The sequence below is a fragment of the Ictalurus furcatus genome, chromosome 6, assembly GCF_023375685.1.
Source record: "Ictalurus furcatus strain D&B chromosome 6, Billie_1.0, whole genome shotgun sequence".
In the NCBI taxonomy this organism is placed as follows: Eukaryota; Metazoa; Chordata; class Actinopteri; order Siluriformes; family Ictaluridae; genus Ictalurus; species Ictalurus furcatus.
This window is the reverse complement of record NC_071260.1, coordinates 17,405,661-17,546,149: the sequence shown is the minus strand read 5'-3', so window position 1 is coordinate 17,546,149 and position 140,489 is coordinate 17,405,661. Positions and strand designations below refer to the sequence as shown.

The following is a 140,489-nucleotide window of genomic DNA, read 5'->3' as shown; positions in this document are numbered from 1 at the left end:
GCAAGCACACATATTTCAAGCATTACAGTAACAGAAAATGCTTAAACCCATAAATGCGTCCCTAAATATGTATAAACAACGCAAGATGAAAATTGTGTTTTTAAGAAAAGAAAATCTGGAGAACTCAACTTCAGAATTTCATTATAAACTTGGTTTTAATTTCAGAGTGATTGATAATTATTGTTGAAAATTGCTAACTACTGACATGGAACATTTTTAAAATGGTTTTAATTAGAAAATTTATATTTAAAAAAAGGTGGAAATAATGAATGAAAATTAGATGTTATTCAGACTCCTTTTCCTACATTAAGTGATACATTTCTGTATACACTATATGGCCAGATGTTTGTGGATAACTGACCATCACACCCACATGTGGATCTTCAACAAACTGTTACAGTACCACAAAGTTGTATAGAATGTTTTTTTTTGTTTGTTTTTTTTTGGTGGAAGAATTGGAGTGGGCTGCACAGAGCCCTGACCTCAACCCCATTGAACACCTTTAGGATGAACTGGAACAACAGGCCTCCTCAGCGAACATCAGTGCCTGACCTTGTCAATGCCCTTGTGGCTAAATGAGCACAAATCCCCACAGCCACACTCCAAACTCTACTGAAGACCTCCCACAGAGGGGTGCAATAGGGGACTGAATCTGTAGTGTGAAGTTTAATGAGCACACATGGGTGTGATTGGTCAGTTGTCCACATAGTATTGGCCATATAGTGTACTTGTGCTTGTGACTAGGTGATCAATGAGAAGCCCTCACTGCAATGTAGAAATCTTGGTTCTTGACTCATGTTTTGCATTAGATACTCTTGTAACAGGATTTAGACAGTACAGCTTAAAGGACTTAATTATCAGTGTGATAATATAAGTCAAAAATTTAGCCTGGGTTGATTTTCTAATGTGAAAGTCTTGTGTTTGTCGTCTTTACTGAACATATCCATAAGCTAACGTTTTTAAAGCAATGTATTTTAGGCACTATGTTTATAGATATAAAATATACGTTTATATTTGAGTGTGTGGGAATATCGAATTAAGCTTTGTGGCGATTGTGTAATAAATACAAGATCATCTCTGTTCTTAGGTGCATTATAATGTGTATTGATCACATGACCAGTTTCTGTTGGTCATTGTGTAGGTTTATTTCACGTTAATGCTACTGTACACCGCACGTCAACCACACATTCTGTCTTTTTCCCTCCTCTTGCTTTGCTTAAACAGTTGCTCACATATGCAGGTGAGGCTTTGGCAGATAAAGTGGGGCAGTGCTCCTGGGGACAGCAGAAGGACAACAGGGGGTGTGTGTGTGTGTGTGTGTGTGTGTGTGTGTGTGTGAGCTGTCGGGGGATAAGAGTTATTGTTCAGATATTGGACGCCCGCCTTCAGTTCAGCTCCTGTTCTCATCTTTTATAGCCAGCCCTGTTTATCACTCTGAAAAATGGCTGCAGCTCATTCACCTCAGACTACAGCTTTTCACTACAGGGTGTGTGGTGTGGTTGGCAATGTCCAGCTTGATGCTCCTGAAAAGGCTTCTGTGGAGAAACTGACCAAATAGTGTTTAGCGTCTGTGTTAACAGAGCATGGCTCTATTTGAGAGGATTTCACCCTACGAAGCTTGAGTGTGCTCTCGTGTTCTCACCAAGTCCTGTCCGAAACGAGCGCTATCTTCACTGTGATTCTGCTCTGGACCTGTACCAGACACACACTCTCCCTATCGCCAGCAGGATATCTACACTGAGTCCACAAGCGCGATTAGCACTTTCAACACCCGGTCTGACACACAGAGATGCTCTCACCAGGAGACAGCAGTACACACACAATAAAGGCTGTGCCATTTTCCTTGGCACACAATATGCTCCATATTAGATAAGAACTATTGTTGTATCAAACTATTCTTCCCTTTCAGTTACAGCAGAGTGCTGCCAGCAGCGGATTTACACTTCAGCGAGGTAGTGTTTGTGTACCAGGTGTTTGTCACATTCACACACCACTTATATCCAAAGGTTTTACACCTCGCTTGCATGTAACCCACATGATACACGTTGTAGCCACTGCACGGAGCTACACATGTCAAAAACAGCAGCTCATAAAGGGTTTATTGTATCCATAGGAATTCGATTATTATAAAGTTCTCTATAGGCTAACGTACTCCATTACATCAAGCCTGAAGTGAATGACTGATGAACCTTAAATAGTAGCGAGAGGAGAGGATGAGACATTTATCACTCGAGCCAGTATCTCGTGTTATGGCTTATCAATACCCAAGTCAGCAGGCCAGTCCAATGATGCTTGCTCTGTAGTCTTTTATAACTCCTCTCTTTTCACAACGGCTGAGGCGGAGACCATGGAGACAGCAGGCCCTGTGTTTTAAATAAACATTTTATATATATATATATATATATATATATATATATATATATATATATATATATATATATATATATATATATGTGATTCAGGATGTTTTATAAAACTGTTTTATACTCTTCATAGGTGATTTATTATCGTGGTGGCTTAGTGGTCATCACGTTTGCCTTGCACCTCCAATGTTGGGGGTTTGCATCCCACCTCTGTCCTGTGTGCGTGGAGTTCATGCGTGTATGTTTTCTCCGTGCTTTGCGGGGTTTCTTCTGGGTACTCCGGTTTCCTCCCCCAGTCCAAAGAAACGTGCTGCAGGCTGATTGGCATCTCTGAATTGTCCATAGTGTGTGTGTGAATGCGTGTGAGTGTGTGTGCAATTGTGCTCTGTAATAGGTTGGTACCTCATCCAGGGTGTCACCCTGCCTTGTGCCCCACAGTCCCCTGGGATAGGTTCCAGGTTCCCTGTGTAGGATAAACGGTATAGAGGATGGATGGATGGATAGATTATATCTTCATTTTCCTTATTTTCGTGTTTTACAAAGCAAGTTCCATTAATTATTTTGACATTAATGACAATAAAATTCTTACTTCTGTAAAGACTGTTCTCCATAAGGGGTATGTCTCTGTTAGGGCCACATGTCAGCAAAAGGATGGGATTATCTGACAGTTTGGACTTTTTTTTTAACAAAGACTGCAGGTTTTAAAAATAATAATAATAATAATAATAATAATGTAAAAATAACCTGCCAAAAATAAGTGCCAAAACTGTTCTTTTTTGGTACTGATGTTAAGGTTACGTTTAGGTTTAGGCATTGGTGTGGGCATTACATGTGCGTGTGTAGGTGCACGTGTGGTTGTAGACCTGCATGTGGGATTTTTGCGCTTTTCTCATTGTTTTGTTGCCCTGTTCAGCTGGCAGTACGATGAGTCAGAGTTGAGTCAGTCTGTATTATTTAACTCTGCCTCTTAAGAAGTCATTAGCACAATATTGTGTTCTTATTGTACAGAGCTGCTACTGAGAGCTGCTATAAACTGAAAACTGAAAGCAAATGGGATACATGTGCAATTTAAAGTTATGACACCTCAAATGACACTTCCTTCTGATTTTGTTATTCATTTTTTCTCAGATTATACACAATGGGTTACTTGTTAGAGTATGTGTACGTGGGGGGAATGCCGATGCGTAGCATCAACATTCTATAACTTGACCTCAGTTTAGTATTGGTAAAGAGTTGGTTTCGAAACTTGTGAAAGTAGAGTGTGTGGTACTTTTCAACTCTAAACAAGATCAGTATTTACCTACTCTCACAGTAAGAGACCATTTGTCTGACATTACAAATGACTAACCACAGGCATTTTCTGGAACGTGTCAGCAAATGTGCAAGCATATCTCATTTACCTGGCCCCACCATTTCAAACATAACTCTTGAATAACGTTTGGGACTGAATTCTTTGATTTATTTTTGTTCCCCCTTGTTTTTCTTGCTTGCAAATGCTCATTTTGTTTTCCCAGTGAAAGAAGTGCATGTACACAAAAGTATTTATACACAAGTGTAGAGAGCCAATCAAATTGCAACCTTAGGATCCTGAATCTTGTAGCCAGAAAAGTGTGCAAAAGATGTCTGATGCCCTGTAGCTCATGAGCAGTGCATCTGCTGCTGAAAGGAGAAAAGATTAAAATCCCCAGGGAGCCAAAATCCATGATTGCTTCAAACTAGTTTGATGATGTGCTTGTTGCCTGCAATATGCACGTAAAAATCATGAATAATAATCCAAGCTGTCCTAAAGTACTTTGGTAGAATTTCTCCCCGTTTGATGTAAATCAGGCGGTCGTGATCTTGGGTAAAGCTTGATGGAAGTTCTCACAGAGTGAAGGAAAATGAGTGAGTGAATGCTAACCTGCCACCACTTGTGAACATAAGTCATCTAGTGGCAGAGCAAATATCTGCTTAATGAAATTTTGCGTAGTTCTACTCGAGTAAAGTTCCAATCCACCATGTACAAACGCCATCATTGAGCACCTACTCTAAAGCCGGTTTTACTCTGTGCAATTCCAGCGGTCTTTTACAGTTATTACTCGTCACACTGTACAAAATGATCGCAATAAGAATTCTGTAACAGACCGTGTGGTCACATGTTCGCTATTATCTGCAGCACAGGTTTGTAGCTGTTCAACAGGAAAGCTTAAAAATAGTTTCACTTTGTCATCATAGTAAATAAACTCTATGAACAGAGCATTTGTGTGCTAATTAGCCAGCTAATTATGTGCTGTCCCTTGTTGCCCTGGCGTAATATAACTGTGATAAGTCATTATAGACACATTGTGTCTGCTGTTGCAATTCAGCAAACTGCTCTTCCTTTAAATTCCAGTTGTTTTGTTTACATTTTTGCCATGGCTCCTACTGTGCTTGTAGCTGTCCCATGAGTTTTGTGTAATCGTATACTGTCCTCCTATCGGTAGAATTTAGACGAGCGTCATAGCAGCGGTCACATTTTTTACAGATTTTACAGCACAATTTGTCGTCAACTGTCTTTGGTCTCAGCTGCACTGAATCAGCCACCAGGGAGCGTGTCGCGTTGTGTGTTCTAAGACCACCAACCTCAACTCCCAGGCAAAGGCTATCCTCTGATGTGTCTGCGTCGGCAAAATGTGGCCGAATATCACCGGGTGTAAAGCCGGCTTAAGCCGTGTAAGTCTTCATCTCTGATGTGTCTGTAGTGGTTCTGAAGCTCTCCTTCATAGTTTGGGGAGTGGGGGTGGGGGCAGGGGGTCGGGTGTTTAATGAGAGAAAGCACAGAGCCACTGCACTGATGCACAGGGTGTGGGGAGGATGGAGAGAGACAATGGGGGCTGAGTATTATGAGGATAAGCTGGGAAGTGATTCCAAAGGATGTGGCTCAAATTTAAATTTTTGTTTGCATAGTGCCAAATGAAATGCTCTGCCAGGTCCGTTGCATGTTCTTTACTCTGCTCCACAGCTCCACCAAGTGTTTAATAATATTAATGACGTTGCAGTGGTGTGCAGTTTGGTCAGCAAGTAATGGATATGTTATGCTGAAGAATCCGAGATCAGAAAGAAATGACCTGATGTAGTACTAAAGAGTGTGAATCCAGGTCAAATCCTGCTTGAGGTCTGTACGAGAGTGTGCATTAGGCCTGGGATCCTGGGAAGTTTTACTCTCATGAAGGTAGGAGCGGGCGCTCAGATACAAAACTCGCAGTACAAATAATGGCTGTGTGTAATTAACATGGGAGCATATAGCACAATGTACAGTGTACTGGTGGTGCTGTGTGGTAGGTTAACTACATTATTCATTCATCTTCACTTTACAGCTAGTATGGTCAGGGTCACTGTGGTTTAAATTATTCATTTGTGTTTTGGGAAATGGAATGAACTATGTTCATATCGCAGATGGCTACAAACAAAAAGAACAGCTGGAGCTGGTGGGAGAGAGGTTTTAAAAAAAGTCCTACCCACCTCTGTGTCTGTTCGACAGAAGTGTGTGTGTCTTCCGTGTAGTTTTGTCACCATTTTTCCATAATTGCCTAATCATTTGTGCTGATTTGGAGTATTGGATGGGCTCAGGATTAATCATTAGGTTTAACACTCATATATATCCATGTAACATTTTGATCCTCAAAAGGTGATGCACTCTATCAAATGGCATAAAATTGGCATTTTGTAGTAATTTTCACAATTTAAAAAAGCAAAAAACAGGTCAATCACATGGAAAAAGTAAGTACACCCCTACATTTATCACACCTTCAAATCCATAAAATTTGAATCAGGTGTTCAAGATTGGGTGACGGTGATTAGAACCTGCTTAGGAAGTGCAGGTGGAACCTGTCTTGTTTAAGTCTCATATCTAGTGTCTGGTGTTCCCTTTGTTATTGAGGTGTTTGGTGTCATCATCCAAGATCTAGAGAGTTCTGTAAGACCTTTAGAAAAAAGGATGTGGATGCCTGTGTGTCTGGCAAGGGATTTAAAAAGATCTCCAAATTATTTGAAATACACCATTCCATCTACAAATGACAGCCCAAGAGCAGACCCTCTGATGCAAAAAGAAGTCTACAAGAACCCCAAAATTTCATCACAGGATCTGCTAGTAAATCTTGAAACTGTTGATGTCAAAGTGCATGCTTCTACAATCGGAAAGAGATTGCACAAATTTGACCTGCATGGGAGACGTGTCAGGAAAAAGCCTTTGCAAGACTACAGTTTGCCAATGAGCATATAGGCAAAGACCACGCCTTTTGGAATAATGTGCTCTGGACAGATGAATTAAACAGAGAGTTGTTTGGCCACAGTAACAGCAGACATGTTTGGCGCAGACCAAAGACAGCTTTTCAGGCGAAGCACCTCATACCAACTGTGAAGCATGGTGGTGGAAATGTTATGGTTTAGGGTTGCTTCACTGCTTCAGGGACTGGACAGCTTGCATTCATTGATTCAACTATGAATTCTGCATCATATCAAAGAGTTCTTGAAGAGCACGTGAGGCCATCTGTCTGAAAGTTGAAGTTGAACTGAAAGTTGACCATTCAACAGGATAATGATCCTAAGCACACTAGCAAAAAGAAGAAATGGAAGGTTATGGAATGGCCTAGTCAAAGGCCGGCTTTGAATCCCATTGAAAAGTTGTGGGGGATTTGAAACAGGCAGTACATGTAAGAAAACCCTCAAACATCTTGCAGCTGAAAGAATATTGCATGGAAGAGTGGTCAAAAGTTATTTCTGCTAAAGGCAGCAATACTAGCTTCTTAGGCCAAGGTTGTACTTACTTTTTCCACAGAAGAATGACATCTGTTGATATTTCTGTTGAATAAATGGTTGAAAAAGCTCATTTTCCTTGTGGTTTTGTTCAAGTATACAGTATCAACTTTATTAATACTGTAGGCACTGTTTCAAAGATGATCAAATGTTTGTTTTTCCAAATATGTCAAAAAAGCCAACAATTTCCATGGGGTGTACTAATTTTTCACATGACCGTGTGTGTATATTGTCACGTTTCAAGGATGGGTTCGGAAGCAATCGCAGATTACAACGTTTATTTAAACAATCAAACAACAAAACAAAGACACTAAGACAACTAGGCAAGATACTGTGGTATGAAACAAAACATGGGAACACGAAAGTCTAAGACAACAAAAGACCGAGAAACAGTGCAAACCATGGCTATATATACACAAGTGTGCTCATTACCAAAACGTGAATCAGGTGCAAGTGGTCATGTGACATGTAGTGCACTGGCTGATGGTAACTGGAGTCCTGAGTTTCCTGATATATGACACACACACACACACACACACACACACACATATATATATATATATATATATATATATTTCTGCAGTAGCATATTTTAATCTGGGTCAAATAACTGTAGTATGTATCTGTCTGAATTAACTTTCCAGTTTGCCAGAAACCCTAATTAAATTGTTAATCCTGATTATGTCTAAGACCCTACTGCCATATCAAATTTCTGTTATTTTTAAAAAATAGACTAGCTTCCAGCAACTCTGCTTTTATATCTCTGATGTGTGTGTGTTCATTTATCTGTTTATCTTTGCGGTGTAGAATCTTGTCTTTCACATTCGCAGCACTTTAACAGCTCATCTGGTGCTGTTCCACACCTCTGACTGTTCTCTCCCACTTTGGAATTATGGGAGATTTTTTTTCTTAATGCGTTTACCTAACACAGAACCAGGATGAAATGACAAAATATTTACTTTTTATTATCATTGTGACCATAGAGGGTTTTGTGTGTGTGTGTGTTTGAGAGGGTCCTTTTCCTTCACTGCAGCTTCTAGCTCATATCCAAGATTCAGTAATGAAATGTTCAATTTAAAAAAAAATAAATAAAAAAAAGAAATGTATGAAAAATACAAGCAAACAGAACATATGCATTTAAAGCAAACATTGTATGCAGGAACATTAGTGTTTTAGCTCTTTATCTTTTACTCGCTCTTTCTTCTGATTCTTGATTCTTCTGCTTTCTCGTGCTTGCTTTCCAGACCTGAAGAGGGAGGCCAGTATCTGTCACATGCTTAAACACCCCCACATTGTGGAGTTGCTGGAAACCTACAGCTCAGATGGAATGCTCTACATGGTCTTTGAGTTGTAAGTAACCTGCATTTAAAATATTGGATTTTTCTTTTGCCTTTAAAATGTGTGCTGTGTTCATCTAATCTAATCTAATCTAAAGCAGATGCCCTTTAGGTGACTGTGCTGGTGCTCTCCAATTTCAGCCATAAAATCTCTTCTCATTACAATAGACATGGGAAGGAATCTTTTTTTTTGGGGGGGGGGTGTTCCTTATGTCTACAGATGGTGCGAGGGAAAACACAAGGAAATGACTGACATGTCTGATGGACAGTCCAATTATTCTATGTACCAAAACACAACCACAGACCTAAATATAGTCTTTACACAGTTTGCTAGTTGGTTGAGATAGCTGTGATAAGTGATATGATAATTTTCTACCCATCTGCCATTGATAGCATGCTCTAACATTTAGCTCTTTTATGAGCATCTTAGTATATTGAATAAACGTAATAAAATCAGGCTTCTTCTGTGTAACTTTCAGCCGTGTTTATTTTTGCACTGAGAATGCTTGGTACATACCTCTGCTTGATTTTTTTCATAACTTGTCAGTGTTGTAATTTGTATAGCATGTGTACGAACATTATAATAAGCATCTGGAAAGACAGAGAGAGCGGATACTAACTGTAGGTAACATAGCTTCCACTCTGTCTCCTTGCAAATCATATTTTTCTCTTTATTTATCATGCATACATACCTACATATTCAAAATATAGGGGGGAGAGAGAAGGAGGGAGAGGGGGCTAAAGAAGGAGAGAGGGGGAGGGATTGGAGAGAATTAGGGAGGGAGGGGGAGAGAGAAGGAGGGAGGGGAGAGAATTAGGGAGGGGTGAGAATTAGGTAGGGGGGGAGAGAGAGAGGGAGGGGGAGAGAGAAGGAGGGAGGGGAGAGAATTAGGGAGGGGTGAGAATTAGGGAGGGGGAGAGAGAAGGAGGGAGGTGAGAGAATTAGGGAGGGAGGTGAGAGAAGGAGGGAGGGGAGAGAGAAGGAGGGAGAGGGGGCTAAAGAAGGAGAGAGGGGGAGGGATTGGAGAGAATTAGGGAGGGAGGGGGAGAGAGAAGAGGGAGGGGAGAGAATTAGGGAGGGGTGAGAATTAGGTAGGGAGGGGGAGAGAGAAGGAGGGAGGGGGGAGAGAATTAGGGAGGGAGGGAGGGGGAGAGAGAAGGAGGGAGGTGAGAGAATTAGGGAGGGAGGTGAGAGAAGGAGGGAGGGGAGAGAGAAGGAGGGAGAGGGGGCTAAAGAAGGAGAGAGGGGGAGGGATTGGAGAGAATTAGGGAGGGAGGGGGAGAGAGAAGGAGGGAGGGGTGAGAATTAGGTAGGGAGGGGGAGAGAATTAGGGAGGGATGGAGGGGGAGAGAGAAGGAGGGAGGTGAGAGAATTAGGGAGGGAGGGGGAGAGAGGGAGGGGTGAGAGAAGGAGAGAGAGAGTGAGTGAGTGAGAATAATCGGGTGTGAATAATAACCCACCATTATCAGAGTTATTATATTTATTATTGAGATCTTATAGTTATTAGACTCATTAACTGGTCACTTGAACTGAATGGGTTTTAATCTAAACCTCAATAACTCAAAATCAAGTCAATCTATAAATAATGTCAGATTGGATGTGATGTGATATGGTGATGTGATATGATGGTGATAGTGATGATGTGATGGTGATAGTAATGTGGTGATGTGATATGGTGATAGTGATGTGGTGATGGTGATAGTGATGTGGTAATTGTGATGTGATATGGTGATGATGTGATATGGTGATGTGATGATGGTGATAGTGATGTGGTGATGTGATGATGGTGATGTGATATGGTGATGTGATGATGGTGTCGTGTCAGTGGAAAGTTAAAACTGTGCCTCTGAGAAATAGCCAGAATTTGGTTGTACACATTTGAATAATGAGCCTAATATTTGAACACTTCATAAAAGGATTATGTTCATGAATCAAATCTGTACTGAGGGGGTCAGTGGAATTGATTTATACATTTAAACTGGTCCCTGTTGTAGCAGGTTGAGAACCCCTGCTCAGAGGAATTCTCCGTGTTAGTCTGGTCTAGCTCCTACAACCAGAGTTCCACGTGAACATGTTCCATAAGCAGCCATGGCTAAACTCACGTTAAAGTAACTGTTCAGAGATCTTCTACATAGCAGCCTGCTGTAGCCTGCTGTAGCTTAAACACACTATTTTCCAGACAGTTAGCTGAAAGTAATACACAGTCATTTTATGGCTATTTTCAGTAAGAGCCTAATAACACATTTAGATGATTAAGATTTCAGCTGTGGTACGATGGACTGCATGGATCAAAAGAGCGGAGTGAGACAGACGCCACTTTACCATAGTCTTACAGATAAACGTCTGTCTCTTGTGTCAGCTACCGCTCTGCTGCCGGCAGGACTTTTCTAAAAAGTTTAGGCTGTGTATAGCAGTCTCTCAGGTCAAGAATGAAGTGGGAGATATTTACTGATGTGTTGGATGCAACAGACTAAAAGATGATGGTGCCTGAGAGATTTTTGTGGCTTTCACAGTTATGCATTCTACAATATCCCATTACTGGTCACATCAACTGAAACTAAGGTTAGCAGCTCAGCATGTGTGATTGACTCTTTGATCACTTCATATTGTTCCAAGTCATAAATACTGTACTAGTAGAATTCCTGTTTGGTGAAATCTTATGTGCAGAATATTTCTTTACGCCGTGGTGCAACAGAGATATAAGCAGAGCTTATATACAGACCGAGTTCTTATCTGCTGAAGTGCAGCTGCTGGTCCTTGGCTTTTTCACGTCTCTGGAAAGCAGAGCTGCCAGATTGGTTGTTACATACCGAGTTCGCGAAACCGATTTCTATGTGAGAGCTGCAAAACCCACAGTGCAAAATAGAAGCTTTTTATAGCTGTTATAACAACACGGTTTAACTTGTTTTGCGGGTGTTCCACACAGGGCCGTAACCAGCATAGACAATAATCAGATATGCCAAATCATCATCCCCCCACCAATATTTGATATTTTTGTTGTTGCTCTGCTGCACTCAGTTATGCACCGCTTCGTATGTTGTTAGGATGACAAAAAGTAAAAAAACAAAAAGAAAATTTAGGCTGGTCTGCCTCGGCGGTCTAGTAACGCTCGTCAATGTCAAAATGTTTGAAATGGCCAATCAAATCAAAGAGGATGGGGCTTTACTGTTCACAGAAGCCGTGCGACGCTTCAGTTTTAAAGGTGATGGTGCGAGGTAAAATTTAAGCTTAGTGTCCACACTCTTTTCCACTCTATTACAGCTCTATTATATAAAATGGCTGAAGATAGTGATCATGAGCTTTAAAGGTACACTATAAAGGCGCTATAAAAACTATACTCCAAGTGGCCATATGAGAGCTTGGTGTCATATGGACTGCTTTTCTATATAACATTCTTCAAAATTCTCCTTTTGTGTTACACTGAGAACAGCATACAGGTTTGGAACAGCTTGAGGGTGAGTAAATAATTTTGTGTAAGTCATTTTGTCTGGCTAGCTGACAGTCATGTCATTTTACACAGACATTATGACAATAATGAAAAGACAGTCAAATGATATAATTTTTTTCTTTGGAACAGCAGAAAGAAAGGATAAGCTGACAGAAACAGGAAAAAAAGTTAGCTATATATATATATATTCATTCCACCGTGGAAGTTTTGTCATTCATATTTGGTCTGCTCTACTGTTTGGAACATATTCACTATATCTGTGCACATGAAGATGAAAGACCTGCCTTTGGGGTAGAGAAAGAGTAAATCTGAAATATAATAAACCATCTGATCTAACTTGTTTTTGTATTGTAATGCACACTGACCTTACTGTAGTTATTTTGGTCATAAATATATGCTCAGGATGTGGTTACATGCGTGTGAGGTGGCGATGCTACCCGTTGCAACACCATTTGTACCATAACCTTCTAATCTGTTTTATTTATCAGAAATTGGTGTCATCTACTTATTTCGCACAGAGGTTACTGCATGAGTTGTTTTGGGGGTTTTTTCATCTCCATACGTCGGTTGTGTCTTCATCAGTGGATATTCGTGGACGTCTCAGTTGGTTTGCAACACTCTTTGAATTGAATAAGTTTGGCAGCAGTATCGTGTGTGTGTGTGTGATGTTCTTGCCATGTTTCCTGTTGAAGTCCATCGCGACCTTGCGACAGCTTCCCAATCCAGCCATGGGAATGATTTCACTACGTTCTTCTTTTGTGAAAGACGTTCTTAAAGGCTATCTGAAAAATATATCATGTAAACTAAGTATGAAAAAGTTTGGAAGACATTTCGCTAAAAATTGGGACATCATGTAGATGCTTGGTGAAAGTAGAAAAATGTAAAGCTTGTGCTGTTAATATTCTCAACCCAAACGCAAAGCTGTAGAATCAGACGCAAGATTTAACATTGAAAAAAATGATGTTTTTGGAGTTCAGGGGTGTTTTAAGAGTTTTCTGGCATTGAGTCAGCGTTACAGAGTCCTAAAGGCTAAATTTCCACCGCTCCTCTGTTTTTCTCTTTGGATAATGATTGATGGGTAATTAATATGTACTGTTTTTTTTAACTCTGAGACATTTTAGTTATGACATGATAAATAAATCCTTCTCTGTCTCCTCTTGTCTTTCAGTATGGATGGCGCAGACCTCTGTTTTGAGATTGTGAAAAGGGCAGATGCTGGGTTTGTCTACAGTGAGGCTGTAGCCAGGTAAGCACGTCTGTGCCATTCAGCTAAGCTGATAAAAACCTTCACTGTTTGTTGTGAGTAGTCAGGGAACACTGGTTTCTGTTTTAATCAGTCCTGTGATAGAATAGTGTGACTCGGAGACCACAGGTGCACTTTACCACATTAAAGTGCAGAGTAATTATGCAGCTCAAGCACCTTTCTGCCAGACGGATTTCCCACCAAGCATTGCACATTTATAGTGATAAATTGAGCAGCATGCATTCAAACCACAAAGGCTAAAGTATTTTGATTTTCTTCTGAATTCTCCTCAGCCTCTGTAGTACCCATGTTGGGCTGCTTCTCTTAAGCCAGTTTGGATTATTGCCTCCTTTGACTATTTATCACTTAAATCAGAAAACACAGCACAGATAGTGTAGAAGGATATGGGTTTATACAAGCTCTTACTGTGATCTAACTAAAAATTCTTTCTAAAGCACGGTAAATTCTTCTAAAGCTTTTTCATTCTTGTACAGACATGTGGCTTATATCTGAAAGCCATTATAAACCCACAGTGAGAATGATGCTCTCGACCTTCAGAGATGTTTTTCTTGCAGATTACCCCAAACATTAAGGCCAGAGCATAAAATAAGGCCACTGAGTTCTCTTCCAGCACAAGCCTATATCATTTTAAATATGGTTTACCATCAGGAGAAGCTATTGTATACAGTTGCATTCAGTGCCCTGTTTCACTTCTTTTTCTCTCACTTTTTGTAGTCACTACATGAGACAGATCCTTGAAGCACTGCGGTACTGCCATGACAACAACATCATTCATCGCGATGTAAAGGTAGGCTCAATGTTGGTTTTCTGAAAAGTTATGCTCTGCCAGGGTTCATAAAGCGCCAGTATACAAATTTGTGTGTTCTTTTTCTCTGGGTTTCATTTCTTACAATAGAAAAGCCACTTGTAAAACCACACCCTTCACACTGCATTTTCACCCCAGCTACCAGTATACCTCCCAAAATAGGAGGTATCACACAAGAAATCACACATTTATTTCCTATAGATGATGTGTTGCCTTTCTGTTCTGAACAAAAACAGAAGTACATATCACTGTTACTGCTTACAGTGAGGCCAAATAAGTATTTGGACACTTTTTTGTTTTAGTTATTTAATATAATTCCAGTGCATATATCCACTTCACATTTACACACAGCATGTCTTACAACTTTGTACTTATAAATATGAAGAAAAAAGTATGTATTTGCCAAAATTTAATTGATAAATATACATCAAAATTAATTTGATTGAAAAAAGTATTTGGTATATTAAAACAGATATGTTTGTGTAAAGGTTACATAAAAATAAGTCGACTTCTAGATATAAACGCTGTATATATCTGTATACAAGATATAAATGTGCTTGTGCAACTTGTGTCTGGTGTCATTATAAAAAAAAACATTCCCAGTGGATGGGAAGATCTCACACAACAAGTGGCAATCATGGTAAAGGAGAACGAGCTTCGTAAAGTTCTCAGGGTACAAAATTGTTAAACAACAATCAAATTGAAAAAGCCATAGAAAAAAAACTTTAACTAACCTGCCAATTGATTGGATAATGTGCAGATGGAACGTGCTTTCAGACTAAGACAGCGAACAATAAGTAATGAACTCCATCACAATAATCTCTAATCCTACACCCTACGCAAATCTCCTCTATTTAAAAAAAAAAAAAAAAAAAAAAAGAAACAGAAATATGCGTCCAAAAGCATTTCAACAAATGTAGTTAAATGAGCTAAAGGTAATGTGTTATAATATGATAGTGACCCTACATGGAGTGACACTTCAGAGATAATCAATGCTAATAGTCAAAGCATCTCTATTCCAGGATCTTAGAGCCTGAAGACTTGCAGGAACAAGTCCATAACCCTGTCGGGGCCAGTGACCTTACCACAGCACTGCACACATGGACTTCTTGATTTTTCTGAACAAAACTAAGTGTATAGACATGAAATCTCCTGCACAAATTAGAGATGTGGGCTGTATGTGGAGGGCCCTGTAATTTACACCTAATCTACTTATTTGCTCGGAATGATTTAATCTGTGTAAACTAATTTAAAAAATTGGCCAAGACTGTGTGTGTGTGTGTGTGTGTGTGTGTGTGTGTGTGCGCGTGTGTGTAAAAGTAAAAAATAAATAAATAAAAAAGCTAGCAGAAATGATCCGATCAGTGTGTAGGCTTGGAGCTTGGAACAATAGGTTATTGAAGTATTACATTAACAGCATGTGGTAGCTCCTCTTCTCTGTATAGGTGCTTTTTACATGGTAAAATATTAACATTATTCCTTAGAGAAAACCACTCAGAGAAGCAGTTTATAATCGGAAGAGTGGGAGTCGCAGACATGTCAGCATAGATAAAGAGCATCGTTTTAATCAGGTTTGTAATATGAACTTCAGGATATAATATGCCAGAACACTTTCCTTATTAAAAAAAAAAAATGACACAAGCAGAGAAACGGACATAAATTTAATTGGAAGCTCTAACATAGTCATTTAAATAGAATATTATAGTCCACACTGCAGATGAGCTTTTGTAGACTTGATGAAATAAGGAACAGTAACATGTCACGCATTCACGCATGCTATTAAAGTTAACAGCACACACTGATAGCTGTCCATTGAGAGAAAAGTTTTGGATAAACTTTATGACTTAAGCATCCTCAATTATTATTAAAGCACTGGGCATCACGTGCCTCTGGGCTGATCTTTATGATGGCTGAAAAACTGAGGAACACTGACAAATGACCAGCAAATTCACACACAATGTGTGGGTTACACATTTTTCACAACAACTTGTTGATGAATTGAACACTTCAAACTCACACAAATAATATCTTAGGGAAATGACATTTCTCATTATATGACATATTTATTATATAACAAATACAAAGTCTATTAACCCTTGTGCGTCAATTTAAAAAAAAGTTACACATCGGTCCATAGAGGACAAAAATGTCACAAAAATATTATATATTCATATTTTTTTCCACTTTCACTGACTTTGATTTTGTTTTTGTTTTTTTTGTTTTTTAACCAGCGTCAGTTCTGATCATAATTACCAAACATTCATTCATTTTCTGAATTTGAATCCTTTAAACGCCGGTTTCTTTACATAATGCAAAAATCTTCAAAGCTCAGTAACCCTTCTTTGACTCATATACATGGGGTGGGATTTGTGATTTCCAGTACAATATCATTTCTTTCATTTAAACTGTTCATACACACAAATTTTTCAGTACACACACAAACCACAACTCTGATATCCATACACACCCACACAATTATAGCTGCATCATTTATTCAGTTGGTCTGCAGCGCTCTATAATACAGCAGAATCAGAAAAAAGGAAAAGCATGGATTTTCCCCATAGACTAAACCTGAGACAATACTAAACATTTCAGAAATGTTTTAAAAAATTCAATGTTTTGAAAACTGATCAACAAAATAAAAGCCTATTAACACAGAATGCATGATTTTATGCTTAAACAGCACAGGGATTAAATATTGCAGTTTGAATGGGTTTCAGTGGGGACATTTTTGTCCTTAAGGTCCTGTAACTATTTTGTGTACCTAGTTTAAAATAGATTTATGAAAGCAAATGAGGGCGAAATATTAAAATTCCAGTAAAAATACACACCTGTTGCACAATTTATGCTGTTTGAATTAACACAGACAAAATGATTTAAAAAAAAAAAAAAAACATTTTAAATGAAAAGACAGTACAAAAAACATTTTAGATTCCCAAACATTACTTTTCTAGCACAAAATTAAATGTTACAGACATTTTATTACAGATCACATATCATTCTCATCTTCCAGCTGTCCATTTCTTCTATATATAAATGTTGTTGTTTTTTTTTGTGGTGGTGGTGGGTTTTTTTGGGGGGTTTTTTTTGTTTTGCTTTGCTTTAGTCTATACATTGTAGTTAAAGCTCTTTTGAAAGGGTTCAGCCTGAGAGTCTTTTTATTTGTATGATATGAATGCAGCCTCCTTAAGGTAAGTTTTCCTTTGCAGCACAATGTGATGTATATCCATTATACATCTCCAACACGATAGTTGTTTTAGAATCATCTCACTCCACCTCATGATTAAACTGATGAGAAGTTTGTTCAGTCTTTGAGTCTTTTGATTGTGAAGGTGCCTTGTGTTTCATTGTACCACTGTCATACTGATTAAGCTGTCCAAATTCATTCATAGTCCTGGATGATTGGCTCTCTTTTGTGTTAAAGCTTTCTCGAAACAAACCACATGCATACCTTTTAAACGTCTTGTCCAGCAGGAAGTAAATGATGGGGTCTGTGTTGCAGCGTAGTACTGCCAGACAGAGGAGAACATTCTTAATTTCTATGTGCATGGAAAAGGGATGGCATTCTGTGAGAAGGTCTCCAGACTGAGAGTCATTTTGTGCCATGGCAATGAAAATAGCTTTATAGATGTGGTATGGGAGGAGACAAATGACGAGCACAATCTGGATGACCAAAATGTTGCGGCACACTCTTGAACAGACCCTCTGTCTGTCAGAGATGACCCTGTTTATTTTTGTCCTGTTGATGTGCCTGATCACAGCCATGTAGGCACTCAACACCAAAACCAGGCAGAGGAAGAACATGGTGATTCCTACAATGGCAAATGCTTGAGAGCCAGAGCCACCAACCTCCACTGGAACACTGTAACATGCCTGCTCGCTGTTATTGTCCACTCTGTTGGTCTCCATTGTAGCGTAAACCACCACTGTGGGAACGATCGCCAACGCCACAAAGGCCCATGTTCCTGCACATATGGCCAGCGCAAATGGAGTTTTCTGCAGTCTGCTTAAGACGATAACTGGCAGGACTTTGGTGCACCTGCTTGGGCGATGGCCATAGTTCTGCTGGATAAGTGTGGCAAAACGACTTAGTGCCAGCCATGTGAGAATGAACATGCCTCCTGCAATGTTGTTGTGGAGAACTGGGGTCAGGACATAAATGGCTAACTGACACATCAGACCGGATGCAGGCCAGCTGGTGCTGAGAGCGTAGTAGGCTGCATTGAAAGGCATAGTGAGGCACAATATCAGATTTGAGATCCCCAGGTTGATGAGGTAGATGTGGGTGGCGGTTTTAGTGGAAATCTTTGCCATGAATACCCAAAGAGACAGGAGATTTCCAGACAGGCCTATGGGGAGCATGGCACTGTAGAGAATAGGCAAGACCAGATATGTTGTGAAGGTCTGACACAAGCAAGAGGATGCATTAAACTGAGCAACCTGGAAACAGACTGCCATTTAGACCACCAGAGAGACGGGGCACCAGTATTCTAGATAAAAATCAAGAAAATGTTTGTCAAGCTGCTGTGTAAAAAATGTTTTATACACACACACACACACACACACACACACACACACACACAGTGGTACTTAAATATCTGTATGTGAACCTCTAGGATCAGCAGTTAATTGAAGGTAACATTAGAGTCAAGTGTTTTCAATCAGTGGGATGAAAATCAGGTGTGAGTGAACGCCCTGTTTTATTTAAAAAACAGGGATCAATCAAAGTCTGATCTTCACAACACATGTTTGTGGAAGTGTATCATGGCATGAAAAAAGAGATTTCTGAGGACCTCAGAGAAGGGGTTGTTGATGGTCAACAGGCTGGAAAAGGTTACATAACCATCTCTAAAGTGTTTGGACTCCACCGTCCGACAGATTGTGTACAAATGGAGGAAATTCAAGACCATTGTTACCCTCTCCAGGAATGGTGTACCAACAAAGATCACTCTAAGAACAAGATGTGTAATTGTCTGCGAGGTCACAAAGGAACCCATGGTAACTTCTAAGCAAATTAAGGCCTCTCTCACATTGGCTAATGTTAATGTCCATGAGTTGCAAGGAAAAAACCACTGCTCTCCAATAAGAACACTGCTGCCCACCTGCAGATTGCTAAAGGTCACATGGACAAGCCAGAAGGCTACTGGAAAAATGTTTTGTGGATGGATGAGACCAAAATATAATTTTTGGTTTAAAAGAGAAGTGTTATGTTCATATGCTGCATTCCAGCATATGAACCTTCTCATCTGTGAAACATGATGGTGGTAGTATCATAATTTGGGCCTGTTTTGCTGCATCTGGGTGAGGACGACTTGCCATCATTGATGGATCAATGAATTCTGAAGTATACTACTGACATCTGTTCATAATCTGAATCTCTAGAGAAAGTGGGTCCTGCAGCTAGACAGCAATCCTAAGCACAAAAGTCATTCTACCAAAGAATGGTTAAAGAAGAATAAAGTTTATGTTTTGGAATGACCAAAGTCAAAGTCCTGACCTTAATCCAATAAAAATATTGTGGAAGGAATTGAAACAAGCAGTTCATGTGAGGAAACCCACCAACATCCCAGAGTTGAAGCTGTTCTGTACTGAGGAATGGGTTAAAATTCCTCCAAGCCGATGTGCAGGACTGATCAACAGTAACTGGAAATGTGTTGCAGAAACTTGTTTAGTTGCAGTTTTTGCTGCACAACGGGGTCACACCAGTTACTGAAAGCAAAGGTTCACATACTTTTGCCACTCACACATATGTAATATTGAATCATTTTCCTCAATAATGACCAAGTATATAATTTTTGTCTCATTTGTTTAATTGGGTTCACTTTATCTACTTTTAGGACTTGGGTGAAAATCTGATGGTTTTAGGTCATATTTATGCAGATATATAGAACATTCCAGAGGGTTCACAAACTTTCAAGCACCACCGTGTGCATGTATATATTCTAGACAATCTGTATTCTAGATAAAAATCAAGAATACGTGTAAATATATGAATGATATTAATTTCAAAAATATCAGATCAAACATCCACTTTGAAGCCTTAGGCGCTTTCCACTCCAACAGTATCCTTCTCCTAAAACGAAATAACACTTTTAATATTGTTCGTCAGTGATACTGTCACGATTTCCCTCCAAAGCGCTGGAACATGCAGCGCGCTCCGGAGCTCGAAGCGTGAGGGTGCGCTTCCGGGTTTACACATGACATTGACTTTGTTTTCTTTCTACATGTGTGTTTGCTTTGGTTGATGTCATATCTCCGCCCCTGTCATGTCATTGGTTGTCTCCTAATGTTTCTCAGGTGTTTGTTTTCCCTTTTGATTTTGTTTGGTCTTTATGCGTGTGTGTACGTTCGGGGCGAAGTATTGTTAGTGTCTCTACATACCAAGGCATTGTCTTCTTCATTTAGCATTCATGGTTTTGATCTTATTCTCGTCCTCGTTATCTGATTCCAGTCATAGCTTAGTTTATCTTGTTTGCCGTTCGCCTGACCATCTTCCTGTTTAGACCACTTTTTTTGTCTCACGTTTTGAATTAATCTGCCTGTTTTGTAATAAAGCTCTTTCCTGCAAAAGTACTCATCGTCTCCTCCTCGTCGTCCGTGGCCGATACTCTTTTCTCCGAAAATAGCGATTTCGACGCTAGGTTGTACATCTAAGCTAAAAGCTTCATGTAGTGTTTTAAATATGAACATCCAGTAGTCGCTCAACTTTTGACAGGACCAAAACATATGAGCAAAATCTGCCTTATCAAACTTGCATCAGTTACACACATCCCTGATATTTGAAAGTCTAGATTTTGTATAATAGGCACTGTATAAGACTATAAAATTGTATAAGACTGAGGCGGGCAGAAGAGCTTGATCCATTTACTAATTAAGCGCTTCCTCCCATAATTCATCGGATATTTTAATTCCCGTGTCCTTTACCCACTCCCCTCTAATTCTGTCAATTATCACATTATTTAAAGACATCATTATATTGTATATTACTGAAATCTGACCTTTAAGGACCAAAGGAATCGAAAAGAAAGAGACCTTTATCCAGTAACAAAGTAGATGGTAAGAAAGGGAAAGTTAAACTCTGATTTTGAATAAAATGTCAGACTTGAAAGTAACAAAATAGGTTGCACTGTGACAACTGAAATATCTCAAAGATCCCTAAAACTGGTGAAAGTGTTACCAATATTTAAAAAATTATTACATTAGCCCAAGCCAACCCTCTGGCACTGTACAAAAAGGCTATATTTTGCCAGCAGGAAATAGATTATTATTACAGATAGGACTTAACATAGAAAAGTCATTAAGCTTGTTCATTTGCCTAAACTGAGACCATATCCTGAGTGTAATGTAGTGTGTGTGTGTGTATACAGTGTAATATTACAAATAGAAATAGTTAATAACAAATAGTTACAAATAAGTTTTTATATTTAGAGTCTTTTGTTCAAAGAAGAAGAAATACAGTAATAGCTTCTGACAGTTTGAACATAACCTTTTTTTATTTACTATAACATCAGCAAGTTTAGTGAATAAGACAAAACAGAAATGCAACTACTTTTAGATTTAAGAGCTAATGCAATGCAAACAACACAAATCGATGTGTTTGCATATTCCTTAACCAGTGTGGGTTTTTATTTTGTGGGGTTATTTTTTACACGGCACACCACATTTTCAAATAATGTGTGCAAAACCTGTCCCAGAAATTATTCCAATATTTCCTGGTAATGTCAATAAATATTTACTTATTTTTTGACAAGAATGCCAACAATTACAGATTGTATATAAAATACAACAAGTACAGGTTGCATGTATTGTATTGAATCGCATGAGTGGAAAATAGAAAGCTGCAAAGAGAGAAGCAAATGCTTGTGAAGTTAAACTAAAGAGGTATTAAATGGTTATATGTAACAATTGTCATCTTGTTCTTTGTCTTATCTATTTTCTTAAAAAAGTATCCACTTACTGTGTCAGGAACATCTGCCAACGAGCAGTGTGTGTACACTCCAGTCACTGCAGGAAGTTATTTTGTGGCGGCAGTGTGTTATAGACTCACTTCTCTTTTACTGTAAAGAAGGCTAGCTTTTATTAAAGTAATCGACCCAGAGTGCACTGCACATGTAACGTAATGGTGGCCTCCGAAAAATGTGTATTAAACATTAAGGATTTTTAAAGTAATGAAAATATTTCATGTAGAGATGCACCGATGTAAAGATATGTATATAATATATACACACACACACACCCCTATTATCGGCCGATAAAGGCTATTTTTCCCGCTATCGGCCGATTAGTTTAAAAACATCTGATGATCAGGGCCGATTATATCCTGACAATCAAAAGCGGGCGGGAAAACACATCGATTTCGTGCTGTGTGTAAAGATGTCTCTTGTGTGGATTGATGGCAAAACTGCAGTTTGTAATCTCTGTAATCTCTGCAAAAAAAAAAAAAAATTAAAAATTACACCGGAAGTGAGCAGCAGCGAAATCAAGTCTTCCGCTTTAACGCCCCACCGCCCCCGCCTCGATTTGCGTGATGCTCCTGTACTGTTCGCACTGAATTTAAGCACCAGTACACCGTTGAAAGATTTAAATGATGATGAGTTAACAAAAAAAGGTATATATTGCACAGAAAAATATTTGTAGAGTAGTATATTTCATATCCAGTTAATGTTACTATGAGTTAATATCAGCAAAACAACAAAAGGTTTATATTATATATTACCAGTTTGATGTTCAGTGATGAAGTAGAAATGCTTTTGTTTGTGGTGAGTGAATGTGAGACTAACAGGAGGTTTTTTTAGAATTTAGTTAATGTGTTGATGTTAATTAGAGTAATGTGTTTTGTTTATGAGACCAGTTACTGTGAAACAACTTGTTGAAATGAGAATAATGTTTTTATTTGCATTTCGTTCAGAATTGTGGAATTAATTATTTCAGGCAGAACTATCGGTATCGGCCGATAATCGGTTATCGGTATCGGCTGTGAAATTTAGTATCGGTGCATCTCTAATTTTATGTGTTTCTAACAATGTATTTTAGTAGGAGAGGGCAATTAATGCGTGTTAAGGCCTACAAGTCTTCATAGTCGGGGTTCCTTTTAAGAAAACATACATACACTCACCAGTCAATTTATTAGGAACAACAGTCCTGGTGTAATGGTGTGGGAAATGTTTACTCATCAATTGTCGCTTGAATGCCACAGCCTATTTGAGTATTGTTGCTGACCTTGTGCAACCCTTCATGGCCACAGTTTACCATCTTCTATTGGCTACTTCCAGCATGATAACGCCCCATGTCGCAAAGCAAAAGACGCTTCAAACTGGTTTCTTGAAGTTGACAATGAGTTCAATGTTCTTCAGTGGCCTTTCCAGTAGAGATCGGCAGATATTGATTTGACTGATTATTAGCATGTTTATGTCCAATAACCGATATGCAGAAGCGATATTTATTTATTGTTTTACTTCTGTTTTTGATACAATGATAACAAAATTAACATTAACACCACTGAACTAAACAAACCATTTTATTCATAGCAATTTTGTCAATTTCACTTCCTCCTTGCGAACAAAAAAAACCCATCTTATTTATACACCAATAATTAGAGGGGTCTTGAAGAGTGCAAAAATGTGCTCTGCTACTAATGTGTCTTTTTGTTTTTTTAATAAAAGCTTTGATGAGGTAAACAGATTACATGACTCCATGAGTTTGTCTCTATTTCTTGGTGCCAAGCTGCTTAAACTGCATAGCAAGCATTTATGTAACACGTCTAATTTGTGCATTAATGGCCATGTTAAATAAAGCGCAATTCTCAAAATGCCCACAAGATGGCATTTATCAGTGGAGCCGATATTACAAAATCAATGTCCGATTATGGAAAAATGCTTAACGTGCACCTATGATTCTTTTTCAGACATTACTTTTCATGTAGTGTGTTATATAGCTGTTTGTGTATGTGAAAAGTCTGCAAAGTTTCAGAAATAAAAGCGCACTACAAACAGAGTTATTGACTCCCAAAAGAAGGAACCGATTCTGAACAGCTGAAACGAGTCATTAGTAATTCCAGACTTACTTCCTGCACAAACCTATATAGGTTTGTAACAAAAAGCCCCGCCTCTGGTCTTCATCAGCTGCTCGCTGACAGTGGTTGACCAATCACAACAGATTTGGACATCTGACCAATCAGAAAAGAGTATGCTTTCTGAAAGGAGCAGTTTAGAATGAATCCTTTAGAGCGAATCATTGAACGAGTCATTTGTGACACTGGGGGGAAAAAAGGTAATGCTTCAGGTTAAATTATGAGCACATTAAAGTGTTTTTTTGACCTTGGATGCATGCAAATCTGTTGTATGAGACCTTTAAAACAAAATTTGGCACGTTTCAAAACCATAATAGGTGCTCTTTAAATATCTGGAAAACCGATTATCTCTACTTTCCCCTCACCCAATCTGAATCCAATAGAACACGTTTGAGATTTGATAAAACAGGAGATTTTCAACATGAAAGTGCACAGGAAAAATCTGCAGGAATTGCGTGATGCAACCAAAAGGAATTTTTCCAACATCTTGTGGAATCCATGCCACAAAGAATTGAGGCTGTTTTGAGAACAAATGGAGGCCCTACCCAGTATTACTATAGTGTTCCTAATAAAGTGGTCCATGAAATGTGTGTGTGTGTGTGTATATATATATATATATATATATATATATATATATATATATATATATATATATATATATATATTTTTTTTTTTTTTTTTTTTTTTTTTTTTTAAGGTTACTTCCTTGTCTGCCTGCAAAGTTCATGCCACGTAAAGAGATCAGGATTTGGTCATGTTTTTGGATAGTTACACACCATAATGAAATGGACATAAGCCTAATCAATTCCATTTGTAATCAGGTACTCGCTGTCAGTGTCCATGGTACTCCTGTGCCATCACATCTTCATTAAACCAGAGAAGAGCACTTACACACACTGTACAGGTGACAGCAGACAAAGTTTTAAAACGTTTAAATGAACTAATAAAAATAACAAGAAATTTAGCCAACAGAACTTATTAAATTGAACTTATTACCGAATTAAAAAGCCATTCTTTCAGCACTGTTGTTAGTGTGAACAGTGCAGTGAATAGCAACAATGAGACTTATGTTAAATTCTACAGCTGACATTTAACTCAGAACATGTGAGATAAATGCTGTTAAAAAGGTAAATAATACTGCCACCATCATGCTTTACTCTGGGTATTCAATTAAATTCTGTTTTATTTGTGTATTGTTTTTAACTATGGACATTGTTACAAAGCAGCTTTACAGAAATATATCAATTTTGAATCTAAATTTTAAATTTAGAAACTTAAAGGTTTATCCCTAATGAGCAAGCCAGAGGTGACAGTTGCAAGTAAAAACTACCCGAGACGATATGAAGAAGAAACCATGAGAGGAACCAGACTCAAACGGGAACCCATCGTCATTTGGGTGACAACAAATCGTGCAATTATAAAGTAATCCCTTGTATAAATGTGTACTACATGGTCAAAAAATGCAGTTGTGTAAACCGGAGATGCATTATAGTTTTCACATGAAGTCTGCTTTGTTGATATCAACTGTTCACTGATGGAGATTTGACTACAAAACTGTTCATGGCAATTGCAGTCCTAAAGCTATCATAGCAATTGTAGTACTAACCAATCATAGCAAAACTGTTCATACCAGTTGCAGTCCAAAGCCATTTTCATGGTTCCTAAGTGGTACTATCTTCAGTAATCTCATTGATCTTTAGGCTGTCCATGTGGGGCCATCCTCAGCAACAGTTAGTGATTTCCCAGTGATGAGAACTCAACCAGTAGAGCATCAGGATGGATCTGACCGGTCTGGAGAGCAGAATGGGTCAGGATCCAAACATCCCAGAATTGTCTGGTTTTAAATTTATAGTCTGAATTTTTTGCCTGATATTTTAAATTTTTGTCATCACGGGTACATATTGGTGTGCACGTTTCTCTGGGTGTCTCAATCCTAGTTAATTTTGTTACAGTATTAAATAAGCATCTAGGATTATTTTTGTTATATTCTATTAGGGTGGAGAGATGCATTAATCCAGCAGCATAAGAAATGTTCTATAGTTCAGGAGGCTGTCCTTCCATGCTGTTTGACATACTACCAGTTCAGTTTGAAGCCATTTATCTTCTAATTTTCCAGCGGTCTGTTTTAAGCTGCGTGTGTGATCATTATACCAGGGTGCTAGCTTTTTCTCTCTAATTATTTTTCTTTTAAGTGGAGCTACATTATCTAGCATGTAGCAGTAGGTTGACTATAAGCATTCAGTAGCCTGTTCAAGTTCTGTGGGATCAGGCAGTGAGCCAATAATAGTTTATTGGATGTAAGAGATTTAATATTTAACAGTCCTAACTTCAGATTAAAGTTGTTGCCAACAGTGTTGGCCGTGCATTCAGTATGATTTCATTTTATGTTAATTAGGCTCATGTTAATTTACTAAAACTTTGAGTATTTCCCCATTTTTGTTTAGCTCTGGAAACAGACACAGTCTCAATATAGTGGAACCTAAGTGCAACTAGCAGAAGATTGGAGGTTGGTTAAGCCTGCTTGTCTGCTCCCTGGCCTTGGCTCTGGTTTGTCACCGGTTAATTTGGCCTGTTCTGAGACTATGTGCTATGCTAAAAGAAATGAGAGCAGCACCTTCCCACCCTAATTGGCCAGCTTTGCCCTCAGAACTATGCCAATTATCTATAAAGCCCACGTTGTTTTCGGCGCACCACCTCGACATCCAGCAGTTCAGCGACCATAACCTGCTGTAAGCTACATCGCCATACCGCATTGGAATGGGGCCAGAGCATACTACACAGAAAGTTAAATATTTAATAAAGAGTATAAAACAGAAATGTCGACCTGAGAAGAGCTCTAATCAGCTAATTAACTTAAAACATTCTTCCATCTGCTGACAAGCTTTATGGAGATGCGGACTTCCTTTTCCAGCAGGACTTGGCACCTGGCCACAGTGCCAAAACTACTTGTAACTGGTTTGCTGACTGTGGTATTACTGTGCTTGATTGGCCATTAACTCGCCTGACCTGAACCCCATAGAGAATCTATGAGAGACACCAGACCCAACAATGCAGACGAGCTGAATGCCGCTATCAAACCAACCTGGGCTTCCATAACACCTCAGAAGTGCCACAGGCTGATTGCCTCCATGCCACGCCACATTGATGCAGTAATTCGTGCAAAAGGAGCCCCGACCAAGTATTGAGTGCATAAATTAACATACTTTTCAGAAGGTACACATTTCTGTATTATGAATTCTTTATTCTAATATTTTGAGATACTGGATTTTTGATTTCCATGAGCTATAAGCCGTAATCATCGAGATTAAAACAAAAAAAGGCTTGAAATATTTCACTTTGTGTGTAATGAATCTAGAATATATGAAAGTTACACTTTTTGACTAAAATTACGGAAAAAAAGAACTTTTCCATGATATTCTCATTTCTTGAGATGCACCTATACTTTTGAACATGAGATTGAATGTGATACATACCACATACCCAATTATAAAAAGGTGTGTACACTTATGCAACCAGGTTATTGTAACTTTTTTTTCTCCCTAAAATATTTGTGTTTTTCACTTAATTTTTATATGTTGTAGTTTCACATTGAGGGTGGAAAATGTTCTGAAATGATTTATCTGATTTAATGATTTAGTTTCTTTTTTTTCATTCCAAAGACCTGCCGTTTTAACAGGGGTGTGTAGACTTCTTATTTTTTGTATATACCATTGTAAACTTTATTGGTAAATTCTTTTTATTTGTCAGTAATGTATTTTTTTCCCACTTGCTAGATTAGTAGATATAAATGTAGATGTAGGCGAGGCATCTTTCAGTGGAATTGGAGTGGAGTCTTTATATGCAGTTGTCTGCATATATTTCCAATGCTTGTTTTCAGCATGGACATATAGATACATTTATTTACATCTCTGTCGTTTTCGGAACGGAAGTAACACAATGAGTAAACATGCCCCATCCCATGCACAGGTCAACTTATCAGTAATGAGATTCGTTGACAAGTTTCATAATGGGTTAGTTGTTGCAGCTCTTCACTACACATTAGTGCCAACCGCTCATACAGGTTAGCTATTTACAAATTTTATTTGTTTGTACAGTAATATGTATCAGGCACCTCAATTTCATTCTCATCACACCATTCAGGCTCTAAAGCTCATCCAGGCCAATCTCCTTTAATTTCATAAATGAATAGTTATAAGCAGTTAACTGAAATCGATTCTGTATATATTCTCAATAAAATGTACACTCCTTCTTTGGTGCCATATTATGCACTTTGTTGCTGAAGAAAGTAGGAGCCATGCTAAATATCCCCAGTACTGTGCAATAGTCTTAGGCACATGCAAAGACATGCTGTGCAGATGCCTTCAAACATAATGAAATTAAATGTTTCTACATTTAAAAAAAAAATACTATAAAGAGTAGTAAATGGAAATAAATGAAAGTCGATATTTAGTGTGTCGACCATTTGCTTTAAAAAAAAATGTATTAGTAGTCTCGGGTACAATTTGTACAGTTTTATAAGGAAATGAGCTGTAAGTTTTATTGAGTATCTTGCTGAACCAGCCACGGTTCTTCTGGAGACTTTAACTGTCGCACTTGCTTCTTATTTTTGCAGCAAAACCCAGCAACCTTCATTGTGTTTTTGGTCTGAAACGTGGTCTCTTAGGTAATATATAAACGAGACTCCTTTCTAAGATTTTACATGGAGTTGTTGGTCTGGTTATTCAGTTCTTGTTCTGTGGATTTCAGGCCTGCTCTATGTGCCATAGAGCCAATGACAAAGGTGATTCCCACTATCCAGGTGCCAAGGCAGGGGAGCCAACAGAGACGTGGACACTTGAAGACTAGGAACAGCCTGCAGTGTAGCCATACTTCTGTAACACAGCTGTTGATGCTGGTCCACAGCAAAGAAACTCATGTTGATGTAGAAACATGAGACCATAAAAAACTGAGCAGACCACAGTGCCAGCCTTCCACCGGGAACTATGTATATAGGAGGAAGCCATATTCTAAAGGGAAAGCTGCAGCAAAGCATCAGGTCTGAGACCACTATGTCTGAAGTGAAGATGACTGTGGGTGTCTTCTTAGTCCTCCAGTGGTCCAGTGCAGCCAATCTATTGGTCAGGAAGCCCAGGATAGCCAGAAGGAGATAACGCCAAGGCAGAACAGTGAAGTGGTAGTCTTCAGGCACCAGGAAACTGCTTTTACAGAGTAGAGGGGAGGAAGTGAAAAAAGAGGTGACATGGTGAATTTCCTGTCCCACATTTCTATTCATGCAAATTAGCTTCATAGATACTCTATGTAAAAGAGCAATGTCAGTGACTCCAGTATATATTTATACATCATTTCAAGCTTGAAGTATAATATTATCAATCATATCCATGTTTAGGTTCCTGTGGCCTTAATGGTCTAATTCTATAGATTTCACTCATTTTTAAATAAAATAGTTAGCCATGGCTTAAGTACTTTGTGGCCACAATCTTGAGAAATACCATTAATGACCTTGATGTATGAATTCTTGGCTACAATTCCCAACCTCAATCCCGACAGCAGAATCTGTCACTATCTTCAAAAAACAGCTAAAGACCCACCTCTTCCATGAACGCTTAACTAACCCCTAACTTGCCGACCCCCCCCCCCCCACAATATATTTAAAAAATAATAATAAAAAAATATTCTGCTCTACTCTGCGCGCTTTGCTTCTCTAGAACTCAATAAAAAAAATCTTGTATTGTAGCACTACTTGTATTGTTCTCCACGTGATATATCGCTTTTCTTGTATTTCCTCATTTGTAAGTCGCTTTGGATAAAAGCGCCTGTTAAATGAATAAATGTGAAATAAATATAAATAACCACCATGACATTTCACTTGCTCAATGATTGACTCTATTGACTTTAGACATATTTGTAAATTATGAAGCTCCATGCAGTAGACGTTTGCGATTCCTATGTTCTAACACACTCTGCTTGTAAAGCCCTGATAATTACCTGATGATTTGAATCGGGTGTATTAGAATACAGCAAGTACGTAAAAACGTAGATGCTTAGGGTTTTAGAATTGCAGGGTTACAGCAGTGTGGCAGTGTTATAATAATAAAACACAGATCTAATAAAATACCAATTTAGACAGGTTAGTAAATAAATTAGTGCTAGTCGGAACCTATATACAACCTGAATAGAAGTGTGTTTCATCACACATCGTAATCACATAAAGATTAAGATCATTACAGTAGTGTTTCTAAAGATTTGTTTAGTTTGTTGCTTCGTCTTATAATTATATACAGTAAACAATAGTGATGAATAGTATCATACCTTTTATTGCAGACTATCCGGTTGATTCTAGTGCAGTTTGTTGCTTAACAAAGTGCTGATCTACAGTACTGGCTTTGTTCTCCTGCTGGTTTCCTCTTGCCTTCTGATGCAGCATTTGCGTTCAGTTTATTGGCTTATGCACGGATATTTTATGAGAAGAACAAGGCTGATACATCTCTGAGCTCATCCTCTGATTAGTTCACATGTTGCTTTTATAACACTAAACTCTGTAGTGTTTATGTCCTCCACAATGGTATTATTCTGTCAGTGTATGGTGCCCTATTTGTAACCCTTATTTATGTTCTATTTTCAGCTGCTGTGTTTGGTCATAATGAATTGTACTGGGGCGGGGGAGCAATTTTCTTCAAAGATGTTGTTTGAATGTTTCAGTTCAAAATAGTAAAGTTAGTTGGTTGGCTGTTTTTTTCTTCTAACTTCAGTCAGAGAGAAACACAGGGTTGTAAAATCAGGGACGATCCACGAAACCAATTAAAACAAATATTGGAAATATTGTTTGTGTGGTCAGTCGTACACATTCTTCTTTTGCAATTTTTCATGTACTTTGAAAGATAATGCTCATTTAGTATAACAATAACACATTTCAGAGCTACTGGTTAATAAAAGAACTAGAGTGGAATAGCCATTGTCCAGGTCAGTCATGTGTTTGGATGATTGATATGAATGTCAGTCTTTCTTTACAGCGTGCTGGTGTCGCTTTGTATAGGCGGTTCCCTTTGGTTTCTTCCCTTTTCATAGCTGGAGCTGCTGTAGCCACCAGAAGTCTTCAGGCAGGAGTTTTTGCACAGCACTCGCAGTACCGCTTTGCGCACTGAGCCACACAGCACAAAGTACATGACTGGATCCAGGCAGCTGTTAAATGCAGACAGTAGCAGAGATAACTCGTTGATCTTGTCCACTAACTGAATCCACTCACAAGAAACGTCTGTGATCTGTGAGTAGATGTAGAAGATCCTCACCAAGTGATAGGGTACAAAGCACAAGGTGAAGAGAAAGAGGACAAAGAAGGACTTCCGAGCGGTTCTGCCATACTTCGCCGCATTTGGAAAGTCTGGCCTCTCCTCAGAGACCTGAAGCAGCCCCATTGCTATCTTCCCATAAGAGGTTACCAGAATGCCATAGACCACCCAGAAAAGAATCACAACAACGATATTTATGTAGGCCTTCCATTTGGCATTGAGCAGGTGTTTGTACTGGAAACACATATTAGATGTTGTGCGATCTCCACCCGTGGCAATCATAGGTATTATGCTGACAGTAGCCACTACCCAGAGGAGACAACATGTGAGAACGCTTTGCTTACTGCTGAGGAACCTCCGCCTGCCATAGACCCCCTGCAGCTTCACATAGCGATCTATACTAATAAACCCCAGCAGAAAAATGCTTAAATACATGTTCATGTAGAAAACATTGCCCACTACCCTGCAGAGCACAGGATGTAAGCTCCAGGAGTCATGGTTGGCATGGTAAGCCACACGGAAGGGCAGGCAGATCATGAGGACCAAATCCGCCAAAGCCAGGTTAATGAGGAAAACGCGTACTGAATTCTTCTTGGAGTATAGTCGCAGGAACACCCAGAGGGCTAGCAGGTTGCCAACTAAGCCAAACAGGAAGATGAGCAAGTAGAAGACTGCCAACGGGACCCGGAGACTGCCATCATTCAAACTGAAATTGCCACACTTTCTAGTTAGATGGTCTTGTTTTTGTATTTCAGCATTAGTGTAGATAATACGGGAGATATTGTTGAAATTGTGCTCTGCCATTACGTCCGTAATCAGTTTAGGCCTTTAAAAGAAAAGCAGAGTGTTAGTGCTTATATGATGTTGCTCAGTGTAACAAAATTACTATTTGTTTCATTCTTAACAAGCAGTTTCACTCAGCATTAACTCCAGAGAAAAATAGACACGTGTGCTTGAGAACAACACCAAGTACACTTTATAACAAATAATCAATATCGATATGCAAAACCAGGAAAAAAACAATTCATAAATATTTGGAAGTTCTAAATCCAATACAAACACCAGTCAGAGTAGATGAATTAAGACTCTATTACTGTCATGAGTCCAAATTATTTTAGTTTCATGCCAAGTTACTTACTGTTAGATTGTTTTTCTTTCTGGAAACCATCAGATTTGCTGTTCCACAATCTCAGGAATGTTCTGTTCTATAGGGTTAATTGCAAAATTATAAATTGTTTTCTCTGCTTCCCTTTACAATTTGCACAAAATTATATTCATTCTCCTCCGGAGCCACTGGTTATATCATGCAGACCAACACTTGTGTGATAAACTGCAGATGCTGCTTTCTTTTTTTAAGACTAGAAAGGGGAAGCCTCAACCACAGTTTTTTGAAGACCACAGCAGTAGAACATTGTGTCGTCAGTTTGGTTATCTGGTTGTTCTATACCTCCATAGCAAAAATGTTTATACCCATTAGGCATATTATGCGTAATTTGAATCTTGGATGATAATGGCTTGGGGGGGATTGTTAATAAACTTACAAAAAGCTGTATAAGATAATTTTGCTTTTGAAAAAAGCCTTTTTTTTTTTACCCCAAATAATCAAAAAAATAATTTAACTGCTCACAAAATTGGATTTTGGATGTGAACGTGCAAAACTTGAGTTGCAGTAGGCATTATTAGGGTTCCTTTAGTCTGTGTGGAAAAGTAATGCGGTTTGTGTGGTTTTTTTTTTCTCCTTCCTGCAGCCTCACTGTGTATTGCTGGCATCAAAGGAGAACTCTGCTCCCGTGAAGCTGGGTGGCTTTGGAGTTGCTATACAACTCGGAGAGTCAGGATTAGTGGCTGGAGGTAAGCAATGTCCTCATGTGTACTGCTCTGTACATGCAATAGGTATCAGGAGGCGCGATTTATTTATGTTGCAAGTTAATCTTGCAAAAGTCTTCCTGTTCTGCAACATAGGAAATAAGTCTTCCTGTTGTGCTGTATACCAGTGTGTGGGTGTGGGTGTGTGTGTGTGTGGGGGAGGGGTGTGTGTGTGTGTGTGTGAGACATCCTAGTCTGAGCACTTCTACTTTTTCTGTAGCTTAACCACTATAACGAGTTCTAGGAACACAGCCGGTCCTCTATTATCATGCAGATAACCTCACAGGGGTTTCTCTGCTATTAGCAAGACATCTGTTGTCATTTTCTCAGAAGCAAGAACTGTAACTCAGGCAGATGTGTTGCCAGTAGTATAAAGGTTCCTGAGGTTGCTTTGAATCATCCTCTCTGTGTTGCCAGTAGAATAAAGGTTCATGAGGTTGCTTTGAATCCTCCTCCCACATCTAATATATAAAACAGTTCAAACCTGATAATATCCATACACTTACCCTCATCTACATATACATATCTATACATATTACAACATCCAGCATTTTGAAAAAAGAGCTTTCTGTCGATTTAACAGGCATTATCAGTTTCATCCATAAACCCAAAATCCATCCGTGTCTCTGTGTCTGATATTTGCATACTTTGCGTACATACGTTCACTGACCACTTCATTAGGAACAGTTGAAGATTGAAAAAAGACCAGGCGATGTTACCCAGTCAGCCATAGTGGAAGCAGTACAGTGTATAAAATCATGCATATATAAAATCAAGTTAAGAGCTTGAGTTAATGTTCACATCAACCATCAGAATGGGGGAAAATAAGCTCTCAGTGATATCCAAAACTAGATGGTTGAAGATTTGAAAAACATTGCATGGTCTTTTTCTAATTCTCAGCTGCCCAGTTTCCTCTCCTTGGCTGAGAGAATTGGAACCCAGTGTGGTCTTCTGCTGTTGTAGCCCATTGGTCTCAAAAGTTCAATGTGTTGTGCAAGCTGATATGCTCTTCCGCACACCATGGTTTTAAAGTGTGTTCAGCTTGAGGCAGTCTGGCCATTCTGCTCTGACTTCTCTCATCAACAAGGTGTCTTTGCCTTCAGAATTGCTGATCACTGGATATTAGACAATACATACGATAATGCCAGGAGATGAGCATTTTCTGAAATACTCAAAGCAGTCTGATGCCTCAGTCAAAGTCATTGACATCATATTTTTTCCCCATCTTGATGTTTGATGTGATGCGCTCTTGAACTGTATCTATATGATTTTCTGTATTGCTGCCACATGATTAGCTGATTAGATCATTGCATAGATGAACAGGTATACCAGTGTTCCTATTAAAGTGGTCAGTGAGTGTATAATGATGTGTGTTCCGCAGGCCGAGTAGGCACCCCTCATTTCATGGCTCCTGAGGTGGTGAAGAGAGAGCCGTATGGGAAGCCAGTGGATGTGTGGGGCTGTGGAGTCATCCTCTTCATCCTGCTCAGTGGCTGCCTGCCCTTCTATGGCACTAAAGAGCGCCTGTTTGAGGCCATTATCAAAGGCAAATACAAGGTATTAGTTTAATTAGGTGATGCTCTTCAAAGTAAAACCAAGGCTATGCATAAGCACTATTGAATTATCAGTGGCAGAGACTTGAGTTTAAACTCTTGAAGACGTCATATCGGCTAGCTCATGTGTAAGTCTAGCTCAGAAAGTCAAGGAGTTTGAAAATCTATGTGTTTTGCGCACTAGAGCAGGAATGAAAGAATTGGCAATAAGGAAAATCAGTGTGCAATCAATGGGAAATGCAGTCCTGTGCTTTTGGTTGTCAGTAGTATCACTCAAGCATGTTTGAAGAAAAATGAAAATTCAATGACTGTCAAAATTAATAGGTTTCTCTGAGAAGATGCATGAAAAAATATCAGTATGAAATGTAGTTTTGTGCTTTGGGTCAATTGAAATGGAAAATGGATGGCTCTAGCTGGAATATTTATGGAAAATCAAAACGGTTGGCTCATGCTTATGGCTGCAGATCCGTGGCAAAAATCCAAGCGCTTTATTGATGCTCTCACACTCTTCATGTGTTGTTTTGTTTAATCTGATAGTTTTCGATTAATACCCTTGCAACATATTAACATTATATGCCATCAAATATGGAAATACAGGTATATTTAACCGTGTTCTACCAGTTTACTAGCTAGCCTTTTAATTCTTGGGATGTGTTCTCTTCACGAGTGTTCATGAAGAACGTGTAACTTCGCTAACGCTTCGTCACAGTGGCAGACAGCCAATCAGAACTGATTTCTGACTGACTCGTGGGTCAGTGATGGAGTGAGAGACGCTTTACCGAATGAAAAGTGTAAAAAATATTTATGGTTCATTATGAAAATGTGGTGAGATCAATTGTGATGGGCTACCACAGTCTAGGTAATTAATGAGAAACACTGCGGCTACGTAATTGAGTACACACATAAGAAACGCAGTTTGGAAATATGCCCTATTTAAGTGTACACTGGAAAAAGGCTACCTGTCAAAAGGGTTTTTTTTTTTTTCTTTAATAGTTTAACTATTGTTAAAAAGATACATTCACTGTGTGCATATGTGTAAAGATTATAAATGAAAAACAGTACAACACAGAGTGTTCATTCACTTCTTAGACATCATTCTCATCATTCTTTTTGTGTGCTGCATTGTGTGCTGCAACCCCCTCTTCAGATGAACCCACGACAGTGGACTCACATCTCAGAGAGTGCTAAAGACTTGGTGCGACGCATGCTGATGCTGGATCCTGCTGAGAGGATCACTGTGTACGAGGCCCTCAATCACCCGTGGCTCAAGGTACCCGACACTTGACCCTCACTAGTAGCTTCCTTGTGGTGAGAGGCTTTGTGGTTAGTTAGTTACAGTTACATTTATATTTTTAGAAGCATGGTCATTTTAAGGAAATCAGCACAGCACTGTTCTGTCATCTCCTCATCTTCTGTAAAGAAATGGAATGCCCTGTGTGTGTGTGTGTGTGTGTGTGTGGTTTGTTTTTTTTTTCAGGAGAGAGACCGCTACGCCTACAAAATCCACCTGCCTGAGACGGTGGAACAGCTGAGGAAGTTCAATGCACGGAGAAAGCTCAAAGTAAAGCTCACCCTTAGCACTAGCACTATATAAGTACAGCCTGACATTGGCACTGCAAAGTCTACATTTTAATGTAAGACAGAGTTCATATTCTCATGTTCTCGTGTTCAGGGTGCTGTGTTAGCAGCAGTGTCCAGCCACAAGTTCAGCTCGTTCTATGGTGACCCACCTGAGGAGCTGCCAGACTTCTCTGAAGATCCCACGTCATCTGGTACTCATCTACCAAGACACTGTGTACTGTGCTTTGTTTCAGCAAGACTGATAAACCCCATTATGCACTGGAAGCAGTTTAGCAACAGCACTGATATTCTTTTGCGTCTTCAAGATGGCAGTATTTATTTACAGGTTCATTACAGAGCAGAGCGCATCAACGTGTAAACGTTATTTATTGAAAGATTTCAGTAGCACTGGAGTAACATTGAGAGACAAACAAACTACATAAAAGCTCCAGTTTAATGTGTGTTCAAGCTTGTTATTTGGCGTCATGTGCTTGAAACGCATCTCTCTTTCTTTCTTTTTTTTCCTCCTGAATGTCTTCTACTGAGCATCCTCCAAACTTTGTTGTAAATGTAATGTTTGTGTTTGTCCAATGCTGGCCTTCCTCAAGGACTGCTAGCAGCAGAAAGTAGGTATTTTTATCTGACCTGTCCTGTCATTTGTAATGTGTGTGCAATTTGTAGAATGTAATCAAGTTCCTAAGTTACTTTTCCTCCTTCGTCAGAGCTATAATTCTGTATGTGTTTGTGATGTCTATGAGAAATAATGTCAAAGCATGTTATCGAGTGTTGAATCTGATTTACCGTAATTATGTTTCTGAGATTATGATTTTCTCATTGTACATCTAACAAGTATACATTGTTGGGAAAATCACACTTTTGCTTGTGTGTGTGTCTGTGAGTAGGGGCTGTATCACAGGTACTGGATAGCTTGGAGGAGATCCATGCACTAACAGATTGCAGTGAGAAAGACTTGGACTTTCTACACAGTGTCTTCCAGGACCAGCATCTCCACACGCTACTTGATGTGAGTCATGTCCTACAGATTCCTAGACAAATACACACACACACACACAAACACATGACTCATGCTGATTGTAGCAGGTCAAATAGTAGCTCAGATGTCATAGTCTTTTGATTTGATAGGGTTCCAGCCATAGCTGCTTTGCGTTTGGTGTAGACAGTCTACACAGTTTTTGATCTTTCTCACCTCAACCCTCAGTGGGTTGTTGTAATTGCATGGCTCACTTCACACATTAGTGTGAAGAAAAGTCCCACTTAGTCTCACTTATTTCCTGTGTCACAGTGCCTCTTCAAAGAAATTAATAAATTGACTTTATTTCTTTCATGCTTGTGAGCCTAAGTCTAGCAGCAGGGGGTATTTAAAGTAGTTTCCACTCTGAAAATATTCTAATCTGCACAAGATTATTATATAATATATATTATATCGAGACATAATGAGAACCTCTCTCTCCTTCATTATTTCGTCTGCTGTCTCTATGTTTATAAAAATCACACTCACACACACACACATGCGTGCATGTGGTTATCTTGTGTGTCTGTACACAGTCAGTAGTGTTGAAGGGTGTGTTTCTCTGTGTATGAATAGCTCCAGCTGTGGACCCAGAGCTGTGTTTTGTGTGTGGTAGGATTCTCACACATCAGCTCAAAGGTCTCAGTGTACGCTAACTAAAGGGTAGCGCCTTGTCTTGTGCGAGTAAGGACAGTAGGAATGTCACTTGGTTCTGTGAGTGCACATGTACTATTGAAAACCTGACTGCAGCTCCAGGAACAATGGCACCTATTGTCAGACTGCTCCCTTCAGTACCATGGCTGCAGCAGGGTCTGTTTGTCTGATGGCCTGCACCACACTTCAAGACATTGCCAGCTCTTTCAAAATCATGCACATAGAGCTCAGTTTGTCTGAAACTTGAGCTCCATGATCCACAGGAAGAAACAAGGGTCGCCCAGGCTGCTGCAGTATTGTCTGTAGTGTGCGTCTGGTTAGTCTGGATGATAGCTGATGAGCTTCTGGTCTTTTTTTTTGTTTTGTTTTTTTCTTTTTTAATAATGTTTGGTGAGTAAATGTGGCCATTTTCTGTCCTAGTGTTATTTTGTTGTTCTAGTTACAAAGGCTTATTTGAACACTATGTTGGTTTGGAAAGTTTAGAAAGCTGAACTTGGTTGTCTGCAAATGTCTCAAGATTCTACATGAATAAATTAGACTCCTGCTCCTCTGCTGTTTTTTTAAGGGGTTTGTTTTGAAAGGTACACATGAAATTGTAGATCGTTCTTGTTACTTTCTATAATACTAAGTAGATGAATCCATTAGGCTTTAAATAATATCATGATTCGTGATTCAGTTACATAATGTTACTTTTTTCAGCCTTTTGGTGTAATTTGTCTTTCACTCATTGGAATGGTTTATGTTGTTTTTAACAACATACTCTGTATATCTGTCTTTCCTTATTCATATCTTTTTAGGTTCTTGACCTGGGGGTCTCGACCCTCCGGTGTCGTTCTTAAAAGTGTGTTGCACTCGCAAATAGGTTAAGGGCTGCTTTAGGGCTGCTTCAGGAATTAGTCAGAGGTGGGTTTTGCAGGTTGCTTCCCCTCAAGATGTTTTTCCTAGAGAATGTCTCTGTTCTTAAGCAGGGTTTTCACCTGCTTTTATATCTATCTATCTATATATCTATATATCTATCTATATATATATATATATATATATATATATATATATATATATATATATATATATATATCTATATATCTATATATAGATATATATATATATAGATATATATATATATATATATATATATATATATATATATATATATATATATATATATTTTCTGGCAGTGTCTTGCTAGGTTGTTCTATTATTTGTGTGGCGGCGTGTAAGCGGTATAATTGTTCAGTATCTGCAGGGTGATCTGACCACAGCTCAGGAAACTACAGTGTGTGTTTATGAAAACTAAAAGTGTATTTCTGCAGAAACATTCATGGTATAACATTTATTCTCTGCCATATTTTTTCAAATTGGTGATTTCTTGAAGCATGCTCATCAAAGTTAAACTGAAAATTAATGACACCCTTTGTTCAGAGCAAACTTCAGCTGATGACCTGGAGAAAGCAGAAACCACAGAGAATACTTTGTTCACTTTTTTTACTGCTTCTCTCTTTCTCTCTTTCTCTCTCTGGGTGAGATGTCATTGTCTATGACCATAAAGTACATGAGCTGAAGACACGCTAGTGTTATTTATTTATTTATTTATTTATTTATTTTAAATAGTTAGTAAATGATTACATTGGGTGTGTTAAAGCTGCTTGTCTTGTTTGGAAGATGTCAGTTTTAAATAGTTCACCCACCCCCTTCCCCCCACAAATCAAATAGATGATTTGACTGATGTTTTGAATTGAAATTTTGAAAACTTGAATATTTTTCTTCTTTTAAAATGAAGTGTTGTGCTGTTTGACTAACTGCCAACACATTTTGTTTAAAGTTGTTCTGATGCCTGATTATCATTATGAATATTTCCTGTGGTGCATGCTGTCAGTGCACACTGCTCACGCAGGACTGTAATAAGCACAATACATTATGCAGAATAACAAATCCTAAATGACTTGACTTTATTTCAGATAATAAAGTACTTGAAGACTACCGGAGATACTTGGTGGAAAACATATTCAGAAATATTGTATTATCTGTGATTTGGTCAAAAATACAACTATTGTAATGGCTAAAAATAAACTTCTGTTTCTGAGACACGTTTATACTTCACAATCCTGGTTAATTACTGATAATGCATACTGTTTAACCACATATATCATATAAGCAGTCTACGTATGTGAAATATCTTTAACAGAACTGTTCAATTTTGCTACAGTATGGAGTTACTCCATATTGTGTTTTATTCACATGAAGCAGTATTGTGTTGACATTGCTAAAATCACTTCTACTGTTATATTTTTCCAGCTGTATGACAAGATAAACACCAAGTCCTCCCCACAGATCAGGAATGCTCCAAGTGATGCTGTTCAGAGAGCCAAAGAGGTCAGTGCCTCATCCTGTGGCATTACGACTCAAGCCTACAGTAACTTCAGACAGCCAAGCATCATTAAATGGGCAAGCTTATATGAGCGTACCAGAAGTAGCACATAACACACACACACACACACACACACACACACACATATATATATATATATATATATATATATATATATATATATATATATATATGTATGTGACAACACTGAAGAAATGGCACTTTGCTACAATGTAAAGTAGTGAGTGTACAGCTTGTGTAACAGTGTAAATTTGCTGTCCCCTCAAAATAACTCAACACACAGCCATTAATGTCTAAACCGCTGGCAACAAAAGTGAGTACACCCCTAAGTGAAAATGTCCAAATTGGGCCCAAAGTGTCAATATTTTGTGTGGCCACCATTATTTTCCAGCACTGCCTTAACCCTCTTGGGCATGGAGTTCACCAGAGCTTCACAGGTTGCCACTGGAGTCCTCTTCCACTCCTCCATGACGACATCACGGAGCTGGTGGATGTTGGCGACCTTGTGCTCCTCCACCTTCCGTTTGAGGATGCCCCACAGATGCTCAATAGGTTTTATTCCATCACCTTCACCCTCAGCTTCTTTAGCAAGGCAGTGGTCGTCTTGGAGGTGTGTTTGGGGTCGTTATCATGCTGGAATACTGCCCTGCGGCCAGTCTCCGTAGGGAGGGGATCATGCTCTACTTCAGTATGTCACAGTACATGTAGGCATTCATGGTTCCCTCAATGAACTGCAGCTCCCCAGTACCAGCAGCACTCATGCAGCCCCAGACCATGACACTCCCACCACCATGCTTGACTGTAGGCAAGACACACTTGTCTTTGTACTCCTCACCTGGTTGCCACCACACACGCTTGACACCATCTGAACCAAATAAGTTTATCTTGGTCTCATCAGACCACAGGACATGGTTCCAGTAATCCATGTCCTTAGTCTGCTTGTCTTCAGCAAACTGTTTGTGGGCTTTCTTGTGCATCATCTTTAGAAGAGGCGTCCTTCTGGAACGACAGCCATGCAGACCAGTTTGATGCAGTGTGCGGCGTATGATCTGAGCACTGACGGGCTGACCCCCCCACCCCTTCAACCTCTGCAGCAATGTTGGCAGCACTCATACGTCTGTTTCCCCAAACACAACCTCTGGATATGACGCTGAGCACGTGCACTCAACTTCTTTGGTCGACCATGGCGGGGCCTGTTCTGAGTGGAACCTGTCCTGTTAAACCGCTGTATGGTCTTGGCCACCGTGCTGCAGCTCAGTGTCAGGGTCTTGCCAATCTTCTTATAGCCTAGGGCATCTTTATGTAGAGCAACAATTCTTTTTTTCAGATCCTCAGAGAGTTCTTTGCCATGAGGTGCCATGTTGAACTTCCAGTGACCAGTATGAAGTAGTGTGAGAGTGATGACACCAAATTTAACACACATGCTCCCCATTCACACCGAGACCTTGTAACACTAACAAGTCACATGACACCGGGGAGGGAAAATGGATAATTGGGCCCAATTTGGACATTTTCATTTAGGGGTGTACTCACTTTTGTTGCCAGCGGTTTAGACATTAATGGCTGTGTGCTGAGTTATTTTGAGGGGAGAGCAAATTTACACTGTTATACAAGCTGTACACTCACTACTTTACATTGTAGCAAAGTGTCATTTCTTCAGTGTTGTCACATGAAAATATATAATCAAATATTTACAAAAATGTGAGGGGTGTACTCACTTTTGTGAGATACTATATATAGATATTCATTGAAATTAATTTTCAGTGAATACCAAAAGAAGAAGTGCTGACGATAATGAAATAAGTTATGAGAAATAAAAAATGTCGTCTTTGGGGGGAAAAAAAAAAAAGCAGTTCAAGCAGAAGTTTGTTGTGTAGGGGAAGTTTGTGGTTCAAGCTTTGCTGATTGCCTTTGATTCATGACCATTGTGAGCAGTCATACTAGTCTGCTTTCTCAGCATAGTTCAGTCATACCTTAATAATAACCTGTTCTTATCACGTTAGCTTTTTTTTAAAAAAAAATTATTGCATTTTCTGTGGGAGGCAGGGTCTGAATGAGCTAAGACTAACTCTCCACGAATAACTGATATTGAAAGTTCACCAGTGTTCACTGATAACATAACCCTTTATACAAGACTTCTACTATAAACACTGTAACTTTTACTGTTGTAAAAGGGCAAATGAATCGTACGTGAATGATGAGAAACGTTATATTAGACTGAAGGTTATATTACTTAACTGAAAAGAATTAACAGAACCAAACTGAAAATTAGCTTATCCTTTTAACATGAGAATGTGAGGAACTCTCATATACATGTATGTTACGTTATGAATGATGCCGTTCATCACCTCATTCACACTTGTAGTGTTCATCACTTGAGCATTTGAAATGTTCTCATAGCCATGGGTTCTCTATACAGTTTTGAGACGTTTCCAAATTAAATGATCAAATAAAAGATGTTTCCAGCTTTCTAAATCATTAGCCATGGATATTAGGTAGCGTATTTTAGGCAACCATATTTCCCATTTGCTTAACAGCATTTTTCTCATGACTTTTTCTCATGTGTGTGTGGTGTGTTCACTTTAGCATTTTGAAAGCACAAATTCACAAGTTCTGTTTGAATGCCACATGAGGATACTGATTATGTTAATCTTAGCTGCTCTAGACTACTCAACACACACACACACACACACGCATTCAGCAGAGAGGTCTGCAATGTCTGTGTGTGCAGTATTACTGTCTGGCCCACAGTTGCTCAGCTATGTATATGTTATTGTCCTTCTGCAGGTACTAGAAGAGATTTCCTGCTATCCAGATAATACAGATTTTAAAGAGCTGAGGCGAATCCTAACCCAGCCCCATTTTATGGTAAGTTAAGCTGTTAATATGTTAAGCCAGCTAAACTGCTTTATTAACCTGCTCTTGTGCACAGTATTTCCACCAAGAGAAGATAGAGGCTTAAAAAAAGCGTCCTGTCATCTTAGGCAAGTTAACTAAATTGACTAAACTGTCACAGCATCTCCAGGACTAGCTCTGTTACACGAGCACATACAAAAGCAGTGCAGTTAAAGGCTTGATTCTGATCAGATGATGATTCATTTTCTATAGCAGCTCCAACAGTAGTTCCAGCTGCAAGGTTAATGTTAATGCACTCGATCTAATATTATATTATTGTTTCTATAGTAACAACTTTTCCAGGGATTTGTATGGTGGATGCTGCACATAAACAGATTAAAAGTGTTTATAGTTGTTGAAAGGGAGTTTATCTAGCATTTTTGGAAGAACTCTCAAGTAACCATCAGAGGTAAAGCTGTAACTTTAGGTTTTCGGATATGGGATAGCCTTCAGAACAGAGGGCTTTGCACTTTCTCTGTAACATGACAAGCTGTATTTTATTTTGTCTTATTAACTTCAAGAGAAAATAAAATGGAGGCTGGTGAGAGAATGATTTTTTTTTTCATAGTTTATAGCTGGTATAACGCAAGTGATTATAGGGAGTAACGTGTTTCTTGGGCCTTACACAACCTTAAATGTAACTATAAATGGATAAAATGTACAATATGTTAAACTTTAACGAATAAAAAATTAATTGTTAGTAAATTGCTGTGGTTTAAGAGAAATAAAACACTTCAGAATGTGTTGTTATTGGAAAATAAGGACTAAAAACGACAGCACTACCTGTATTTTATTCCAAATGTATACTGCTGTTTGAAAATTGGAAATGGTTCAGAAAATATTTTCTTGCAAACCTTAAGGATAATATATATTTCTGGTGGAATCTTACATATTTTACAGTTTGCTTTTTCAAATGCATAATAGTCATTGAACTAAACACGTATGCAAACCACCACCACCATGTGAAGACTTAGATCAGTGTTTGCTTGTTCCCGTTTTGTCCAAACCCATAGCTTCTAGCACGCTGTCTTCAACTCAGCCTCATTCTTGCATTTTCTGCAGAATTCTGTACTTCAACTTTTACAGAAGTGCAAGATAATATGACGTACATAAACATGTATAAAAACCATACAGCTGTGACATTTGGATTTCAAGTAAAGTCATTTATTTATTCAGCACATACAGTGTGCAGAGATAGCTTAAAGTCGAAACATTAAAAGTATAAAGATCGGTCCAGGATTTCGCTGAGGTTTTTTTTTTGTGACTGTTGCGTCCAGAAATGCTTGATTTTGCTGTGGCTTATTTAAAAATTTGTGATACAACTTGTGGAGTTTTCCATGCTTTTATTTTTGCGGAAAACTACTTGAATTGCCAAAAAAGACCTTTTAGCTGTACTTATGTTTGACATGCATGAATCAAAGAGGGCTTTGGCCGAGTGTGCGTTTTGATGGTGTCACATGACGCATCTTGGCTCAAATCTGCGGTCATTTTGAAACTTTGCAGAGTTTGCATGATTTTGCGTTCATTTCTGCGATCACGAAATCCTGGATGGACTGAAAGATTTCATTCCACAAAGTAAACTCGGACACATTTTCCCAGGTTGACATGCAAAACTGTTGGAAATCAATTTAAACAAACAGTCTGGACTTTGCAATCAGTGATTCTGAGCAATTACATCATCTCAGGGTTGAACTTTTGTAATCGATAAGTGAGAGAGAAGCCTTGTGCTCTTATCAGTGGGACAAATGGCGTATCAGAGTTTCAGCAGTGGACAGATTAAAAAGGTGAATGTGTGTCCTGTACACTGCTGTCCCTCCTGGTCAAGAAAGCTCAGATAATGAGGAGACTGAAGACATGAGTAATGTGTTAGAGGAGAAACTAACGGAGCTTAAAAGGAATACACACTTGTCAGCTTTCTGTAGATCAGTGGTTCATAAACTGGGGGCCATCAGATAGCGCCAGGGGGGCCGCATAGAAATTCAAGAACATTATTCTTTTTAAAATAAATTTTACTTGTATGTAAGTCGGGATTGTCAACCTTTGAACTATGATGTACATAACAATGAGAAATATTAATGAATGCAATCAGTTGTACACAGCACACTAAGACACACACCAAACCGAGACATCTGTTCGTATCCTAGTGTACAGTACTGTTAGCCACACGCTGATAAAACCTAAGACTATTTAAAATGGATGCATTTGTAGATAGAGGACGTAGTGTCTTAGCTGAGAAAGTTAATACAGAAGTGCCTAGCATGGGGGGAAAAAAAACAAAATTGCGAAAATCAGCTGATTCTAGGGGGCCGCAAAGGGAGGCACCCTACACAACGAGGCCCTCACGCTGAAAAAAGTTTGAGAACCACTGCTGTAGATATCAGGTGAAGAATGAAGGTGTCTAAGCAAAGAGGGAAGACTTATAGAGCAGAAAAATGTGGAAGAGATTGAAAGCCTAATAAAGGAAAAGCTGATTATTCAGCTTTGAGAGAGGATGTGAGATAAGAGAGCAGGGGTATGTGGATTGGAACTGAGCGAGGGCAAGAGACAGAGATTAGGAGCCAAGAAGGAATTGCGTGAGCTGTACAAGAGTAGCTGTGGAACAGATTTCAATTGTCAAAAGAAAAGGAAACATTTTGTCGTGAGTTGTCTGGAGAACGCTGAAGTCTGGAACGGAGAGAGGGAGAAGCAGAGGCTGGGAAGGTGGGGGGAAAAACAGCAGCAGTGTGATGTCACCCTTTCCAACTTTGAGTGCCAGGTAAATTGAGAGGGGCCCAGGCCTGGTGCTGAAGGGGAGAGGGGGAGGACAGAGAGAGAGAAAGTGGGGAGGAGAGAGGCACAGTCAGGTACAGACAACTGAATTCCGGCCTGCTGTTGACCTTGACTCCACATTTCCCCGTTCCAAGGACGCCTAAAAGCACTCCAAAGTGCTATTCCAGACTCCCACAGGACAGCAGTGTGTCAGTGAAGAGGGTGAGGATTAATAGGGTACTCAGCTCTTGTGAGTTGTATGAGCTTTCCTGTCTTTTTTTTTTTTTTTTTTCTACATTTGTGAGCTGAAAGCTCTTCTCCATTTTATGATTCTGTGGTGTTATGTTGTTTTAATCCTACAAGACTGTTTATTCTTTACGGAGGCTAAAGTGTGAGGAGTTTAAAAAGAAAGATGAAAGGTCTGGTGTAAATGTAATAAGACTTGGATTGTGAGCTTCATTGTGGATACATTTGGTCAGATGTTTATCTTGGAGTGTTGGCACTAAGGGATCCGTTAAGGTTTACCACTGACACAAAAACAAAATTGTAAATGGCTGATTTTGTGAAATCACTCTGCGTGAACTGTTCTAGTGTGGAGGTAGTACAGTACAAGGCTTTAGGATTGAAGCAGAGTGGAAACTTTAACTAGAAGTGTTATCGATTACGTTTTGAGTCTCGTGATTCCAGTCCCAGGTGTTTCACAAGTATTATTATGTATATGAATCTTTCTGCTTGAGGAACACAGAAACAAGTTGCTCACTATAATGCACATGGTGTCTTATTTTAAATATGATAATAGGGGTGTGGAAGGATATAACATGATGTAACAAAAATGTAAGTCATTAGTTGCAGTACTAAACATTTGCTGGAATTTTTCTTCACTATGTGTTGTCACAGAGCATTTTGATTGTAATGTTAGGAGAGTCTCTGTCTCTAATTTAGGAATGAGTGCAGTGTGTCCCAAACATCTCCGTACATAGGGGAAATTAACATTTTTTAGCAAAATGTAACTTTATTTACAAAACATCCTCTACGGGATGTCATTTCTTTGTAAACACATACGGAGTCCATTGCAACCTTGCTACAGCTTCCTGGTGCAGCCATGAGAATGATTTCAATACGTTGTTCTTTTATCAAAGGCTTTCTTAAAGGCTATCTGGAAAATATATAATATATTACTAAGTATGAAATATTTTGGAAGGCTTTTTGCTAAAAAATTTGTGTTCATTTACCCTATGTATGGATTTACACCCTGTATAAGTGTCGAGCACTAGTGTGTAATTATACTGTGTGTGTGCACATGCCACTCTCCACCCACTAGGCCTTACTGCAGACTCATGATGTGGTAGCTCATGAAGTATACAGTGATGAGGCACTGAGGGTCACACCCCCTCCTACCTCACCGTATTTGAACGGAGACTCACCTGAGAGCACCAACGGGGACATGGACTTGGAGAACGTCACTCGAGTACGCCTGGTGCAGTTCCAGAAGAACACAGATGAGCCCATGGTTTGTATGCTCGAAAGACTCATTCACACACGTTCACATGTCCTCTATTTATTCTCTTATAATTCTTTTACTCTGGTGTGTTTGTGGGTTTTTTTATTTTTTTTTATCAATGTTCAGATATTGTGATCTGTGGCACAGTCACTCTGAGCTCAGTTCTCTCCTGTGTTGCAGGGTATCACGCTGAAGATGAATGACCTGAACCACTGCATCGTGGCCAGAATAATGCATGGTGGCATGATTCATAGGCAAGGTATACTGTCCAGGACCATACATGTTCACGTTTTAGCACCCGGTCATCTTTTCACTACTTTTCACTCCCTCAGTGCAGATGTCTTTAAACAGAGAGGACTTGAAGTGTAGGGACTTGGGCTCGACTCATCAATCGACTTGGACTTAAAACTGAAGACTCGGGGAGCCTCAGTCTGGATAAACACGAACAAAAATCTGATCAATTATGGCGATGGAAATAACACAGTAAATAAATCACTAAATCCAGTCTTTTCAGATCTCAATGGCTAAGTGATTCAGCATAAGATCTTGATCTACAGTGAAGCCATGACCGATAGAAGACCTTCCACTACATAAATGTTTGGGTCTGTTCGAGACTTTTATATGCTGTGTTGTTTTCTGTCAGTTTTTGTTTAAGCTATTGTTTAGTAATGCGGTAAGACTAGAGGTTAGGCGTTAACAATAAACTTGGTCTATTTTGAACCGTAGAAAATAACCGTCGTGTAGTTTCATTAGTCAGACTCTTATTATTTTAATGGTTGTCACGCTGTCACGGGGTAAACTATCTACCTGGGTTTGGGAGGGGGTCCAGTCCAGAGGGTTCACTGATGTGAAATAAATGCAATAAATTGCATCCGCAAAATACTTCTTTAAGAGACATTAAAACACTTCCAGAAATGTTGGTTAGTTTGTGCTGCCCATCTAGCCAACATTTATGCTTTCAGTAAATCTGTGCAAATAAGCGTTTTGTTACATATATTGAGTTTAGTTTCTGACATTAAACACTAGTAAAGCTTTACCCTGTACAGTGTTCATTCCCATGTTTTTCCTAGAAATAATATACTAGTGTCTTACAACATCTGTACAAGAAAACACCTACATCTGAAAATGTGTGTGTTAACTAATCAGACGTGGGCAAAGATGTGCAAAAATGGACTTGTGAATATGTCTGTTTTTTAACCCATGACACAGACAGTAATACAGATATTATAGATACATTATATGGCCAAAAGTTTGTGGACATCTGACCATCACACCCCAATTTGTGCTTTAACATCCCATTCTAAAACCATAGGCATTAATAGGAACTTGGTCCCCCTTTTCTGCTATAACAGACTCCACTCTTAGGACAGTGTTCTACTAGACTTTGTAATGTGGCCATGGGGATGTGCCCATTCAGCAACAAGTGCATTACTGAGGGAAGGCTCTGATGTCTGGTGAAGAGGCCTGGCGCGCAGTCAGCGTTTCAGTTCATCCCGAAGGTGTTCAGTGGGGTTGAGGTCAGGGCTCTGTGCAGGCCTCTCATGTTCAATTCTGACCTTGGTAAACCATGTCTTTATGGAACTTGGTTTGTGCACAGAGGTATTGTCATGCTGGAACAAGATTGGGCCCCGTAGTAGCAGTGAAGAATAATCTTAATACTACAGCATATAAAAACATTCTTGAAAATTGTGTGATTTCACCTCTGTCAGTTTGTGTAACCGGTTGGAGAAGGCCCACATATGGGTATGACGGTCAGGTGTCCACATATTTTTGGACATATAGTGTATATACAGAGAATTACATACATCTGATGACCTGAGTTGGTTTGCTTGACTCATTTTGCACATGCATCTGCACTTTGCACCGTTTTACACAGTCTGTGGCCACAAAGCCCACCCTGCACTTTTTAATCCGTGCATCTCCACGTTCCATCAATTAGGAACTTTGCATATTGGAGATGAGATCCGGGAGATCAACGGCATTGGTGTAGCTAATCAGACAGTGGAGCAGCTCCAGAAAATGCTTGTGAGTGCAGATCACATCATTGTTCTTGTAAAAGCGTTTATTTCGTACCCAGTACTGTGTAAATTCTTCATGACATGTTTTGAAAGTAAGTAAAAAGTCTGGAAAAAAAACTCAAATTGAAGCCGTTTATTGTGACAGATGGCAATGGAAAAAATGTAACCTGTCATTATTATTTATACTGTGCATTTCTCTGCACAGAGGGAGATGAGAGGGAGCATCACCTTCAAGATTGTACCAAGCTACCGGATACAGCAGTCATCTTGTGAGGTAAAGAACCCAGTGACCCTCTCTCACTCTTTCCCCCCCCCCCTTTTTTTTCTCTTTCTCAGTCTGTTTGTTATCCTTTTGAGTGCTCTGGGTTGGGCTGGGACTGCTGTGGACTTTCTGTGTGTGACTAACTGCCTGCTTTGTGGCTGTGTGTTAACGCATTTTCCCTGAGACGCTGCATCATACAGCGCACACAGAGCCCAGGTCCTGGCTCTCACGCTATTGCACACCAATTTCACAACCAAGATAGCGGAATAATGACACCTGCACAGTCATGGCACATTGTTCAGCCAGGAAATAAGATGTACGTTGTATTTTAGAGTATAAAGACAGCAATTTATTAGGACTGAATTTTTCCAGCTTTTCTCCCTCCACCCACATGTGCTCCAGTTATTGGTGTGTGCCGTCTCAGTCAGTTAAATACACATATTTCAAGAGTGGAAAAACTTGCAGTGTGGTATTGCCCAACATGATGCCCCCCAACCCCCTTTCTTGCTGTAGCAGAGGCAACTGTCCAGGTTTCTCTGCTGTCTCTCTGCTGTATCACTGACCTGTGTATCTTATTACAGAAAGAGTCCCCTACCACCTCCAGACAGTCCCCTGCTAATGGCCATTCCAGCGTTAACAGTTCTATCTTGGTAAGGACCCCACAGTCATCTCAAATGACCGACCTCCCCCTACCCCCAACCCCTACCTTCCAGGAGATCTCCCTTAATGTTGTCCTTGATTATCTTTTTCTTTTCCTCTTTTTTTAAAAAAAAACTTTATTCCCTCAGGAATGTTTTATCATGACAGTACTTAATTTCACATTGTCACTTTTTTATATTTAATAATAGTTTTAAGAAAATGTTTAATGCCTATTTAAAAGCCTTCCCTGTCAGAAAATATTATTACACACAATGATTAAAGGATGATCACAGTGTTTAGTTTCCGTTATCTCAGTTCACAAATTGGTGTGCTGTGTGCTGCTGTAATTTGTACACCTGACCGTCTGTGTACACAGTGTGTGTGTGTGTGGAGTTTTAATCTCTCACCAACAAACTTGTGAAACTTAAAGGCTTTTCCACTGCACAGTGCAGAAACAGATCCATAGTCCCACACTGTGTCATTATATACATTATCCAAATGACCCATGCTATAACTAGGTAACCCTTCTTGGTTGGATACTACATGTACCCAACAGGGCCGTATGCTTGGAGCTAGAAATAGTGCAGACCGCTGATTGGTCAAATACAATTGACACAGAATGGGCGAGAGTCAGACTGTATCCTAAATCCCATCTAATAAATAGTATGTTTAAATAGTACACCACTGTTTATTACTTTATATAATGGCATACTTTCAGTTCAGTTAAATTTGACATAGCACCTTTAACAATAGACATCGTCACAAAGCAGCAGAAATCCTCTTCTGGGTGACACTAGTTAATTAGTCCTTCACAGCTGTATATTATATGGTCAAACAGTACTAAATATGCTGCAAGTATGAGCATCATAGTCTTTCAGCAGCAGTTCTTCACTACAAGCCTACAGTATCCGGATGAGATAATCCACTAACTAAAGGGTGAGTCTTTATTTATAAAGGTATACTGTTTTGAGAAGAGTATTCTTTACAGTATCCTTGTGGGACCAATCCACATAGTGTCCATCTGACAACTTTCCTTAAGCTCCTACTATTTTCGCAGGTACCGTTATACCGTGATAGGGAACAGATCAGACACAGATACTCAACCAGGCTCCAGGTAGCTCTGGATTCAGATAATTAAATTTACCACCCTCTCCAGTGGAAAAGTGACTTTACAGACTTGGGAACACCAGGTATTTTCCACAATAGCCAGACATCTTCAACGAACCTATGATATATGTCAGTGAGAGCAGTAATGCAGTGTAATACAGTAATTTAGCATGTCTGTCAAAGAGCCCCTAACCCCTTATAAACACTGAGCGAGCATGTGTGCCCTTGGATCAATCCCGTGGGAAGTGACTTGGTTTGGGAATCCATCACTCCTGTAGAGATCCTGCCATTGGTGGCTCGGGGAATGAAAGACTCATCTCTGGTAAACAGATGCTTGGACAGAGTGTGATGCTTGCCTGCTCTCTGCTTCCGTTTGCTTTGCTGTTCTGAGACTTACCCTCAACATCAAACCATGTTCTTTAAATACATTAAGAAAAGGATGTTAGAGGTATACACTCTATCAGTTTGGGATAACGATAAATCATAGGTTATACTTGCTGTGTTTTGGTGTGTTTTTATTGTATTGTCACTGTATATTTGGGTTTTTTGGCCTTTCTTTCACTGCTGGGTTTTATTTTTACAGGACCTGCCATCAACCATCCAGCCAAAAGCACGCCAGGTGATTAGAGGATCCCTTACGTGTGTGTGTGTGTGTGTGTGAGAGAGAGAGAGAGAGAGAATTGTCAGGACTATTTAGGAAAGGCAGAAAATAACATGGTGATGCTATACCGTACTCAGACACTTTGTTTTTTGTTTTTTATTTTATCATCAGTATATTGCTAAAGCTACATTTCCACCGTTAATTGTATATGACGGAACCTGTAGTGTTATCCAACCACTTGAGGTACTATAGCCATGATATCTCTAATTCAGGAAGCAGGATAAATGCACTATATGGCCAAGTTTGTGGACACCTGACCATCACACTCACATGTGGGTCTTCCCCAAACTGTTGCCACGAAGTTGGAAGCACACAATTGAATAGGATGTATTTGTATTTCACTGTTTTTCTCTGTCCTTCTTGATCGTTTTAGTTCCGTTAGTGTCCGTGAATTTCTAAGAAGAGATCACCTCGCATTGGAGGGAGAAAATATGTTTGACTAGTGCTACATGCAGTATTTATTTTCACAGTGCACATATCAGTGACCCTCCCCCAGATATTAAACACTTCCTGAATCATGAAATGGATAGAAAAAAATAGTTGCTTTTGGTAGAGGCACTCTGCCATATACTTGGTCTGGGTGGTAAAGCCTCAACTACACACACTAACCTGGAAAGCATCTTCAGGTGGAGAAAGAAAAAAAAATCATTAAGAAAAGCTAGATCCCACAGGTTGATTAAATAAGGCATTATAATAGCAGCTATGGGTATAAAACATTATTTTATGTTCACATATGCACAAGATCATCAACTTTTAATTATCGAGAAATAATAACTCATTGTATCATTGCCAGCTCCTTAAAAATCTAATGTTAAATGGTCATAAGTTAATAATGTAAATGATTTCATTGTTTATGTTCAAACTGCTAATCATTTGCAGTTATTATCTTCTCAGCCTTTAACTGACCGTGTGATGTAAACATCTGTGGAGCTAGACAATACCAGAGGGGAGCGAGTTTCTAGTGGGTTTTAATTATATTCCTGTTAGGACGCAAGCATTTTATTCCTGAGGAATCCCATAAAAACATTTCTTACAGATATCCCCCTTATAAACTAATCCAATTCAAATAGGGCTAAAGACCATGTAAAGACATCATGCTTTTTTCTTCTTTTTTTTCAAAATTGAAAAGGTAAAACCATTCATTGTTATTACTGAGGTTAAGGTTAGGGGTTTTTTTGGCATTCCTGGACATCCTAATAACAGGATAAAGGAGTTTATAATCAACAAACTAAAAATACCATACAAAACGAGCCTAGAAGGAAAAACAAATCCCAAAACAAACGACCATGACCCATCACTAGGAAAGTAGAACATTACGAACACAAGGAGGTGAGAGAACTCAGATCAAAAGAGAATGGAATAAATTATCAGTTTTAACAGTTAAGCTTATATTTTAGGTTAGTTGTATAAAATTCTTATTACATATAGTTAGTTACATACATTACATATGCATAATCCTATGTCACAAACAGTGTGTGTGCGCGTGCGTGCGTGTGTGTGTGTGAGAAATAGATTAAGCAGTCGTATTACTAACAAACTAGCTGCCTATTCACCATTTTGCCATTCCCTACTTATCCTGCCTCCACACATAGCAGCTTTAGCAGCTTTTTATGAATACAGTGTTGTTTAAGTCAGTGGACTGACAGCTCAGTAGATAATACTGACCTGAATATATTCTATATGTTTCTAAATTATAATAGTTTGTTGAAGGAAAAAGATTGAGGTTAAGATAAATAATAGTGAATTGCTGTATAATTATAGATTATTCTGGATGTATTATTGTGGACATTTACCCTGCTCCCGTATCAGTATGTCCCCAAATGATTTTCAGCCTCGTTTAAAGATGGTCCTGAAAACCCAAGGTGTGTAATGCACAGTTCCAAACCTAACTTTGCTATGTGCCCTGCCCCCTTCTGGCTGAGAGTGATGTGTGGCCTTTTCTACCACTGTGGCAACATGCAGGGCTCGGTTTCATTTCACAGAGCATGCAAGCACACTCTGACAAAGAATATTACTTAGATTACAAAGAAAAACTTCAGAAATTCCAGAAACTTCAATCATTGTTGATTAACTTCCTTAACCACATATAAATGTAATTGATAACACTGATCCCTTTGTTTTTCATTGCGCTTGAGCATTTTGTTCTCTGAATTAATCCCATGGTGTCCAGTAGATGGCAGTACAGCCTCATCTGTCATGATGTAACTGCGTCACACTTAATCCTTAATATGGATGAAAACACTGACGCTTCACTCTGCCATCATGTTTTGTTCTTCCTGTTAAGTCATCATTCCTCCAGAGATTAGCTGTAACTCCTAACACTTATTTCATCATCCCACTTCCAACACAATAATATTCAGCCCAGTATCTTTATGCTGCATGATGAGTTGAATGCTCTCATGTCCTAGATCTCCAGACCTACAATCAAGGGTAAAATATCAGTCAAGGTAAGACAACCCCAATCTGCTGAACAAATCCCATACTAGATATGAAAATAAAAGTATACTATGTAGTATTATGTATCATCTCACAGAATCAACTCAACCTTAAAAATATGAGGTTAAGGTTTATTTATTATTAAGCAGGGAAGCCCTAATGAGACTAGTGGCCAGTATTCAAAGGAGTCCTTCATATTAACAATTAAAGCTAATAAGAAATTATGTAGTTTTACAGTTTCCCTTCACTGAAACAAAAGGGTACAAAATGTTCCAGTATGTCTTTGTGCACATAGCAAGGTCCATATAGACACGGTCTGCCAGCGTTGGTTGGGAAGTACTCTAACTGGAGCATCAAATGCTCCACCAGACCTCCTTGTCGAACATCAGTGCCTGACTTCACTGTCTCTTGTGGCTGAATGGGCAAACCCCCACAGCCATTTTCCAAAATCTCATGAAATTCTTCCCAGAAGAGTGGAGGTTAACAACAAGTTCAACAAGTGTGATGGTCAGGTGTCCACAAACTTTTGGCCATATAGTATATATTTGGATTTTCTTCAGCATGGCCTTACATATGAAAATGAGGGCATCCACTTACCAACAACAGTTAATTAACACTTTCCTACAAAGGTCTCAAAGATACTGAGACAATCACAATAAAACACTCTCAGTGGTGCTGAGTAAGAAAAAACAGGAGGTTTCAATACAGAAAGTATTATTTTTCTCACTTTCCCACAAGAGTTTTGAATGGGACCTGTGTATGTGATTTGTGATGCAGGTAGACTGAGGTTTTTGTTGGTTGATAGTGCCACACACTACCCTAGCTCAAATCCCATAGTGTTTAACATGGCAACATAGGCCCAGGATTATTTTGTTCCGGAGCTCCCTAGTGACCTAGTGCTGCCTGAGCGTCTCTCCTTCCATTAGCTCATTGCACACACTTACACAAGCTTACTCATGCACATTCATGAAACACATACACTGTCATCTATTCCTTTAGCTAAAACACACACTCCTCTCTCACACTACTTCCCCAGAGCATGAATTTGATCAAGATCCCCCCCTCCTTTCACATTTATTTCCTCTCTTTTGATGACTGTCACTTTCTACTGCCTCTGTAGATACTATAGCTACTGATACTGTAGATACTATACCTGTCTGTTCTTTGATCCATCAGGTTTTTAGCATTATAACTAGTAGTTTGTAGCCCTGATCATCACTCTCTCTCTCTCTCTCTCTCTCTCTCTCTCTCTCTCCCCAGATCTATGTGCGGGCACAGTTTGAGTATGACCCAGCCAAAGATGAGCTCATTCCTTGCAAAGAGGCAGGCATTCGGTTCAGAGTGGGAGACATCATCCAGATCATCAACAAGGATGACCATAACTGGTGGCAGGGCAGGCTGGAGAACACAAAGAATGGCACAGCTGGGCTCATTCCATCCCCAGAGCTGCAAGAGTGGTGAGTTCATCCCTTTTCAAATGGGCCTTCTATATTTTCCTCTCAGAGCTGAGAAACTGTAACAAGCTGGACTCAAATCAGTCCAAGTGTAGGGTAGCTGAAATAAATAACAGACACAAGAAGATGTAAAACAGCCATTTCAGACTCTTTTCTCTTCCTCTTCAAGGCGGGTGGCCTGCATAGCGATGGAGAAAACTAAGCAGGAGCAGCAAGCCAGTTGTACTTGGTTTGGCAAGAAAAAGAAGCAGTACAAAGACAAGTATCTAGCGAAACACAGTGCAGGTAAAATCTGAGCTCTGCAACAGGCCTCTCTACTTCACACTTTACTTGATGTTTAATTATTACTATGCATATGATGCTTAATAACCAAATCAATTAAAATTTTATTGGTCTCACACAACTATGCACGGTACGATATCCAGTGACATAAAAACAGAGTTTACTTACAAGAAAAATATATAAATATAAAAGACGGACGGTAAAGGACTGCAAAGCTAAAATTGCGAAGTCTCATGTTTCAGTTTGGATCCCAGGGCGAATAAAGATGCTTTCCTATTTTACCACAGACTATACAAGGAACTCTGTGGAACATAACATGTCCATTTTGCAGTTATGCGGCGTGTCAGTGTGATATGGGACACTATTCATGCAGGTGCACACACATATATGTCTTGCAACTTATACTGCTCCTCACTTCCTGTCCTGATGTGACTGTGTGTGTATAGACGGGAGTGTAGATGTGCTTCCTCACATGACCCTGAACACTGACCACAGCACTTCCACAAATAGCAAAGACATCCACACATGCACGCAGCCACATAGCACTGTCTGTCTGTCTCTCTCTCTCTTTCTCTCCTCTCTCTCTCTCTCCCCACTGCCTTTGGCACCATAGACAGAATTTACAATAGAGCACACACACACACTTTCAACCTGGATCAGTATTCCAGAGGGCCTAATTTCAGTCTGCCATCATTGTAGCTAATGTGCAGACTAGAGCTTCAACAACTAATCAATAAAATCAATAATAATCGATTATGAAAATCGTTGTCAACGAATCACATTATCGATTAGTTGGTCTGCGCGCAGCACGGGGGAGATTACGTTACTTCTCTTCCGAAAACGCGCTTCGGAGAGTACATACTAAAGTTGTGTCCCAAATGAAGTACTATACACATACACTGTGTACTCTACCATCTAGTGTGTGGATTTTAGAAAGGTAATATCATCTCAAATATATCACTAGCGTGTTTTTTTTACTAACCGGAACTTTAAGCCGCTTCTAGGCAATGGTGCATGACGTCACACACACACTAGCATTAGCAGACACCCAGATTCACGGACAATGGCTTTCTTCAGTTTTCTCTTTCTGCGTTACCTTTTATTCCCAACATGACCTCAGTCACCATCAGGCGGAGGCGAAATCGTCACGTGACTGAAGAAGAAAGTCCTCTAAGGAAGGGAGCATTTTATATTAAACACCGTGGAGATCAAACAGTAGCTGCATTTACACGGACAACAATAATCCACTCTTAACCCGATTAAGACCATACTTTGATTAAGAAACTACCATGTAAACAGCAATTTTTACTTACCTTAATCTAATTAAGGTCATACTCAAATTAAGCTCTAATCGAATTCAGACAGGTGGAGTACTCCTGTTTTAGTCGCATTATGGACGTGTATTACAGACATGTAAACACCTTAATCACATTATGAACGTCGTGTGAGTTTTCACCGCATTTTGCGATAGGACACGATCACACACGGCAGTTCTCAACATTTTACGGCGAACAAGAGAATTCGGCTGCATCCCAAAGCGCATATTTGCCTACTACAGGCCTGTAGTGGGGAAAAATACATGTATATCGGCTAATATATAGACGGTAAGTACGCGGTTCGTGACTCAGCCCATGGCTTCAAGCAATTGTCTATTTGCACGTACAGCATGACAAATAATTAACTGCACTTAAAGCGTCCGTAAAAAAAATTAAATAAAAACACCCAAAACTGTATACGGTACCAGAAAGTTTGCCCCGCCCCATCTGATTAATCAATTAATCGAAAAAATAAGCATTATGATTATTTATAAATTATGAAAATAATCGTTAGTTATGGCCCTAGTGCAAACCTGCACATATGTACACCGTGTGTGTACTTTGCGGACTGTATACGAGGAGATGAGATTGCGGTGTTTTCTAAGGATGGTGATAAGGTGGTAAGGATCAAGTGTCAGGAGCAGTGTAGGAGTGAGGTGTGATTTTAACTTCACATGCATTTTTATTTTGTTCTAAGTGTAATTTTTTTTCCCTACTGGAATAGGATAACATACATCAACCCCCACATATGTTAACGACCGAATCGTCACCAAGACAGCGCAGATTAATGTGACCCTGAGAGGTGTCACTTAAGTCCCCTGAGAGTAAATGTGTTTGTACCAGGTACAAGTATATCTAATAATAAATCCAAGTATTGTAGTTTTAAAACAATAAATAAGGCTTCAACAGTTTTGTTTGTAGGTGCACTCATGCCTCCCTAGCCTCCATAGGGATTTGCAGTGGTAAATACACTATATGGCCATACACTATAAGTTTGTGAACACCTGACCGTCACACGTATATGTGCCTTTTGACCATTCCGTTGCAGATTTAGTCCCTCTTTGCTGTTATAATAACCTCCACTCTTCAGGGAAGGCTTTCCACTAGATGCTGGAAGGTGACTGTGGGGATTTGCCCATTAGTGAGTTTAAGCACTGATGCTGGGTGAGGAGGCCTGGGGCACAGGTGATGTAATAATGTATCCCAAAGGTGTTCAGTGGCGTTGAGGTCAGGACAACAGTGCAGACAACACGAGTTCTTTCACTCCAACCTCGTCTACATGGAGCTCGGTTTGTGCACACGAGCATTTCCATGTTGGAACAGATTTGGGCCCTTTAGTTTCAGTAAATGGAAATAGTAAAGCAGCAGCATACAAAGACATTCATTCTAACTTTGTGGCAACAGTTTGAGGAAGACCGACATATGGGTGTGGTCAGGTGCAAGGTACTTAAGATAAACAAATACTGAATGTGTCTTTTTGACTATAGATCACCAAGTACACGTCTGTCCTTCGGCCTAGAGGTTGAAGATAAGGAATGTCAGCATGCCGGCCACACGCCAACAGTGAAATGGTTTAAAATATCATTATGATGTTATCTATAACCTCAAATAGGACCTGAAAGTCCTAATTTCCCAAAACATCTTTTGCAGAGTGACTCTTACAGTGTAAACGTGTTAAACATGGTGGTAAGTGTCGCAAAATTGTGTCTGACGGCAGCAGTGCAACAGAGTGGGGCTTAGCCGTAATCCTCTCTGAACGCCTTGTCCCACTTTTCTGAATCAACTAAGTCACAGAAGGCCAGTGAGGACAGGAGCTGTCTTTTACTCCCGTTGTTGCTTAATTGCATAAAAAGGATCATGTAGGCTACTTTTTTTTCAGGCTGAGAGTTGTTGCCCTTTGAACACCGAGATGAACACTGTACAGTACCTGCAATTATTATGACCATTCCACTACACTTTTCACGTCTAGCATTAATGGAAATGTCAGGACCTTCTAACATGCACTGCTTTCTTAATCCAGGTCATTTAAACCCCTGAAAGTCAGTATGACACATCTCGCTGTACTGAGAATGAGAAACCTGTTTACGTTACACTCATGTACAACGGATGTCTCGGCATCACCAAAGAAAAAAACACCAAAATGTTTTTATGTGAATGTATCCAACATTCTAACCCTGAAATAAATGAAGAAACCACACAGCCCTCTTACTCCAACTATTACAAAGTTACTGACACTGGAGACTCCTTCCTAAAAAAGCATTACTATATAAACAATTAGCCAAATTTATTCACTGCATCTGCCATACAATTCCCTGCGAGCGAGTTGTTCTTATAGAAATGATGACGTATTAGAACAAACATTAATACAAACTGTACCTTGCAGCCAAGGTTACTTGATAAAAAAATAATCATGAGTACTTGTACCAAAATACAGGTTTCATATGGACTGTTTATTGACACCCCAACAATTGCCCTTAGGTTTTCTTTATCAGTGAGCTTGAGTCAATGGTATTTCATTCTTTTCTCAGTAATGTGAATGAACATATGCTACAGATATGCTAGTGGAGATTAGGTTGAAAAATGAAATGTACCTTTTAAAGTTTAGTCAGAGGTTCTCAACGAAATGGGAGAGTTGTGTAGTGATGGTTCACAGAGAACTAACGTGTCAAGTTGCCCTGTCGATACTAACGCATGCTAAAACGAAGCTTAGTTCTGCGTTATCGATCATGCGTTACTGTAAGTGTCAGACGCATGTTGCATCACTGATGAGATTCAATGTAAACCTCTACAGTGTGTTTGAACACAGCTTATAGACAGCGCTTTCCCCGCTGTGTGGATGGTCATGGTGTTAAGTCTTTTATGTTGTTCTCTGTGTAAAGTCAGCACTTTGACTAAGTGTCGTTGTTCTCTCTGTTCACTAATGCTCTGTATCTGAGCCGTAACTCATACACCCTCCCCTGTCCATTTTTCATGCTGTCTCTTTACCAATGGCATCTGTGCATGTAAGTAATACGGAGTGACTGCTGTTGCACTTTACTTTCTCTTAGCTTTCCTGTGGGCTTGTAGCAAGCTTGGTTTAATTACTTTGTAGAATGAACAGAGAAGTCTCTGAAACCAGGCCCTGTGTGTGTGTTCATGCATGTATATGCTTTTTTTATTTTTAATTTTACTGTTTTATTTTGACATATGTTACATCCCGTTGCTATTCAGTTGTGCATTAACCCTAAAAAAGGTCATTGTGCTTGTCACAACATGGTATAGTACCCCTCAGACTCTCCCAAACATGCAGAGCAAACACTCACTCACTCACTCTCTCTCACACGCGCACACTTTCCAGCTCATGTAAAAATGAACATGTATCATTTAAGCTATTTGGAGAGTAAGCAATGAGGTTGCTGAGATCTCATTTTACATGGCAGCTACACAGATGGCCAGCTCTGGTTACACACAGTCCAACACCTCTCTCTCCCTGCACCCTGACTCATTATAGAACAGCTCTGCAGGCACCTCAGTTGGCACACACTTTTCATGTTCCTCAGATTTGACCCCCATTGAATTTCATCGTTGATGCTGTTTTTGCTATCTTGCCAATATTAGCATAGCAGAGCAAGAAGCCTTACTTTCCCTACATTTATAGCTATCCCCTTGGACATAACCCTTCTGTCTGTGCTATGTAGCCAGCCCTTACACTGAGTCCTGCCCTGCTTCTCACTGACACTCAGCTCGAGGAGGAAAGCACAAGGCTGCCCTCCACATCCATCAGCCATCGTTCCATTAAACAAAAGCATGACTAGTTCATCTTACAAGGCCAGTAACTGTGCATGAGATTATGAGGTTTCAAAGTCTCAAGGCTTTGACTAATATTTTTCCTTCTCTTTTTATTTCAGTGTTCGATCAACTAGATCTTGTCACATACGAAGAAGTTGTGAAGTTACCAGCTTTCAAAAGGAAAACACTAGTGTTATTAGGTATGGAAGTACAATATGTCTCGAGTAGGGGCTGTGTTATTCCTAAAGACACGGATGCAATGCAGGTCTTGACAGATTTCCTATTTGCTCTTCATCATGTGTAGGAGCTCACGGTGTTGGCAGAAGACACATCAAGAACACACTCATCACTAAACACCCCGACAGATTTGCTTACCCCATTCCACGTAAGACACCCAAGCCAAATTACTGTTACTGCATTCGGTATTGTTATTAAATTCGGCATTGTTACTACATGGAGTATTACTACAACATTGCATTTTGTTTGGTACTACATTCAATATTATTACATTCGGTTTTGATATTCTGTTCGGTAATGTTACTACACTCTGTACCGTTATTACATTTGATGTCCAAAACTGTCCCTACCTGCAGACACAACCAGACCTCCTAAAAAAGATGAGGAGAATGGCAAAAACTATTACTTTGTATCACATGACCAAATGATGCAGGACATCGCCAACAATGATTACCTGGAGTACGGCAGCCACGAGGACGCCATGTACGGCACACGGCTAGAGACGATACGCAAAATCCACGAGCAGGGCCTCATATCTATACTTGATGTCGAGCCACAGGTAACTCCCATTGCCACTACAGTTGTGCCCAAAAGTTTGCATACCCCTTGCAGAATCTGCTAACTCTTAATACTGTTAACAAAATAAGATTTATCATAGAAATCCCATGTTGTTGTTTATTTGGTTCTGTCCTGAATAAGCTATTTCACATAACAGATGTTTACATGTAGTCCACAAGATAAGATAGCAGTTGCATTTATAAAAAATGACTCCGTTCAAAAGTTTACATACTCTTGATTATTAATACTGTGTGTTGTTACCTGGATGATCCACGACTGGTTTTTATGCTTTGTGATAGTTGTTCGAGTCCCTTGTTTGTCCTGAGCAGTTAAACTGCCCACTGTTCTTCAGAAAAATCCTCCAGGTCCTGCACATTCTTTGCTTTTCCAGCATGTCCTGCATATGAACAGGATGATTGGTGTAAATTGTAGGTATTTTGTCTTCTGGGAGACATGTAACTATGTTATTTAGTGTCTGAAGAGCAGTACTAAATTGGAAAAAAATTATCTTTAAACAAATTAAAAGCAATTTACACTGATCATCCTGTTCAAAGATTTACACCCCCCTGGATCTTAATGTATCGTGTTGCCTTCTTGAGAATCAGTGAATGTTTGGACCTTATATAATAGTTGTGTACGAGCCCCTCAGTTGTCCTTAGTGTGAAATGGTGGACCTCAACATCATCACCACTGTTGGAAAGGGGTCAAATATGCAGAAGAAGCTGGAAAAGCAAAGAATGTGCAGGACTTGGAGGATTTTTCTGAACAGTGGGCAGTTTAACTGCTCAGGACAAACAAGGGACTCATGAATAACCATCACAAAGCATAAACACAGTTGTGGATCTTCCAGGTAATGACACACAGTATTAAAAATCAAGGGCATGTAAACTTTTGAATGGGGTAATTTTTTATAAATTCAGCTGTTATCTTGTTTTGTGGACTATATGTAAACATCTGTTATGTGAAATAGCTTCTTCAGGACAGAACTAAATAAATAAACAACATTGGATTTTTATGATCAATCTTATTTTCTTAACAGTATTAAGAGTTAGAACATTCTGCAAGGCACATCTCTACATTAGTTCCTTTATTCCATGTAGTCCTTTATAGTATTAAAGCTGGCTTTGTCAAATCCACCACTAGCCACAGGATGTTTGAAGGGACTTGTGCGTGTTTATTTGCAGGCGCTGAAGGTCTTGCGAACAGCGGAGTTCGCTCCTTACGTTGTTTTTATTGCTGCACCAACCATCACTCCAGGCATGAATGAGGTGAAATACAATATTTCTTTCTTTCTCTCTCTCTCTCTTTCATCAGATTTATAAACAGAGGCAGACGCCTGTGTGTTTATCCTAAACTCCACAGTAAACATTGTAGTCTTTTTTTGAGGGGGTTTTCTGTTTTTCTTTCTGTTTCTGTCACATCTGCCTTTCCTTTTGCATGTGACCTACGGCTTGCATTTGATTTATTTTGCATTAATTTACTCTGCACTCAGCTTCCCAAGTGGTGCAGGAAGTTGCCTGTGAGTATGACATGGCTAGTAGGAGTAGCCTGCTTCTACTGTAGTTCTCCTTAAAATCCCCCTTATATTTACACTCTGTCAAATATCTCATTGCTTCCCGTACTCCGAATCCTGAGTCAGATACAGTTGAGTGCAAAGGCTTGCATCACCGTGGTTTCTCCGCCCACAAAAAAACAGAATAAAACAATGTGATGATCAGTGTGTGACGTACGACAAGTTTCATATGTCCACACTTGTATCCGATTCGGAAACATTATAACATGCACTGTTTGACTATTTGTTTAGGATAATGAAACATCTGTGATTCCTCACGTTAAATATAAATAAATATCGGCATCATCTTTTCAACGTAAAAGGGTGTGCAAACTTTTGAACTTAACTGTAATCACCAGTATTTCATGATTCTCCAATGCAATGAACTGTTATGTGTTCTATATGATATCTCCAAAGTTTTATATTATTCTTCAGATTTTAATCATGGTCAAAATTCACATCAGCAACAGGACTGTGATGGATTATTTGATGAGTGATGGAGGGAAAAAAAAACAAGTTTGCATGTCTGTAATTTCCCCTCAAGGTTTCTTTTTTCCTTCCTCTCTGGCTCACTTGCTGTTTCTCACTCCACAGGACGAATCGCTCCTGCGGCTGCAGAAGGAGTCGGAGATCCTCCAGAAGACCTACGCACACTACTTTGACCAGACCATCATCAACAACGAGATTGATGAGACGATCCAGCACCTGGAGGAGGCTATAGACCTGGTGTGCACTACAGCACAGTGGGTTCCTGTGTCCTGGGTCTACTAGAACACCATTAACTCTGAAAGCCCGGCTCTCTGTGATGCATCTTTGCAAAAAAAAAAAAAATTTAGATAAAAAATAAATATGTGCGTAAGTAAATGATTAAGAAGGAAAGAAAAAACATCACCATTCCCTGGAGAAAGGATCCACCTCTGATTTGTGTGATGCGCAGTGCACATGACCTGCAGACAAATCCAATCTCAGCCCTTCAGACTACATAGATGTAGTGTTGTATAAAACAGAATAATACAGTTGTGAATATTGACACATCCTTATTGAAGAGATGCAGCATTTTGTAGAGTTTTGATTTAAAGAGACAGTATCTTAAATGTTCAAAGTTTATTTTCTGCTCACAGAGAGGAACAGCAGACATGTTTCAGCAACGCGTCAACAATTATCCATTCAGAGCCTCTATATATATATATATATATATACACATATATATCTCCATCAGCCATTATAAAAACACCCCTTGCTGGAACCCCATTCATTTTCCTTATGTATCTCACTCTGCTGTCGTAACCACTTCCAGATACTGTCTCTTTAAACAAGTCCATACCTCTGAGAGCTGAGTTCTCATGCATGTGAACATTCAGAGACTTGCATTATCAGTGTTAGCAGTGTGACGCTACTGTTATCCACAGCACATTCCATACGTCTGGACAAATTCAGACCAAGTGAAGACCAGTGGAGTATGAAGATGAAAAAAAAGACCTATGCACATCTTTGGGCACATCGGGACATTTCGGACAACTTTCTAACAAATTCTTACCAGCTGTGTAGTGAGATGTGTTCATGTCTCAATTTAATTTTTGTTGTAAAAAAAAAAAAAAAAAAAATCCTAGAGATAAAAAAAAGACAAAAAACACAAATCTATAGTGGTTTCACCATTACAGAAATGTGTCATCAGAGAATATTAATGTTTTCATGAAGCTGAATCAAAACGGGAAACAGATTTTTATTCAGTGTAACTGTTTGACAGAAGTGCGCACACACACAGACACATTTTGCAAAATGAACTGTGTTGCACAAAAAAAAAAATCTAAATGATTCTGTATATGACAAACTGTTTACTTCAGACTGCCCTGTGTAAATTCCTCTGCTGATGACTGAGCAACTCTTCAGTATGAACCATTTTTTAAATATATTTCCTTTTCTGTGGTGAAGTCCAGTGTCGTCTGCTCTGTGTTACGCTCCTGGCTCTGCTCTCGCGTCTGGCTGCTCTGTGTGAGTTGGCAGAGATGTAGTGGATGGAAACATTTCTCCTCTCTTGGGCGCCTCAGTGGCTCTTTTTTATGTATTTTTCCTACAGCTGTAGGAGGTCACATCCTGTCTGGCCATCTGAGCATGAAGGCAAGTGTGATAAATGCCCAGGTGTGTGTGTGAATGAGGGAGTCTGAAATGCATGCAAGTACTGTCTGTCAAGAGATTGTGTGTGTGTGTGTGTGTTTAGATAATGTGAGAGCAGGAGTCACCAAGAGGCAAATATGTATTTGATCACTTAATTGTGTATGTACAGCTAACTGCTAGATTCATGCAGCTGTCTGTCATTGGCATGTGAGGAGCAGCAACAGATAATGTAAGTTCAGACCACACATACTGTATGCTCTCGTTACAAGTACATCTGAGACAAGTATAGGTGTTACTTTCCAGCTGTAGACATATCATCTGTTAATTAATCACACAAGCTTCTCTGAACTAGATCAGTTCTGTAAATTAGAGAAGGCAACTCATCCTGTTGTCATTCTTATCCTGTCACATCAGCATATGCTGAGTACTTCCGCTAGATAAACTCATCACAGCTGAGTTCTCTGGGCTGGAGGTGTGCATGGGACTGTTTATAATGTCACGCCCGTCTGCATGTGAAGGAATTCTGCCAATTCCCACGCACGCTCAGTTTTCCCCGTTTTCCCCAATTTGGTCTCCTGCCAATTGCCACCCACTATCCAGCTCTCCCCTTTCATACGACAGCCACCAAGGTTCAAGGGAAGACGCGTGAAACCAGCCAACCGCATCTTTTCAAACTGCTGTTCATTCTGCATCACAGAGCAGTGGAACACACTCTGATGAATCTGCTATCTGCCCTGTTCTGCATACATGATCTCACAGATGCCCACAATTGTCTAGATTTCAGAGAGGTTTTTTGTTGACCCACCGGACAAACCCAGTGCTGATGCGCACCTCGGCTTTGACTGTTTCTGAAACAGCTATCTGAAACCTAATTCAGGGGTTCAAGCTCTCATACTACATTACTCTCGTTCTCGCACTCTAAGCTGGAACAAATACAAACCATAATTAATAATGACACTGCCCGAGCCAGTTCAGCTGTTTTATATTTACCTGCACTTCTGCTTCCAGTTAACTGATTGTGAGTGCCTTGCCCTTTAAATGTTTTTCTAATTAATTCAGAGCAAAGTTCATGGTATAAAAGCACTGCAGTGTGACCTGCGTATCAATCCAAATCTGCATCCCATACCCCACACCACTGAGCTGCAGATTAACTCAAATTCACATTGCTAGGTTTAGACCAGAAACACTGTGCTGAAGCATGTGTTTAACAGTTTCAAGATGTTAATCAAGTAAATAAGCAAAAAAGAAATGATCATTTACTATGATCTGAGCATCAGAAAGCAGGGATAAAGCTATTCACTTGGTTTGAATACAGAGCAGCTTAGAGAGCGGAGTGCCGTTAAGCCTTGCATTAAAATGCATAAATATGAATACTAGAAAAATCTACATTCACCCAGATGAAAGAAACAGGATTCAGCGTGTAATGCTGCCTGATAAACTGACTGATAAGGAAGTGAGCTTAAAGAAATACTACCTGCTCACATATTATATCGATTAATACAACGCAGCAAAAAGTGACTCATGTTCAATTTGTAGTGTTGAACTGAATGTCCTCAATAATACTGTAGCTCATAAATATAATTAATGAGGTGAACATCGATGCTTATGCAAATATAGTTGTTTTATGGGTCACAGGTTTTACTGTTACACCAACCATTAGCTATAGGTTTCCTAAAACAGCATCATTAAATGGCCCCAGAACATTTCAAATGGATCAGATACTGTATACCGAGTTCACTCAATGTCATTTAACACATTTATACTATGATGTTTTTCATTATGAAAATGTACAGCAGCCAGTCCTCAGTCCTCATCTCTGTGTGCCGGTTTTAAAATGCTACCAGATCTCCAAGAAAAAAAAATTCTACTCGTGTAGCTGATGGATTTTCCTTCCTTTTCACACAATCCTCCTCTGAAGGAAGGATTAATCTCTCATCTGCAAAACTTTCCATCCAAACACATTCTTGGCAAATGTCTTCCTCCAGAGCTGAGCCAGGCCTTCATTAAGCATTAGGAAGGTCTAATAGGCAGCCTGTCTAAGCTTGGATGTGGGGCAGCAGTAATAGCAGGACTAAACCAACACTAGAAGGCCTGTGAGCAGCTGAGACCTGACCTTCTGCTGGTTCCAGCACTGTCCCGTTCCTCTGGCCTTCAGTAAAGTTCCTCTCCACCTCCCTGAATTCCTGATTCATCAGTGTGGAGATCAGGCTGTTGAACTTGCGCTGCATTGTGCTGTAATCTGGAACAGCTGTGGTTAGGTTAAACTCTGCTGGGTCAATGCAAGTTCCGTTCACATGTGCATACAGCACCTTGCTCAGATCCAGACCAGCTACTGAAGGAGGGGAAGCACATGGGATATCCCTCACCAGCTTATAGTTCTCCATCCACTTCTTCAGCCATGCCAGCTCACAGCTGCACTCCCAGGGATTGCGGAACAAATAAAGATGCCCGATGAAGTAGATGGGCTGGAAGATGGAGAAAGGCAGAGACGTCAGTTTGTTGCTGTTGAGATGCAGTGTCATGAGGCTGGTCAGATTCTCAAAGGCACCCTTGTCAATAAATGACAGCCAGTTCCGGTCCAAGTAGAGTACCTCCAGTTCCACCAGGTCCCCAAACCAGGTGTTGGAGATATTGGTTAGAAGGTTACCACCCAGATTTAACATCTTTAGATTGCAGAGGCCTTTGAAAGATCTCCTTGGCAAGTCAACCAACAGATTGTCATTAAGGTAAAGGTTCTGTAGTTGTCTTAGGTCCTTAAAGGCTTCATCATGGATGACACTGATACGATTCTCCTGTAGGTTCAGATACTTGAGGTTGCATAGTCCGAGCAGAGTGTTGTAGGCTACGGCTTCGATCTTATTGCGCTCCAAGTAAACATGCGTCAGGTTCTCCATTCCTCGTATAGCGCTTGGGATGCGTCTGAAATTGTTCTGGAAGCAGAATAGCTCTCTGAGGGAGGTCTGTTCCAGGAAGATGCGGTCAGGCAAGTTGAAGAGGTTACAGCCAGAAAGGTCCAAGCGCAAAAGGCGTTTGAGGGAGGTGAAGGTCCGTGTGTGAAGATAGCGGATGTACTCGTTGTGGGCCATCGTGAGCTCCAGCAGGTTGGGAAGCCCTCTGAAAGCTCCTGGTGTGATGAAGGAGATGTTATTGTGATCCAGGAAGAGGGACTTAAGCACGGGAAGTGTTCCAAAAGCTCGTTCTGACAGAAATTTGAGGCTGTTCTTCTCCAGGTTGATGGTGGAGGCATCGCAGGGGAACTCTCTGGGCAGCTCAGCCATGTTGACACGGTCACAGAGCACAGTGCAGCTCTTCTCCTGAGTGCACATGCAGCTGGGGGGACAGGAACTAGAGCAGGCCCAGAGAGTCATGCCATGAGGTAGGACCATGACCCACACTGAGGAGGGAAAAAAAAAAACTATTTATTTTTAAAGTGCTCTGGACGAATGAAAATATTCTTTATAGGAAAGTATATTAAGTCACAAAAACGAGATCTACTGTTCTAGCACATTATGACAGGAGCTGAATTATAGAAAGACTCTACATAAAGGGCCGGGCCATCAAAACGGATTCGGTGAACCTTGGAGGGGATGGAACACCATTTTCCCCAAAGATATTCATTTAATTGGTGTTTCACGATAGTAGTGAGGAGCCTAACTGTCTAACATGTGGACATGCAACATTTTTATACTCATCAAACCATTGAGTGAGCCCTCAGTTCCTGTAGATGGGGGTGGGGTCATCCTGGAAGAGACCACTCCCACCAGGATAGAGCTGTTTCATCATCGGAGAAGTGATCATTCAGAAAAACTTTGTATTGATTTGCAGTGACGTTTCCTTCTAAGAGGACGAGTGGACACAAACCACAGTGCTACCAGTCTCTCCTTTAATTTGTCTTCTGTCTGTATTAAACACTGTGTATGATAAAGTAATGAAGTTGCTTTCAAGTTTGATAAATCTCTCGCTTCAGTTTGATCTCTTGCATCTAACTTTTGCTTTGATATTTTTTTATCACATACATCTCATACATGCAAACTAACTGATTGAAGACGAGAGCAATGCACGAAACAGTCCTATCTGCTGGCTCAAATATCGAGAAGCATTTATGATCATTATGAGCAGAAATGAAAGCCCCGATCAGATGGAACGACCACTTCATAAACGAGTTCTGCTTTTCCCCTCGACAGGCCTGGGAGGATTAAAGTGTGAAGGAGAACGCACGCAGGAGCATGAGGAATTATTTCATGTTAGAGTCACATGTGGAGGACACTGGGTTCCTTTCTTCAGGTTCTTATCCTGCAGGTATTCTTCACAGTGATAGTCATTATAATACTACGAAAGGACAGATGTTAGATTACAGATGTACAATTGTCTGTTCTCTGAAACTGCCATTCAAGCCATGTGATTTTAGACAGAAACTTTGAAACAGAAGATCAGCCGAACTTATGTAATGGAACATTAGATACTTATTGTTGAATTATTTTACACAGCTGTATACACAGAGTTGCCGGTGAGGTATTCGGCAAGTAACTCTGAATAAAAGGATTAACTGTTCCTTACCTATAAAGAACAACATTGCTGAAGCATTTCAGCTGGGGCATGTCAAGAGGAAAAATGTCTGAAATGCAATATGGGAAGAAAATGTTTAGTAATATTTTGAGAAAGTAATGCATTTCGTCTTAGGATGACAAAATGAAATCTGATCACTCCACTTCATCGCAAAGATTTCTAATCATGTCCTAATCAAGAAATCTGCAAAAATATAAACAAGTAAACAGCTTACCTGCTTAATGACAACACACAGAAGTGAGTGAACATTAATTTAAAACATTTCCATGCAGCTCGTACATGTCGTCCTCTCAGCAGTGTTTCTGAGTGAACATCCGAACTGATTTAATGCCATCCTGAATATGTGTGTGTGTGGTCACAAACAGCAGTACTTCATTTCCAAGTCAATCACTTAATGGCAGAATAATCCTCTAGATGGCTGTGGGATTAGAGCAGTGTAACGCAGTGATCTGAGATCAGCGACGTTTCACTGCAGGCCTGCTTGATGCGAGTAGAGTCAGAAATCTTCCACCAGCCAGCAGGCAAACTTTTCAGGAACCCTTTATCTCTGCTGTTAATTAGGTTAACCGTGGGCCTGGTCACTGGCCTCAACATGATTAGAGGTTTAGGGGATATTGGCACGAACTTGATAAACAGCCAACAGAACATCTCATGTCATAAAAAGCAGAATGTAGTGCAGGGTTCTGATTGTGGAAATAATCCGGCTGTCAGTGTGGAAACTGTTTTACTATACTCATGCAAAACGGCAATAGGGTTATTGCCTCTACCAGTCAACATAAACTACCTCCCTACACTGTAGAGCTGTGCACAGGACTCATTATTAATCCTAATCCCACACATGGTTGTGTTTGTATCTGTCCATGATATTTCCTAATAAACTCAGTGTTTAATACAGCGTTAAAGGGATAGTTCACCCAAAAATGACAATTCTATCCTCAATTATACTTTATTTCATCAATAAAGACTTCATTTGAGCTTTTCATGTCACATTCATATCGCTTGATAAAACTGGGATTAAAGCACTGGAGTCACATGGATTATTTTTTTACGATGCCCAGATGAACATTTGGGTTACTTGGACTGTAAATGGTGGGACAGAAAATGTCTTCTTTTGTGTTCCGAAGATGAACAAAAGTCTTATGGGTTTGGAACGACATGAGGCTGAGTAAATGATGACAATTTTCATTTGTAGATGAACTATCACTTTAACTCCATCACTGAGCGTGTAGCTCTCCATCGCACTGGATTTAGAATGAAAGATCAAAATAGCTTTTTTTTTTTTTTTTTGTTTTTTAAACAGGCACTTCAGATTATTAATAACAAGCAGGTATATAATTTCACACGCTGGTGTTTTCTTACGAAGTGACAAATATAGTTTTAGGTACATTTTATCCTTGAAATAAAATGAAGACAAGGAATGAGTCCAGGAAAGAATGATTTTATCAGTTGTAAACAAACTTAATCCACAAGTCCAATAAAGGTTTTAGCCACACCGTTAACAGCTGCTACATGTTCTTCCCCATTTTCTGCTACAACAAACAAACATTTTAGAAAACATGCTTGGTTGTGTATTTGAATGAGCATTTCAAACTTTTATTTTGGTAAAATCATACAATAAACGCACAGATGAGTTCTCTCATGCCGTGCATAGCTTCTACACTACTACATAAAGCAAATACTAAATCTAAAGTGCTCTGGGGTCACTCTGAGAAAAAGTTAGCAAGTGAAAGGCTTTTGCATCTTTTCCTGCAGGGTTCAACATTAAATTCCACAGCAGGTGTCTGTTAGCACCATCACCTGCTAACTGCTCCTCAGAGGCGTAAACTCAGAGGCACTGTATATGCAAATGCAACACTAGAGAAGAACCACATGTTTAAGATTGCCTTGTGCCAGACATTCACTGAAACAAAACCCCTAACAGAACAAAATTACATTTTTAAAAAGAATAAATGCACACATTTGGAGAAACTGGACACTTTATGCACTGATACAGCTAGGAAATTATTAGGTCATTTGAACACTATTCCAAACCTTGGCATGTTTGTCTCTTATTTCCAATTTTGAGAGCCAATCGGTATTTATATAGAAATATGGCCTGGAGGCCTTCAACAGCTGTGGATACTGACTCAGTCCAATATAGTCTGAAACATTAAAAAGCTCACACTACCCCAAGTATAGAAATTCCACGCATACAGGTGACATTCAACATTCAAGTGCCAGTGTTTTTGTACTGTCTTTTGGTCAAGTTTCTTGAAACGTTCAAAGAATCGCTTTGAGGCTTACAAAAATAAATATTTCTCAAAAATGCTTAATAAATTACACAAAACTAGCAGCAAAAGTAGAATCTAGAAATCTGTGTGCAAAGAGCTAAATTCCCCACTGCTGATCCCCCCTGGTCCCAAATAAATCCTGGTAAATATTGAGAACCCTTCCCCTTTTGTAAACAAGCTGCGTTTCTGTCTCCCCATTCACAACATTTGGAAGCTTGAGAACACACACTCAAGACATTTATATATAAAACTCTAGATGTGCAATAAAAGAACTTTGTAAAACTTGATGGGCACAACATACATCATGGGCCTAGACCTAACTTAAGTAGCACCATTCATCTTTAAGTTCTTAATACTGTCAGTGCATCTGCTTGAATTAATCAATTAAAAAAAAAAAAAGAAAAAAGAAAAATTATGTCAAGGCACAACACACTTGAGAAGAAAAATATATTGCACTTGAGTTAAATGCTTTTTTTTCCTCCTCCTCTCTGAGGTTTCCTTCCTCTTTAAAGGAAGCAGAAAGCTGGCTCTGAGCCAGCGGTTAGTTTACATCAGAGCAGATGAACTCTTGGAGACGACAGCATTAAAAATGTACCACAAAGGAGGGCAAACCTGGTGTTTGGCCACCACACAGTGATCGTGACCACCACAGTGCAGCGGAGCCCGAGAGCATGCCAGGCCCAACTCCGAAAACCCTGTGCATATCTGCCAATGCCTCAGAATGGACTCAGCCATTTCCTAACACCTCAGCTTAGGAACATGAGCCATGCCTTCCAACGCAGCTTGAAAAGAGAAAACGTTTGTAATAAAATAAAGCCTGCGACAGAATTTGTCCTCTGTCCTTGACCAAAAAACAAAACACTAGCATGCGTATACGACCAAAGAGGCCATGACGAGAGGCAGGGTCGCTTTGGTACTATGGTCCGTTTTAAGCTATTTGAATTTCGCCTTTAAGTTGGCACGCATATTTTTGTTGTTTTTTTTGTGATGAAACATTATCAAAAGTTTGTGTTTTACCCCCAAATAATAACTTCATATTTCTTCCATCAAAATGTTTCAAGAAAAAAAAAAAAAAAAAAGAACAAAAAAATGCTGCCTGCTAACAGTGGCTAGCATGTGGTACTTACTAGCTGCCATAACACTGTCAAGTCAATTAAAAGCAGTGGAGTAACAAGTTCCAGCACTGTGTATCATTAACCAGAGTGTAGGTAAACACAGAGTGTTTACCAGTTTGTCATGACTATTCCTATCACAACTGGAATGGCCTTTCTGAAGACTACCATATACCTAAATAGGTGCCTACCCAGGATAGAGTGAGCAAAAAGTCAGAACTCTTTATCCTTTACAGCAAAGTTGCCACATATGAAAACACTTGTCCAGTGTTTCTGTGCTGCTTCCATGAGCTGTTAGTTCTCTGGCCTGTTATGTAGGCTACATGATATCCCTAAGGTCAATTTTGAAGTTCAAATGAAATCGTGACTCAGTCAAGCCACATTTTCCTTTTTGCCAAGGTTTGATTTAATACAAGCTTTATATGCCTTATAAACAAAAACAAATTGAGCTCTTGGCCAAAGTTCATTCAGTGAAATGATAAAACAATGTCCTGTTTAAATTTAAAGGCACAGTACATTAACATATAAATGATCCTCAGTTTTTGCTTCGAAACAAAGAAAAAGTGCAGTTGAAAACTAAGCCCAATGTTCTAGATCAAACATAACTGGGTGTCCATCGTTGTTTCCTGACTACAAAATGACACTCTGTTCTGCCACAGCCATTCTGAACGCAGGCAGAGAATCACAGCGTGTAATGTACTGCGAGTTCTTAAAGCTACACAGGGCGCAGAGTCTGGCTTAAGTTAACATGTGGTTTCCATTCAGCTAGTCTGGCATGGTGAGCCACTGCACAGAGACATTTAGTTGCCCCACCAGTCCACTTGGGTGTAGTTTCCTGCGTAGTTCCCATAACTTCCCCCATATCCGTCACTGACAAAATTTCCAAAGCCACCTGAGAGAAAAGAGATGAAGAAAAGGGTGGAAATAAATAAATAAATAAATAAATAAATAATCTACAAAAGCCTATTTTATCCAAGGGAACAAAACTGGTCATGCTTTATGGCTGGGAAGGATGGCATCTCTCTCTCTCTCTCTCTCTCTCTCTCTCTCTCATCACTGTAACAGAAACTAATCACGGGCATTAGTGAGCTCATCTATGCAAAATAAGTGCTTTTCTTTGAGCGTTCAAGTTGCTGTGTAAAGTAGCATGAGCCACTGGATTCAAGTGAACGATAAGAAGCGCAAGTTCACCCTCACTGGTCAAAAGTAGCTCTTTGTTAGGGGAGAGCTGGCTAATCAGTGCGAATGGTGTTTTTTAAAGGGGGGGTACTATTTTAGACAAAAAAAAGACCATTTTAATTTATTTTTTTTAAATTTTTTTTAAAGGAATCTCGTTGTGGTATGAGAGGTTTCACATGCAAAAGGAGTTACACTTACCCTTATTACCACCAAAACCTCGGTTGCCTCCATGGCCTCCTGGATTACGAGCACCACGGGTGCCAAAGCTGCTGCCACTTCCAGCCATCTGACGGTAATCTCTGGCTCCAAAACCTCCAGAGAACCTGCACACCCATGCAACATTAGAACTCAAAACCGTAAGCGCTAAAGCATAAACGCACAAATTTAAAAAACAAAAACACACACGAACAGAAGGTCTAAATGAACAAGAAGGTTGCACCTCTTGGAGCGGCCTCGTGTGCTGTTCTTGTGCTGGTGCTCAAAGGCCAAGCTCTCCAGCCAGGAAGGAACCTCCTGTTTTGCCTCCACCAAGATGTCCAGCAGGTCCTTGGTGATGTTGCTGTTCTTGTCATTGTAGAAAGAGGTGGCCAAACCTGAATTCATACACAAGTATCATTTTTAAAAAAATAAAAAAAAAAAGTCAGATTGGAGTAGTGGATATTTTTTTCCTGAATTGATGAGTGGAGTTGAGGGTGTTGGGTGTCACCCACAGAAAGATGCACCATGTTAATCATTTGCAGGCAGAATCTATACAGAGATGTGTATTATGGTCATTTTTACAGTACAGAGCTGGGAGCAGATCAGGATTTTATAAAGCCCTCAACAAACCCTAATGCCACAAAGTCTTTGGCTGGTAGACAATTTTTTTTTTCCATTCAGCATTTTGTTAACAACAAGAGGCGATTGCAGGCTCTACTCATGGAATTCAAAATTCTTTGAAACGTTATAACTACTGGCGCATTTAATAAATCTTCATTTTCATGTTACGCATGAAAAATTGTTATTTTGTTAGACAAGTTCATCACACACAGTGAAAAGGTAGTTCATAATAATCTGAACAGATGATGTCATTACTTGTGTGAAGTCAGCTTTGTCTAAAAAATAAAATGATAAAGAGCATATGATTTTTTTTTTAAAAATTACATTTTTCATCAAATTCACTGGAGTTGCACCAAAAGTCGAACTCTCAGCCCACTAATGTACTTTGATGAACTCACCAAGGTTTCCCACACGTCCTGTGCGTCCAATGCGATGGACGTACTCCTCAATGTCACTGGGCAGGTCAAAGTTGATGACGTGCTTCACGTTGCTGATATCCAGACCACGGGCAGCCACCTGCGATGTTGGGAATGATATTAGCATTACTGCACCACAACTCAAGAGACGCGGACTTTTACATAAAACTCGGGATATACTCACTGCTGTGGCGACCATAATGGGGCAACGGCCCGAGCGGAACTGGTGAAGCGCATCCTCCCGATCCCTCTGAGAGCGGTCACCGTGGATGCTGGTACAAGCATAGCCCTCACGATACAGGAAGTCTTCCAGGGCATCTGCACCCTTCTTAGTCTCCACAAACACCAGTGTGAGGGAATCTTTTCCTGCATCCAGAAACACAGTCTGAGGTCTACATGCCACCTGAGAGCAAGCCGCTTCAAACAAAACATATCCAAAAATAAAAGTATAATGACAACTGAAACATGGCGAGCAAGACAGTTTCGCATCATCTGACAACCATTAAGTGAAATTCCTTCATTGAATCAAAATGCGAGTAGTGAAACGGACCCTTGCCTTAAAAGAAAGGAACATGGAAAAAAACTGGGTTCAATGTTTGTCACAGCTTTCTTTAATGGCTATCAAAGCAAAACTCGAGGATGTGAGGTGAGCGAGTCCGGAGTGAACAAGGCCTTTCTTTGAAAAGACTCCATTCACGCCCCATCTTCTCACCCGCAACCCTCTGCAGAACAGCAGCAGCCTTTGCTTAGATAACGCTGAGATGGCAACAGTGACCAGTGACGCTCCTCTACATGCTTTTGTGTCTCCATGCTAAGTTGCTATGGTAAGGGTACAGACGAGAGCTTGTCCAAGCAGCCGCTCACATTCATCTGCATAAATGTCGTGCTGGTAACCATGGAAACACCAAATCAAGGCCATTTTCATTCCCTCTCGTCCATTTTAAGGACGCGTTTTAATTAAATGGGCATGTCCTTTGAGTTAAAGCAACAGGCTTACTTGGATGCAGCAAGTTTAAAAATGACTTCAGTTGCACAACTGGAAAATCTGTTACCACGGTTAGCCACGATTTCCAGAGGCAGCGTCCAAACGGATGGAAAATGGGTCACGTCGCAGGCAAATTACACATACCAAAAACTAAAATTATACCTTCGGCAGAAGACAGAGCTAAAAGAGTGGATGAGTATTAGATAAGCCTCCTACCTTTTTTTTATATTTAAAAAAAAAATTTTTAAAAAATAAATAAATAAAACCTCGATATATTAAAGCATATGGAGGAGGGGAAAAGTAGAAATGTAAAGAAGGCCAATGGAATGTATACATGTTTTATCATGTTGGACTGCAAAGCCCACACTTACCTGGCCTCGCAGGAGTTTCAGCTGCATTTTCCTGAACCTCACTTGGAATGACTAAATAGAACCAAACCTCCCAGTAAATTTTATGCATCTTTTACCACTGAAACAAGTTTCTTTTCAAAAAACAAAACCAAAGTGCAGTACAGTACAGATAAATCGATCAATCTTTTCTTCAAGACCCACAAGCAGATATTAGTGACTACATTAAACAAGGCTACGAAACACCAAATTCTGCAACAAACATTGAACCTTTTAATACCTCGTTACTACCCCTGGTTTCATGTCTATTTCAGCAGTATAAACCTGGGAAACTTTCTACAGGTATGACTGTTTACTCTACAGATTACAGCCTAGCACTGGGACAGGTGGCTCTACCTGTGGCATTCAGCAGATCCAGCAGGAATGAGCGTTTGTCACTCTCTTCAACCCAGACCACCTTCTGGGTAATGTTCTCTGAGGTGGAGCCTACACGGCCCACAGCCAAGAAGACATACTCCTCCAGGAAGTCACGGGCCAAGATCTGCAAACGACACGTACAGTCTTAACAGCTGCTAATAAAGCAAATGACGTGAACAAGCAAAAAGTGGAGTGGAAACATACCTGAATCTCCTTGGGAAAGGTGGCACTGAACATCATGGTTTGACGTGCGCCTTTGGGTGGCATAGTGTCCTGCTCCACGATACGCCTGATTTGTGGTTCAAAACCCATGTCCAGCATTCGGTCAGCTTCGTCTAAAACCAGGTAACTGGTAGAGAGGAAAAACAGACATTTATTCTCACTTTCCAAGAAGAAACTAAAAAAAGTGCCTCCATGAGATTAAGTGCATGAAACCACTGATCTCTTCACACTGCACGTCTGGTTCCAGCACTCACTTGCAATAATCCAGGCCGATCTTGCCACGCTCCATCATGTCTACCAGACGTCCTGGTGTGGCCACCAATAGGTGACAGCCCCTCTCCAGTTCCCGGATCTGCTGGCCAATGTCAGCCCCTCCATACACTACGCAGGGGCGCACTCTGGAGCGGTATGCGAACTGCAACACAGACCAGTAAGCAATGATCATATCTGAAAAGAACTTCTCGTTCACGTCTGCCAAGAGTGAGGAAACTGTTGGACGTACCTTCCTGGCTTCGTCGTAGATCTGTAGAGCAAGTTCTCTGGTTGGAGCCAGGACCAAGGAGATGGGATACTGCTTACGGCGGCCATATTTTCCATTCTCCTAATAAAAGCAATGCAGTTAGAATTTGCGCTGTAACCGAGCCATATCAAAAATCATTTGCAAGCCATAAAGGCCTTTCCAAAAATAAAAGTTACATATTGGTGGCTAAAAAGATCAGATCAGAAGTGCATTAGTACCTGGCCACTGGTTTTAGAAGCTTGCAAGGCCTCTCCTGGTCCATCGGTAAAGATCTGACTCAACACCGGGAGCAGAAATGCTGCAGTCTTCCCAGAGCCTGAGAAAATGCAACACCAACAATATAGCATGCTGACAAACAGCCACTCATAAGGACAAGGAAGAAGTTTAGTGTTGTACTGGATGTGGAAAATGACCTACCTGTCTGAGCACAGGCCATCAGGTCCCTCTTGGCCTTGATGATGGGAATGGCATGCTTCTGCACAGGGGTGGGACGGGTGTAGCGGCTCAGAGTTATGTTACCCATTATGATTTCCCCCATGTCGAGATCATGGAACTGAAAAGAAGCAATATCATGCCATATTCAGCTTTGGTGACCGAGATTTGCAGATTTTCCTTGAAATCATCACTGCGAGACTTACATTATCAATAGGGCCAGGGCAGTTGCTGCCAGTGGCCTCCACAGGAATGTCGTCATACTTCTCAAAGTTAATCCCTGTGTTACTTCCAGAGAACAGCTCGCTGATGGCAACCGATGGGGAAAGACAGAGAGAAACAGAGAGAGAAGAAAGGCTTTGTTAAAAGCAGCAGATAGGCTCTTTGAGGAAGCGTAATTAGCAGTTGGTTCTGGAACCTACTGTTCCAGACGCTCGTTGGGTGGGGTAGGCTTTGACCAGTCCTCTTCATCTCTGGGCTCTTCTACCCACCGACTGTTTCCTATTCCACCTCCAGCGCTAAAGCCCCCACGCTCAAACCTGAACAATAACATTGTTTTTAATACACGGCATCCTAGCATTTTTTAGTCTGCTTAGCAAGAATGTTTATGAATTACCTCAAATGAAAATATTTACTTATTAACAGTAAATGTTCTCTAGAAACATGCCAAGTAATGTTCTTTACCTTCCTCTTGAGCCTGTCCCCCTATCATTTAAGAAAGTAGACTTCCCTCTGTCGGAACGTCCACCAAAGCTGGAGTACGCATCCCTGTTCAAGCCTGTGTTCCAGCCTCCATCTTTGTTTTCAAAGCTACTGTAGGCTACAAAAATAATGTGTCAAGATGGTTTACAGAAAGTTTTTTGGGTTTTTTTAAACCATAGGAATAGAAATTCTTACTTGTGTTATGCATGGGTTGGTTGAAGGTACCACCACCCCTATTTCCACGGAAGCTGCCGCGGACACCTCTGTCACTGCGAGGGGGACCACGATTAAAGTTTCCGGCCCCATTCATGCGATTGTCATGGTATCCATTAACAAAGCAGTTGTTATGACCACCGTCCCATCCAGGAGAGTCTTCCACCGAGAACAAAAAGGAAATCTGAGCAAGCAATTGGCAAGAAGCAGGGCTAACTGTAGACATTTGAGGAAAGGGAGCCAAAAGCCAAGCCCACAAAAAAAAAATAATAATAGGGCTTGGGAATGTGATGTCACGCTGCAATGACTTGTGGGAAATCACCATATTGTTTCAATATGCACGACTTACTTGCCCCTAACAATCAAGCTATGGTTACTTTTCAAATTTGAGTCATCTTGAGCATTTTTTTTTTAATCCTTAAAGGTTTTTGTTTTTAACGTACATAAATATTTTATAGTAGCAAGAAAAGTAATAAGATCTCTCACATGACAAACATAACACTCAGGTCTCAGCAATAAAACAAAAAAAGAAGTTACTTTCTGTAGCAGGTGGGGGAAAATGGCATTTTCAGTCTAGAGAATTAATAAATTATTTAACTACTATGTTATCTATTTAAAATGAGTTAATTACTTTTCCGTCTCTCTTGCTCACTCTGTTGACATAGTTGTGTAGTTCAATCATATGCACACAGCCCAAGAAGATTATGAAAGCTTAAACAGATTTTTCTTCTCTAGACAAAGACAAAGCTGAAATTAGGGGGTAAAGGATGTTTGTAATATCAATTCCTAGTTTTCCATAATTCCTATATTGACCTGCTTGTTGTGTGACTGGACTCGCATCACACACAAATAATAAAAAAATAAAATAAAAAGGCAAAAAGGACAAAGCTCTTCTGAATCGGTAATCCATTAATTGTTCCAATTATTGTTTGGTAGTTTGTAAGGAATGTCATTAACCACAATCTTTCTCAAAATATTGCCCCTTTGAGCAGAAAAAAAAATAAATAAATAAAAAAATAAAAAAAATTCACCCCACTGCCAGGAGATCCCAACAACGCCACTGTCATCCAAGGCCAGGAGCCGAGGGAGTAAAATTTGCCATGTTCTGTGAGTGGGAGGGACGGTATTACTCTCTCCCCTCTTTAATCAGTGCAACACTAGCCAATTGTGGGTGTCAGTGATCACGTATGTGGAATAGGGTAGATAGATCTGTGTGTTACACTGCCCTGACACACCGCATGAGCACAAGTTCAAAAGGATGATCCAGTTGGCTTCACAAGTCTCCGAGGAACCTTCACCCTCTTCAGCAGTCATGTGATCAGTGAGAGCTGGAAATCAGCAAAAGCAAATTGTGTTTTGGGGGGGGGAGGAATAATAATAAACAAACAAATAAATAAAAAATGAAGGGGGTGTTTAGATAAAAGGTTTAAATATTTCAAGTGCTTTCTCTTCCTAGGCATGTTCCACACCCTGTTAACGGTCACAAAGCCATTCACATCATCTGCTTGATTTGAATGAATTGCTTTTGCAGACCATACATCAGATCAATCCCACAACGCAGCGTGGCATGATGTGGATTCCCAAGCCCTGTTCCCATTGGTACTGGGTGAGCGAGCAGTAGTTGTCAAAAAGCAAGTGAAAGCATTAGCATATAGTGATTCAGGTGAGAAAAGTGGACCAAACACGAGGTACAAAGAGGAAGGGCATGTTTATTAAAATACTCGTCTATAATCTAACCAGAGGTGGAACTAGTGCTAATCAAACCACATGAAGGCAACCAACAAACCAGCTTTGCCAAGACAGCCTCACCATTATCCCTTCAGGCTCCAGTTCTAGTTAAAAAGAAACAACGACTACACCACACAGATGTGCTGTTACCCTTTTCAAATTCAGCAGACTTCACTGCAAGGACTAGACAACAGCAGGCCAACCTGAACAGTATCAGCTGCAACTTGGCAGACAACGAGCCAAACTAAAAACAGTGATGAAAGGACATGTCACGCCATGTCATACCAGCTGCTCTACAATTACCACAGTGGTCAGGCAATCTGAGCACACCGACTGTGTCCTCATGCCCACCGGTGGCCACACTGCTGACACTGCACACACAAGGGTAATATGTGGAGCACAACCTCACAGCTCTCCAGCAACATCCCAAGTGACCAGGCCAATCATATTCTTACTACAGACGAACAATAAAACAAAACACTTTTTTCCTGAATCCCTCAAGAGCTGACTCAAAGTCATGGTGCGCAGCAATCTGTTCAGAATCCACCAAAATTTCAGCGTAAGCATGTAGCTAACAACAAGAAGCAAATAAGTACTCTCTGGATAAAACAATGTATGCATCAACATGAACAAAAATACAAATAAATCAAGGAAGCACGTGTTTGCATTCATCTTCCCAGGCTCATATTTGCTGTGGAACAGAGGAAAATTCTAGCTATGGAAGAGGGAATTAGCAATGACTAAACTGGGAGAAAATGGAGGTGGGGTTTTGAGTAGATCTCTTCACACTGAAATATACAAAACTGGGATTCATACAAGTACAAAACTGTCACGACTCAATAAGAGAGCAAGGGATATTTGAGAATCCATGCAACTCTGTACTGTGGTGTTGGGGCAGTAGGCGCTCAGCGACCATCTCGCAACACAGACGAACATTCAACAGAATATACTAACAACACAATTACGTTAATTAATTATTTAATCACCAATTACTATAATACATAGAACACTTAATTAATAATGGTGGAATCAATAACAGTTAATCTACTCTTACCTCTACAGTCAAAGTCTATACCAGCAGACACAGAGCAGATACTCTCATAAGAGATTTCAATCTGAACAATCATATAAACCTACATAAATAAACACAGTTAAGCATGCAGCAAAAGCAGGCATTCCCATAATAATATTAGAGCATTAATTAGTTTGCAAATTCTGCTAACTTCATTCTCTTTCACAAAGATCATAATGCTGTGACTGATCACTGCATATAGTAGCAGTCAGCTTGAGGGCCAAAGGCAAAAAAGGGGGGTGGGGGGAGGGGACATTACACGTCCCATGCAAATACAGAGATACAGGTGTACCACATCTGTCTTGGCAGCCACCACTGTATGCGTGATAGAAGGAAAGCTCCTGAGATGGGTATCTTGGGTAACCTGAGCAGAGGCACAGTGCACTTAAGGACAAACCCTTTCTTCATACGGGCAAAAAGGCAAAAGAATCAAGGTTACTCTAATGGCTACCAATACAATTGTAAAGTGAATGCTGTTTCTCTCAGGGAGCTGAATTTATGGATCCTGCTCAGAAGAAATCCATGAAACAGCTTCATACTGTGTAAAACCAAGAGACTGTCTTTAAAATGTGTTGTCTATACTGAAGTGTGTAGTGTCAACAACCCTATTCCTCTTCCTGCACAACCCTAGACTCAACTGGAAGAGAGAGAAAAGGAGAGAAACACAAGTGACCACAACTGATTGCCATTTGTGTGGAGCAGGAACAGTCAGTCAGTCACAGCACACAGGGTTTGGCTACTTCTCTAAACAGAACACAAGTGTGAGAAGGATTCATTGCACTGATCTGTTCAAAGTGGTAAGATCACTGACTATGCCCAGTAAACTTTGAGATTTATATATTGGCCTTATATGTTGGATCTGGACATGTAATTAAACTTTCATGCATTTGGGAATGCGGAGCACCCATAGCAAAGCGGGCAAAAACTTACAGCTCAGTACTGGTGGCACTGTATAACTGCTCTGTCTACTAGAGGAATAAGCATTTCCTGCTGTGAAGAAATAAAAAAAAAAAAAAAAAGCAGTAAAACGTAAGGAAATATATATTTTAAAAAAAAATGAATACAAAAGGACAACATATAAACCTGCTTTTTTTCTACCAAAGTTTGAAAAACAATGTTTTCAAAAAAAAAATTCTTCACAAGAACGTGGATCAACTCATCATCAGCTTTCCAAAACAAACACCACAACTCTCCACTCACATTAAACTCAAAACCTCTGCAAAACATTACAGACTCATTCAAATGAGCAATAATCAAATATTAAGACTATGCAAAAAAAAAAATATATATATATATATATACAAAATTTTATGAGCAAAAATGAAAGAAACCTGCATAAAATAAAGTTGAGAGTGACAATTCATGTCAAAAATAAATAAGTAAATAAAAACTTACACACAGTAAGCCTTAATCACTGCACTGGAAAACATACTGCACTACCTGATGTGTTTAAAATATACTTCGATAAGTTTGTTTTGAATCACTGCTTTTATCTACACACATCTGTTAAACATGCAACTCGTGCTCCTAGAATGCTAAAGGCACAGTCTGTAAACAACAGCATTTAATTTGGTGTTGCTGGGGGAGGGAATAAATAAATAAATAAAAAGGGATGGGATATATTTCAATAAAAGCAACAATCGGTTGTTGGTAAAACCAATATGAAAACACTTACCATTTTTACCAGCATCTTTGTTTCTCAAGTGAGGAGGAATGTAACGCCCTGGAGTTTAAAAGAAATCTCAATAAATGGACACTTAAATGGGTGTGGAGCATTAAATTTCAGACATTACATGTACATTGTAATCATATACAACCATAATACTATACAAACTAAACAGAAAGACTGACAAGAGTGCATCTACAATACAATCAAAATATACACTATATGGCCAATGTGCACACCTGACCATCATAGCCATACATGGTTCTTGCCCAAACTATTGCCACAAAAGCACACAGCTGTATAGGATGTCTTTGTATGCTCTAGCATTACAGTTTCCCTTCACTACAACTAAGATGCCTAAACCTATCCCAGCATAACAATGCTCCTGTGCACAAAGCACATGAACACATGATTTGCTGAGTTTAGTGAGAGAACTTGAGCGTCCACTGAACACCTCTGGGATGAACTGAAGCGCTGACTGCACCCTAGGCCTCGTCGCCCAACATCACTGCCTGACCTCACCAACACTCGTGTCTGAATAAACACAGATCCCCACAGCATGTATCAAATCTAGAGGAAAACCTTCCCAGAATATTGGAGGTTATTATAACAGCAAAGGGGGACTGAATCTGGAATGAGATTTATGGTTGTAATGGACAGGTGTCCATAAACTTTTGGCCATATAGTGTAAGTGAGAGAACTATTAAACATGTGTATACACTTTTTTAAAAGTGTATTTATTTCCTCTCTGAAAAGAGACATTTCTTGTGGGATTCCACACAGAAACTTTAACAGTTCCTCTAGAGAAACAAATCAATGAATGCTTAAGGCTGATGGGAGAAATTCCCCCACCATCTAAAAGTGCAAATGTAAAGTGAACCGGGATTGTCAAACTTACTGCCAGTGCCTCCGCCCTGCCCGTCTGCAGAGTTCAAGTCTAGGGCAGAAAGCTAGGGGGAAAAGAAAAAGATAAGAAAGTCAACCATCAGTCAATAAATACGACAGTGCAACTACTAATAATCCACTTTTAGTACATGCTGACTGTAGTAGGAACGCTGTGTGAGACTACATGGGTTGGATTGTGGATACATCTTATGTTAGATTCCACCGAGACTTTAACTACACAGTACTTCAGCAGCACACTACCATCGTCTCTCACAGAGGTTCACAAACAGTTTGGAGCCTTTAACTGGAAAATCAATTTCACAAACTCCCTCAGTACAGATGTATTTAATCCACATAAGCCAATTCTTTTAAACCTTAGGCTTACTGTTCAGTAAGTAATCAGTAAGTAACATTAGGCATATTATACTGTAATAGTTTACCTAGTTATTTGGACTCTAGAGCTTTTTCCTCTGAACCATCCACTGACAGAAGACATGAAGTCTAAGTTGGCATTATTTATAGACTGCCTTGTTTTTGAGTTATTGAGGCTTGGATTAAAGCCATAACAAGTCAAGTGACCAGTAAAGAACTGTAAAGAACTCAATAACAAACACCTTAACTCTGACTTTTAAAAAAAAAAAAAGTAGATTGCGATTTTCTTTTCTTTTTTTAACAGTCAGGGAGCCCAGGTCTACTCCACTTAGAGAACCTCTGCCATATAGGAGAAGTCCAGAACCTAGCTGTAAGCACGGATTTTGTAATCAGTGCACTGATCGTTGGAGAGCTTGTGTACATCTTGGTAAACCTTGTGTGTGAGAGATGTTAGGCTGGATGACAGGCGCATGCGCAGTGGTGACTGCATCCGGCAGCGCACGCGGCTCTCTGTAGTGTGGCGCATTTTACACGCATCTTCCAGCCATAAAATATCTCCTGGAAACAATGTTTACTTTTTGAAAACTAAAAAAAAGTGAATGTACACACATTAATGGATTGTTTACCAGACTTGAATAGTCGGGTGTAACATTTGGTTATCTGTAATGTTTTTTTTAATCTGCGAGGTGAACAAAATGTCCGACGGTGGAAGCGACAAGATGTTGAGGAAAGAGAAGCCAAGGCTAACGCCGCTGCAGCTAATCATCCTCAACATGATCCCTTACTTAGTAAGTGCTGCTAGCGTTCTGGAAAAGAAGATCTGCGAGCTGATTATATTTAATGGCCTCCCTTAGCTGCCCCGAGGAGAGACGGGGGCTGATTAGCAGACTCCTGACTGGGCCTCACTACTACACCGTTTCACGGCTGCTGAAGCCGATGTTGTCTCGTCTTGTATACACGTGTAATGCTTCGGCGTCGAGTACAGCGTTAAAACAACGCTAAATTAAAGTTCACTTGGTTAAAAAAAGAAAAGAAATACAAATACGCCACACGCAGTGCTATTCACATTGTGTGTGTCGCCATCTAACTAGCTGCTACATGCAGAACATTTTTCTGTAGCTGCGGTGATGGGGATTTTGGCGAAATGCGTAATACGCCAGCTAGCTAGCTAACCAAGGATGTAAGCTAATCTTTACAGTTTCGCAGTCAGACTGGGATCCGGTTTAGATCCGACAAAACATTGCCGGTAATCAGGACCCCGCTGTGTAAATAAACCCGTGATCACCGAGAGGGTTTGGGGTTTAAGAAAAAACAAATACGTTGTTATTTTAATCTAACTGAAATGTTTAAGATTCCAGGCCATTCAGGAAAGCCTAACTTACCTGCTGATCTAGACCGTCGACGGCCACATGACTCATAACTAGAGAAAATAGTGAGGAGGATTGCTCCTTTTCACAAAATATCTTCTTTGTTAGCAAGCCGGCTAACGAGCTAAAAGAACACGGCCAACAGCTCCTTCACAAACACCGCGTCAGTCGTCCTCTTCTTCTTTATTAAGTTCAAACACAAACTGCGACAAAGCCAAATAACAAATGTACAAAATAATTATTACTTAACTGCGTAGCAATATATAAAAAAAAAACATACACTGAAATTTCACAACAGCTAACTAGCTATACGTCTACACTCAGTCTGTTACTAACAGCACCTTGCGATATTCGGTAGGTGAAATAGAGCTCAAACTGAGCAGATATCGCGAGATTTCATTGTCCGCGGCAACGCAACTCAAGAGAAAGTATCGCGAGACGATTTTAACAGGAAGTTGTGTATGTGAGAGAGAGATATTGGAACGAATGTTTATAATAGAAAATAACAACGCTCGTGATTAATCTCTATTATACATTGCATTTGTATGATATTCATTTCTTATAAACGTGAAAAAAAATCATACTTGACCTTAATCTAACTCAATGAATTAGGGAACGAGTCATTAGTGAATTACCACTAGCAGTTTTTATTTCGTCTACTGTGATGCTAACCAAGAGGACATTTAAACTATAACTGAATATAGGCTCTGTCTGGGTTTTTTCCTTAGTAGATTATCTTAGGCTCACGATTTCAAAAGCATCTGTTAGTGAAAGTAATAAGCACTTGTGAGGGAAATTACTAATTTTTACTTTGTAATAGTTTTGTTCTGTTCATCAGAGGATAACGCCTAAGAAAGCCATGTCATGTCACTGAGATCAGTACAGAATGTTTATCTGCTTACAGAGACACAAACTGTTTGTTGTTTTTTTCCACACGCTGACCTCATTAGACACTTTGCAGGTGTACAGTTAGAGCTCATCGTGTTAGGTGTTAGGTGAAGGTCTTCATTAATTTTCTATAACAGCAGCTCTGACAGTAGTGCAGCTGCAAATCACAAACAGTTTGCAGATGTCACACAGTTAATAACTTTAATTAACACTCTATTAATGAAATAACAGATTTATTCACAATTAAATGAGAAAATTTTCCCCGTTGTAAAACCGCCACGCTGTTTGGGTTAAAGCTGTTTAATACGACTAATATTCACATGTTCTTCTGTTCAAGGTTCATCTGCACATCTTCCAAGACCCTACAACAAAGCCTGTTTGAACTGCTTCAAACTGCTTCTTATCGGTACACAGAAGTGTGTCATGCTCTGCTTTTCATATACATAGTAGTGGTTCAGCACAAGCGCTTCAGAGCGCTCTCATTATTCTATCCTGCTTTATTCTATCCTGTATTAACCATCTTTCTGTAATAAACCTTTTTACCTTCAGAGGACGAGTCTGCGAATGTTGTCTAATTTCCACGACAATTTGGCGTCTCCTGGCTGGGCTGCGCGAGTCTTTTCAGCTTTTCTGGACAACAAGCAAACCGGAGGATGCTTGTGGAAAAGTTTTACCCTGAAGTCTATGTTGACATGCAGGCGGTTTGCCCTTTATTGTGCAGAGCGAAAGACCGATGTAGCCTTACCACTGACTGGTGAGAATTCTAAAGAATTTAGAATTACAATTAGAATTTTATGAAGTCATAGTGTATTGCGGTCTGTATGGAAGGGAGTCAATGATATAAGAAATGCGTGTATTACATTGAGAGAAGTATTACATGGAGCGATTTCTTATAAGAAGTTCCAGGAACTTTGCCTCTGCGACAGCAGAGGTATTGGTGTTTCTTAGATCACAGCTTCAAAACTAAGATATATATCGACGGGTATACAGTGCATCCGGAAAGTATTCACAGTGCTTCACTTTTTCCACATTTTGTTATGTTACAACCTTATTCCAAAATGGATTAAATTCATTATTTTCCTCAACATTCTACAAACAATACCCCATAATGACAACGTGAAAGAAATTTGTTTGAAATCTTGGCAAATTTATTAAAAATAAAAAACAAAAATCACATGTACATAAGTATTCACAGCCTTTGCCATGACACTCACAATTGAGCTCAGATGCATCCTGTTTCCACTGACCATCCTTGTGATGTTTCTACAACTTCATTGGAGTCCACCTGTGGTAAATTCAGTTGATTGGACATGATTTGGAAAGGCACACATCTGTCTATATAAGGTCCCACAATTAACAATGCATGAAAGAGCGCAAACCAAGCCATGAGGTCCAAGGAATTGTCTGTAGACCTCCGAGACAGGATTGTATCGAGGCACAGATCTGGGGAAGGGTACAGAAACATTTCTGCAGCATTGAAGGTCCCACTGAGCACAGTGGCCTCTGTCATCCGTAAATGGAAGAAGTTTGGAACCACCAGGACTTTTCCTAGAGCTGGCCGCCCAGCCAAACTGAGCGATCGGGGGAGAAGGGCCTTAGTCAGGGTGGTGAAGAAAAACCCGATGGTCACTCTGACAGAGCTCCAGCGGGTCTCTGTGGAGAGAGGAGAACCTTCCAGAAGAACAACCATCTCTGCAGCACTCCACCAATCAGGGTATGGTAGAGTGGCCAGAGAGAAGCCGCTCCTCAGTAAAAGGCACATGACAGCCCGCCTGGAGGACTCTCAGACCATGAGAAACAAAATTCTCTGGTCTGGTGAAACAAAGATTGAACTCTTTGGCCTGAACCTATAAGTTATATGATTAATTGAATGTATAGAAATTTGTCACACATTTTGAACCTTTTCTGTCTGTGCACGAGAATGCATATTCACTTCGTTTTCATAGCATGTTAAATTGATCAAAACTTTGAAAGTTATAGAAGGTGTAAAAAGAAAAAATATGTATATGGGGAAAACATGTAGCAAAACACATCCTGTGACACATACTATGGTATGTACAGGGTGCTCATATGTTGATCCTAATATCACATTTATGCATGTGAATTATAGGGAAGGATGTTTGAACCAATATGATGTATGGGTTAAAGAATGTGCTTTCCCTGAAAAAGGTAGTTTTAGACAGTTAGAACAACTGAAACTTAATTTAGAGACAAAGGAGAGAGAGACCCCTAAAACAAAGAGCGAAGTGCAGTTTTTGGCTGACTGGAAGGCATTTGCTGAATGGCAGAGTGATAAAAGAGAGATATAAAAGAGAGAAAAAATGTCAGTCAGGACCCTCATCTGTTTCACAGAGTGCTAAATTGCAGAAAGCCGATCCCGACCTGGACTCCGCCCCACTGGGACGCCCACGGCCAGTAAGGAGGAGGAACCTGCAGTTTCAGAGGCTCCTCCTCACGATGAAGCGGCCCAGCCTACGCCAGTCCATCCGAACCTGTCAAAACTGAGCCACCAACCCCCACCGAACTATGCTCCAGCCGTCCTAGCTTCACCGGTGGCGTTACACACGAGATCCCAAGTGAAGGGACCAACAACATTGCTGCCTGAGGGCTTCAGACCAACAAAATCGGACAGAGAAGGGACAGTGCACGTCGTAGTAAATGCCCCAATGCTAGAAGTGGCCAGAGAAGGAGGCCCTATGCTAGTTCACAGACCCTGGACATTGGAAGACATCAGGAGCAGCATGACGCATCTGACGCATCTACAAGTAGGAGGACGAAAGTTTGGGGATGAACTTCAGATGTTCTGCAGAGAATTCAGACCCACCACTCATGAACTACGATGACTGCTCATGGCAAAACTTGGCACAGACAGAATGGTTTTCAGTCATAGATTTAGCTAATGCGTTTTTTCAGTATATCTCTTGATAAAGACAGTTTCAGTTTGCATTCATATTTGACGGACGTCCTTACACTTTCACTCGCTTGTGTTAAGGGTATTGAGAGTCACTAATACAACCAAATGCTAAAGGACAGCTTAGCACCTCTACCACTTTCTCCAGGGCACAGTGTGAAACTGACACCATTAAGTTGTTGCAGCATCTTGCCAAAGAAAGCCACAAAGCCAGTCTCTCCAAATTACAGTATGTACAACAAGAAGTGAGATTTCTAGGGCACGACATCTCCACCAGTGGAAGGAAACTCTCTGCAGACAGTATCTGCCATTCAGAAGATTCCCAAGCCTCTGACGAAGAAACAGGTTCTATCTTTCCTAGGTATGTGTTCGTATCGCAGAACTTTCATACTAAACTATTCCATTCTAGAAGCACCGCTCAGAGAGATGGCATATGCGACAGGTTGGACAGCTCATTCTCAGGTAAGTTGGATCGAGTCGCTGCAGAATATCCCCCATGTGTACGTGCAGTAGCAGCAGCTGAGAAACCTGTGGTGGCATCCAGAGACCTGGTAGGTTACTCAAAATTGAACCTCTTGGTTCCACATGAGGTGTTGTTACTCCTACGTGAACAGAAAACCTCACACCTGTCGACCCAACTGTGGCTGCACCATATCACTATACTACTAGACATGCCGAATGTCACTATAAAACAATGTACTGTCCTTAACCCTGCTACTCTTCTTCCATCAGAGGGAGATGGAGAACCACATGACTGTGTTTACTGACTAACGAATTCTGCTCCCCTAGAGTTGACCTGAAGGATGTTCCATTGGAAAACCCAGATCTGATCCTTTTTATGGACGGGTCATCGTCACGTGACCCAGAGACAGGTAAAAATCGAGTCGGCTATGCAGTAGTGACCGCACACGAGACGGTCTGTCAGGAAGTCTCCCCTCAAACCTTTCAGCACAAGCAGCTGAATTGTATGCCCTCATAGAGGCATGAAGACATGCTGAGGGACAGTCAGTAAATATCTACACAGACAGTAGATATGCCTTTGAGGTAGTACATGATTTTGGAACAATTTGGAAACACAGGAACTTCCTGATGAGTTCAGGAACACACATAGCCCACCACAAACTACTCTCTGAGCTGCTGGACGCAGTCCTACTCCCCAAAACTATTGCAGTATGCAAATGTGATGCACACACTAACAAATTAGACCCTGCTTTCCTAGGAAACGCTTGAGCGGACAGTGCAGCAAAGCAAGCAGCTGCTTCTATGGTCCCAAAACTCAAAAGAAAATAATCACTCCTTCTTTACAGCTTTCAGACCTCCAAGCATGAGCTATGGTGGAGGAAAAGGCTGTGTGGCGCAAAGCAGGCTGCACGGTTGTTGACGGACTTTGGCGATGCCCCAAGGGCTGTCCTTGTCTTCGAAAGGGGGAATGATGGCTGCGTAAAGCATTGGTTTCTCTAATTACTCTAAAAAATAATAATAATTTTGTTTACAATGTTTGTGCAACTCATAACGTGGGTTGAGGTTTGAAGGTAGAGAAGGCCACGTCCCTATGTCCAAAGAGGACTCAGATGCGGTAGTGATAATGATAATCTCCAGTGATAATGGCACACCTTTTGTGAGCCATGCCCTTAAGTAGGTGGGTGAATATTTGGGTATTGAATTAAAGCAGCACTGTGCATATCCTCCAGCTAGTGGTGGGTGGTAGAGAGAGAAAATAGAACACTAAAAAACAGATTGAGCAAATGATGTTCTGAAACAGGCTTAGGATGGGCTTAGCCCCTGTGGGATACTGTTTGGGAGACCTCCACACACAGGAATTGGACCTGTGACAGCTCCTCTTCCCAACGCTGCAGAATGTGATGATGCAATGTTAAATTACTGTGCAATGTTGTCCTCTGCTCTGCACTCTATCCACAAGCAGAAAAAGGCAGCACTTCCAGCTCCAGCCACAGGCCCGCTGCATGATCTGAAGCCCAGAGAGTGGATCGTGATCAAGGACTTCCACAGGACCAGGTGGAACAAGCCACGGTGGTCTGGGCCCTTTCAGGTTCTCTTTGTCACTCATTCAGCAGTGAAAGTTAACCAGAGAGCCACATGGATGTGTGCGAGCCACTGCAGGAGGGTGCCAGAGCTGGAGAAGATGGGACTGCAATAGGAGAACTAGACCGTAATTCTCTATCAAGAGGCCTCTAGGAGGACCTATGCTCACGAGCAACGATCTGCATATACACATCCACACACATCAACATACCAATCCCACGCGACTCCACGATAGACGGTCTTAAGTGGTATCTAGTAGCCTGCGAAATCACGGACATGTAATTTTTGGAGAAAATGTTGACGACACGGAAACTGTACTCTTAGGAGGACTGAACTTCATTAGTGCGTACTATATAGCCACGTGGCCAGGACAGAGGTTAGACGACGTGACTTTGCTACCGCACCTCTTACGCCCCAAAGCTCCCTGACCACAGACTACTGTTGCAGACTAGACACAAATCATTAGATGTCAACCTGCACATCCACTCATACATACAAACCTATTCCTAATTGTGCATCCTTCTCCTGGTATAGGTGATATCTGTTAGTAAGCCCTGTCATAGAAATAAACTCACAAATCACCGGGACCGTTCCTGACAACACTGAGGGTCCGGGGGTAGACCCTTAAGCTGAAAAGATAAACCAAAGCATGATATTGAAGTTTATTGGTTGGAAGACTTAATGATGAATTATGCCAATCACATCGTTGCAGCAGAAAGAGTGCATGACGCACACACTTTTACCCAAATTTGGTATTTAGCTGATCGTGGTGACGGGACTAAGTGCCTAAGGTGATGTGATTTCTATAGGTCCCACATAAGCCTGCACAGTTCTTTAGTAGACTATTGCTGCAGATTGGATGACAATTAGTAGTTAAAAGCCCGTATGCCAAGATATTGGCCACCTCTGTAAACCGTTCTGTATCGCTTTTTGTCAGAAGAATCATTGCCAACAGTGCTACCCACACAACATCACACGTCCCCTCGTCACGCAGGCACATAATGGTTATTCTATCTATGTGTTATTGAACACATGCGGTGTGTGATACGCAACCCTCCGCACTAGCGAGATGGGGCTTGATTGGTTGAACTCCGTTTTCAGGGGCTAGAGGTCATGGATACTGACTTTTTGTGTTCCTATAGTCACCGTCATTCTACTTGTCTTAATCATGGCTCCATGTGTAATTTCCTGCATGCGGGGGTGTTTCCTCCGCTCATTAAGTGCAATGACTGATGACCAAACACTGATGCTAATTAAAACGTCCACAAAAAGTGACTATGACCCTTACGAAGACCTGTTTCATGATGAATTCAGTTGAACCGTGAAAGGATTCTGAAGTTCTGATGTATTCACAGCATAGCATAAAATTAACTCTTAATTTTAGTTATCATATTTTGTAATGATAAAATGGGGGAAATGTGAGGGAAATTACTCATTTTTACTTTGTAATAGTTTTGTTCTTGTTCATTTTCTGTTCATCTGAGGATAATGCCTAAGAAGGCCATGTCATGTCACTGAGATCAGTACAGAATGTTTATCTGCTTACAGAGACACAAACATGTTCTTCTGTTCAAGGCTCGTCTGCACATCTTCCAAGACCCTAAAACAAAGCCTGTTTGAACTCCCTCAACCTGCTTCTTATCGGTACACAGAAGTGTGTCATGGTCTACTTTTCATATATATGGTAGTGGTTCAGCACAAGCGCTTCAGAGCGCTCTCATTATTCTATCCTGCTTTATTCTATCCTGTATTAACCATCTTTCTGTAATAAACCTTTTTACGTTCAGGGGACGAGTCTGCGAGTGTTGTCTAATTTCCACGACACACTATATATGTAAAATATCCATCCATCCATCCATCCATCCATCTTCTATACCGCTTATCCTCTTCAGGGTCATGGGGAACCTGGAGACTATCCCAGGGAGCATCGGGCACAAGGCGGGGTACACCCTGGACAGGGTGCCAATCCATCGCAGGGCACACTCACATACACATTCACAGACCCTTTCATACACTACGGACACTTTGGACATGCCAATCAGAATACCATGCATGTCTTTGGACTGGGGGGAAACCGGAGTATATGTAAAATATTCTAGCATAAAATTAGTATTTGAATTATGTCATAATGCTTAGTTTCCATTACAGTATATTAGCTCCATGCTTTCAAATAATAAAGAGTTATATTTTTCATCCATCCATCTTCTATACCACTTATCCTTCACAAGGGAGTCTAGCCCAGTTTAAACCACAATGCAGAGGACACCCTGGACAGGGTGCCAACCCATCATAGGACACAATTGCACACACCAGACAATTTGGAAATGCCAATCATCATACAGTGCATGTCTTTGGTCTGGGGGAGGAGACCTGAGTACCCAGAGGAAAACCCCAAAGCAAAGGGAGAACATGCGAGTGCCATGCATGCAGGGTGGAGGCACGATTTGAACCCCCAAACCCAGACGTATGAGGCAAACATGCTAACCACTAAGCCACTGTGCCTACCAAGTTATAGTTTCCTAAAATCTATTTGATATCTTTCTAAATCCAGTTTACCAATGTACAAGATGGTCTAGACCACATAAATGCATGCATGGTTAGGGTGTTGTTACATTTGTTGTATGGTGTGTGTGGCTGACAGGCTATATGAGTTAGAGCCCTTTATTAATAAAGATTTCATTCTCCCCTAAGAGGGGTCTGTCTGAAGAAGCTCCTTAAACAAGGATGAAGACTATTTTCAGCTTAGAGGTAGTAGTTCAGTCAAAAATAAAAAATATTGTAGATCAGTCAAGACATATTTGGTCCCTGCTGAAAAGTCGAGCTTAGCCTGACCAGCAACTAGCTGCCAAAACACACGTCAAACTGGTAGACCACTTTGCTAGTAGAAAGGGCACCGTTTATGAATTACTACTACTACTTAAGCAACATTGTAAACAAGTTGTTTTTAAGAAAATAACCCAACTATGAGGCAATTTGAAAATCTCAACGATTTATTGTTCAGCTCAGACAAGTAATAAGCTGGACAATAATTTAAGGTAATGAAAAGGGTAGACGCTGAGGTGGCATGTTTGTGCAGTGGGTAGTGTTACAGCCTTACAGCTCTAGGGTCCCCAGTTTGATCCTGAGCTCAGGTTAATGTCTGCACGTTCTCTCCATGTCTGCACGAGTTTCCCAACAACATGGTAGTAGGTGGACTGGCTAAGATAAATTGAATCTAGGTGTGAATTAGTGTATGTGTGCTTGCTGCCCTTGGGACTGACATCCCATCCAGGGCTTCCTCATGCCCAGTGTTCCCAGGAAAGTCTCTGGACCCACTGTCACACAGACTTTTCTAATTCTCTGATCTTATAGTAATCATCACAGTTATGATCATCACAGGCATGGAGCTCCACACAGAGGAAGATATTAAAGCAAGCCTTGTATGAGAAATATAAGCCCCCATTTATCTTGTAATTAATAAGCGTCCACATTTTGTTGTCGGGGGGAAGGTACTGTCCTAATATGAAGATACTGTCTGTATATTCAGAAACAGTTTTGGAAGTAAATGCATCATTTTGCATTTGTCATAGCATAGACTTGAGTTGGAGCCCACTGCTAAAGGAAGTGATTTCCTCCTACACCTTTATGCCCGTCTGGACCTGAGGTTCTACCTCCTGTATGAGACAAGGAAAAAACAGTTAAACGTTGACCTTTATATAAAGCAGGGGTGTCCAATCTTATCCAGAAAGGACCGGTGTGGGTGCAGGTTTTCATTCCCACCAAGCAGAAGCCACACCTGACTTCACCTGTTTAATCAGTTGATCTTGGCTTTCAATAGACTCGGGTGTGGCTTCTGCTTAGTTGGAATGAAAACCTGTACACACACTGGCCCTTTGCGGATAAGATTGGACACCCCTGATATAGAGTAATTGCCAGATTGTCATGTGTTTATACAAGCCCTTTTAGTTTCTGTTTTATGTTCTACAGTATAACTTAAATTACTGCAAGGTTTTGTCAAATGGAAGCAGGCCCTAGAGTTAGCTTGAAGAAACAACAACAACAAAAATACTTACTTGTAATATCACCGTCTAAATTATTAAATCATGCTTTCATCTTCATTTATTTTCTGCTTTGACTAAATTAGAGTAACTTCAAAACCCAGTCTCCATATCATAGATAATCAAAAACGTCTTGACGCCACTCCAGCAAAACATAATTTTTATTCTGTTGACCCATTTGACTCATTTCCCACCATTAGCAAAATACTAGGCAATACTCCATAGATTAAATATTTCGATACAGGTCAGGGTTCTTTTAAATTACTGCCTAGTCAGTCAAGAATAATATGGGCCCAGTGTGATTAACTCTGCAAAAACCTAATCATTTACTGGCTGATCTGGAAAGGGAGAAAAAAAAATATCATTAGACATAAAAAGTGAATTTGTATCTAATGCTGGGAAAATGATCAATTAGCGTCTGTCCTTGTTAAATAAATGCATAAAATGCACACTATTGTATTTATAATGAACATCAGGACACAATTTTGCTTATCATTTTTTTTTATACTATTATGTACTGATCTAAGATCAAATCTGTCTCACAAATCTTGACGGACCTTCAAGAGGTTAAGAATATGTTAAACATATTGAGTTCCCGGAGAACTAACAATAAACATGAAGAGCACAAATCTCCATGACCTGATGGCTGCTGGTCCAGTTACACCGGTTCAATTCCAGTTCACATACTAAACAGTGTGACTAATAGTACAGGCCCAAATCGCCTGAATACTTCTGGCATACTATTAATACACCAGTGTACTGTTTTCCTCGCCGATATGTTTACACTTAGTGCTTGTCCTGACCTTAAATACGTTTGCGCTCAGTTTATATGAGTGTGCTCCACAGGGTGGGAAATAAGACCCTACAGTATGAAGTGCACTACACACTGAGGGAAAGAGAGCGGCTGGAATTCAGCAGTACTCCTTCACACCGCTAGGAGGCGCTGGTGAACTCTCGCTATTTCTCCGGAAGAAAATCGCTCTCTGCCTCTTCTACTTCCTTTTTCCCCATCAGCGGAGTTTAGGTATGAGCGCTGTCTTTGTTTCTCTCCGTTGAATCTTGGCCGAATCTCGGTTTAATTTTAACCATCCACTTTTAAATTCGTTTAATAAACATTGGCATGATGCTTATATTCCTTTTTCTACCGTTTTGTGGTTAAATAGTGCTGGATTTGTAGGTGAAATTCAGCGTAAAACGTTCATATCTTACTGCAGTCATGTTCAGGCCTTATATGTGTGCGTGTGTCACCGGCAGCCACCGGTGCTAATTTTTGTGATTGCTGTAATAAACAATACAGTGGATTTGTATAATCTTATAGCTGTTAAAACTGACGAGGTCATGTTTTAACGCCAGGAAACTCTACTGCTAACTAAGTGCCACGACCGGCTGCTACACAAGTTAGCCTAATAGCTAACTGCTAGCATGTTGGCGGTGTAACTGTTTCCCCGTCTCTGTCAGTTTCTCACAGTGATATTGAATCTGAGTTTATTTCACTGTTATTATTAAAATATGTAGTTAAAGGTAATGTAGTATTGGTTAGGTAAGTACTGGGTTTATTGACTTAACTCTCTCATGCTAATAACACTGTGAGAGTCCTGAGCATCCACAGCCATGTAAATGTACTTATCTAACCACTGAAACAGACAGGAGAATGAAAAACGGGGTGTGAGAGAGACAGAATTGAAATCAGGCCGGGTTGTGGACCAGGGGTCTGAGCTCTGACTCCTGCTGTTGTATTATGGTGTGTGTGAGCGAGAGAATCAGGTTGTTTTGTGTGTGTGAGCGAGAGAGAGAGAGAGAGAAAATCAGGTTGTTTTGTGTGTGAGAGAGAGAGAGAGAGAGAGAAAATCAGGTTGTTTTGTGTGTGAGAGAGAGAAAATCAGGTTGAGTGTGGTTGGTGTGTGTATGAGAGAGAATCAGGTTGTTGTGTGTGTATGAGCGAGAGAATCAGGTTGTTGAATGTGTTGTATGCAGGAGGCAGCATGGGCCGTGTGATCAGGGCGCAGAGAAAAGGTGCGGGCTCCGTGTTCAAAGCCCACGTCAAGCACAGGAAAGGTGCTGCTAAACTCCGACACATAGACTTTGCCGAGCGCCACGGCTACATCAAGGGAATTGTGAAGGTGAGACTTTTATTCCAACTTATTCTATTAACTGCTTTAGTGAAAACGACTCAACAAATGCTTCCGTCTCTTTCAGGACATCATCCATGACCCTGGCCGCGGAGCTCCACTCGCTAAGGTGGTCTTTCGTGACCCGTACAGGTTCAAGAAAAGGACCGAGCTGTTCATCGCAGCCGAGGGCATCCACACTGGCCAGTTCGTCTTCTGTGGCAAGAAAGGTAACGTCGTTTTTTTTCTACGTTTTGGTGTGCGCAACCTTTGCTGGATGTGGACATGGTGTGGTGTTCAGATGTTGCTTGGAATCACATTGTTCTCCTCTGATGTGTAGCCCAGCTGAACATTGGCAATGTGTTGCCTGTTGGTGTCATGCCTGAGGGTACCATCATCTGCTGTCTGGAGGAGAAGCCTGGTGACCGTGGAAAGTTGGCTCGTGCGTCTGGAAACTACGCCACTGTGATCTCCCACAACCCCGAGACCAAGAAATCCAGAGTCAAACTTCCCTCTGGAGCCAAGAAGGTCATTTCCTCCACTAACAGAGCTGTTGTTGGTACGTAGAACTCAAGTAATGGCAGCAAAACATCTGCAGTGAAACGATGTTTAACGAATACGACTCCTGTGGTTACAAATGTATTTCTATAGTGATAAATATGCAAAGAATTGTCATTAGTTCCCATGAGAGCCACCTTTCTGATTCAGAATAGTGAGAAAGACTGTAGTGATGTTATGGTTTCTTTAAAATCACCACTACAGTCTAATTTAGTGCTTTCCTACTTCTATCATTTCAGTTGGATTAGAGTTAGATATTCTTTGATATTTGAAATGGTGCATTTAAAACAAATTGAGAAATAAATTTTTAAATATTGTCTTCTGTATAAAGAGTTTATTTAAACGTGCTTTTATTTATTGTGTTGAAAGGTGTTGTTGCTGGTGGTGGTCGTATTGACAAACCCATCCTGAAGGCAGGCCGTGCCTACCACAAATATAAGGTTAAGAGGAACTGCTGGCCTCGTGTCCGTGGTGTGGCTATGAACGTGAGTGGTGGCGATTTTCTACTTTGTGTATTGTGTGATTCTTTACGTTTCATTAAATCTGTGTCGGTATTTCCGGAATAAACACTCCGACTGGAGTAGTAAAGTTGAGATGACAATTTTTCCAGTGATTTAGAAATGAATATACTGGTTTGTGTGCTTCTGCTCTGACCTGCCTGAATTGTGTGTTCAGCCTGTTGAGCATCCCTTCGGTGGTGGTAACCATCAGCACATTGGCAAACCCTCAACCATCAGGAGGGATGCGCCTGCTGGACGCAAGGTTGGTCTCATCGCTGCCCGCCGTACTGGCAGACTGCGTGGAACAAAGACGGTCCAGGAGAAAGAAAACTAAACTATGTTCATAATAAAATGTGTCCAACTAAGTAGGGTTTGTCTAGTGTCCACTTTTTAAACATCTGGATAATTGAGCATGGATAGGAATTTGGTTTTAATTTAGCTGTAGAGATGAAGAGCTGTTTAAAAGGCAAGTTACGCTAGTGTGATGGTTTGGCAATAGGACTGGTGTAAGGACAGAACATGGTAAGGGTGCATGATAATCCAGTTAATACCTACACAGGTTCAGCAGATACGTAGCCTGGGAGCTGAAAGGTTGCAGTACATATGTAGAAATTTAAACATACACTTTCAAGATTTAGTTTCTTTATTCTTGAAGGGCGCAATGTCTGTAATAGTTCTGTGCACAAAAAAAAACTCACAAAGTGAAAGTTAACATTGCGACTGTGGCTCCAGAATTCAATGTCACTATGGCCAAAACAAAAGTCAGCAAAAAAGGGCAAAGAACTCTGTACAGTCAGTATTTTTTTTTTTTTTTTTTTAAAAAGAACACAAGGAAAAAATGTTCCTCTTAAATCAAATTCTATTTTTTCCTTTTCAGAGAAATACAACAAAATAAATTCTATAAAATAAAACAGCAAAATATTTAAATATAATATGGTGGGCAGAATAGTTTCATTTGCAGGAGTATTTGGTACGTGTAGATAATCCAAAATGCTTTCATATTACCAATTAAATACAATATTTACTGGTGTTTACCCTTATTCCTAAATATTACCTTATCTAGTTTAAGTTGCCTTGTAACTAACCAGCAGTTCTCTTATAGTATAACCCTGCTTCTGTCCATTCTGCTCCACTCGAGTCCCCAGGCAGAATCTATGTTCAAGTACAATAAGCAAGTGAACAGACAGCAGCTGAAGGCTGTCAACTTTAGTGGCCAATGTTAAATTTTTTTTTTTTTTCCTTTTTCTTCCCCCCCCCCCCCCAGTTTGTCTAATACAAGGTTCAACCATGGAGAGACAAACAAGCAAACTGAGTATAGTCCACTAATGCTCCAGGCATCCTGGCATAGCAAACTGTTGCATATACATTTCTCTTTCTAAAATTCCTATAATTCAAACTAAACATTTATTCCCACCAAGAACTGAGTGCCAAATGTTAGGTCAGAGGATACATATGTGCAAGTCAGAAGCCACTTGTTTCTTACATTGATTAAAAAAAAAAAAAGATAATAATGTAGAAGTGATTTGGTTTGGGGAGAGGGAAAATAGTTGTCATCAATTAGGAACTACGGCGGTTAGGATCACAGAACTTCCCTTTGGCTACACTAGTTTGGTGTGAAGCCATGCTAAAACGTTACAGCATATCAACTAGAGCTTTCAAATGATTCAATTAATACCAAAACAGGAAAGGCAATGAAAGTTTCCAGAACAATGTTGTATCACCACTTGTGTCAAACCTAGCATCAGGATCAGCCAACCATTCCATCATGCCTACAGTACAGCCATCTCCAGCTCCAGCCATGGGATAGATTTAACCAAGAGTGGACATGGATAAAATATTGTAGAGCTGAATGACCAAAAGGGCCAAAAGGCAGACCAAACTGCACAACTGAGCACAGGTGATTAAACAGGGCTTTTTTTTCCTTTTACTTTTTTTTTTTTTTTTTCATTTTTGTAGTTTTAAAGTTTTGTAAATCCGCAAGTCTCCAACCAGCATGTGGTGCTGATGGTTTTGAACAGTCAAAACTATTAGAATATGTACACCACCGTCACATGAGACAAGTGCGTCAGACCTGGCTTGTTACCCCACCATACACCATCCACTGCAGGCAGGTTGTAATACTGCAGGGCAGACAGTGATACTCCACCCCAGGGTGAGGAGGACAGGGAGCAGAATTTTCTGGAGACACAGTTTGTGGAGTGACGCTGCATGGTGGGGCCCGGGGCCTCGCTCTTTGCTCGAACGTCTTGCGCTCGGATGGAGGGCAGGATGAAAATGTGGTGCTACTCTTTCGTCTGGGCAGGTGGCACCTCTTCTGGGGGCTCCCAGTTCTCTTGTGCTCGTGGACCTGGACGTTGAGGATTGTTCATATGCTGTGCTGCCGGGCCAGTATATGGCTGACCGTGGGGAAGGTTGTTTTGCTGAAACAGGCAAAGCCAATCTTTAGTGTCACTGAAATGTGGAACTACCTAAAAATAAAGTTTTTCCCCCTTTAAATGGGGATCATTCAATACCTGTTGATACTGTGTCCCTGGAGAGTGGGGATACAGAGACGTGTCTTCTGGTGGAGAGGAGTCCTGGTCATCAGGGGCCTCTTGCTCATCCTGGTCCTAAAAAACACCATTCACTTATTAACCTTTTAAGCTCGTATATAAATCGAACACCAATCAATCATTTACCTTCAAAACTAATCAGGGTGTGTGATCATGGTGAGCCAGCTTTATAAAAGGCTGGCCTAAGCTGTTGTGGTGAATCTACATAAAAGGGTAGATTTTTTTTACTAGCCTTAACCTACTAAAAGAAAACAGATAATCGAGACAACAAATAAAGGTATCTGGTGGCAGACAAAAAGACAACCAACTATACAACAATGACAAGTACTAGAAACTCCTCTTAGGAACATACCAACAGATACGACTGTTATAAAGATCCAAACTGAACAAGAAAACCTACACTTCTCTTGCATGCAAAATAAATAGTTTCTGCACCCAGTTATACTGTGTCCTTTAAGCCAATCATTTGGTGAATGTAGGTGTTTATTTAAAAACAAAAAAAACACTTAATACAAAAGGGTAACACTATAGCCAAGGCTTAGAGTTTTCGATGTTGTGCATGACAGTGTGGGAAGAAACAGTTTGAGCTCATAAACACATTGATATCTGGACAAAAGACAGTTAACCAACAGTGGGGATTGTTTTGTTTGTGGGACTGGGTAATGGATTTAGCTTCCCCATGCGCTGTGAACACCAATAGGTTACGATGGCACCAGTGTGGCCGGGGCATACGAATCTTACAGTGTGTTGCTGCTGGCCTGTCACTTCCCCTGGCAAAAGCTGCTGTGGCGAGGACAGCTTCCGGCCTGCGTCCTCTTCAGACACCACCTCGTGCTTCGTTAAGTGACACTAGTTTGAAACGGCAGTTAATAGTGTATTCGGTATACTACACAAGTGTCAAGCGATACTTTAACATTAAAAAAATGGCCATTATGTTAAGCTAAACCAAACCGGCCACGGTTATTCTACTAAGAAAATAAATAAATAAAAATGTAAAAAAGAATTAAGCCATTATAAAAACAGAAAATGAATTTAAAAAAAAGAATAATAAAGGCTTATCCATTTTTAAAAATAAAACGCTGACAAAACATTTACAAAAAAAAGCTAAATTAAATTTTTCGAAAACTCAAAGCCCTATCTATAGTTCAATATAGCACTGGCATATTGTGCTCACTAAACCATGCTAAAAAGCACAACCAAAGACAAACAGAATTTGATAAAGAAACCCTGTTAAAATCCCAGTTAGCATCCAGAAACCATTTCGCCTCAAATTCATACATTCTTTTCTCTTATATAATCTGGTGTCCAAATATTTTAACAGATTTAAGATGGTTAATGAATAAAGTATGCTGAATTAGAATCACTTAATATGTCTATAGTAACAAAGGGGAAAGTAACAAACAAGTTTACAATTATTTGCAAATGTAAAAAATAATAATAATAAAAATACTGCAAATGGAAGCCATGTTAAAAAAAATTATGACGTGCCTCTAGCAAGCAATTTTATCTCCTAATACAACGTTACAATATTAGTATTTGAAGTACATGTTTTATGCAGTTTTAAGGATTTGCTTGTGCAGTGTGCATTTTTTTTCCCCCCATACCTCCTCTGGGCACAGCTCACAGGCCTTGGCTAAAGTCATGCGGGCACTGTGGGAACGCTCCAGGAAGTAGCCATTGGAGGTCTCGTTGCTCTGAACAGGAGGTGACCAGTTGTTATATGTGTACTGAGCATTGCCAGTATATGGCCTGCGCTCTAGCTCATCACCAAGCCACTCTACAGCCCATGTCCACTTTCTCTTCAGGTCTCCATTACTCTGAAAACACAACAGAGGAAGGATATGTTAATGAGTATGGAATTATTAATACCTTTATTAAAAAGAGCGATTCTAAATAAACCTGCACATGTATCTTCAAGTTGTCTGGGGTACCTGGAGAATCTGATAGGCAACTGAGCAATTGCTGAATAGAGCCACCATGCACTTGATGCACTGGTAAGCTCTCTTCTGGTAGTGATTTTTAGAGCGCTGGATGGTGTCAAACAGGCCATCACGGTCATCTGGGATCCCCTTGAGCACATTGTGGATCCTGGTGGATGACAAAGGAAGAATGATTAACAATGTAATCCAAGTAGTGCTGGTTTGAAATTTGCTAGCAGGGCAAACAGGCTGACCTGTGAGTTTGCCAAGAGTCTTCAACAAGCAAGATCTGTAGCAGCAAGTCCAGGTAAGGCCTTAGCTCATACGTGTAGGAGTAAGCAACCTATTAATAAAGGGTGGGGGCAGGGGGGAGGGTTAAATATCAACAGTTAAAATGTACATTATGGCTCAACAAAAAAGCAGTCTACTAAGCCTAGTGTGAAGTACTAAGTACAGAATTAAACACTATGGGACATGCTGTTAAAGGAAAATACATAATCAGGATACAAAAAAAAAAACTGGATACTGTAATCCATTACATCAAAAAAATCAGATTACAGGTAGATTTCATTAAAAAAATAATAAAAAAAAGTTACCCATATCAGGGACAATGATTTATTTTTTTATTTTATTAAAACAAATCCATAGATTGAACATGTTTTTAAGCTCTAAATAAAAGTATTTTAGATCATATTGCTTTTCTCTTGACTTTATTTACATGTGACCTTGAAGTAATCCAAAAATAATCGTATTACATTACTTTCATATTGTGATACTTGGATTACATTATTGACTAAATTTGTTTATGAAGTAATTTGCAACTGTAATGGAATACATTTTAAAGTAACCCTCCCAACTGTGATAATCCAGGACACTTGTTCTTTTTATTCCTTTATAGTTACGTTTAATGTGGAAAGTTCATGAAATAGTGTCCTGTTATCGCGTACATTATAACAGCTATAAAGTCATTTCCTCAACAGACTCTATTTTTCACTCGAAGTTAATAAGACTTTACCTCTATCTGTTACAAAGCACCGACACTAGACTTCTTACTACTGTCCATGCCATACTCAAAGAAAAATACCCTCTAATCAATCAGAATCAAGCATTCAACACTGTTGTATATAACGTAGCATTAATAAATCAATGTCCAAAACTATGTTCTTTGGTTCTATGTTCTTTACCTGCCACAGCAGTTCACTGAGCACAGTAGAGGAGAACTGCGGGTTCTCCCAGCAGCAGAAGCGCAACAGTTTGATGGTCTCCTCGGAGTTACTGCAATCCTCAATGATCTTCTTCACATAACTGGTACGCACAAACAGGATCTCAGCCACCAGCTGATGCAGAGGCATGATGGGCTGAGTCAAGCTGGGATCACCATACGGGTTTGAGAGAGGAGGATTACCTATAGAAGATGGACATCACAAAAATGAGGGCTTTTGAACAGAAGAGTTTGTTCTGCCATAGTATGGTAATGATAACAGCTACTGTACATGTGCCCTCAGCTCCAGGCAAAGCCAACGAGGCTCAAACACCTGGAGATGGCTGCGTTGTCAGTTATACGACACTGAGCAAGGATGTGAATCATCATCAGGCAACAGCTACAGGAACAGAATACAAAATACTTGTGGAAAGGAAGAAACTTGGTATGAAACTCACCATTGATTGAGGACTGCATACGGGATGTTACATCGCAGCAACGCACCAGCTGCGACACCACTGTGTACAGCTTCCCCAGCTCAGCATACTGGTACTTAATGGGTGGGCCTGGGCCCTCATCCAGTGCCACCAACATGAAGGTGGCTGGCACACCAAGCTTCAACAGCTGGGTCTTCTCCGCCAAACCTAAACCAAAAGATCGGACGTTAAAAAAAAAAAAAAAAGGGTACTGACCTATACCCAAAAACATGAGTGTTCTCAGTTCTATACAACCCTTTTCAACGAGATCAGCCCCCTTACCTTTGGTATTCAGTCTGGCTAGCAAAGGGTACCCTTATAGGATTTTTTTGTTTTCGTGTAAATCTTTTCAGAACAAGTCTTAATTCCTTACCTAGGTTGGCGTACATGACAAAGAGGTTGAAGTACTGCTGCAGGTGACGGCCATGCTCCGACACTTCTCTCCGTAACAGATTGAGCACAGCACGTAACAAGTGGTCACTTAGGCTCAGATTATCACAGCCCTAGCACAAAGTTCAGAAACATGTTGAAGAAAAAAAAAACAAAAAAACATCCAAATACATTACTATCTCTCTATTTAACATTGCACTGTTCAGTTCATTATGGATTTGATGAGCTTACCTGACTGGATGGTCCTGGTGAGGCAACAGGTGATGGGTAGGGTCCATCTTGCAGAGAAAAATGTGCAATAAATACAATGAGCTTGGAGAAGGCCCCCCGCACCTCAGCACTAGGGCTCTCGAGCAGGTACTCCGAGAAGCGATTCGGGTAGGAAAATAGGGCGCTGTGTGCAAACCAGCAGCGTACATTCTTGCTGTGTCGAAGGAGTATGCACAGGGCATCATACCTAGAAAAAAAAAAAAAAAAATGAAATGTGTGCAATTAATTTTAAAGTAGCCTTATTTTTTTGGAGCCACTGCAATAATCCAAGTCCTTTTTTTCCATATTCAAGAACGCTTACATACCAGTCACTGGCTGGGCCACGGACAGCTTTCTTGGTATGAAATCCTGTGCTGAAGAGGAATCGAGCAGCGAGTTGAATGCTAATCTTAGCCATTTCTTCTGCTTCAGGCAAAAGATGTTCTTGTCCTAATTAAATGAAAATAAAACAAAAGTCAATTCCCAACATGCAAATCACTAATGCAAAAGAAGGACTTAAAACACTGAGCATTTTAATACTGTTAATAATTAATTAACTCCAAACTTGTTCTTGCTAACACAGGGGAAATTTATATTCAAGACATGAACTTAATGCAGAAAGCTTCATTTTGAATGATGGATGATGTCATCAGCCTTGGACAGTTGTCAGTCTAACCGATTTTGAAAATTTACGTTTAAAAAAAAAAAAGAAAAAAAGAAAAAACGTGAACCCATGGCTATGCTTTATGGGGGTGAATATATATGTAAATGAACATGAATACATTGTTCACATCAAACAAATACAAATATAGACCCGAACTGTAGGTGGAGATTTTTACTTTATCAGCTTTAGTCCAAGTGTGTGCATTGGGATCCCGGAGGACAAAAAGGAAGTCATATGCGCACCAAAGTTTTACTAGTATGTGCCATTTAACGAACAGCTCTCGTGGAGGCTTGTGGGGAGGGTTGCCAGGGTTCAGCAGAGTTCATCTGACAACCCTGGCCACAGAATAAAGATCACATTCATTAACGTTAAACAAATTGGAGATGCACTATTCATCACATCATTCATGAGTGGTTTGCTGTAGTAGCCATAATAGAACCACATTTCTGTCCAAACAAGAGGGATGCTTTTATTTATACAGCCACTGCCCCATACAGTCCAGGTTTTATAAACTGTGAATGTAAAAATGAACTGTTATGTAAGGTTACCTGGTGGAGGGTTCAGATAGACGCTATTACAGGTTAGGAGCTTCTTGATGAACTGAAAGTACTCCAGGCTGTACTGCATGCGGCTGTGCATGAACTGCACGTTCTGCTTGCGTACGCTGCACTCGATGGCTGGTGGCATCTTGATCTGGTGTGGCTTGCTGCTTACTGTCAGCTCGGAGATGTATTTCACCAGCTCACTATCCTTGTCCAGTGAGTCCATGCGCTCGTAGAAGAGGATGTAGGCATTCCACCAGCGCTTCTGCCTCCGGTAGGACATGCGCTTCATCATGTGGTCAAACACTTCGCCCATGTACTCTCCCCCAAAGCACTGGTTCTTCATCTCCTCGTCATCATCCATCTTACACTCTGTGACATCGCCATCATCAAACTTGTACCAGCGATTAGTTTCACCCTCGCTGCCACTGCCATTCCTCTGGATGATGTAAGAGTAGTAGTGACCACCGCTGGCCTGGCCTGAGTGCACTAGCACTCCCACAAGCCTATAGCGCGAGCTGCATGGTGCCTCTGGCTCGGAGGGTTCGTTCTGCTGGATGACCTGTATTTTACAAAATCAAGGGACAAATGGATCAGGTTATAGGATAAAACAAAAGGCATTCATTAAACCCTGTGGATCATGATAGTTTTCATTCACATGGTACCTGATTCTCAGGGTGGACATCAGAGCCTTCCAGCTTGGCTACTCCTGCTACTGTATAGGGCTCCATGTCCAGCTCACGGGGGAACTCAAAGTAATCATTAAATTTAATAGCACACTCCCGTTCCCAGTCATAATCAAATCGCTTCAACTGGATGGCCAGTACTGGAGGCAGCTTCTTAATAAGCAAGCGCTTCACTGTGTCCACCTGTAAATTTGCACACAAAAAAAAACAGGGTTAATTAAATGGTTTCACAATTCAACAAACTCTCAGATCTTTTTTTTTTTTTTTTTTTAAAAAGCACTGCTTACTTTCTTGTTGCATTTTTCACAATGGTAGGCATTAGCACCCTCAAGCAAGTCACCCTTCACATACTGCTCCATGGAATCAAGCAGATTCTGATGATTTCTGATATCTACATTCAGTGTTGTAAAGGATTCCTCGCATTCATACCTAGAAAAAAAAAAGACACGTTATTAAAAAAAAAAAAAAGTTTTTTTTTGTAAAATAAGAACATTCATGTTCAACCAACCACGTTTTGTTTGAGCGAGACACACCTATGAGGGCACCCCTGACAGATCTTCTGATCAGCAAAGGAACCGCCGAGAACTTTACTCAGCATGGCAGGATGGCCCAGTGCTTTTAAAGCCTCGTCTAAACTATCTACAAGCGAGTTGAAGAACTCCAGGGCATCATGTTGTTCTCTAAGATTCACCGGCTCACCCCACAACCTGCATGGAGAGAAAGAGCCGCATAGCCAGATTAGATCACCAAGCTTCACACCTATCGGCTTTCTACACACACATACACCACAGAAACATGCAGTCATCAGAAGTGGCTAGGTGTTGTGAATCATCATGCAGAGTCTTGTCCTCAACATGAAAGAAAACTTTTACACATAAATTGAAGGATAAGAACATTTACCTAAACTGTTTCCAAAAGCCCCTGGGAACGTAGTACTGCAGTCGGGAAGAAGCAAGATGTCCAAAGATCACCTGCAGGTGGCGAAGAACCCCAATGTTGTACTCTTTCCTGTCCTCTGATTTATTGAGTGCTGGCTTGTCATCAAATTGGTGGTGATAACTGAAGACCTCATCACGTGGATCGACATTGCTCTGCAAAAAACATCAACAGTTACTGACACAGACCATAAACAATCAGGGTTATTTTCAGCTAACATTTGATAGAAGAAAGCTAGCTTTTTTCGAGAGTGGCAACCTCTATGCAAACCCCTTTATACATGAGCCAATCTATGAATGAGGTCACATGAGCAGGGTTTAAGAGAGGCTTCAAATAAAAAACAAAATACAATTCAAGCCTAGCTTTCCACTTCAATATCACACTGAATAAATGTGCACATTTGCCCTCGGCTCTAGGCAACGCCAACATGGCACGCTCACATCCAGAAATGGCCAATTTGTCAGTTACATGACACTGAGAAAGGATAAGCATCATCATTGGGCAATGATTTCCCTGTAGTTATAATAATGTACAAGGAAGGATGGAGAATAAAGAACAGCAGGGCAAACAGTGTCCTCAATATCTTGTTTTTAATTCGAGTTTTAGAAGGAAAACTCTTGATTTAAGCCAACAGCACCACTCTTATCTAGAATGTAGGGTTCAGACATATTTACACTATGGCAGTGTGCACTAAACCCAAAAAAAGGGCACTGGTACCTCATTATCTTGTTTCTCATCTCCAGACATGTCATCATCCACATCGCTGCCTGTGCCCTCAATAGCCAAGATGCCGTTTCTGATGGGTGGGATCATGTAGAGCTGTTGGATGACTGAGTTCATATAGCAAGTGGCACCTGCATTCTTCAGCCCTACGAAGCCTTTAGTAGGCCTTGGGCCTACTGGTGGTAAATACTCCCATTCTGTAAGTGCCTCACAACCTGCAAGGGATTTTCAGAATTTTTTTTATTCATTCTAGCTCAACTTACAGGTGCATCTCAAAAAATTAGAATATCGTGGAAAAGTCCCCCCGTAATTTAATTATAAAAGTGTAACTCTCATATATTCATTACACAAAGTGAAAAAATTTTTTTAATCTTGATTACAGTTTACAGCATGAAAATCAAAAATCCAGTATCTCAAAATAGCCTTTAATCTCTCAGTCTGGTTCAGTACACACAACCACAATCATGGGGAAGATGAAAATACATTTTGCATTTCATTTGGAAATCAAGGTCCCAGAGTCTGGAGGAATAGTGGAGATGCACAGAATTCAAGTTGCTTGAAGTCCAGTGTGAAGTTTCCAGAGTCAGTGATGATTTGGGGTGCCATGTCATCTGCTGGTGTTGGTCCACTGTGTTTTCTCAAGTCGAGACGCAATGCAGCATCTACCAGGACATTTTAGAACACTTCATGCTTCCATCTGCTGACAAGCTTTATGGAGATGCTGATTTCCTTTTCCAGCAGGACTTGGCACCTGCCCACAGTGCCAAAACTACTTGTAACTGGTTTGCTGAACATGGAATTACTGTGCTTGATTGGCCATTAACTCGCCTGACTTGAACCCCATAGAGAATCTATGAGAGACACCAGACCCAACAATACAGACGAGCTGAAGGCCGCTATCAAAGCAACCTGGGCTTCCATAACGCCTCAGCAGTGCCACAGGCTGATTGCCTCCATGCCACGCCGCATTGATGCAGTAATTTGTGCAAAAGGAGCCCCGACCAAGTATTGAGTACATAAATTAATATACTTTTCAGAAGGTACACATTTCTGTATTATAAATTCTTTATTCTAATATTACCATAATCATCAAGATTAAAACAAAAAAGGCTTGAAATATTTCACTTTGTGTAATGAATCTAGAATATATGAAAGATCCACTTTTTGAATTAAATTAAAGAATTTTTTTTTTTTTTAAATGAACTTTCTACGATATTCAAATTCCATAAGATGCACCTGTAGTTCATGCTGAACTAGCTTGAAACTAAACAAGTGCTTTTCCACAGTTTAGCTATTATAGATAAAATAGATAGGAAATGAGCCATACCCGAGTAGTACATGTCAGTTAGGGTGTCGACAATCTGTCGGAGATTGCGCATACATCCAACAGCAAGTGCGACCAGGAGTTCAAAGCCAGCTGTGATGGTGGCAGGAGTGCTACACACAGGTATGGCCTGCTCAGGGGGGAACTCTCCACTCTTCATGTACTGCAGGTACACATTAGAGGCTGGGAAGATGAAGTCATCAATCAGCTCCTGGAAAAGAAAAATGTGGCAATGGTAAGCAAAGAAAGTGGCACAAAAGAAAATCTGTACATCCAAAACAGACCTCTTACTCAGATGCCATTGTCCTGTGCAGCTACAATTCTAAACTCCTGCCTCGTGACTCAATCAGAAAACAAAGTAGCTAAAAGAAACTAGGACTATACAGCTTACCTTGATGAGGTTGGCTCCCCCCTTTTCACAACCTATGTAATACTTCTTTTCTGCTGTCTGGAAAGCCAGTAGCTCCTTTGTGACACCGATATGACCCTCTAATATGGTCTCTTCCACCCCAGTCTCTCCAGTTCTCTTAACCTCGTCCTAAAAAAGGAAAGAAAAAAAAAAAGTCTTGAGAAAGTGTGTTTAAAGTTTAATCGAAATTCCTGAGGGGAAAACAAACCCAACAAGTTCAGTGGAAAAGCTGCTGGAATTAACCATACCTTGATCCTTTTTAACCAATCAATCTCATTGTTGAGAAGAACTTCTGCATTGGGGAGGTTGATATTGCTATTATATGCGTAGTTGAGCAAGTGCCTCAAGAGGGTGAAGTAATCACCAGCGTGCTTGGCTCGTTCTTTTGCAGTGCTCTAGAACATGCAAGAACATACATCAGAAAAATGACCCTTTTCAAACCGTAGGTCACTTTCCTCAGGTTATTTATTTTTCCCAATAGGTAAAAGTTAACACTTACACCTAAAACTGTGAAGAGGAGGGTAATAAAGAACAGGAGAGGCCTGTGACCCATGCAACACCTAGTGGCCATGAGGAAGAACTGTTCTTGGGCCATTTGGCGAACAGACCTGGGAACAAGCAAGCAAAAGAAATATAAAAATAACAGCTCCATGATACAGGCCAGCATACTGAGCAAATGGGATGTTCGCCATGGTCAGTACGCTTGTTGAGTGAATGTGTGCTACTCACTTGCTCTGACAGTGCAACAGTAAGTCAATGATGAAGGTCTGCCAGGCCTTCTCTTTGCTAAGTGCGTCTAGCGCAGTCGGGATAAGGGCAAAGCACAGGGTCATGACCTCCAAGGCCTCACAGCACACCTGCTCATCCTCTGCATCTGGCTCATTCCCTGCATTAGTCTATAAAAAAGATGAAAATAAAATAATAATAAAATAAATACACAGCACAGAGTAAGCATGCATTGTAGTAATCCAGGAGTAATATATAATTTAAGGAAGTTTCAGATTTGGAATTAAATAAAAATAAATAAATAAATCAAAAAAAAAAAAAAAAAAAAAAAAAAAATCACTGAAACCACACAATGATAAAATCCAATGTTGATAACATTGCACCTTCTCATAGATGTTGCTGATCTCCTCGATGGAACTGAAGACAAGTTGAATAGAACCACAACCAGAGGCCCAGACAATCTTCTGAACCGCTCTAATCACACCAATGTCTGGGATATACTTAGAGGCCTGGAAAAAATTCTGTGTGAGAAAGAATAAAAAAAAAAAAAAAAAAACTCTACATTTATTTTTCTTTTATTAGAAGTGAAGCTTTTAAGACTGAAACATGTTCTGTAAAAAAAAAAGAAAGAAAGAGACAAAAAAAAAAAACCACACACAAACAAAATATGAGAAAAGATAGCGTGCCATGCTCTGTGAACTCAGACGGACAATTGAGTCATGTTTTTTCTTCGGCTGAGCCTAGAAATAGATCCTTCAGGCTGCGCAATCTCAAAAGCAAGAAAGTGTTTACTATTTAGAGGTGCTTTGAACCATTTGAAGTATACCTCATCAGAGATCTGCTGAGCCAGACGGATGGCCACGTTCCGCAGCATGCACTCAGCCGACGGATTTGGGATGTTTTGCAGGGCGCTTTGAAGCACCAGCGCCTGGTCATGAGTGGCCTGGTTTATCTGCGGAGAACCACAGAGAGGCCATGTTGATGGGTTAATGAACGAAAAAGACAACAAATAAGGCAAAAAAACACAAACAAAAAAAAACACACAAAAACAAAACACGGTGGCCAAGGAGAAAAAAAAAATACATTGGAAATAAATAAATAAACAAACAAACAAATCAATTTGATCACAAATCTGGCCTCAGTTTCAGATTTAAAACGTGATTTTTTGGGAACTGTAATTCCCTAGATCGTTCCTATAGAACAAGAGCGTCCTATTTCAGAGTAAATTCACTCAGAGTAAGAGATGACTTGCAATTTTTTTTTTTTTTTTAAGAAGTAAGGAGCAAATCATTATGAAGGGCAGGCATGGGTCTGTAATCGAAGTACCCGAACTCTCAAGACACCATATACTCTTGACATTTGCTGAGCCCTAGACAGAGAGAGCCAGTATGGTCTAAATGTGATGGAAAGTGTTCAGCAGGGGGACCCTTAAGCAACTTTTAGTGAAAGGTCACATTTGCAGACATAAGTGCACTGCACTGACACACCTAGCAGTAATGTTTTGTTTTTTTTCCTGTAAATTCTTTGCTTTTAATCTTACATTCAGAAGAGATTCTTTAAAAGAAAAAAAAGCACAGCAAACAATTGATACATCTTATCTGATAATACATCCCATGGTCACCTATTCGCAAGGAAGCTGTGTGAAGCTGCAAAGGAGAAACTTACAGGTGACACGGGGATGTTCCCGTCTGCCACAGGCTGGCAAGCTTCAGCCACAGCCTTCACATGACCAAAGCCCACCGCTGTAAGCAGGAGCTTGGCTATTTTTAGTGCATTGAGATAGGCTCCTCGGCGCGTCTCCATGTCAGCATTTGGAAGGAAATTATTTCGGGTCAGCATACTCAAGACCAAAGGTAGGCCGCCACTCCTCAAGAAGTTGTACTGGAAGTCACTAGCATCCTCTCCCAGTGTGCCACTAGCTGGCATCAGTAAGGCATAAACCACCTGAGAACAGTGAGAATTATACAGTGAATTCAGACATATGTATTGTGAAACTATTCTGAAGTAGTGTAACATGAATTGATTAATTTTTGCCAACTATTAGCATTCTTTTTGCCCAACACAGACTGACAGAATAATTAAAACAAGGACTGAAGCATGTACTTCTGAGAGAACAGGCACAGCAGACAAACCTCTATCAAGTAAAGGACTTGTGAAGGTGATGGACCAAAGAAGCGGGAGTCGAGGGTGGGGCTAAGGCTGCTTTCTCCGAGTTTGGCATGATCCAGGCAGATGGCTCTCAGGTTTTCCACTGTAGTATTATCTGGTAAAGAACATGAGTATGGCATGAATTGAGCAATCCAATAATTGCAGATAGCGATCAAAAGCACATTCAGGTGAAACCAGTTGAAGCACCTGGAGGCATGAGCTTCATAAGAACCCGAGCTCCATCTCGCAGAAGAGGCATATTGAGACTACAGCCCAGGTCAGCAACTTGCCACAAGAACGAGATGTAGCGCAAGTGCAGGGACATTATCTACAAAACAGTGCACATAGTAATTTAATGACAATCCTATAACAGTGCAAAACAAATATTTTAGCAATTTTTGCTAATCTGTCTGGGCAAGAATATTTCTGGAATCAATATAGATTAATAAGAGGACAGGAAAGCATACAGCTTGACTCTGATTAAGAGAAAGTCATGGTCCTCACCACTCCAGGAAGACAGCTCTCAACTTCAGGGTTTGGTCCATCGCTATAGTGGTTGCCATGGTTCCCAGGGGAGCCGGTGGAAGAGTCGGAGGAGCTGTCTGGGCTTGAAGGCATATTGGCACTGACCTGGGTGAGCTTGGCCGTGATAAGCTGAGAAGTAAAGAAAAAAAAGACGACGGAACACACCATGACAATCATTTATAGCCCAGAGCTGCTTGCTTTGATGTAATAAAACAGCCAGAGCACACTATCAGAAAAAAAGACAAATGGAAAACCCATACTGTTTTGTCTTTGAGATTGAGTTGCCCAATCAATTTCCTGTCATCAGCAGGATCAATGATGTCCCCGCCGATGAAGAGCTCGATCTTGGTGTGTGCGCTGTTTGCCTTTATCCGATTGAGAATGCAGCGTCTCACAGAACCAATGGTATCATTGGTGTGGGACCAGATGTCCAGGTCATCCACCTGCCGACCTTGGTTTGGAAACCGCACGATGAGGGTGATGTGCTTCCCACGAAACGCTCTGCAAAAAAAGAGAAGCATGACAAAAAAGGCTACAATTCATTAAGATACTGAGTTCATCACTGAAACCGAAGAACTTCAATAATGGCACGTGCGAGAGACCTGGACATTGGCAAGATGGTTCTCTCCTCGTGGTAGTCACTGTCACATTCTGTGATGTACTCCCTGAGCACAGTGAGGACGCGCACCATGCGGATGGCCTCCTGCCTGGCACAGTTAATGCTGTCCTTATCTCCATCCAGCACACACAGCGTGTCATAGGAGGCTTTGAGCCGGTCAAAGCAAGACTGAATAAAATCTTCATGGATCTCCACCTGCAACGCAATGCACCGCAACACCGATATCAAAACAGTGAGCATTTAGCTTTCTGAAAATATGTTAGATATGCTAGAGCAGCAGCAGACATGCCTGTACGGTCATACAAAACAATTTAAACACTGTCACTGGAAAGACGTCTTACCTGAGTGGCTTGTAATTTTGGTCCAAGGTTTGTATAGATCTCTTTAAGTAAATCAATTGCTCGGTTAGCAATGTCATCACTTCCTTGGATCACAACCTAAAGAGGGGGAAAGACAGATTAAGAGCTTTCCCATGCTGTCCTGTGAAATTGAAATATGTGGATATCAAAGCTCTGGGTATCAACCAATACACAATATAGTCCATACTAAGTGATGCATCCACAGTAAGCAAGCAATTTTAGGAACTGTCTTAAAGCCCTCTGCTGGTACCCGTTACATGCTGCTCACATCTGTATGGTGTCCATTGGTATTACATACGTTCATGCCATAAAACATTACAGCAGATCACTTTGGGAAATCAGACTTGAAAAGAATATAACTATTAGATCAACAACTAGAATATTTTACTCCCCTTTGAGAGACAGAACAAGCTTAATTTCTTCATCAAAATCATCAACTTGTATACTAGATCCCTTACCTACATGTTTCTTCAAACAGATTATTCCAGAAGTAATCAACCCCCTTCTAAAAAATAATAAATTCTTCCCTTAGCACTGGCTATGTACATGAATCATTTAAACTAGCAGTTATCAAACCCCTGATTAAAAAACCTGACCTCAACCAGAGTCAATTGTCTAACTATAGGCCAATATCAAATCTCCCCTTTATCTCCAAGATATTAGAAAAGGTTGTAGCACAGCAGCTATGCTCGTACACACACACACACACAAATAATATTCATGAAATGTATCAGTCAGGATTTAGGCCTCATCATAGCACAGAGACAGCACTGGTTAAAGTGGTAAATGACCTACTACTGGCCTCTGATCAGGGTTGTCTCCTTGCTTGTGTTGCTTGACCTTAGTGCAGCTTTTGATAATATTGATCATACTATTCTCCCTGATAGACTAGAAAACATTGTTGGCATTAAGGGAACAGCCCTCTCCTGGCTCAGGTCTTATTTGGCTGAGCGTTATCAGTTCGTAGATATAAATGGAGACTTCTCTGTGCATACTGAGGTAAAGTTTGGTGTTCCGCAAGGTTCTGTTTTAGGCCCACTGCTTTTTTCTTTATACACTACCTCTAGGTCAAATTATTCGTAAACATGTAATTAGCTTCTGCTGTTATGCTGATGATACCCAGTTGTATGTTTCAGCGAAGCCAGATGACAGACAGCAGCTTAATAAAGTTGAGGAATGTGTAAAGGACATTAGACACTGGATGCTTATTAACTTCCTCTTACTTCTGACAAGACAGACGTACATGTACTAGGACCACGTGTAGCTAGAAGTAGGCTTTCTGATTACATAGTAACTCTGGATGGACTTTCTGTTTCATCATGTGCAACAGTAAAAGACCTTGGTGTGATTATTGACTCCAGTCTTTCATTTGACGCTCTTGTAGATAATACAAGGCTATCCTAGTAATTTCATCTCATATAATAATGTCACTACACGATGCAGAAAAATTAGTTCATGCTTTCCTCACCTCTAGGTTGGATTATTGTAATGCCTTACTGTCTGGATGTTCCAGTAGGAGCATGAACAAGCTCCAGTTAGTCCAGAATGCAGCTGCTAGAGTCCTTACTAGAACCAGAAAGTATGACCACATCACCCCTATCTTATCCACACTGCATTGGCTCCCAGTAAAATTTCACACTGATTATAAAATACTACTATTGACCTATAAAGCACTAAATGGTCTCGTGCCACGGTACCTGAGCGAACTTTTGGTCTTTTATGATCCACCTCACCTACTTAGATCAAGAAGTTCAGGCAATTTGCTGGTACCTCGAATAGTGAAGGCTACAGCAGGGGAAGAGTTTTCTCTTACAAAGCCCCAAAGTTATGGAACAGCCTTCCAATTAGTGTTCGGGACTCAGACACAGTCTCTGTGTTTAAGTCAAAACATTTGTTTAGTCAAGCCTTTTGTGAATAGTTTTTTATCTTAAGTAAATGAGCAGATCTAGAGGGCTCACAGGCATAGAGTGTTGTGGTGAATTGGGATGTTTAAATGAGGTCACCCTCCCCCACTTTCACCCAGGTTTGATGATAATGGAATGGCTGGCCACCTTATGACCTAAGGAGCACTCATGTCCGTGTTACCTTCTGGCTTTCCCTTTTAGTTATGCCGTCATAGCTAATCTTGTCCCTAGTCCCTGCTTGCACTCACGCAAAGTATGTTGTCCTTAACCATTACGTTAATGAGATACCAGTGATCCTGACCCCTTCTGCTCTCCAGACCTGCCTGATCCATCTTGACGCCCTACTTCTGGTTGGAGTTCTCATCAACTGGAAGTCACATGCTGCTGCTGAGGATGGCCCCACATGGTGCAGCCTAAACATCACTGAGGATGGTACCTCAGTGTTCAACAAAACATACTTCATGTAAAAACTAATGAATTTTCCTGGTTACACAACTGCACTATTTGACCATGTAGTATTAGTGCAATTATAAATAAATCAATCCCTTCTATAAATGTGCTATCTGGTGTCACCCAGATGAGGATGGGCTTCCTTTTGAAACCTCTGGTATACTTCGTTTTTCTATATGTACATTAGCATATGCACACAGTCGTACACATAGCCTTTCAAAGTATACTCCATTTGACATGTACGCATACACAGGTGATCGACGCGTGCGCATTACGACAACTTGCACTACCCCTCACGGCCTAGAAGAGTCAGTACAGAGCAGTAAAGCATGTCAGTTAGAGAACAAGAACAATGCTTGGGCAATCTCTCTCCATGATTACCACCCATATACAAATCCTTATACACTTAAAGGCTAGAATTATACATATGTGGGTTCTTTCTAACCTGCACTCGTTTCTGTCCCTTCCATTTATTCCATTTTTTTCCTTCAACTACCTGGAGATTCAACTGCCCTGGGTCACTGTTGCCAACAAAGTACTCATGGTTAGAAAAATCAGGCAACGCGCATACAGTACACTCTTCCTAGCATACACGTAAAAGTGAAGCATACTTTCTGCTTGAGTGATTTCTCTCAAGTTTTCTTCCTTGTAGCGTCTCGGGTAGTATTTCCTTGCCACCGTCGCCTCTGGCTTGCTCATTAGGGATAAATTCATACATTTAAAAGCTATGTCCCGAATTAATATTTTTCTGTAAAGCTGCTTTGGGACAATGCCCATTGTAAAAAGTGCTATACAAATAAAACTGAATTGAATGGAATACGAAATCAAATTTTAAAGCCTCAAGACTAACACTCAATATCTGCTCGATGCACCCTTCATTTTAAGTATTAACTGTGCATTATTCGCCAACAAATATTCCGGTAGCTAACTGCTGGTCTGTGGGAAACTATCATGATAGTTTTGTAAAAATTCTCAAAACAAGAGCACTTAATTTCTCCTCAAGGACCAAAATGACCTGATGGATGCCCAGAGATTAGAAAAGCAAATTCAAGCTAAATTTACACCTTGCCATTAAAGTACTGGCCTGGAGGAAACGGCCTAGCAAAACAGCCTAATTTCTATACTGCTATATGAGCAATGTGATGATTTAAGAGACACACACTATGCCATGTTCTGCTTAAATCCAGAAACAAAGGAGCTTCGTGGAAGCCTCACATTAGTTCCTCCATTATGTGAAATAACTAGGTCACAGCCACCCCAAAATCCATGTTTTACATTAAGGATATAGAAATTCGGTTGCTAGGGTAACACATCTTTAGTGTGATTATTTTCAGTGGCTGACGCTCAGGCTTGTGTGTGTATTGCCATTAGGAATTTGGATTTTTAACCCTATAAAAGAGGATCTAAGCGGGTCCTCGAATAATTATGACGACAAACATCATACTTTAAAAAATTTTGAGAACAAATCTTGTAGACACAGAATTGAGCAGGCCACTCCTACACGTAGGCTAGAAAACTCCACATTAACCCAATCAAGCTTTTCCTGTACCACTCAGTGGTGATACTACCAAAAACAAACAAACAAACAAAAAAAAAACCAACTAAACAAACAAACAAACAAAAAAAACCCTGTTTTGGTTGAAACACATACCCTCCACAGGTAATCCAGTCCAATCAGTTCCAGGTCATCCATCATATACACTCGGCGCTTGGCCACCAGCTTGCCCTCTCTGCAGTTCACTGCTTTAAAGAAGCGCTCAAAGCATTTCATGCCGTTTTCAGTCAGCAGAGAAGGATCCAGCTGCAGCACGTTGTTCTCGAAAAAGTCCTTGTTGATGTCGGGGTCAAGGTCCGGCTCGTCCCCCATCAGTTTGGAGTACCATTTGAAGCAGGCTTCACGATCACACAGGAACACTGCATTCTCCGCCAGGCACTTCCAGATCTGTTTGGCCTGAGGAGCACAGAGCCACAGCTGCCCATCCTTCAGCAAGAACCTGGGAAAAAAAAAAAGCAACCTTTTTATTTGTCACATATACATATTACTAGGGATGCACCGAATGTTCAGCAAACGAAATCATTAGGCCGAAAAAAGCAAAAAAAAAAAAAGCACTTTTGGTGTTCAGCCGAATAAGTGAAAAGGCCGAATAAATTTGACCGTACAATGACGTGTTTGATGACACGACCAAATAGCCTAGCAACCAGAGTGAGATGCGTGAATGTCACGACCTCCACTTCCGGCAGCGCACTCGGAGAGATGAGGGGGCGCGCGCATGCACGAGCTACGTGCACGAGTGCTCAGCGAGTGCATGCTCTTCGGATGTTGACAACCGTGGCATTGTTTACTGTGGACACGTGCGTTTGTTTTGTTTCTGTTCTGGAGTATCCAGTCACGTCGCGAGACGTAAGGGAGTTGAGTACGGAAGCTGGTAAAGAGGTATTTATTTAAGGGCAGGCAGACAAATCCAAATTGTAATACAAAAAACGTAGTCAAGACAGGCAAAGGGTTATCGGGCGATCAGCAAACAGGCATAAACGGGGCAAAGCAGCAATCAAAGTCGCGGTCACAGAAAACAGGGTCAAAACACAAAAAAAGAAACATGAACTAGTACTATAGACTGGGAGCGGAAAAACCAGTGGGGACTAAATGAACTATTCTATAGTTTTTTAACTAACTAAATCTATCAAGGAACATAACATTAACAACGTATCTAACTATACTATATCTACTATAATAGTCCACGAGGTGTACAGGGAAGCGAGCGGTATATATCCCCAGTATAATCAGCCATATATAACCGATTATAACCATTTTTTGCACTCGTCAATGCACTTTTTGTTGTAGGCTACAGAGTGTTACATTCTTTCAGCAGTCTGTTATAGGCCTAACATCGGCTATTCAAGGGGGACTCAAAGATGACCACATCAAAATATTTTTATTTTACTAATTTATTTATTTAAAGTTACATTGTGCCTAGTTGGTAGCCTATGCCTGCTGGAATGAAAAAAAAAATGTTCAGTGCTAAATAAATATTTTGAAATTGTAGTTTTTGTAATTGATTTTTTCTTTGAAAAGCAAGACAAAATAGTAAAAAGCACATTTTGACTATTTAATTTATGCCATGGTGAAAAAAATGGCAAAATAAATGGAAAAAACGCAAAAAAACGTGTTCGGTATTCGGCCAAGTTTTTCATTATATTTGGCTTCGGCTAAGAATTTTCATTTCGGCGCATCCCTACATATTACACCACAGTGAAATGCCTTTCTTCACATATCCTAGCTGGTTAAGAAGTTGGGGTCAGCCATGGTACAGTGTTCTTGGAGCAGACAGGTTGAGCAAGGCCCTTAACCTAGCTTGGTGGTGCTGGGGTTTGAACCAAGAAAAACACTCCCCAGCAACTACTAAAGCAAAAGCACAAATTGATTTCTCAGAACATTCAGATATTACCTGTGTAGCGCTTGAATCCCAACTATGATGTCACAATTGTGTTTATCCTGCTCTTTCCTCTTAAATATAATTGAACCAACCATTTTTAAAGAGCAAGTCCAGCAGCATTAGTGAGGTCAGGCACTCCTGTAGGGTGAAGAGGCCTGGTGTGCAGTCTGCATTCAAGTTCATCCCAAAGGTGTTCAGTGGGGATGAGTTCAGGCTCTGTACAGATCACTCAATGTCTTCTACACCAGCCTTGGAATACCATGACTTCATGGACCTCACTTTGTGCACAGGTACATTGTCATGCTGGAACAGGTTTGGGCTCCTAAGTGCCAGGGAAGGGAAATCTAAATCCACAATCTTTTGGCCATATAGTATATATGGAAGCAAACCAGGTTTTTTTTTTGTTTTGTTTTTAAAAAAAAAAAAAAGTTTAACCCAGATAGAATCTTAGGGGACCTTGTTTTCAGGCAGGTCCTTTATTTGCCCCTGTAGTGTTTTATTACTGCAACAAAAATTTATATTAATAAATTTCTAAATTCTTTTTTTGTTTCTCATATATACACCCCATGTCTCCACTTGGTGCATCACCACTGCCTGATAGTAAAAATCATGTATTGCTTGGCTATATCTCACCATAATTTCAGATTCAGTAATCGGCATGGTCCTCGACACACATCTATGAACAGACGTTTTGTATACCACACTATCAAAGCATTGGTTTAGATTTAAATGGCACTTTGCATTAAACTTGCTGGAGTTGTCCATTTCTTTACTTGGCATGCCTTCATTCTTTTACTCACTGGCAAAGTTGGACATTTTATTGTACACTCCATAATTTAAACAGTTATATCCCTGTATCCTTTATCCTACTTCTAACCGTTTGGTATGGGTGCAGCTTCAGCCTATTGACTGGCACGCATACAAGAACATGTCCGTGCTTTAGAGTAAAACATTCAACATGGATGAGATTTTTATTTTAAGAGACTGGATTTCCTCCTGCCCGCAGAACATCATCTTTACTGACAGCTGTTAGAATATTGTGTGTATACCAATTCTTACATTTAATTAATAAATAAATAAATAAATAAATAAATAAATAAATAAATTCCCCAATACAGCTTAAACTGCAGACTTTCACCATTCAAACATTTTCAATATTCTCATACCTCAAAAAGTTCAGACGCTCCTGCACTTCCTGCACATGACTGTATCGACTTCCAGGCCTGACCGTCTGAGGGTCAAAGTCTGTGTGCTCTGCTGAAATGACAAAACTCAAAAATCATAATCACAACACACATGAGCACTATGGACCTTCTTAACCTTTTATCATCTTAAATAACCCACCTTTGGAGAACTGTCTCATATTCTCCATGTATGCAGACAGATTCTCAGCTACCAGAGTGACCAATGCATGATTGTGCTGGAGTTGGTTAATAAGGTCATGGCGATAAAAAACATGTGGGCTCCTCTGCGTTTGACTATAATTGATAGGAGGAGGGAAAAAAAAACAAAACAAAAATATGAGCGGTGCATAAGCCCAATGCAATCAGCTGTTCTATAGTTGTTTTACCGATTTTGAAAGGCATGTTTAAATCAGGAATCTTATCAAATGAGATTTAGAGAGAAAACAGCATTTAAAGTGCGAGTAAATGCAGTACATGTCTGAATCCAAATGCTACCCTGTTGGAGCCAGCGATTGATAATTAGATTAGGCTGAGAAAGAGGAGAAGAGGAATAATTAAGAAGATTTTTAAAAGCTGTTGTAGTTTTTGGGCCAGTTATCAAAGACAAATTAAATAGGTTTTACGTTAAAAGAACATGGTTTTTCAGTAGAAAATACTTCTCAGTCTATGAAGTAGGCTTATTCAATCTGACTCTGAAAAACAGGCCCACTGATTTATGCTGAATCTGAGCAAGTAATCCAGCAAAGTTTAAAACAAATTATTATATCCTAAATTAATTTTATACGTACCTTGCTAAGCTTGTTAAGTTAATAGGTATTTTCCTTCTGCAAAACAACAGCATGTGCACGATGTGTTTGCTACAATTATATTACAGTAACTGGATGTATATATCTGTGTTAATATAACAATTCTATGTGTATAAGTTCACTGAGAAAGTTTTCAAAAAATGTCCCTCAGTTTACTCTGAAACCATAACAGAGACAGATCATTTCTAATGACACAGGCCTGCATTTTTACCTGAGATTTTGAGGAGCCTCTCCAAACAGACTGCAGATCTCTCGAATTTGCTTCAGTGCAGGGATTACCCATTTATCATTTGATCGCAACTCTTCAATGAAGCGATCTATCCACTGGATCTTCTGGGTATCTCGGTCCTAAAAAACAAAAACAAAAAAAAAAACAACAAAAAGAATCCATAAAAAAATTGAGATGCATAAACGCATGTTTTGCCAAATGCTTTTGACTGTTCATCATCAGTCAGCAATTAACTGAACTGAAATGACTTGATCAAAATTAAAGCTCATCAGAAATACCACACAAATGTGGTTAATATCAACAATGCAGGCCATAAATGGTAAGCGAGTACCAACAATGCAGAAAAGTTAAATATTGTAAGGTCAGCAAGAACCCACTAAGTTGTCATGGGCTAAATATCCTAACTGGGTTGAGGAATCAGTCTTTACAGTGTGTCGACAGTCAGGGGTGAGGTCATTGTGAGGTAAGGGGTGAGGTAGTACTGTATAGTGTATGGTCATTGGTCATAGATAAGTAGGAATAGTGATGCTCTGTTTTATGCAAAGTTTTTAGGTTGGGTGTGAATGCTGCAGAATCGATGCTGCTCTGGAACGGAATCATATTAAGACACAAATAAAGGCTTTTAATTGATTTTTAAGCAGGTCTAATTTCCTGTTAGGCTAAGAAATAACTGACCAATTCAAATCTCAAACATTGAGACAATCTCAAAAAGTGACGACAAATCAACATGGTTGCTCACAGCAACAACAGTAAACAAAGCAGCACTTTAATATATATATATATATATATATATATATAAAAAAAAGAGAAGGGAAAAAAAAGGTATGCCGTATTTACAAGTTTTCGCATACAGATAGAATAACTTGGTCAATCTAATTTTGAGAAGGAGCCCTATTCCTGTCAATTAGTATTATCCTATCAAGTGCTTTCTGAGGTTCTGTGCACACTCATACCTGGGAACAGCTGTAGTCCAAGATCTTGATATGAGCACTGAGGGCCTGGTCCATGATATCCACAGGAACATCATCACTATGGGCCAAGTTCCAGAGCAGATTGAGCACTTTGTGTGCCATCACACCATCTTTATCATCTTCTGCCAGCCTACGAATTAGTTCCAGTAACTTCTCCCGTTGCTTTTTACTTGCATTTGTCCAGCTTTCCTGTAAGCCATTTCAGAAGGTATTGGGATCAGACACAAAGTAATGTGTGTGGTCTTAATTATAGGCAATACATAATCTTTGCCTTAAGTCACATTTATACAAAATCTAGAATAAAAATGTTTAGGTTATGAATCCTTGCAGAATTTTTGACATTCATTTTACCACTCAATTATTTGACAAGAGAATATATTACAGTAAATAACCGAGTACATTTTTCAGGTTCACCACGGTATCATCATCATCATCATACTAAAAACTAACCTTAAAACAGTCAAAAAGATGGTCTAGTTGTTCAGGTGAGAAATCCCACGCCAATTTTGCAAGGAGATCATGAACATTCTTCACAATAGCCTCATGCTTCCCAGCCTACAGATTAGGATGCAAGAACATTGTTTATTTCCTTCAAGGCAAAGCAAATTAGTGGAATATATTAGCCCAATTAACAGTTTATCCAAATAAACTAAAAAATTAAGCAATTTTTTTTTTAAATACCTGTGCAGCCCAAATGTTGTCCAGGTCCTGAAGCGTAAGAGCTTTCTCCTTAATGACAAAGCGCAGGATCTTTTCCAGTTTCTCCACATACTGGGGCTGATGAAGGCTATCCCGCAGCACAATGGACAAAATGTTGTTTTGCTGAATCCACTCCTAAAGGACAAAAGCTTACATTCATCTTATAGCTCTTACATAAAGACATAGCACATTTGTCAAGTGTTAGAGGGCAAACCACACCCTAATGCAGACTAAACACCACCCACTAAACGTAGTTATTCATAACCTCGAAAACATTACAAGCCTTCGAACTGGACCACAAGCACAACTTACCGCCATGCGCTCTGCCGTGAGCCACTCTGCCTCTTCTGGGTTGCCGTGACGGTGTGTGTAGTACGAGACACTTGAGATCACCTTATTTACTTCATTTAGTGCATTCATTTTGCCATTAAAAGAAGAAATTTGCAATAACCTGTGACAAAGGTGGTTAGTCAGAATTATTTCTGAAAGTTCCATAACCTAATAAATATAGAAATTGTGTCGTATTAAATTCCTGGAGCCCTCACCTAAGAATCATTTTTAACCTAAAAATCTCCATGTTCTTCACTGTTTCCTCTTGCCCTGGTACTCGTGAAGCCAGGTTCTTCAATGACTTGATTATCATAGACAGGGCATCGTTTTTGGCTTCATTCTTGGCTTCTTTTTTCAGCTCCTCATCAGTGAGGTTTTCTAGAAACTGGGGAACCATTTCTATAACAGGAAGGAAGTACTTCTTCACCGTGTGCAAAGTGAGAAACTCATAGCACTGCCCAAATGGCCTGGAAAGAAGTCACACAAACCAATCAACGTTAAACCATAAGAACTGAAACACTTGACATATACATAACAGGTCAAAGTCCTTGGAGTTCTCTTACTTTATGAGTGCAGCGATGATCTGAACGTTCAGAGCTTGACCACTCATGAATCGATCATGCAGAATTTGAAACCCGTTTAACGTGCCAAATTTGTTTATTAAATCCACCAACCAGCCCTGCAGGAAAACAAACAAACAAAACAAAACACAGGAAGCACATGGAAGTCAGATTATTTAACCTGTTGAAAATAAAAATAAACAAACCAATGTGTGTGTGTGGGGGAGGAGGGAAGAAAAAAAAACAAACAAAAAAAACGACAACACCTTACCTTGGGAGAGCGAGGGTCAGGTGGGCGAGCGAAGAGCTCGTCTTCAGCCAGCTGCACCCCAGCAGGCACCGTCTCTGAGGGCCGGGTACCATTGTAAATGTGAAACTTGCAGTGGGGGTTTGTGGCCATGGCCAAGAGCTCTAGAAGAGGAAACCAGTCCTGAGAGAGCTTGGTCACACACAGTTCCATCAGACGATGGGTGTTGTTGATTATGCACCTCTGCGGAGAAGAAACATAGGTGATGACAAGAGAGAAACAAAGTCTGAGTTATACTGTGAAAGATATATTGTACTCCTCAGTATTGTGAGAAATCTCCATCTTATTTTGGACAATTGTGTTGAGCTAAAAGAAGCCACTGCCTCTTAAGAGGGGTATGAGTCAGAGCGGTCTCCTACTGCTGGCATCTTCCCCGACATTAGTGAAAGAAGGCCTTTGATCACTGCTGTGGTGATTTAATGAAACGGACAAAAAAAAAAAAAAAGAAGAAGAAGAAAAAAAAAAAAAGACTAAAGCACTGAAAATAACCGATTAGCCCTGTTGGCTAATGAAAAACTCAATTCAAGAGAAACTATGCTGTTTCGAAGCACTGCATATGGTTTTTGATTTAGAGGAACACAAACTATTAGAGTAGCCTATATGGTATTGGAGAACTAATGATGGTCTCTAAATTCCAGTCACAGAACTTACATGGATTTCAAATTTCCATCCACTGACAGCCTCGTCAGTCAGTATTTTGGTGAAAGATATTGTCAAACCATCACGGAAAAATCGCTGGCAGGCTTCGCACTTGACATCAAGTCCTTGGGACAGAAATCAAAGAAAAAACAATTAAAGGATTGACATTTTCAGATACTGTAAGTCTAAACAATTATTAAGCCTGACAAACACAGTACATACAAAGGCTTAATAAGCCCTTAATAGAGCAAACAAAAAAGGGATGCACTAGAACACACAGGGACAAACATACGAGGTGATCTGAATATTCCAATGAGAAAACGAAAAGTTCTGTGAACAGAAAGTACGTTGTTATATACTGTGTACTTTGATAGAAGGTTGTCTATTTGTTTTCACCAATACTGTTTGTGTAATGTCTTAAATGCACAAGAAGTGCAGAGTAGCAGAAACAAGAAAGAAAAAAAGAGCTCACAGAAGGCAAAGAGCACAGATTCTCTTATTATTCTCCAGTCAGTGTAATATTTAGTTCTCATTTGAAATCCCTCCAACTAATTTCTCATTCGATCACTTCTTATTTCTTAATATTTTGTAGTCACATTATGACATGTAATCAATAAAGTTAGGGATATCAGTCCAATAAAGAATGCATCATTTAGGTACGCCTTTAAATCATGAGTCCCTTTTTTTTAACCACAGAGTTGTTTAATTCTCAACTCTGATTGGTCAGAAGGTGTTGATTTATTTTCTATAACAGCATGGGGCTTATAATAGTGCATAGGCGTGTATTAACGTGGAGGTTTGCATTAATGTGCTTGTGTCTAGTAAATGAACATTTCTATAGTAATAACTCATTCACAAAGATTTGTATGACAATCTCAGGCTAATAAAGATTGGCAGTGGGGGCAGTGGTTAAGTGGGGGCAGGGGCAGTGGTGGCTTGGTGGTTAAAGCTCTGGGTTACTGATCGGAAGGTTGGGCGAGGCCCTTAACCCTCTCTGCTCCAGGGCCGCTGTATCATGGCTGACACTGAACTCTGACCCCAACTTCCTGACATGCTGGGGTATGTGAAAAGAATTTCACTGTAATGTATATGTGATTAATAAAGACTCATTATCATTAAAGTGATAGTAATACGTTGTTATTTAACAAACAAAACCATAACCATGATATCATGAAGCTTACTGTAAGGAGACATTTATTTAACGTTTATGGAAGGAGTCTGGTGTCAGCACTCTGTAACGGTCAATACATTTTCCAACACAGAAGAGCAACAGCACAATCTTGTGCTTTCTGGTTTCTCGGTAGGTTTTTTTTCCTCATATTAACTCAAGTTTTGTCAATTTCTCTCAAGAGAGAGGGGGGGGAAGGGGAAAAAAAAGGCTGGTGAGGAAACCATACCTTACATCATAAATGACAGGAACTAACTTGTCTAGCAGCAATAAACGTAACAATCACTGGCAACTCGCTTTGGTAAAGGCATAACAACACACTTTGGACTGTGCTGTTACAGTAAAATAACCCACTTCACTGTGGTAATCCCAGCATAGATTATTTACCTATAACCACACACCACATCATGTTTTATTTTTTTCTTATTATAACATCTGAATGTCAGAATGTGTACATATAACACTAGACAAGCTGTTTTATTATGTACAATATGATGCAAAACAACATTTGTAATGTACATACAAGTACAGATTGGTTTACCTTTTTTGCAAAGATCTATAGCAGCTTCAAGAAGAACCTCTAATTCACCCTTTGGCAAAACTGGAACAACCCAGCGGGGTCTGCAAGTACAAAAACAGAATTTTATAGTACACTGTAATCCTGATTAGAGCTATGACCATTACATTGAGCATTGGGGTACATGCACTGTACATACCTGTTGATCATGTCATCCAGTTTGGCCAGGTCTGTGTGGGGGAAAGCCGGCTCCTCCTCCTCCTCCAGCTGGCCTGTACAGTCTCCCTGGACCTGCTCATCTGGAGGACTCACTGGAGAGTTCTCATTGGACGATGTGGGAGTGGACGTCTGGGAAAAACATTGTCATATAAATCCAAGCAGTTTAGTCAAATAAACAGCCCTCCCAAGAGGAAGATCTAGAATCAGACGTTTCTTCAGGGGGAAAAAAAAAACATTACACATTCCAACTGCATTTCAATTCAGTTAAAGTGGACCGTGTTTGCCTGTTAAGATCCAAGTTACCAGCTAAACAACCCATGCAGGTGCAAGATCAAGAAAAGAAAATATACAGTCATTTGAAAAAATAAGTACACCCCATGGAATGACATATTTGGAAACGCAAACATTTGATCATCTTTGAAACAGTGCCTATTAATAAAGTTGATTTTACTTGAACAAAACCACAAGGAAAATGAACTTTTTCAATCATTTATTCTACAGAAATATCAATAGATGAGATATTCTTCTGTGGAAAGAGTAAGTACACCCTTGGCCTCAGAAGCTAGTATTGCTTAATTTAGCAGAATTAACTTCTTGTAGGCGTTTTGCATAATTGTCCACCAGACTTGCTGGAATTTTTTACCACTCTTCCATGCAATATTCTTTCAGCTGCAAGATGTATTGCCCGTTTCAAATCCCCTACAACATTTCAATGGGATTCAAATCTGGGCTTTGACTAGGCCATTCCATAACCCTCCATTTCTTCTTTTTGATCCATTCCTTGATGGATTTGCTAGTGTGCTTAGGATCATTATCCTGTTGAAAGGTCCACTTTCGGTTCAACTTCAACTTTTGCACAGATGGCTTCACATTCTCTTCAAGAACTCTTTGATATGATGCAGAATTCATAGTTGAATCAATGAAGGCAAGCTGTCCAGTCCCTCAGGCAGCGAAGCAACCCCAAACCATAACATTTCCACCACCTGCTTCATAGTTGGTATGAGGTTTAGGATCTCCTCCTGAAAAACTGTGTTTGGTCAGTGCCAAACATGTCTGCTGTTACTGTGGCCAAACAACTTTATCTTTAATTCATCTGTCCAGAGCACATTATTCCAAAAGGCCTGGTCTTTGCCCATATGCTCATTGGCAAATGGTAGTCTAATAGATTTTTCCTGGCACATCTCCCATGCAAATTTGTGCAATCTCCTTCTGATTGTAGAAGCATGTACTTTGACACTAACAGTTGTAAGACTTACTAGCAGATCCTGTAATAAAATTTTGGGGTTCTTGGAGATTTCTTTTTGCATCAGACGGTCTGCTCTTGGGCTGAATTTGGTGGGACGGCGAGTCATGGACAAATCGGCAGTTGTCTTTTAAAATCTCTTAGCAGACTCATAGGCATCCATAACCTTTTTTCTGAAGGCCTTACAGAGCTCTTCAGATTTTGGCATGACGACAACACACCCCTCAATAACAAAGGGAACACCAGACACTAGATATGAGACTTAAACAAGACAGGTTCCACATGCCCTTCCTAAGCAGATTCTAATCACCGTCACCCAATCCTGAACACCTGATTCAAATTTTATGGATTTGAAGGTGTGATAAATGTAGGGGTGGACTTACTTTTTCGATGTGACTGATCTGTTTTTTTGTCAATTTAAATAGTGAAAATTACTACAAAATGTCAATTTTGTGCGTCATTCGATAGAGTGTATCACCTTTATTAATAGGCACAGTTTCAAACAGGATCAAATGTGTCCTTGTCCAAATGGGTCAAAAGAAAAACAAAAACAACAATTTATGGGGTGTACTTATTTTTTCACATGACTATCGCTTAATGCTTTGTCATAAAGAAGTGACCAGCAACTTTGTGACCAGCCAAGTCCTAGCTGCAATAAAATTGCTTTAGGAATTTAAATAAGACCTTCAACAATGTTTAAAGTTAAAAAAACAAACAAACAAAAAAAAAAAAAAAAAAAAAACACACCACAGTGATGTTACCCAATTGTTAAAAAGTCAGTTATTGGCTTTAGTGTAGTAAAAACTTGTGTCACACTGCTATATTCTTCTCCTTATCCAAATGTGTTCAAAAATAGAAACGCAGTAACAGAGCGAGTGGCAGGGAGCAGGAGAAGACGGGGGCTCCTCTGTGACACAGTAATCTCTCAGTGTGTGGACCAGAGTTAAGTGGAAGCTACAGAACTTGGGAAATGTGGGGGAGTGTTGGAAAAGGCTCCTTCTGCTTTGGCTGACCTACATATGCAGTTTGCTTCTCACATCTGAGCTCTACGCATCTCATACCAACTGGCTTTTCACCGTGAGCGCTCAGAGTTCTTTGACTGGTCTGCTTCATCATGCACTGGATATAAACACAAGCAGCTGCACTACATCCCAGCTCTTTACACTGCTGTGCTTTGATAACCCAATCATGATTTTTGACCGCTAGCAGTTTCTTCAAGTGGGCAAGTAAACCGTACACTACAATAAGTCTGACTCAATAATTCACTTTAAAGCCTGAAGAAATAGGATTTTTTTTTTTTTTTTAAACCAAAAGCCTGGATTTCAGCCAAATGACCAGGATATTCAGCTGATTTCTACAATAAATCTAATATCGGTCTCATTTCAATACCTGCACAAGTGCATACTGACAACAAAACAGAGAAATAAAATATTTTATCTGTCCGATTCAAATAAACATTGTCCGAAGAATAACAGCATTGTCTCCCATCATAACTCCGATATACAATGCCCGGCACTAATATTGGAACCCTTGGTAAACATGAGCAAAAAACGCTGTGAAAAATTGTCTTTATTGTTTAACCTTTTGACCATGTGTTCAAAAAAAATTCACAAAAATACTCTGCTCTCATGGATATCAAACAATTGCAAACATAGCAGATTTATTAAAAAAAAAATCTGTGTTAAATGTGTGCACAACTATTATTGGTACCCTTTTAGTCAATACATTGTGCTACCTCCCTTTACCATGATAACAGCTCTGGGTCTTCTCCTATAATGCCTGATGAGGTTGGAGAATACATGGCAAGGGATCGGAGACCATTCCTCCATACAGAATCTCTCCAGATCCTTCAAAATGCGAGGTTCATGCTAGTGGACTCTCCTCTTCAGTTCACCGCACAGGTTTTCTATGGGTTTCAAGTCAGGGGCCTGGGATGACCATGGCAGGATCTTGATTTTGTGGTCAGTAAACCATTTTTGTGTTGATTTTGATGTATGTTTTGGTTCATTGTCCTCCTGGAAGATCCAACCACGGCCCATTTTAAGCTTTCTGGCAGAGACAGTGAGGTTTTCATTTAATATCTGTTGATATTTGATAGAGTCCATGATGCCATAAATCCTAACAAAATGTTCAGGTCCTCTGGCAAAAAAAACCAAAACAACAACAAAAAAAAAAACAGCCCCAAAATATTAAAGAGCCACCACCATAATTAACCGTGGGTATGAGGTACTTTTCCATATGGTTACCAGTCTGTGTGATCCAAAACCACCTCTGGTGTTTACTGCCAAAAAGCTCTATTTTGGTTTCTTCTGACCATAGAACCCGATCCCATTTGAAGTTCCCGTAGTGTCTGGCAAACTGAAGACGCTTGAGTTTGTTTTTGGATGAGAGTAGAGGCTTTTTTTCTTGAAACCCCTGTGGTGATGTAGATGACTTCGGATTGTAGTTTTGGAGACTTTCTGACCCCAAGACGCAACTAACTTCTGCAATTCTCCAACTGGGATCCTTAGAGATGTGTGTGTGATATGTGATATGTAATATATATATATATATATATATATATATATATATATATATATATAATATATATATATATATATATATATATATATATATATATATATATATATATATATATATATATATATATAAATAAATAAAAAGGTTAAACAACAAAATTTTTCACAGCCTTCTTTGCTCATATTTACTAAGGGTGCCAATATTAGTGGAGGGCACTGTAAATATTCACCAGTAGACTGAATCGAGACAAGACTCATTAGACGCAGGCAGAGTCGAATGGACTTCCAAATAACTGACAATAAAACCATAACCAGAAGATTTATCAACGCTGCTCCGCGAATCAGTTGTTACTGGCATCCCAGCACTACTGGAAAATCTAGTTAAAGTAAGCTTTATACTTTACGTGACACTACTAAAAATGTATAGTTTCCCATAAATTATAGCAATCACATATTGGTTTTTGTTTGTTTGTTTGTATTTGGGTTTATCGTCATACCAGCTTCAATGGCTATTTCATGGCAAATACACGTATTTATCAGACATTCAATTCAGCTTAAAAAAAAAAAAAAAATCTGACATTTCTGTACATCATCATGATTCCATAAAATATTCTTTAAATTTGCTTGTGACAAAATTGTAAAAGTTCTCCTGGGTCCATCTTACAAAACAAGTCTTTCAAAGTTTCAAAAATAATTAATATAAAAAATTTAGGCAGACCAAAAAGTATTCTTTATGGTCAAGGGAGTTTTACAATATTGGCATTTTGGTGGTTCTTCACCCTTCAATAAATACCCATGGGTCAGTCTGGTGTGGCCTACACGGTACCTTGTGTACACATCACTTGATCATGTCTCGTTTTAAAATGGCAGGTGCATATTTTTCCAACTACAGGTTTTCATTTCAAACAATTTGTTTAATTCAACATTTTTTCTAGTCGGCTTGCCAGCTGTCAAATATAAATTGGTTGATCAAGGGCTTAAATTGGATTTTGCACTCTCGGTTTCTGTGAGGGCTTTTTTTGCAGCCATGTCTGCTTGTTCATGGTCAAAGACCCCACTATGTCTCAGAATCCAATCAAACATTGGTCAATCTGCTCCCAAATTTAAATGTTTGCAGCAATCAGATTATTTCATACAGGCAATTATACTCACATTGCACAAAGCGGTCGAGGTAAATACCCCTGTACAAATTTACAACTGACTTTTAAAGAAATCCTGAGGACAGTCCCACCAATGATCCTTCTCACTTGGACTTGACTGAGCATTTAATTTAAATAAATAAATAAATAAATAAATAAATAAATAAAATATATACACATACATACACACACACACACACACACACACGTATTCACTATTATTATATAGTATTATACATTTCTAAATGCAACTTTGTTGTCCACAGATCATATTTAACATGCAAAAGCAGCAAATAACCTATTTTATTATATTATAAACACCTATGAGAAAGAACAAACAAATAAATGAGAAAAACACAATAACTTAAGTCACCCATGTCCTAAGATATCTTAGGAAATAAAATATCATACAAACAAGCTGCAACAGCTGTTAGAGTGAGAAAGGTCCTCTAGAGAAGCACATGGAGAAGAGTAGCAGGAAGTGTGGCACTGACCTGATTTTGGGGCAGTGGGGGCTGAGACTGACCGTCCGGAGCTTGGCCTTGCTCCTGACTTTCATTCCCCCCCATGGGGGAGCCACGGGTCGTGGCAGTCATACTCGACACAGGGCAGATCTTTGCAATCTTGTCTGCTTATGTCACTGGTGCACGGGATGAAATCACTGCCTCCTCTGGACTGATAGAGAAGTAGCACACAGCTGAAAGTGCTAACGCTGATGCAGAGACCATTGCATAACCTGAACACAAACGGGAATCAAATCACACAGGGTGCATGATGTATAATGGGACATGCTCTCAAATTTAAAAAGATTTTTTTTAATCAAATATAAAAGACATTAACCACCTCACTCTGTTAGCAAAAACATAAGTAGGCTATTAAAAATATAAGTAGGTCTCATTCTTCTGAGAAGGACAAAAGTACTGAGACAATCTGACAGACCTGCTTAAACACAAGCCTAAATCCTCACCAACATAAACATAAACCCACGATTCTACCATTTGCTTCAATACAAAGTTACAGAGATAAAGCTGAGCAAGACATAATCCTGTAGAAACTTTGAAAATCTTAAAAAATTAGGAAATCAAAACACATTAACATAGCAGGATATATTTAGATTTGTAGTGTGTCTGTAACCAAATGGAACATTCAAATGATACACTGCACCGGAACAGCGACCGACTGTGAAACGGCACAAAAAACCCCACAACAGCTGCCTTTCGCGCCCTGTGAGAACATTCCCCATGCAGAACGCTCCTCAGTCAAGCAGGACAAGATAGTTGTCAAGTTTCAAGGAGTCGCATGACTTTTTTTTTCAAGCTTTTTCAATTTTAATATTTTCTAAAAGACACAGGGAAACAAAGACAGGTGTTAATTTTCATTTTATATTGGACAGCAGGTTTACTGGTCAATAAGGGAAAGATTTGCTGCGCTAATAGGCGATTTGACCGATTGAAGCGTCTTATTAATAACATCTTTAATTGGTTATCAGGCATTATACATGTTTGGTGAAAGGGAACATAGTCAGGGACCTATTCAGACACAGGTCTACTTTTGGTATAAACACAATACACAAATGATAAATGGCTCTACCAAAAATCTAATAATGCATCCTCTGTTGCAGAGGACAACAAATTAGCCTCGAATTATAAAAGTCCAAGTGAGACATCTTAAATTGGACTTCTGACAGAGAGACTTTATAATTTAATATATGTGGTATGTACAAGTTCCTGTCCATTAGTCAATGCTTTAGCATATCTGTTACACACACAAAAAAATAGGACTGATACATGCCAGTCTATAATATTTATGAACATGTATAGTGGTTGAAAACCAGATACTTCAGATAGTAAAGTCAAAAGAGATGTTTATGGCTTATATTCTGCCTGTAATAATTCACTATCCGACAGGGCCTCGAATGTCATGGATATGCTGGATTTTGTATTTTATATCTATTGATCATACCACCACAGGGCTGTCAAATTCTCAAATCTGATTGGTCAGAAGGTGTTGATTGATTTCAAACAGCAAGGCTCTGACAATATCACGGGCTGAATTTCAAACCACATTAAATTAATATAAAACAGGTTTATATTAATGTGCTCATTATAATACATTAGTTTCTGTAGTAACAACTCGTACCAAACTCCCCAAGAAACCAAAATTGTGTGGTTTCGTGGCTTTTAGTATGAATATGTTAGCTAAAAGTTCTCTATAAGCTAATGTGCTCCAAAGCAATGAGAAAATTTGCATTTAGAAGATGATGTATGAATTCAAAATTTACAGGTCTCTCTCAACCACCAATACAGACCAACAGTTTTGAGGACATCATTCTGTACTTCAGCTTCTCATCAGATTTCTTGTCCAATCTCTCTAGAATCTGAAGTGTCCCGCCCCCAACATTATAAAAATCTACGGCACTAACTGTCAAGTATGCCTTAGCCCAGGTTGTGAGGTAAGCTAAACGCTATTGGTGATTTTAAAAAGGGGAGGAAAAATTTGATATGTCCCGCCATGACTTCCTCTTTCATTGGAAATTATGTCAGCACATCGAATAACACTGCACATTTTAAGGTCCTTCACGGGGACTTTAAAAAGGTACAAGGTGTCATTTCTTAATAATTGACAATTGCTGTGGTTTAAGAGGAATAAATTCCTTTTTTTTTTTATATTATTTTTATATCAACGTTGGGGTGGTAAGGGTGGTAGGGTTCCACTTCATGTTGGGCTGCATCACACCACCCTGGCATTGATTATTTTCCTATAACACCACAACCCATCGAGGTTTATTCCTTACTTATGGCTGGTCAACGTGAACAATCCCAGGTGAGATACCACAAACATCAGCTGATATACAGCTCAAAAATGAAAACATTCCCGTACACTGTACCCATGACGCACCCAATGTCTCTCTTGTGTTAAATAAAAAAACTAGCAAGTGCAAGCTTTCAACAACAAACAATAGATAAATAAGCACCTGCTACAGCTCAGCTACACAAGTGGCCTAATGCCACAGAGTCTGCTCACCATACAACATTCAAAAGGGTCACACCTAACAAACACACAGGCCACAGAGCCAAAATGTTGATTTCTTCTTTCTTTTTAATGCACTACCCTTCATAATGAACAACAAATACACAGCAGAATAATAATAATAAACAACAACAACCCCGCACCCAAACGGTACATATCCGTTCATTTAACTAGTCTTGAAAGCTGAGCTCAGTGTACACACTCAGTCCAAGTCACACAAGATCAATTTTCTGTTGTTTTAATAAAATAATAAGGAACTGCGCACAGTGTATGTTGTCTCCATAATAAATGAGATAAATGGCTCGGTGTGCCGTACACTTGTGTCCGGATGGACTGCTGTCATTTCAGGTTAGCAATCCAGCTATGTAGAAAACACCACAACCCAAGGACTCCAACCCCCAAAACAGTCGTTTATAATATACAAACAATGTATATATATATATATATTAGATAAACATATTGTGGAACAGTAATCCAGTGAACAAGTCTGCATACTCTGTGTGAAACGGATCAAATTCTTGGACTTTCTGCAGGCTAGGCAGCAGAGATGACTGGCTCATCTACCAAGTTAGCCATCCGAGTGGTGTAAAAAATTATATATATATATATATATATATATATATATTTATAATATATATGAGCATTTTCGTGTTCAATCAGACTTTACAGGCGATTTCAGTTCTCAGTAAGATATCCAGCGATTGCACTGGACAGCGTTTAATATCTGAAGGTACACAGATAACTGACAAACAAGAAGCGCTCAGGCCTGAAGCTACGGCCTAGTTCCTCATCATTAACGCTAGCTCCACTGCTAACACCGAAAAACAGCCAGCTTTTAGCTCCTCGGTTCGTTAGACAGCGTTAGCTAACTACATTAAATGCCGACCTGCAGCATTAGAGTGTCTTCGTACAATGAAATATATCCTTAATAGCAAAAGAAAAAGCTGCACCCATTAACAGGAGCATATATCTAAATTACATAAACAGCAACCAGAGGCTGTTTAGCATGCTAGCTAACTTAGCGCTGTCGGCTTTTAAAAGAACATACTCACCAGCTAGCAGCTCACTGGGAGTTACATTAGGCCTGGCAGACAAGTTGTTGTTTTTAATCAGGCTTAGGAAGTTATTCCAATACAAAAACGACTTAACGTGCAGCGGAGACATGTGAAATGGGTCACCAGCTTCCTAACACACGTCCTGTCACGAACAGGCCTCGGATAAAACCACTTGTTTGTGTTGATCAGCCATCTAGCAGGCTGGGTGTCGTTAGCTAGCCAGCGACCCTCTTTGTGCTACTATTAATAAAGTTATTTCACCTAACGCAACTAGCTAACCAACAGCTGACTAACCTTCGGGGACAGATACGCCGGTGTGGTGTGATTAATTTAATAAAACAGCAATAGGTTAAGACTATATGTGGTGACAAATGCGAGCATTTAAATTCACAATGACAGGAATTCGGCAAAGAGATAAAACAGCCTGTTAGCTACACACTTAGCAGGTTTGCCCATTTAACTAGCCGCTGAGCTAAGTCTGACTAGCTCCATAGAAAGCCAGAAGCCCTTGTAACCACTTACCAAAAATCAAATCGGACCTTCTTCCAACTGACCAAGACGCGATCAATTACGCACCGCTAATGCACGATTGTGTCATTCAGCTGTGTGTGTGTGTTGTGTGTGTGCGGCGCTCAGCCTGCATAAACTGTCTGCGATCAGCTACTCGCTTTTTTGTCTACTGTGTTGGGTGTTTTTCCTGCGTCACCAACATCAGCTGCCCCCCTTCTCTCTCTCTCTCTCTCTCTCTCTCTCTCTCACACACACACACACACACACACACACACACACACACACACACACACATACATACATATTTAGAAATATAAGCACTTCTAAACAAAAAGCAAAAGCGAAAGCAAATATCCAGATCAAGTGCCCTCTTTATTACTCATTTAATTAACACATTTATTCAAGTTGTTACACTTCTCAAGATTTAAGAACTTTACTGTCATATGCGAAACTTCCTCGTACAGTGAAATTCTGCTGCACAGTATTGTCAAGCGTTTTCAGGGGAAAGTAGATCATGCAAGCTCAGAAGTGGTTAGATGACGTCATTGGCCAATGTATCATATTCATTGCATCATTACGGTCATTTACATATCAAAAGGTGTTACATGGAAAAAAAAGGAAGACTTTAGAATACAACCCCAATTCCAAAAAAGTTGGGACAGTATGGAAAATGCTGATAAAAACAAAGAGGAGGTGATTTGTAAATGTACTTTGAGTTGTATTTAAACAAAAAAAAGTGTAAAGACAAGGTATTTGATGTTTTATCTAATCAACTACATAGGTTTTGGAGTTTTTTCAAAGGTAAATATTTATTTTGAAATTGTTGCAGGTTATAAAAAATGTAGGGAC

General features: G+C 40.0%; 6 protein-coding genes and 1 long non-coding RNA gene across 29 annotated transcripts in view; 3 read left to right on the top strand and 4 right to left on the bottom strand.

Annotated features, from left to right (window-relative positions):
• Nucleotides 1-65,768, top strand: part of caska (calcium/calmodulin-dependent serine protein kinase a) — a 167,024-nt gene extending 101,256 nt beyond the window's left edge. Inside the window, exons 3-26 of one of the 9 annotated variants that reach the window (XM_053626800.1) lie at nucleotides 8,381-8,486; nucleotides 13,091-13,168; nucleotides 13,901-13,973; nucleotides 33,095-33,197; nucleotides 34,594-34,769; nucleotides 35,913-36,035; nucleotides 36,243-36,326; nucleotides 36,438-36,537; nucleotides 37,225-37,349; nucleotides 40,302-40,379; nucleotides 43,183-43,263; nucleotides 47,360-47,548; nucleotides 47,720-47,798; nucleotides 49,479-49,564; nucleotides 49,763-49,831; nucleotides 50,401-50,469; nucleotides 52,149-52,184; nucleotides 55,923-56,119; nucleotides 56,286-56,401; nucleotides 61,617-61,682; nucleotides 61,787-61,867; nucleotides 62,076-62,278; nucleotides 63,462-63,545; nucleotides 64,424-65,768. In XM_053626800.1, the coding sequence (XP_053482775.1) occupies nucleotides 8,381-8,486; nucleotides 13,091-13,168; nucleotides 13,901-13,973; nucleotides 33,095-33,197; nucleotides 34,594-34,769; nucleotides 35,913-36,035; nucleotides 36,243-36,326; nucleotides 36,438-36,537; nucleotides 37,225-37,349; nucleotides 40,302-40,379; nucleotides 43,183-43,263; nucleotides 47,360-47,548; nucleotides 47,720-47,798; nucleotides 49,479-49,564; nucleotides 49,763-49,831; nucleotides 50,401-50,469; nucleotides 52,149-52,184; nucleotides 55,923-56,119; nucleotides 56,286-56,401; nucleotides 61,617-61,682; nucleotides 61,787-61,867; nucleotides 62,076-62,278; nucleotides 63,462-63,545; nucleotides 64,424-64,600 (2,579 nt within the window). In that variant the 3' untranslated portion in view covers nucleotides 64,601-65,768. Of the gene's footprint in view, nucleotides 1-8,380; nucleotides 8,487-13,090; nucleotides 13,169-13,900; nucleotides 13,974-33,094; nucleotides 33,198-34,593; nucleotides 34,770-35,912; nucleotides 36,036-36,242; nucleotides 36,327-36,437; nucleotides 36,538-37,224; nucleotides 37,350-40,301; nucleotides 40,380-43,182; nucleotides 43,264-47,359; nucleotides 47,549-47,719; nucleotides 47,799-49,478; nucleotides 49,565-49,762; nucleotides 49,832-50,400; nucleotides 50,470-52,148; nucleotides 52,185-55,922; nucleotides 56,120-56,285; nucleotides 56,402-61,601; nucleotides 61,683-61,786; nucleotides 61,868-62,075; nucleotides 62,279-63,461; nucleotides 63,546-64,423 lie in introns of all 9 variants that reach the window. The other 8 variants (XM_053626793.1, XM_053626792.1, XM_053626795.1 and 5 more) reach the window with 8 other exon arrangements.
• Nucleotides 28,266-32,875, bottom strand: gpr34b (G protein-coupled receptor 34b). 3 transcript variants are annotated; one of them, XR_008386121.1, is made up of 3 exons: nucleotides 32,485-32,875; nucleotides 30,370-32,172; nucleotides 28,266-29,258 (listed from the first exon to the last, which is right to left on the bottom strand). XR_008386121.1 is itself a non-coding variant. In XM_053626811.1 (2 exons), the coding sequence occupies exon 2, from the start codon at nucleotides 32,148-32,150 to the stop codon at nucleotides 31,065-31,067; it is 1,086 nt and encodes a 361-aa protein (XP_053482786.1). In that variant the 5' UTR covers nucleotides 32,151-32,172; nucleotides 32,485-32,875; the 3' UTR covers nucleotides 28,266-31,064. The 3 variants fall into 3 exon arrangements, 1 of the variants encoding a protein (XP_053482786.1); XR_008386120.1 differs by having other exon boundaries at nucleotides 28,266-29,255; XM_053626811.1 differs by having other exon boundaries at nucleotides 28,266-32,172.
• A 431-nt stretch (nucleotides 65,769-66,199) lies between the features above and the next one.
• nyx (nyctalopin) lies at nucleotides 66,200-69,750 on the bottom strand. Its single transcript, XM_053626810.1, has one exon. The coding sequence runs from the start codon at nucleotides 69,328-69,330 to the stop codon at nucleotides 67,981-67,983; it is 1,350 nt and encodes a 449-aa protein (XP_053482785.1). The 5' UTR covers nucleotides 69,331-69,750; the 3' UTR covers nucleotides 66,200-67,980.
• Nucleotides 69,751-71,932: 2,182 nt separating this feature from the next.
• ddx3xa (DEAD-box helicase 3 X-linked a) lies at nucleotides 71,933-88,870 on the bottom strand. 7 transcript variants are annotated; one of them, XM_053626803.1, is made up of 22 exons: nucleotides 88,666-88,870; nucleotides 87,250-87,437; nucleotides 85,509-85,560; nucleotides 84,620-84,667; nucleotides 83,875-83,934; nucleotides 83,237-83,308; nucleotides 80,127-80,303; nucleotides 79,914-80,049; nucleotides 79,652-79,768; nucleotides 79,436-79,535; nucleotides 79,215-79,350; nucleotides 79,016-79,113; nucleotides 78,780-78,878; nucleotides 78,532-78,692; nucleotides 78,260-78,404; nucleotides 78,035-78,179; nucleotides 77,663-77,713; nucleotides 76,491-76,672; nucleotides 76,289-76,406; nucleotides 75,511-75,664; nucleotides 75,270-75,394; nucleotides 71,933-74,784 (listed from the first exon to the last, which is right to left on the bottom strand). In XM_053626803.1, exons 2-22 carry the CDS (start codon nucleotides 87,283-87,285, stop codon nucleotides 74,693-74,695), a joined length of 2,304 nt encoding a protein of 767 aa, XP_053482778.1. In that variant the 5' UTR covers nucleotides 87,286-87,437; nucleotides 88,666-88,870; the 3' UTR covers nucleotides 71,933-74,692. The 7 variants fall into 7 exon arrangements, with proteins under 7 accessions (XP_053482778.1, XP_053482777.1, XP_053482779.1 ...); XM_053626802.1 differs by lacking the exon at nucleotides 88,666-88,870 and having other exon boundaries at nucleotides 87,250-87,554; XM_053626804.1 differs by lacking the exons at nucleotides 77,663-77,713; nucleotides 88,666-88,870 and having other exon boundaries at nucleotides 87,250-87,554.
• Nucleotides 88,871-89,230: 360 nt separating this feature from the next.
• LOC128608778 (uncharacterized) lies at nucleotides 89,231-94,867 on the top strand. The gene is made up of 2 exons (XR_008386122.1): nucleotides 89,231-91,905; nucleotides 92,955-94,867. It is a non-coding gene; the product is annotated as an uncharacterized LOC128608778 (long non-coding RNA).
• A 4,197-nt stretch (nucleotides 94,868-99,064) lies between these two features.
• rpl8 (ribosomal protein L8) lies at nucleotides 99,065-100,644 on the top strand. The gene is made up of 5 exons (XM_053626812.1): nucleotides 99,065-99,233; nucleotides 99,310-99,451; nucleotides 99,562-99,780; nucleotides 100,149-100,264; nucleotides 100,455-100,644. The coding sequence occupies exons 1-5, from the start codon at nucleotides 99,096-99,098 to the stop codon at nucleotides 100,611-100,613; spliced, it is 774 nt and encodes a 257-aa protein (XP_053482787.1). The 5' UTR covers nucleotides 99,065-99,095; the 3' UTR covers nucleotides 100,614-100,644.
• A 1,126-nt stretch (nucleotides 100,645-101,770) lies between these two features.
• Nucleotides 101,771-139,860, bottom strand: usp9 (ubiquitin specific peptidase 9). Of its 7 annotated transcripts, none has more exons than XM_053626785.1 (48): nucleotides 139,653-139,860; nucleotides 135,540-135,781; nucleotides 130,125-130,273; nucleotides 129,950-130,029; nucleotides 128,253-128,365; nucleotides 127,566-127,784; nucleotides 127,298-127,413; nucleotides 126,950-127,201; nucleotides 126,717-126,855; nucleotides 126,387-126,539; nucleotides 126,156-126,260; nucleotides 125,688-125,894; nucleotides 124,717-124,853; nucleotides 124,488-124,523; nucleotides 123,860-123,993; nucleotides 123,682-123,772; nucleotides 120,733-121,075; nucleotides 116,710-116,805; nucleotides 116,352-116,563; nucleotides 116,010-116,250; nucleotides 115,729-115,878; nucleotides 115,432-115,552; nucleotides 115,209-115,339; nucleotides 114,742-115,020; nucleotides 113,903-114,028; nucleotides 113,460-113,597; nucleotides 113,080-113,246; nucleotides 112,850-112,958; nucleotides 112,599-112,745; nucleotides 112,333-112,479; nucleotides 111,945-112,152; nucleotides 110,612-110,832; nucleotides 109,859-110,049; nucleotides 109,492-109,665; nucleotides 109,246-109,387; nucleotides 108,938-109,141; nucleotides 108,279-108,834; nucleotides 107,393-107,516; nucleotides 107,049-107,274; nucleotides 106,801-106,930; nucleotides 106,410-106,595; nucleotides 105,935-106,155; nucleotides 105,005-105,093; nucleotides 104,763-104,919; nucleotides 104,436-104,648; nucleotides 103,573-103,680; nucleotides 102,793-102,888; nucleotides 101,771-102,699 (listed from the first exon to the last, which is right to left on the bottom strand). In XM_053626785.1, exons 2-48 carry the CDS (start codon nucleotides 135,639-135,641, stop codon nucleotides 102,562-102,564), a joined length of 7,824 nt encoding a protein of 2,607 aa, XP_053482760.1. In that variant the 5' UTR covers nucleotides 135,642-135,781; nucleotides 139,653-139,860; the 3' UTR covers nucleotides 101,771-102,561. The 7 variants fall into 7 exon arrangements, with proteins under 7 accessions (XP_053482760.1, XP_053482761.1, XP_053482764.1 ...); XM_053626786.1 differs by having other exon boundaries at nucleotides 123,682-123,769; XM_053626789.1 differs by lacking the exon at nucleotides 103,573-103,680.
• Between the last annotated feature and the right edge of the window lie 629 nt (nucleotides 139,861-140,489).

What these genes read in the sequence shown, in the direction of transcription:
- gpr34b (XM_053626811.1), bottom strand. Translation starts at nt 32,150, where the DNA reads ATGGCAGAGCACAATTTCAACAATATCTCCCGTATTATCTACACTAAT.
- nyx (XM_053626810.1), bottom strand. Translation starts at nt 69,330, where the DNA reads ATGGTCCTACCTCATGGCATGACTCTCTGGGCCTGCTCTAGTTCCTGT.
- ddx3xa (XM_053626803.1), bottom strand. Translation starts at nt 87,285, where the DNA reads ATGAGTCATGTGGCCGTCGACGGTCTAGATCAGCAG. An exon ending in CAAAGATGCTGGTAAAAATG is followed by an intron (nt 83,935 to 84,619) that starts GTAAGTGTTTTC and finishes ATTTCTTCACAG; the next exon opens with CAGGAAATGCTTATTCCTCT. An exon ending in CCCAACGAGCGTCTGGAACA is followed by an intron (nt 79,536 to 79,651) that starts GTAGGTTCCAGA and finishes GGTTGCCATCAG; the next exon opens with CGAGCTGTTCTCTGGAAGTA.
- rpl8 (XM_053626812.1), top strand. Translation starts at nt 99,096, where the DNA reads ATGGGCCGTGTGATCAGGGCGCAGAGAAAAGGTGCGGGCTCCGTGTTC. An exon ending in ACATCAAGGGAATTGTGAAG is followed by an intron (nt 99,234 to 99,309) that starts GTGAGACTTTTA and finishes CGTCTCTTTCAG; the next exon opens with GACATCATCCATGACCCTGG. An exon ending in CACTAACAGAGCTGTTGTTG is followed by an intron (nt 99,781 to 100,148) that starts GTACGTAGAACT and finishes TTGTGTTGAAAG; the next exon opens with GTGTTGTTGCTGGTGGTGGT.
- usp9 (XM_053626785.1), bottom strand. Translation starts at nt 135,641, where the DNA reads ATGACTGCCACGACCCGTGGCTCCCCCATGGGGGGGAATGAAAGTCAG. An exon ending in ACAACATTTGGGCTGCACAG is followed by an intron (nt 126,261 to 126,386) that starts GTATTTAAAAAA and finishes CCTAATCTGTAG; the next exon opens with GCTGGGAAGCATGAGGCTAT. An exon ending in ACCATCTTGCCAATGTCCAG is followed by an intron (nt 116,251 to 116,351) that starts GTCTCTCGCACG and finishes CTTTTTTTGCAG; the next exon opens with AGCGTTTCGTGGGAAGCACA.